General features: G+C 43.7%; 7 protein-coding genes across 12 annotated transcripts; 5 read left to right on the top strand and 2 right to left on the bottom strand.

Moving 5' to 3' along the window:
* The first annotated feature begins 6917 nt into the window (after window positions 1-6917).
* Window positions 6918-29738, top strand: trim9 (tripartite motif containing 9). Of its 3 annotated transcripts, XM_061844593.1 has the most exons (11): window positions 6918-7788; window positions 12286-12381; window positions 12685-12807; window positions 18774-18884; window positions 18973-19126; window positions 20324-20469; window positions 22582-22720; window positions 23708-23737; window positions 25331-25634; window positions 26645-26807; window positions 28210-29738. In XM_061844593.1, the coding sequence occupies exons 1-11, from the start codon at window positions 6940-6942 to the stop codon at window positions 28285-28287; spliced, it is 2193 nt and encodes a 730-aa protein (XP_061700577.1). In that variant the 5' UTR covers window positions 6918-6939; the 3' UTR covers window positions 28288-29738. The 3 variants fall into 3 exon arrangements, with proteins under 3 accessions (XP_061700577.1, XP_061700578.1, XP_061700579.1); XM_061844594.1 differs by lacking the exon at window positions 23708-23737; XM_061844595.1 differs by lacking the exon at window positions 23708-23737 and having other exon boundaries at window positions 22582-22741; window positions 25277-25634.
* A 607-nt stretch (window positions 29739-30345) lies between these two features.
* On the top strand, window positions 30346-44560 carry pygl (phosphorylase, glycogen, liver). The gene is made up of 20 exons (XM_061843469.1): window positions 30346-30704; window positions 31463-31564; window positions 31638-31716; window positions 32523-32626; window positions 33746-33877; window positions 34932-35043; window positions 35142-35224; window positions 35304-35441; window positions 35775-35867; window positions 35969-36115; window positions 36619-36782; window positions 37339-37453; window positions 37543-37644; window positions 38984-39131; window positions 40174-40232; window positions 40313-40454; window positions 41603-41810; window positions 41896-42030; window positions 42128-42194; window positions 42387-44560. Exons 1-20 carry the CDS (start codon window positions 30462-30464, stop codon window positions 42573-42575), a joined length of 2562 nt encoding a protein of 853 aa, XP_061699453.1. The 5' UTR covers window positions 30346-30461; the 3' UTR covers window positions 42576-44560.
* On the bottom strand, window positions 44546-49936 carry LOC133513101 (lysophosphatidylserine lipase ABHD12-like). 3 transcript variants are annotated; one of them, XM_061843480.1, is made up of 13 exons: window positions 49825-49936; window positions 49264-49412; window positions 47580-47682; window positions 47371-47493; window positions 47246-47276; window positions 47133-47178; window positions 46936-47065; window positions 46804-46841; window positions 45403-45482; window positions 45248-45330; window positions 44975-45053; window positions 44762-44895; window positions 44546-44684 (listed from the first exon to the last, which is right to left on the bottom strand). In XM_061843480.1, the coding sequence occupies exons 2-13, from the start codon at window positions 49364-49366 to the stop codon at window positions 44657-44659; spliced, it is 978 nt and encodes a 325-aa protein (XP_061699464.1). In that variant the 5' UTR covers window positions 49367-49412; window positions 49825-49936; the 3' UTR covers window positions 44546-44656. The 3 variants fall into 3 exon arrangements, with proteins under 3 accessions (XP_061699464.1, XP_061699465.1, XP_061699466.1); XM_061843481.1 differs by lacking the exon at window positions 47133-47178 and having other exon boundaries at window positions 46936-47105; XM_061843482.1 differs by lacking the exon at window positions 47133-47178 and having other exon boundaries at window positions 46936-47087.
* Window positions 49937-50973: 1037 nt separating this feature from the next.
* Window positions 50974-78183, top strand: nin (ninein (GSK3B interacting protein)). The gene is made up of 26 exons (XM_061843465.1): window positions 50974-51314; window positions 54833-55045; window positions 56786-56879; window positions 56981-57162; window positions 60174-60219; window positions 60290-60456; window positions 61357-61503; window positions 61688-61855; window positions 62181-62317; window positions 62403-62543; window positions 63451-63625; window positions 63698-63808; window positions 63880-63969; window positions 64707-64967; window positions 65587-66572; window positions 70135-70204; window positions 70850-71017; window positions 71088-71213; window positions 71316-71429; window positions 71920-72066; window positions 72126-72227; window positions 72304-72429; window positions 73161-73262; window positions 73782-73868; window positions 77182-77295; window positions 77881-78183. Exons 2-26 carry the CDS (start codon window positions 54854-54856, stop codon window positions 77989-77991), a joined length of 4164 nt encoding a protein of 1387 aa, XP_061699449.1. The 5' UTR covers window positions 50974-51314; window positions 54833-54853; the 3' UTR covers window positions 77992-78183.
* Window positions 66861-70093, top strand: LOC133513097 (uncharacterized). The gene has a single exon (XM_061843470.1). It carries the CDS (start codon window positions 67431-67433, stop codon window positions 69366-69368), a length of 1938 nt encoding a protein of 645 aa, XP_061699454.1. The 5' UTR covers window positions 66861-67430; the 3' UTR covers window positions 69369-70093.
* Window positions 78184-79088: 905 nt separating the features above from the next.
* sav1 (salvador family WW domain containing protein 1) lies at window positions 79089-89337 on the top strand. The gene is made up of 5 exons (XM_061843473.1): window positions 79089-79383; window positions 79835-80311; window positions 84633-84903; window positions 85113-85271; window positions 87510-89337. Exons 1-5 carry the CDS (start codon window positions 79290-79292, stop codon window positions 87715-87717), a joined length of 1209 nt encoding a protein of 402 aa, XP_061699457.1. The 5' UTR covers window positions 79089-79289; the 3' UTR covers window positions 87718-89337.
* Window positions 89338-91579: 2242 nt separating this feature from the next.
* On the bottom strand, window positions 91580-101442 carry atl1 (atlastin GTPase 1). 2 transcript variants are annotated; one of them, XM_061843472.1, is made up of 14 exons: window positions 101269-101442; window positions 99243-99493; window positions 98912-99046; window positions 97554-97658; window positions 97068-97118; window positions 95843-95899; window positions 95674-95766; window positions 95454-95592; window positions 94838-94965; window positions 94710-94766; window positions 94576-94647; window positions 94074-94505; window positions 93770-93784; window positions 91580-93688 (listed from the first exon to the last, which is right to left on the bottom strand). In XM_061843472.1, exons 1-14 carry the CDS (start codon window positions 101300-101302, stop codon window positions 93557-93559), a joined length of 1701 nt encoding a protein of 566 aa, XP_061699456.1. In that variant the 5' UTR covers window positions 101303-101442; the 3' UTR covers window positions 91580-93556. The 2 variants fall into 2 exon arrangements, with proteins under 2 accessions (XP_061699456.1, XP_061699455.1); XM_061843471.1 differs by having other exon boundaries at window positions 93588-93688; window positions 93770-94505.
* Window positions 101443-101677: the final 235 nt, after the last annotated feature.

Raw genomic sequence — 101677 nt, 5'->3', positions numbered from 1 at the left:
CACATTTGATGCACATTGAAGATATTTATTGTTTTAATCAGTCAACATAATACATATCTTACACTTTTTTTGTAGTCACCTTGACGGTCTAAAATTTTCTTCACTTTTTGAACTTATGCGACGACCTCATGCGAACTCATAATTATGTATTCATCTCCATCTGCGCCCTTCCTCCGAGGTGACCCTAAAAAATGTATTTTAATGGCTCTTTGTTTGCAAATGACACCCTTGAGGTAACGAGCTGAGGATGTTGCACCGTGGACCCTCTGCCCTCAAATTTCATGACGTTCGTGTGTTGCCGCTTATTATTATTTTTTTTCTTTTTTTTTTTGACAGCGGAAACAGCTGCAACAACAAATAATTTTCCGTCCGAGGAAGCCATTAACGTGAAGCGCTCACATCGTGTGGGTAGCGAGCGAGCAAAGAAAGGACTCGCATGTGCCGCGTCGCTCTCCGTGTCTCGTGCGATGCGGCCTCCAAAGGGGACCCGCCATCCAATTAATGGACTCATCTTTTTTTTTTAAATATAAAATCGCTTGATAATATTGCACTGATGATGAACACAGACTGCCATGACAATTAAGGCACCCATGGAGTCGAGAGAGGAGAAAAGCATCTATCTATCTATCTATCTATCTATCTATCTATCTATCTATCTATCTATCTATCTATCTATCTATCTATCTATCTATCTATCTATCTATCTATCTATCTATCTATCTATCTATCTATCTATCTATCTATCTATCTATCTATCTATCTATCTATCTATCTATCTGAATTCAGCAATGGAATGATAAGTACATGAATAAATAGATCTGACTGGCTAAAATGCCCACGTTTTATCAAACCAATTTTTTTCTAGTATATTGGCTCTGTGGTGCCTCAGTAAATGGGAAATATGTATCGAAATCGTCCATGCGTCTCTACATTTCAATCAGTGTCAATCAATAAAATCGGGTTATTAGAAATTTCTCGAGCTCATCTGCGTCACTAGCGAAGATCTGCTCCTGCGTCTCCAGCGCTGTAAACAAGAAACGTGCGCTCACAAAAGGGGGCCTTCCGCGCTGTGGCGACCAATCAGTGGAAGGGGGCGGTCTTAGCCAAATATGGACAAAGCGGATACAAAACTGGGTCAAACAGAAGTAGCTGGAAGAGGAGCCTTTCCCGGACACATCAAATTAACACTTTTACTGTATATTAACTCATTTAAGTCCCAAAATATGGAAAACGTTAATACAGACGGAGGCAAAAAATTATCAGCACTGTTGTATGTAATGTAGCAAAAAGGATATTAAAGATATTGATTTATCACAGTGGAGTGTCGCCTCTGCACAAACAAATAGATCACGATCGAAACAGAGAGCAGCCCGAATACTCAGCCGTGTTTTATCTCTCGGTGTTCCCTCCAGCCCCCCAAAAAATAAGCTACACGAATTAATAAACAATATTGCTGAGTGAACTACTGTAACTCCTTTTCTGGTGTTACTATTCTTTCTTTACCCCCGGGGGGGGGGGGGGAACACGCCGCCGCAAGCCCCCGCTGTAAGAGGATCTTTCATTGTGCTCCAGTTCTGCAACACCTGTTTGGTTTTCACGGGGCCGAACAAAAGGAGAGCTTCCTTGCAGCCTGCAGTAATGAGAGCCGACTCCCAGAGCGACTGGGGGGGGGGGTCCACCTTGAGCGACGGGGGGGGGGGGGGGGGGGGGGGGGCAAAGACATGAACACGCTTTGGCTTCTGTCGGAGCCGTTTTGCAACTGTTTGTTTGTGTTGGGCGGCGATCCAAAAGTGGTAGTTCCATAAAACGTTGCTTGCGAAAGCCGTCATTTTTCATTTTTGCCGTAATAATGGCACCAGCAGGTAAAATACACACAATGCCGCCGACTATTGTTGCACACGTTCTCACCTCCGGATCTGTACTTGTCGTGTATTCAATAATTTGCTTGCTAGCGTGTACTGTAATGCTGCTGACAATTCACATCTGTAAATCTCCCCCTCTTCTGCCCCCCCCCCGACCCCCTGCGGGCCTACCCGAGAGGACAAAGGTTGACTTGGTAACCAGCGATTGGTTTTCTTATTGACCCTGGGGAGTCGCCAGAGAGGCTAGGCAAAGGTGAACCCCCCCAGCTATCGACATCACAAAGCATATAAGTGAAGCCTTACAAGAGGCCTCGCTGGTTTTACCAAGACATAGTCTACGTTTTAAAGGGCCCTTTCCATATTTTTGGGGGGAATAGATAATTTAAGATAATCTTGGTTGAAAATGCCCAGGATGCCCTTTTTCAAGCTACTCTAGTTGGTAAGAAAGCTTTGGTTTGGTTGGTACTTGGCGGTTTCTCGGTGTCTTGTGGTGGCTTCCACGTAGAGCAATTCGATCTTGGATGCCCTGGACTATAATTTACGGTTCAATATACAGCATGTTGTACTTTATTACTTTTATCAAACCATTAAAAAAAAATGTATATTTTTTTTCAATTGAATTGAATTGATTCAATACCGGACCTGCTTGTGTGGTGGAGTTTGCATGTTCTCCCCATGCCTGCGTGGGTTTTCTCCGGGCACTCCAGTTTCCTCCCACATCCCAAAAACACGCAACATTAATTGGACCCTCTAAATTGCTCCAAGGTGTGATTGGGAATGCGGGTGTTTATCTCAATGTGCCCTGTGATTGGCTGGCGACTAGTTCAGGGTGTACCCCGCCTCCTGCCCGTTGACAGCTGGGATAGGCTCCAGCACTCCTGTGACCCTGGTGAGGATAAGCGGCTCAGAAAATGGACAGATGGAGTCAAATTTTCCATAAGATGTCCCCTTTAAAGCGTTCCCTCCATGTCTGTTTATCGCACACTTTAGCCGGAGGCTTCACTCCGCCGACATAAATACATCACGTTATGACGGTGGACGCGACGCGGCCCCCCGCCTCCGTTCACCTCACTCGGTGCCTCCTACGCCTTCCGACGGTCCTTCCCGCCTCTCAGACGCGAGCGTTTACGTGAGTCATGACCGATTTGGACCTCCTTAGACGCCGGGCCATTGTGACAAGCACTTTACGTAAGACAATTGGTGCCGTTTTGGGGTTGGATGCAAAAAAAATGAAATATGAGCGTGGCTGATGTGGCTAAAAAAAAAAAAAAAAAAAAAAAAAAAACAGACCTGAAAGCTGAATGCTGGAGCTCTTTCATATCATTATGTTAAGATATTTTAAAATGATGGTTGTGTTTTTCTCCATTAATGTTTGCTCTTATGGCTTTTATTAACATATTTCTATGTAGTTTTCCGCAGCGCCGTTGCGGGAACGTGAGACCAGATGATGAACTCTCCCACGTAATTAGAAGGCGCTCAGATGGCTCCAGATGTCGACCGGGATCCTCCGACATCTGCTCTTCGGTTCCCCGAAGCAGGCTCGCTTGTACTTCTTTATTTTTGATTCTATTTCCCCTTTTCTGTGCCTTTAAAAGACTGACTTGGAGACTACGTTGGGTATAAAACCGGATGCTAAAGCTAAAGCTTAACCGGACTCATCTGCTGGATCAGTTGGGGCACTGCCCCTCCAGCCCTGGAGCAGGTTAAATACGGCATTTCCGCAAAAGTCCCAGCTCTCAATGGGCAGGAGGCGGGGCACACCCTGAACTGGTCGCCAGCCAATCGCAGGGCACATAGAGACAAACAGCCACACTCGGCAATCAGACCTACGGGCAATTTAGAGTCTTGCATGTTTTTGGGATGTGGGAGGAAACCGGAGTACCCGGAGAAAACCCACGGAGGCACGGGGAGAACATGCAAACTCCACACAGGATTGAATCCAGGACCTCAGGACTGCGAGGCCAATGCTTTACCGGCTGCTCCACCGTGCCGCCCATACCATTACAATATCAAATTTTAAAAAAATGCCAATATGTTTGTAAAAATTTTGTTTTTTTTTTCTTGGTTAGCAAAAACGGCCAAACATAAATTAGCAAACGATGCAATTCGGCGAACCATAACGAAGTGTTTTGGCGTTAATATAAATAATATTAAAAAAAACATTTAAAATGCATTTAATTGAGAAAATAATGAAGCTAAAGCCAATAAGACTGGGCGACACGGTGGATCAGCCGGTAAAGCGTTGGCCTCGCTGTTCTGAGGTCCCTGGTTCAATCCCTCACCCGCCTGTGTGGAGTTTGCATGTTCTCTCCGGTTTCCTCCCACATCCCGAAAACATACAACATTAATTGCCCCTAGGTGTGATTGTGAGTGCATCTGTTTGTGTCTACGTGCCCCGCGATTGGCTGGCGACCAGTTCAGGGTGTACCCCGCCTCCTGCCCGTTGACAGCTGGGATAGGCTCCGGCACTCCCCGCAAACCTCGTGAGGATAAGCGGCAAAGAAAATGGTTGGATGGACAATAAGACTGGTTTGGAATTATTAATTATGCGCACTGTTTGTGGTGACCGAGCAAGATAATATGACTTATGACTTGCTTGGAATTTAGCGGAATCGCTCGGAATTTGAGACCAAGCCGTTGCTGGCCGAGTCACAAGTCAGGCTCGAGTCTTCGCCCTCAAGTCCTGAGTACAGTCCCAAGTCGAGACGAACAAGTCCAGAGTCATGTCCTAAGTCGTGTTTCAAAGTCTAGGACTTGGGACTCGAGGGCAAAATAGCCTTGAGACTTGCAAAGCAATGACTTGATCCTGCCTCTTGGTAACTTGTGACTTGCTCAAAAGTCTCAGGTCAGGACTTGAGGTTGACTTATGACTCGCACATCCGTGGCTTTCTCCCACGTCTATAAACGCTCGCCGTCTATTCTAAGGTCATCTCAATCGGATGATTTCGGGTCACCTATTTGATGAAATGCGGTAAATTGGGTACGCTTACCCCGCGCCGAAAACGAGCGCGAAATCCCGAGAAATGCGGGATGCTTTGGCTTCCAGACGCCCACGCCGGCCCCCGGCGAAGCTTCTCGACGACCGGCACCCGTCAGCTGTCGCCGGATAAATGCGCCGCGCGGCGATGGAAGCGAGTGGAGAGAGAGAGAGAGAGAGAGAGCGAGAGAGAGAGCGCAGCGTTTTTGCGCTCGCGAGCTCGACTGCGCCGCCTGCGCTTTGGCAGAGCGGTAACCATGGCAACAGTCACCCCGGTCAGTCGGATCAACAGCAAAGAAGACGCCAAATTCGAAGAACCGCGGAAAAAACCCGTTTGCGTATTAACTCCGATTTCTCGTTCCCTCGATCGCTCGCTTCCCAGGTCCGCCTCGCTTTCCTCGTTCCGCTAGCGGTTTTGCGTCCTCGCTCACTGGGCCTACCGCGGGTCCTCGCGTCCCGATTGTCCCGGTCTACCAGAATTTTCACCACTTTCCCAGGTGATCCCTCACTTCCTCGTAATGCTCCAAGGTTTCACGTTCCCTCACTTTCCTGCCCTACCACGTTTCCTTGTAGCTTCGCTGCCGGTCGATCCCTCGTTTCCTCCCTTCCCCACGTCGACCGCTCACTTCCTCGTTTCGTCACCTCTCAGGCGAACCACGTCTCCTCGTTGCCTCACTACTTCGACAAATCGGTCTTGTCCTCGTTTCCTCACTGTTCTTGGGTTGCGATCACGTGATAATCGCCGCGCGATTTCTCCAGACAAGCTAGGCGTTGCAGACGACATCACCATGACAACGTCCACAGACCCTCCACAACGATGTACTTTCAAAGGATCTGAACGACTTCCGTGAAGTTTTTTTTCACGATCACTCCATCGTATCGTCTCCTTCATGCAATCTAATCTTTGGAACACGGAAAAATCTCTTCACAACGTCTCCGTTTCCGCGATTTCCACATCCGGAGACTGGCATGATGACGATGGAGGGCTGACTGCTTGTCTGCAACAATGGCGGTCAAGGACCCGGATTAACAAGCGTGATGTCACGTGCAACCCAGTCGTTAGGCGGAAGGACAACACGGGATCACGGAGTGGGCGTCGTAAGTGGATCAGTGCTGACAAAAAAATGTCATGGGGAGTTGGAGGGGGGTTATTTCTAGGTCGTACGCTAGTTTACACCTCCTCACCCGACCAATCGCATGTGCTCATTTTCTGAATATCCGTTGTCAAAATATGATGAGGCCCATCACTCGGATTGCACGGAGAACAATGGCGTCGCGCCGCGGGCGTCGGCGAGCGCGACGCTCCCAAAAATAGACGGCGGGCCTCCTCGGCCGCCATTTGGTGCGGATCAACACGGAGAGCCGGGGAAATATTGTATCGCGGATCAAATTGCCATTTGTCGTCTGTTTGCTAAAAGACGGTCGGAACTTTTGGCGGAGGAAAGTTTTCAGAGCAATCTTGCAGGCGTTTAGACTATGACATCTATCAGATATACAATAATAATAATAATAATATAAATAATCTAATATATTAACATAATGAACTTTTAAATGTTTAGAACAGTACATCAATCCAAAAATGGTAAAATATAAAACATTTTTAAGATGAAATAAATACTACTTTAGTTCAATACACATAAAATACATCTATTGTTTTAATGTATACATAATTAATTACAAAATCAGATGCAATTGGTATCCTGGTAATCCCTTCCAAAAGGATGTAAATGTGCCACAGTGAAGTATATTTTGTGTTGTATTTTTTTGTACATGTATTATTTTTAAAGACAAACTTGTTTTCATCAGAAATAAAGTTGCTGATTGAAGTCGACAGAGACAACTTTTGAAGTCCTCCAATTGCTTGAGTGGATTCCAGCAGCGGACCAATAGGAAGACGAGTGGAGCAGGTGCCGCTCGCTTATTGGTTCAAAATGTCGGGTGCTCCCCCCCCCCCCCCTCCCCCGGCGCGGCTGCAGCCTCCAGCCGGCGGCTGGTGGACTCGCTTGACACTCGACGTGACGACAGCGGAGCGGTGGTCGCGGTTCTTTCGGCTCGTGCCCCCCCCCCCCTCCCCGCCTCCCAGCCCGCACCCGCGCAGCCATGGACGAGATGGAGGAAGAGCTCAAGTGCCCGGTGTGCGGCTCCTTCTTCCGCGAGCCCATCATCCTTCCGTGCTCTCACAACATTTGCCTGGCGTGCGCTCGCAACATTCTGGTCCAGACCCCCGACGCCGAGTCCCCGCAGAGCAGCCGAGCCTCCGGGTCCGACTACGACTACTTGGACCTGGACAAGATGAGCTTGTACAGCGAGGCGGACAGCGGCTACGGCTCGTACGGAGGCTTCGTCAGCCTGCCCACCACCCCGTGCCAGAAGTCCCCCAACGGGGTTCGAGTGTTCCCCCCGGGCCCGGCGGCTGCCGCCCCGCACGCTCACCCGCAACCGCCCTCCGCGCAAGCCGGCTGCCTGCAGGCGCCCATCCCCCGCAACTCGTGCCTCACGTGCCCGCAGTGCCACCGCAGCTTGTTGCTGGACGAGCGGGGTCTGCGCGGCTTCCCCCGGAACCGGGTGCTGGAGGGCGTCGTGGAGCGCTACCGCCAGGGCCGGGCGGCAGCCCTCAAGTGCCAGCTGTGCGAGAGGAGCCCCCGCGAGGCCGCCGTCATGTGCGAGCAGTGCGACGTGTTGTATTGCGAGCCGTGCCGGATGCGCTGCCACCCGCCCCGGGGGCCCCTCGCCAAGCACCGGCTGGTGCCGCCCGCCCAGGGCCGGGTCGGGGGGCCCGGTCGCCGCGCCGCGCCCCGCAAGACCTCCACCTGCACGGAGCACGAGCTGGAGAACCTGAGCATGTACTGCGTGCAGTGCAAGACCCCCGTGTGCTACCAGTGCCTGGAGGAGGGCAAGCACGGCACGCACGAAGTCAAGGCGCTGGGGGCCATGTGGAAGCTGCACAAGGTGGGAGGGAGACCCGCACTCGTGCGCGCCTCACTTTTATGAGTTTAGGACTAAGAAACCTTAAACCTTGGTTAGGAACGTTAACCTTAACACCCCCCCCCCCCACCCCCGCTCCCAAAAAAGTGGGACGAATGACTCAAAATGTTAAACGCCCCCACCCAAAAAAAAAATAGACAAAAATATTGGTCAAAAGTACAAAAAAAAAAGACACAAATATTGAGACAAAATAAATAACATTTTAAAAAATGGATAGTACATAAAAATGAAGAAATGGATGAAAAATATACACTCATGTAAAAATTACTTTAAAAATACAATATGTGCGACAAAATACAAATATTAGACAAAATATACATAGATGTGTTTTTTAGGATGACGGGGTGAGCAGTGGATTGCACGAGGTAGCACAACCCCCTCGAAACAGGGTGATGGTGACGTCCGTTACCATGACAACCACAATCTGGCTGTCATTTTTGATCAGCACATTTCAAAATTTCAAATAACGCGACCCTCCCATTACCGGCAAAAATATTTGCAACACCTTCGAATGCCGCCGCCAATCAAAAGTGGTCCTCGGTCCTCATTCGGGTGGAATTTTTCCTCCAGGTCTTACACCGGCTCGCCCGAGTAGACTGTGAAGGTGTCCCTAATGCTGCGGCCTGCGATGCTGAACACACACTGACGGGTATTTGGACCGGAGCGAGATGCTATTTTAGGGTTGTGGTGGGAGGCAAGGGAGGCAGCTTGTGAGATTTGTACGCCAGACCACCACATGCAGCACCTGCACACAGATGGACAGTACGCCAAAAAAAAAAAAAAAAAATGCAAATTATACACTTTAACACACAAAAGACTGTGTCCTGATCCCACTTACATGAATTTGAATGTGATCAAAATCATCGTAAACACAGCCACGAACCCACTTCTAATAGGGTGTGCACACATGTGCAACCACAATATCTCACTTGTTTATTTTTACTTTTGAGTTGTACGGATCATTCACCTTGCTCTCATTTTTTATCTCTTTTGATTTTAGATCACAAAAACGTAGCCCTTGAACAGGGGTGTGTAGACTTATTCCACGCAGTGTTCGTCCGATTATCTTTAACGGCCGGGTGCCATGGCAACCAAAAAGCAGCAGAGTCCTCTTCGGCTTTTTAGTAGTCCCCTCGCTCGTCTTCCCCTTCTTCATCCTCCTCTATTGACGTACCGGCGAGTCGGCAGGCTAGCTTGCCGCCATCTCGCGCAAGGTACGTGATAGCATCCGCTAATGTCGCACGACGTAAAAGCCGCTCGTCCCCCATTAAACATTCGATACACATTTGTATAAAGGAATGATAAACATGTATTTAAGTGTGTCCGAAGATATCAGCTTTAAAAAAAAGAAAATTTGAGCAAGTTTGGCTTCCAACCGTCGTGTCGCCGACCTGAAGTTATGCTCGCTAGCGTAGCATACACGGTCCGGTTTTACGCCCTTCGTCACGTGACGTTATGCATATTAAAACCTTCAATTATATTTAATGTTATCAGGCCGTACGCAAATAAGCATATCAGTACATATTTATTTTTACGGAATACCTTTTAATTTTAGTTGTAGACTCGCTGTATAATTTTTATTTCAATATATTTTTATATTTTAAATTTTAAATGGAATACCTTTGCTAATTTGATTTAACCAATTTTTGGGGGGAATTTATTAAATTTTCCTTTGTTTTATATTCTACATTGAGTATTACCTTGATCATTTAATATAAATAGTTTTTAATTGTTTTAAAGCTTTTAGTTTTTATACTATTTTATTTCATAATCAGCACTAAATGTTTTGTTTTTTTTATTTAAGAAAGCTATTTTAAATTCAAAATAATTAAATTTTTATATACAACCTATTCATTGTCATAAAACTAAATGCATGTATTTTTAAAGCTCTTTTGTTTTAGTTTTTAAAAAATATTGATTATTTTTTTTACATTTATTCTCTATATTTAACTGTAGTTTATCCCAACATGATTATCCTGTCAATTTTTTTTTACAATGTCAATTGAATTTATTTTTATATTTTGTAATATTTGTATTTTTTTTTTCACTGAACTCAGTCATTTCAAAAAGTAGTTTGCCTTACCTAATCAATTATTTTTCTTCTTTTGTTATTTCATGATTGCAGCCAATATGTTTTGTTGACATTTTCCTAATCAAAATAGGCAAATAAAATATTACAATTAATTGTGAATACTTCCCAAAACTTAATTGAGATGATAATCGATGTACTGCTCTCCCACGTGTGTCAAATATCGCTTCCATTTTCCCACCATTTTTTGGTGTTATTCTAATGATTATTAATATGACTTTAATGGGCATTTCACAGCTTCGCCGTCGTGCATTATGGATGATACGAGTGATGAATTATAAATGTGTCATCGTGTTCGACAGTCTGCTTGAATGTTTTCCTAAAAAGGAGTCAAGCGCTACCGAGTCTAATGGTGAAAAGTGGACCGTGTCAACTAAAAATATGAAATATGAGTCGCGTGCGTGCGCATGTAATGACTTCTCATTGAAAGTAGGCTACGACTCTCTTTGCTAAGCTAATTACTCACGGCAGGCATTTATCCCCCCCCCCACCCCCACCCCCAATCAACTGGGCCGGGATGCATAAATTATCAAATCATAAATTTAAAAAAGAAAAAAAACACCTTTAAAAAATGAAGAGGGTTACTCAATTAAACTTTTTCCCATTTCCATTTGGTGAAAATCTTTTCCTCATTTTATCTTTTTAATATTTGTGTCATTTATCAGCTTGATTTGACGATCATCATCATTTTTTAATTTCATGCCATTGTTTTTATCGCAGATATTTTTATTGACTTTTTTTTTTTTTTGCATTTGATTTTCTATGATCTCATTTGAATTTGTTTCAACCCAATTTATTTACCGTAATTCCCGGCCTACAGAGCGCACCTGGTGATAAGCCACAGTACACAGAAAGAGTTTAACGCTAGGGCAGCCCCGCTAACGCTAACGCGGCGGTGCTAACGCTGTCGCGGTGGTGCTAACGCTAACGTGGCGGCGCTAACGCTAACTAGCGGGGCAGGTTTGAAAAAAAATGTGCGGCTTCTAAGCCCGGAATTGCGGTAATTATTATTTATTTTTACACTGCGATGGCTAATTATCATAACGCTGTAATCGGAATCCATCGTTAGAGCTGGTCAAGCCGCCATTGCTAGCACGCCCCGCTAATAGGATGCCAAACAACTCAACGCTAGCACCGACTCAAATCAAGTGAAATCATTTTTAAGCTTATTATGCGATCCCTGAAATCGCACCCCCCACCCCTTGCTCTACTTTTAACGCACCAAATGGCCGTCTAGCATTGTTCCAAGCTTGCATGTTTTTCTCCACGTTTGGTCTTTTCTCAGCTGTGCATTCAGCCGTGTCACGTTCCCAAACGTCGGGGTCAAAGGCTAACCCCTCGCGGGCGCGTCAAAACGTCAGTGATTTTTTTTTTTTTTTGCTTTCTCTGAAGTGTATCCGTTTGTGTTTGTCTCCGTTCGCATCAATACAAACGCGGTCCCCACAAGGTCGCCCCCCCCCCCCGCAACGCCGTACATTCCCACCATTTCGTTTTGAACCTCGAAAAGGAACTTTTGTGCGGGACTTCCTGTCACATAACCTCTTGATGCCCTTTGGCAATAAAGCAGCAGTGATGAACTTGTTGCTTCCTTGTCAAAAAAACAAAAATATTTGACTGGGTTCCAAATATGACACCAGCACCACCAGCAAAAATATGTTTGTAAGAATTCATTTATTTTATTGTTAAAATTTCTCATTAGAATATTAACTGAAAATACGTACAATATTACCAAATAAAATGACTTTATATTTCAAATTATTAATTATTAGCTACTTTTAGCTGAAAAACAACTTACTATATTGAATCGTAATTTTTTTAAAATTCCAATTATTATAATTTTAGGCAGCACAGTGGGTGACAGGGGTGTCAAACTCATTTTTCTCGCGGGCCACATTGTAGTTCTGGTTTCCCTCAGAGGAAGCAAAAACAAAAAAACAAAAACATTGAATCGTCTCATCACATTTACATCATCAATTTATGAAGCAGTTTTGGAATCAGAAATCAAGGGTAGTGTTTTTTTTTCAACTATTCATATTTGGTAACAGAAAAATGCAACTTTACCATTTATGATACATGACAATTTTAAATTTTGGTCCCGATTTTTACAAGAATCATGGAAATCGGCACTGTGGATTTGGCTTCGCGGGCCACATGATATCATGTGGCGGGCCGGGATCTGGCCCCCGGGCCTTGAGTTTGACACCTGTGGGCTAGAGCGTTGGCCAAACAGTTCTGAAGACCGGGGTTCGAATTTTGGGGTCCGATTTGTAATGATTGTATTGTTTTTTTTAATGCTTTTGATTGGAAGAGGCAAGATAATGCTAATTAGCAGCTAATTCCCGCTAACGCTGCGGTTTTATGTCGCCCTGCAGGGTCAACTGTCTCAGGCTCTCAACGGGCTCTCGGACCGAGCCACCGAGGCCAAAGAGTTCTTGGTGCAGCTCAGGAACACCGTGCAGCTCATCCAGGTACGCATGCTTTGTTTTCCCGCAGACACTGAACGCCACTCGGCGATCGTGGAAAATCGGGATTCGTGATGAACGGCGGTGTTATGATGGTGTCGCGTTGATGATCGATCCATCTGTCATTCTGTCTTCTGGATACTATCGCGGGATTCTACAGAACTATTAGGAACCGCTCACACTTGGAAAGCAGAAAAAGTTCCAAGAACTTGTAGGGAAGACTTGCTTTGCGTGCTCTGCGATTGTTTGGTTGTTTACAGTACGGAAATGCCAGTTTTCCACTTTTTCTGCTTGGGCCGGTACCCGCAGGAGAACGGCGTGGAGTTCGAAGCGTGTCTGGTGGCGCAGTGCGACGCCCTCATCGACGCGCTCAACCGCCGCAAGGTTCAGCTGCTCACTTGCGTCAACAAAGAGCACGAACACAAGCTCAAGGTAAAGCGCGCTCACCCCAAAAAAAAAAAAAACAAACTGGGGGCCGCCCCGCCCGGCGGGAATATGCTTGTTGCCCGTCTGTCTTGGATACCAAATTCCGCTTCACTCCGGTTTTGGCCCCTTCAAAACAAATGTCCAACTTCCTGTTCAATTTCGGGCACGGGTCCTTGAGAATTTTTTAAAGGTTATTTTTTACTCTAATGTTTGTATGATTTCATTTTATAATATAGATTTGTCTCGTACCTTTTGATATTTTTGCCAAATATTTTTGTATTCGCTAAATAGTTTTATTGATATTCTAGTATTTTATATTGGGTTTTTTTCTTCAATATTTTTATTTGTCTTTGTGCTGGTTAATAATTAGTATGATATTTTTGTGTATTTAAAAATAGATTTAACATTTTTTAGAGCTTGCGTTTTTCGTCAAATATTTTAGAATTTTTTTAATACAGTTGTAATATTTTCAAATGTTTTTGTAGACTCTTTTCCATACACGGCTTTAATAACAAATATTTTTGTGGAAAGTATTTGTATTTTAGGTCTAATATATATATTTATTTTTGGGGAATATTTTTGTTTCTTTTAATATTTACTATTTTTGACTCATCCTTCTGTATTTGTGTGGTAAAATCAAATATTTGGGAATTTTGGGGGGGTCATCTTTTCAATTATTTTGTCTGGTCTTTTTATATTATTCTCTATTCTGTCATGTCGGATTAAAAAATAATTTTATATTATTTTGTCACTTTTTTGTAATATCTTTTTAATGAATATTTTTTGATTATTTTCCAAAATTTATATTAAATACTGTTGTGTTTTTCATCTAATATTTTCCAGATTTCTTTTCCATCTTATTGTTTTTTTTTTATTATATAGGATTTTTGTTTAAGCTTCATGTAGTGTATTTTTCCCATATTTTACTTTCTTCTATAAATTTTGACAAGTTTTTAAATATTTTTGTATTATTTTCCAATATTTAAAATTTTCAAAATATTTTTGCATTTTACAGCTACCATTTTGTATTTTTCAATCAATATTTTTGAATCGTAGGGTGAATTTTTTGTTTACTTTTTTTTTCAAGTATTTTTGCATGTGACTGCTCCCGTTTTTGTATTTTTCAGTCAATATTTTTGAATCCTTGGTTGAATTTCTTTGGTTTAGTTTCCTTTTTTTTTTTTTTAATATTTTTGCATTTTACAGCTACTGTTTTTGTATTTTTCAGTCAATATTTTTGAATCCTTGCGTGAATTTTTTTGGTTTAGTTTACTTTTTTTTCATATATTTTTGCATTTTACACCTACTGTTTTTGTATTTTTCCGGTAATATTTTTTAATCCTTGGGTAAATTTTTTTGGTTTAGTTGAGTTTTTTTTTCTCCCTCACACTTTTACAGGGCCCACCACTGAATGAGCAAGAAAAACTGTGCAGTTATTCCATGTAGATCGAGGCGATGATGACCAAGTTGCTGATGATGTTTTCGCAATCATTTTTTTTATTTTTTTTACACCCTTGCGCTGCTCTTAATGTGACGAGTGAGAGGCGTAACGCGTTTGGAGGCAAGCGCGAAGGGAGGCGTGCATTAGTGTTTCCAATTTCACGCTTGGACGCCGGCGAGAAGCAATGTTTGGCACGTGGAGGTGTTGTGAGCCAGCGCAACAAAATCAATATACAGGACGCTAAAGCCTGTTCAGCAATCGCTAACTCGGATATTATCTACATTTCTGTGTGTGTGTGTGTGTGTGTGTGTGGTTGGAGGGGGGAGGGGGGAGGGGGGGGGCCTCCCGCCCATCTGCCAATGTCCAGATTAGCCAGATTGGCCAAATCCTTTCCTAAATCTTCGACGTGGCACGGAACCAACACGTTTACTGCAATGTGTGAGTGGAAAAAGATCCAGAAGATGCCCAACGGAATACGTACGGTGGCGTGGAAGTGCAAACACTCAAACACTTTTACATTTCAGATCACGTTTTGTATAAAATGACTTCTCAAGTCGAAGCAAAATGAAAGAAAATGGCCACTTGCGTCTCGTTGAACTTGTACGTGGTCTCATTTGGAATTCAAGGGCTCACTATATTTTTCCATCAATTTTCGAATACTTTTTTACCAATACCAATTCCGATACCCGACCTCTGTTCTCGACCGCAATCCGTTCCAGAAGGCGGTTCGAGAACCGATTTGTTCGAAAATCGAATCGATATTTCCCACGTCTGCTTACAGAGTCTGCGTTATACACAATAACAACGCGCGTCTTGGGTCACCTGATCGTGCCGCGCGCGTTACGTTATTTCCGTGTTTTGTCGCAGGCGTTTTAATACCGATTTTCGTTCGAAAACAGAAGCAAAAAAAAAAAAAATCTCAAAATTTGTATTGTATGTCTTTATTTTGGAAACATGTTTTTATGTTTTTTTTCAACGTGTTTTTTGTCAGTTATCTATCTATCTATCTATCTATCTATCTATCTATCTATCTATCTATCTATCTATCTATCTATCTATCTATCTATCTATCTATCTATCTATCTATCTATCTATCTATCTATCTATCTATCTATCTACCTATCTATCTATCTATCTATCTATCTATCTATCTATCTATCTATCTATCTATCTATCTATCTATCTTCTTTGCCGCTTATCCTCACAAAGGTCGCAGGAGTGCTGGAGTCAATCCCAGCTGTCAACGGGGAGGAGGCAGGGGACATTTGCCAGCCAATCACATTTCTATCTATCTATCTATCTATCTATCTATCTATCTATCTATCTATCTATCTATCTAATCTATCTATCTATCTATCTATCTATCTATCTATCTATCTAATCTATCTATCTATCTATCTATCTATCTATCTATCTATCTATCTATCTATCTATCTATCTATCTATCTATCTATCTATCTATCTATCTGCCCGTTTGCTTATTTATTTGTTTTGTTTTTTTCATTTTGTTTGTTTATTATATTGTTATTTATCTATTGGTGCTGTATAAACCCCCCCCCCCCCCATGACTTTTAGTGGTATGTCTTTGTCCAGATTAGTCAGATAGTCCTAAATCCTTGGTCAACAGCACGAAAAACCTCGCGGAGACCCAGTTTTTCCCTGCGCTTCAAAAGCCCAGCAACGGTTACATTTATTTATTTAGGAGGATTTGGGCACAAAAGAGCCTGCACAAGTCTCACTTTGCCGCTGAATATTTACTAGCGCACTCAGTGGCCCGGAATGAACCGACTGCATCTACACCCCCCCGAGGCTCCCGGAGGATTAAAGACGCCCCGAGAACGGGATCATTTCTCCGTAAAGAGACAAACTAAATAATTGAGCGTGGTATTGATGTTATCAGCCAGCCAGAAGAGAGCGTTTAGCCTTTATGAGGCGCTAGCGACTCCGATTTTTACCGCACCGGCGACAGAAAACTCCGTCCTCTGCGGCCGTGTTGCGGTTGTCTCGGTGATTAAACGCGTCGTCCCTCCTTTCACCCGGCCGAGTTTCACACGCCGACGTGAAAAATAGGAATGTAGTGAAACAAACAAATAACAACAAATAATCCATGCGATTGGTCAGGTCGTCGTTTGTTTGGTCACTTGTTGCTAGGCAGGATTTGTGGGGCGGTAACGTCGGGAGCGCTTCAAGCGCACTTAGCGAGCGACGAAGGATTCTGGCAGCTCTTTTGCTTTTTCTTTGACTTTTATTTGAATTCCGAACAAAAGCTCGTCGCCTCCTGATGCTACGTTAGCATTGCCCCGGTTTTTGCTAGCGCTGAAAGCTAATCAGCCGCGCTCGAGCAGGAACTCACTTTCACTTGAGCATGACAGGCAAGTGGTGTGTGTTTGACTTCCTGTTGCTGCCATCCCAGCCGTTGTAAAAAGTTAGCACGCAAAACTAGCCATCGTGGAAATTGTGCCTCGCCCGAACCAGCAGATGGCGCTAATCCTTTTAAGTTGTGTTTTCGTGTTTAACTCTTTGTTGCTACTGTCGCTCTGTGTCCGCTCGTAAAAGGGGATTAGCGTGTGATGCTAATTTGCCACGATCTCGCCGGAACGTACTCGAAATCCGGGGCAAGTGAGATCTTGCCCTACAGGGACCAGCAGATGGTGCTAAAAATTTCAAGTTACGTTTTCGTGTTTAACTCTTTGTTGCTACTGTCGCTCTGTGTCCGCTCGTGAAAGGGGATTTACGAGCACGATACTGCCCCACGCGTGTTTTCGCCACGTCTCCTCGTCCTGTATCAGTTTTCCGACGACGCAGAAATGAACAAGGAAACATCATCGTGTCGGGTCCATGTCCCCCCCCCTTTTTTCTTTTTCTTCCTGCCCCTTCATTTCTGCCTAGCAACAAGTGACGAGCGATGCACGACCGGGGGGAAAGGAATGTCAAATGTTATGTGTCGCACTACACTGCTCGCGGTTGTCATCCTCCGTGTTTTCTCCGCAGGATTTTCGCTTTTATCTGCCCCCTCGCAGCCGCGACCAGGTTACTGTTACCTAGCAACCCTTCGTCCGTCTCCACTGTGTGTGTGTGTGTGTTTTCCTTCACTCTATTTTCCATAAGGAGGCTCTCCGGACGGCAACAGTGACAGATAGACGGCCTGGGAATGTTGGGATCGATGTCCACGTGCTCGGAGATGTTAGCGTGAGCAAAAAAGAAAGAAAAAAAAAAAAAAGAAGAAAAAAAACGTGAAAAGATGGAGGGATGCTGCCGGTCGCTATGGTAGTTAGCCCCCGGTGATGTAACTGGACAAGTGTCGACACATCCCGACGTGTGAAAGTGTCGCTCGGCCTCCGTCGGCGACGGGACCTTTCGTCGTTCGTCGCGGTGACTCTTCCGCAGTTCTTGTCCAAACGATTTGCGCGCTTTATACGGTGCCGCGGGTTCGATTTCTTCTGCGCTCGCGACGCCAAACCCTAAAAATCGTCTTTCCTGTCGATATGACTGGAAATGCTGAAATGACCTTATTCCGTTGGATGGGGTTTGTTTTTTGCTTTTAAAAATAGATTAAATAGAGTAACAAACTCAATCAAATTGAATTGAACACTATGCATCATAATTTAATTCCAATTCATTGCACTGCTCCCTGTGGTGTGCCCGCCTTGGCCACTGGGGGCACTGTCATGCAGACAGAAATGAAGATGATCCTTCTTCTACTATGACTTTAAGTGACTCAGTAAGATTTTGCAGTCATTCTCTGCAGAGGATAAAGAATATATACCTGTGAGGATTGTTGTAGAATGGCCCACTTCTATTTGGGGATGGGGGGGGGGGGCCACCCCTGACCGCGAGTAGTGAAAATCTGTGAATACAAATCATTGACGCTTATTTTAATTGCCATGAAATAAAAATTTAGTTGGGGAAAAATATGAGTGCGAGATCGGGTCCCAAAAAAATTTAACTAAGTGAAAAAAAACGCGCAAAAGGCTCGCCCCCTCCCCCCCAAAAAAATCCATAGCCCAAATATGCATGCATATTTGCATATGCATCTGTCTATTTGTGTTGTTTTATTTATTTATACTTCATAAATACTTCAGTGGCACGGTGGATCATCTGGTAAAGCGACTGCCTCATAATTCTGAGGTCCTGGGTTCAATCCTGGACCTGCCTGTGTGGAGTTTGCATGTTCCTCCCTGGGCACTCCGGTTTTCTCCCACATTCCAAAAATATGCAACATTAATTGGAGACTCCAAATTGCCCATAGGTGTGATTGTGACTGCGGCTGTCTGTCTCGATGTGCCCTGCGATTGGCTGGCGACCAGTTCAGGGTGTACCCCGCCTCCTGCCCGTTTACAGCTGGGATAGGCTCCAGCACCCCCCCCCCCGCGACCCTCGTGAGGATAAGTGGCCAACAAAATGGATGGCTGGATGAATATTTCTACTGAAAATACTTTTTTTATCACATTGGAGGCGTGGAGGTTTTCATCTTTGCGTTCTTGTGGGTTCAGTTCTTCAGCGAGTCCTTCCCGCCGGTTGTGCTTTCCAGGTGGTGCGCGACCAGATCTCGCACTGCACGGTGAAGTTGCGTCAGACGACGGGCCTGATGGAGTACTGCCTGGAGGTGATCAAAGAAAACGACCCGAGCGGCTTCCTCCAGGTGAGCCGGGCCTCTATTTTTTTTTGTTTCTCTCTCCTTCTTCTCCTTCGCCTCCTTACCGACGGTCTCGGGGGCGACGGTCCGCCAGATCTCGGACGCGTTGATCCGGAGGGTGCTGATGACGGAGAGCCAGTGGGGCAAAGGGACGCTGACGCCGAGGATGAGCAGCGACTTCGACCTGACGCTGGACAGCGCCCCGCTTCTGCAGACCGTCCACCAGCTGGACTTTGTGCAGATGAAAGGTTCGACCGCCGCTGCTCTTTTCCCATCTCTTAGACAATAAACGTCAGATAATATTAATACTGCTTCAAATTTTAATTATTCTTTTTGGAATATTTTTATATCTATTTTTGTGTAGTTTATAGCCGTTATATATTAATTGAATGCTTTTGTAATTATTGTGATGTTTCAATATATTTTTTAGCATTTTTTCAGTTTGTATTTTTTATTTATATTTTATTATATATATATATTTTTTTTATTTTCTTTTTCTCTTTATTTTTCCCTAATATTTGTGCATTTTGATCTAATATTATGCAACATTTTGTAAATATTTTTGGATTTATTGTCATGCCAAACTATTTTTCTATAATTGCTTGTATTTCATTTTTCATCTAATATTCTGGTATTTTTTTTTCCAATATTGCTGCCATAATATATTTATTACAGCATATTTTTTTAGCATTATCGCTTTAGCTCACTTTGACTGTGCAAGTGTCCTGAATATCCATCCATCAATTTCAATTTCCTTATCCTCACAAGTGTCACGGGAGAGTTCTTTTTTTATTATTTTTTTCTGTTTTCTGTTTATATTTTTCATGTATATTTTACTATATTTTTTGAAATGATCTTTTTCCTCTTAATTTTTCCCTACTAATATTTGTGCATTTCAATCAAATATTTTTGTATTCATTGTCATGCTAGACTATTTTTCTATATTTGCTCGTATTTCATTTTTCATCTAAAATGTGGGTATTTTTTGCTAATATTACTGCCATAATACATTTTTTATGACATATTTTTTCGCTTTGACTGTACAAGTGTACTAAATATCCATCCATCCATTTTCTGAGCTGCTTATCCGCACAAGTGCCGAGGGAGTGCAGGAGCCCGCCTGAATATTTAGAATCTATTTCGCAGTATTTTCTCAAGCAAATATTTCTATGTGCTCGTATCACATTTTGTATTCATTTCTCAAATTTGTGTCACAGCACTGGTTTTTGTCTCCATCTTTTTTTTTTTGGGGGGGGGGGGATGAGATGAGCATTATTGCTTTGTCTCTTCTTAAAGTGTGCAAGCGCGGCTAACTTCCTTAGCATGCTAACAGTGATTAACGCGACGATGGTGATCTGAGACAAACGCGTGTTTGTTTTTTTTCTCGTGAGCTTCCCGCGTACTGACATTTTTGGGGCCTCCTCTTCCCCCGTCCCGTTGGTCAGTGCCGTCGGCGCCGATGCTCCAGCTGGAAGAATGCTGCACGGAGAGCAACAGCGCCACGTTGTCATGGAAACAACCGCCGCTCTCCACCATCGCCGTGGACGGCTACATCCTGGAGCTGGACGACGGCGACGGCGGCCACTTCCGGGTAGGCTCGCTCGCTTCATTACGAGGCTAGCTAGCTGCGCTCTTGCTAACCTTAAAAGCAGCACCTACCCTCTCCTTTGCCGCTGTTGTAATATTCCAGTGTCATCAGGCAATAATTTTCAGCGATTTTTATTATTATTATTAATTTTGGGGGGGGCGGCAATATTTCTACCTCTCTTCCCATATTTTGAGATTTTTTGAATATCTTTGTAGTCTTTCTAGAATTCCCAAAAATATATACACTTACACTAAATTTCTTTGTATATATTTTTTCACTATTTTTATTTAGAAAAATATTTTTGTTTTCCTCTTATAATTTGTTTTTCCCATTTCAAATATTAAATTATTATTAATAATATTATTATTATGTTTAAATATTAAACATCCAAACACCTTTGTAAACGTAATTTCAGTTTTGCAATATATTTTATTTCTCCAAACTTCCAAACGTCATTTTTTTTCAACCCCTCACAATAAGATATTTTTTCATAGTTTTTCTTTGAGAGTTTTATTTTCCAATGTTAATATATTCATCATTTAAGCATGTATTTTTCATTTACATTTTTGTGCTACACTTTTATGTAATTTTTCAATTTGTCATATATGTATGTGTGTGTGTATGTATATATATATATATATATATATATATATATATATATATATATATATACGTGTGTGTACATATATATGTGTGCATATATGTTTATGTGCATACACATACAGTATGTGTGTGTATATATATATATATATATAATATATATATATATATATATATATATATATATAACAAAATTTAAAAATTACAAAAAAGTGCAAAACAAAAATATTAAATGAAAAATACATGCTTAGATGATTACACATGCATTTTTAATGTCATCTTTTTTCAGCCCCTCATAATAAGACATTTTTTTATTTTTTTCATAGTTTTTCTTTGAGAGTTTTATTTTCCAATGTTAATATATTCATCATTTAAGCATGTATTTTTCATTTACATTTTTGTGCTACACTTTTATGTAATTTTTGGCGGTGACTCTTCCGCAGTTCTTGTCCCTAGGTGTGTGTGTGTATATATATATATATATATATATATATATATATATATATATATATATACGTGTGTGTGTACATATATATGTGTGCATATATGTTTATGTGCATACACATACAGTATGTGTGTGTATATATATATATATATATATAACAAAATTTAAAAATTACAAAAAAGTGCAAAACAAAAATATTAAATGAAAAATACATGCTTAGATGATTACACATGCATTTTTAATGTCATCTTTTTTCAGCCCCTCATAATAAGACATTTTTTTATTTTTTTCATAGTTTTTCTTTGAGAGTTGTATTTTCTAACGTAAATATATTCATCATCTAAGCATGTATTTTTCATTTAATATTTTTGTCTTACACTTTTTTGTAATTTTTCTATTTGTTTTATATACATATATATCTATACTGCATATATGTACTGTATATATACATATGTGTGTACATATGTGTATATATGTATGTGTGTGTGTATATATATATATATATATATATACATAATAATATACATAGACATAAAAAAATATATATATATATATATATATATATATATAAAACATTTAAAAATTACAAAAACGTTTAAGACAAAAATATTAAATGAAAAATACATGCTCAGATGATGACACATACATTTTTACTGCCATTTTTTTTCGACCCCTCATAATAAGTCTTTTTTATTTTTTTTATTTTTTATTTTCTAACGTTAATATATTCATCATCTAGGCATGTATTTTTCTTTTAATATTTAATATTTAATATTTATATATGTACATATATATATATATATGTATGTTTGTGTATTCATGTGTGTATATTCCTTCTGTGGGTGTTTGTGACGACAAGTGTGATATTTTCCTAAACTTGCGCGGGCGGGTGACATCATTTGCAAATTGATTTTAATGTCACACTCGTCTGCCGGCGTACTTTGAGTGGCGCACGCTGACTCACCGCCGCCCCCCTCCCGTTTTTATGAACAACCCGTCGTACAGACCCAGTGAAGCACTGTTGTGTGGGTGTGTGTGTGTGTTGTGCGGCCCCCCCCCCCCCCTCGCAGGAAGTGTACGTGGGGACGGAGACCATCTGCACGGTGGACGGCCTGCACTACAACAGCACGTACAAATCCAGGGTGAAGGCCTTCAACGGCAGCGGCGTGGGACAGTACAGCAAGACGCTGGTCATGCAGACGTCCCAGGGTACACAAACTTCCATTTTTTATTTTTATTTTTTTTTTTTTACTTCATTTGTTCCAAACGCTTGGAAAATGATCAAATGTGAGCAAATCTGGTTGGAATCGTTTTTTTGACACTGCGAGAAAATATGTTTGCACGAAAGTCGTACAATTTCGTAGAGCAACGCGTGATCGCGATCATTCCATGCTGTTGGTTAACAATGCGATCAAATCGATGATTTATTCACAAAAAAAGTTTGTGATCAAATTGTTTCATCACATTTAAAGTGTAAAAAAAACCCAAAAACATTTTCCTGTTTGTTAACGATGAGAAAATCCAAATTTTGTCCACTAACAGGCGATGGTGACAAAGCCAAAGCGTGTCTTAATAATCTGATCAATTTTTTTTATTTAATGACAGTAAAGTTATTGAAATTAATTTTGGTTTTGCGATAAAATCTGTTTGGAATCCCATGAAAATCACATTTTACTGTTTGTTGATGATGTGAATTCATCGTGATTGCAACACATTCACATCGATGTTCTTAAAAATAATTTTTGTTTCATCCAAACGAGCGTCATCAAATCTTGTATGAACGTTATTGAGTTTTATTGAAATATATTTCTTCGATACTCATGTCGGTAAAAAAAAAAAAAATGCGTTCACAGCGACGGCTAACCGCGAGAAATTCTTCCCGTTTGTTAATAGTACGACGACATATTTGATTTGTCCTCGTGGAATTCATAAAATATGTTGTTTTGCCATCAACCCCTTCGCATGAAAGCGTTCAACTGTGCGTCTTTGTCTCCGTTTTCCCGTTTTTGGAACCGCCGCGAGCGAGCCACGCGGCGCTAACCGTGCAAATGACGCGCTTCAGGAAAACAAAGAGAAGCGGGAGGCGTTTGCGCTTTCCTGCCGGGTTTCTTTTTGGGTTTTGGTTGGCTAAAGCTGCTTCCCTGCTCTTTCCTTCCTCCGCCACTTTTGACTGCCCCCCCCCCTGCCCCCCCCCAGCTGGGCTTCCTCCGTGCGACATGCAATCAGGTAAGATCGCTCGCTCGCTCGCTCGCTCGCTGCTGACTTTCCTCCACATCTCCATAACGCACACGCACACATTCCTGCTGCTTATTTCCTCGGAGAGAAATTCTTATGAAAATTAAAAAGAATGAAAAGCCAGCAGGTTTAATAAATAAATACATCCAAATTGTTGTTGTACTCAAAAATTAAATATAACCGAATTGTGCTGGGAGGACACGGTGGATCAGCTGGTAAAGCGTTGGCCTCACAGTTCCGAGGGCCCGGGTTCGATCCCGGACCCGACTGTGCGGAGTTTGTATGTTCTCCCCGTGCCTTGCGTGGGTTTTCTTCGGGCACTCCTGTTTCCTCCCGCAACCCCAAAAACACGCAACATGAATTGTCATGTTGTGATCCAGGCCGCTTATCCCCGCAAGAGTTGCGGGAAAGCTGGAGCCAGCTAGCTTAGGGAGAAAGGCGGACTCCACCCTGAACTGGTCGCCAGTCGGTCACAGGGCAGATATCGACACCATCACTGAGCGGGAATCGAGCCCACGCTGCCTGCACCAATGGGAGACATGTGTACCACTACACCATCGGTGACCAACATTAATTGGGCACTCTAAATTGCCCCTAGGTGTGATTGTGAGTGCGACTGTTTGTCTCGGTGCGCTCTGCGATTGGATGGCAGACAGTTAAAGTGTACCCTGCCACCTTCCCCTTGACGGCTGGCATAGGCTCCAGCACGCCTCGTGAGGATAAGCAGCTAAGAAAATGGATGGATCGATGGGTGGATGCATAAATTGCCCCTAGGTGTGATTGTGAGTGCGACTGTTTGTCTCGGTGCGCTCTGCGATTGGATGGCAGACAGTTAAAGTGTACCCTGCCACCTTCCCCTTGACGGCTGGCATAGGCTCCAGCACGCCTCGTGAGGATAAGCAGCTCAGAAAATGGATGGATCGATGGGTGGATGCATAAATTGCCCCTAGGTGTGATTGTGAGTGCAGCTGTTTGTCCCCATGTGCCCCGTGATTGGCTGGTGACCAGTTCAGGGTCTACTCCACCTCCTGCCCCTTGACAGCTGGGATAGGCTCAAGCACACCTTGCGAGGATAAGCGGCTAAGAAAATGGATGGATAAATTGACCCTAGGTGTGATTGTGAGTCCAGTTTTTTGTCCCCATGTGCCCTGCGATTGGCTGGCGACCAGTTCAGGGTGTACACCACCTCCGGCCCCTTGACAGCTGGGGTTGGGTCCGGCATGCCTTGTGAGGATAAACGGCTAAGAAAATTGATGGATGGATGGATGGATGGATGGATGGATGGATGCATGGATGGATAAATTGCCACTAGGTGTGATTGTGAGTGCAGCTGTTTGTCTCCATGTGCCCAGCAATTGGCTGGAAACCAGTTCAGGGTGTGCCCCGCCTCCTGCCCGTTGACAGCTGGGATAGGCTCCAGCACTCACCGCGAACCCTTGTGAGGATAAGCGGTTAAGAAAATGGAGGGATGGATGAACTGTGCTTGGAAAGTGACTCTTTCCTGTACCACGAGTGGTACCCGTATACCACCCGCGCTACTAATCATTAGTCCGCTGCTAACTGGTCGCCCGGCGTCTACGGCAGTGGCCTGGTTCGCCTTCGACGCGGCGTCGGCGCACCCGGACATCATCCTGTCCAACGACAACCTGACGGTGACGTGCAACAGCTACGACGACCGCGTGGCCCTCGCCGGCGCCGCCTTCTCGCGCGGCATCCACTACTGGGAGATGACGCTGGACCGCTACGACAACCACCCCGACCCCGCCTTCGGGGTGGCGCACGCCGACGTCCTGAAGGACGTCATGCTGGGCAAGGACGACAAGGCCTGGGCCATGTACGTGGACAACAACCGGTCCTGGTTCATGCACAACAACTCGCACACCAACAGGTAATCGGCACAAATGGCTGTCTTCTTTTATATTCATTAAATAAATAAAAGTCTGAAAGACAAAATGTATTTCAAAAGCAGAGCAAGTGCAATTGATTAATGGTCAAAAATTGGCTGATAATTTGCAGATTTTTCTTTTGTTATTTTACATTTGCACCTTACATCATAAGGCTTTCCTAATGACAAAAAATAATAACATTTTTTACATTTTTTTATTACAACATCCAATTCTGAAAATGCTTAATGGTTCAGCCCTTATTCAAAAATATTTGAGGTTTGTCAAAAAAATATATATATTTTTTTTCATGCAATTCTAATGACCATTAATTATTTGCAGACTAGCTATTTGCGGATGATTGGTAGAAAGGAAATTAAAATGTCAGGAAAAGACTGCTAGAACAACTGAACATTATCTGGGGTCTAATCAGGGGCCCTTTAAATGGTGCCAGGTATGTACTGACTCCTATTTAACATCAACTCGAATGTGGTGAATTCTGAACGCAGCCACATCCCAAGTGGGTGTGCACACTTGTGCAAACTCATTATTTCAGGCGTTCACATCTCGGAAAGGAAATCTTGAGTTGCATAGGTTTTAAATCACATTAAGGGTGGAAAAGGTTTTGAAAAATGTTGGTGCCTTTTGTATATATCCAACATGCTAGCAGTTAAAACACATTCAGCGCCATTGACGGCTTTAGACGCCAAAGCTCCATCTTAATTAGTGTTTTAAAAAGGGGTGTGTAGACTTTTTAAAGCCACAGTAAAACGTCATCAAATTAGGTACGGTCACAAAATATTACTAAAATCCTTGACACACGGACCACAGATGGCTCATATGCTTAAAAGATGAAAGGCAAATAAAATATTCCGTGTAGTCCAATTATGATTTTGCGGATGTATTCCGCCTAGCAACAAGTGAACGGACCAATCAGGAAAGAAAAAAAAAAGGCTGCGAGGACGTTTTAAAAAGGAACTGAGGACGGATTTCGCGTTTGTTTGCGTGGCCGCAGGACGGACGGCGGCATCGGCAAAGGCGCCACCATCGGCGTGCTGCTGGACTTCACGCGCAGGATCCTCCTCTTCCTCATCAACGACGAGCAGCAGGGGCCCGTGGCTTTTGAGGGCCTGGAGGGGGCGCTCTACCCAGCCATCAGCCTCAACCGGAATGTACAGGTAACAACAACAACAACAACGCCCACAATATAAACCACACTTAATCCAACTACAATTTGTTCTTTACATATGTTTGGATATTTTTCAAATGTATACATACAAAAGTAGTATTGTGTACCTGAGGGTTTCTTTAATAGTATTTCCTCGTGGTTGTGTGCTCAGAGTGCTAATATAGCGCATACATATCTAGCGGCGTGTCGATTGGTTGAAGCCAGTCGGCCGCCATCTTGGTACTCCCAAAACAGGTTGGATTATGGTCACTTTTTCCTCAAAATTTGGCATGTAGAATTAAAACTGGTTGCGTGAGCTTGACATTTTTTCAGTTCTGGCAACAGCAACGATTTTTCATTGGACTTGGGAAGCCAAAAAAAAAAGGCTATTTGTAAAGGAAAGACATAGAACACCGTGATTTCCTTGAGATGTTAACTTTTCCCAAAATACGCTGTGAAGCACTATCATCATGACATAGCAAAAAAACGAGCATTTTTTGTCATAAAACTATTCAATTTCAAGTCAATTAGTTCGATATATTTTTTGGAAATATGGGAGATGATAACAAAGTGTGGGAGGACAGTAAATAGTAGACTTCTACAAAATGTAAAATTTAGCAGCTTTTGGCCCATTAACATAGCCCAAGGAGGGAACAAAATGGAGGACACACATCAAAGACACAACGGAAGACAGAAAAAAAAATGGAGGACACTGAAACGATGCACTGTCAAACTTTGACTCATTGAATTGGAAGTTACTTTTGCTCACGAACATTGAGCTAAGAAGCTAAATGCTAATGTCAGCAATGCTGTCTCTGCGACGTCCCATTTCACACAGACAATTTCAACTTGTTTCCTCGCGTTTGAAAATCAAATTCAATTTGCAGGGTTCTGTATTATGAAATTCATCAAAAAATTTCACAAAAAATGCGTTTTGTTGCTCATCCGCTGATGAAGTTTGGGAAAATATTGACATCGCTTTTTTTCGCGAAAAACCGTCGGCCTGTAAAATTGAAGCAGCGAGTGAACAGTGAACAACAACAAGAACCGTAAACAAAACTCAAGTGAATTAAGTTCATCATAAATTTAAAAAAAAAAAACCTTTACAAACCAACTTTAACAGCGTTAAAGTAAATCTTTCTAACTTAGCTGTGGAATGTTTTCTCACAGCTACCAAACTGGCGATTAATGCACAGGTCGACACGGTTGTTGTGGGAGTATCAAGATGGCGGATATCTGCTTTCTGCGACTTCAGCTTTGGTGGCCAATGAGCTAACCAGTTTATTTTTTTTCTTATATCAGTGGCTCAGACAATTAAAAAAAAATCTATATATATATATATTTGAAGTGGAGCAGGAGCGCCCTCTAGAGGTCTTATCGATCACCCCTCCCTCTTTGTCTTTATTCAACAGGTGACGCTGCACACCGGCTTGCCCATCCCGGATTTCTACACCCCGGGTGAGGTTGATCCTACCGCTCACATGTGCTAAACGCCCCCCTCGCCCCCTCCTCAACCTTTTTAAAAAGCACAGTGAGTACGAGGGACTCCCGACCCTCAACGAATACGCTTTTGGCTACCGCGTTTCATCTCGTCGGCGCTTCTCGTGGCTGTTTGTGTGGAAAAAACGACGACGAGTCTTTTTTTTTTTTTGTACTTTATTTCGCAAAAGAGTGTATATCTTGTTGGTGTTTTGTAAGCTATATTAAGCAGACGACATATTTTAGTTGCTTGATAATGTAGTGTGTGTGGGGCTAAAAGTCAGGGCGTATCATTTTTTTTCTGCCCCCGGGGAAGCACTTACTTAACATCTCAAGGAGTCCACACGAGCTTGTCGAGCCATAATGTTAGGTACGCCGGCGCAATTAACGTAAAATAACTTTCACGCAGCAACACGGCATAGCAGTCGGAAAGGAACGACAGCTTTCGACACAGAGCGGGATAAGTGAGCGTCGGCGGGTGTCAAAGGTCACACGCTTATCCGGAATTGCGCCATTGACAAGTGGCGGAAAACTGACGTGTAAAAAGGTGCTGACGGCGACCTTCGAGAGCCTGTTAACTTTCACCCGGAGATCCTGCAAAACAGTCATCCAGCATTTATCACTCATTTAACGGAAACGGCGTTTGCTCGCCCGTGCCTTTCCCGGCGAAGGCGTTGTACCGGCATATTCGCCTTAGTACTCACACTCCGGTGCCATAAACTCACGAGAACAACATGAGTGAAAGTGTCAGTTTTTACGTGGGGCTTTTAGCGCAACACTCGTGTCGGCTCTCGTTCGCGGGTGTACCTAATGTTGCGTCCGGTAAGTGTTAGTACACGCTTATTACTACTACAACTCGGCAAGGTGCTATTATCCCGCTTTAAAGTGCTGTTCGATGCCCCGTCGAGACACCGCGGGGCAGAGCAGAGTTTTGCTGGGGCACCCTGTCTCGTCGCCTGCTGCTACAACGAATCCCAGCTACAATAAGCATCGTAGATATTTATATATGATATATATGTACAGTGTATAGAAGAGGACGTTATCATCGGGTGTTTGTTCCGCTAGTTGCCATGACAACAGCATCCCTCTCAGATCGCCGCAATGACTTTAAATGTGTGTTGTTTTTTTTTAATTGAAAAACTGAAGACTTGTAGAAAGTGTGGGCGAGCAGATGAAATAGATTCGCGGATGATTCGTTTGCCTATAGCAGCTTTTTATGAATTATTATCGCGCGGTCGCTGGGCGACACTGACTCATATACATACGATCTATTTAAATGTACATAAGCTTATATGTGCGCGTGAGGTTATTCCTGTTCTAATTTGACGCCACGAAATGTTTCTTTGTCTCTTCCATAACCAGATGTTTGCTCCGTTATTATTATGATTACAAATATGATGATTATTTGAAGCTAATAAGAGCCTGTGTTTTCCTGTATATGTGAATATTCAATAAATGGCTGTCAAACCGAATAGCTGGGTCGCTAATATTTGCATATTAATGAACGTAAAAGTATTTCTATTTAGATTTATTGTCGTGCTGTCCCGTCCTGCATTCTGATTGGTCAAATGTTGACATGCTGAAAGCTTACTGGCCCAAAGAGTTTGACTTGTTTTGATTGGCAGAGAGGCAAGCGAGACAAAAGATGAAAGGCACTGTATATCATCTTCAAATATAAACACGCAACTGATAATTCAATACGTACTACATTATTAAAATTCATTCAATTCAATATATAGTCATTCATATTTCGATGATGTAATGTCATATGTCCTTAAATGTATTGAAAGTGAGCATCAAAGTCAAGAAGTGAAGGGAAGGCAGAGAGCTGATTGACCTAGTTGACTTCCCGTAAGATGATTGGCTCAAAATATTCCTTCATAATGCAATGAAAATGTTTATGATCTTTATAATTATTAATTTTGGGGGAGAAAAAGAGACCGAAAGATCAAATCCACAATTTGATTGGCCGAAAGTGAACCTGCTGAAAGCTGATTGGCGAGCACGTCTCTCCCTACTTCCTGAAAGAGACACGCCTTCCCTCCCCTCGCCGACCAATCACAGTCTACTTCCTCAAGTCGGGACCCCCACTCGCTTCGAACCGGATCACACCCACAACACCGAGCGGCAGCGCGGAAGCAACCCGGACTCAGGCGCACTCGAGGCGGACGCAAAAGTTCAAGCCATGGCCACCCCGGTGAGCGACCAGGAGAAGCGCAAGCAAATCAGCATCCGCGGCATCGTGGGTGTGGAGAATGTGGCCGAGCTGAAGAAGGGCTTCAACCGGCACCTGCACTTCACGCTGGTCAAGGACCGGAACATCGCCACCCCGCGGGACTACTACTTCGCCCTGGCGCACACCGTCCGCGACCACCTGGTGGGACGCTGGATCCGAACGCAGCAGTTCTACTACGAGGCGGACCCCAAGGTACAAGCAGTAAAGTTGGAGCACATAAAAAAAAAAAAAAAAAAAGTAAACGAAAAATATGGATTCGTAAAATTGTGTGGGTTTTTAAAAAAAATATATTTATTGATAAGTCAGTCAATGGTTATTTAATTAATTAAAGTGAACGAAAATAACTTTATTTTGAGGAAACGAATTCATTTTCATTTTTAAATATTATTTTTTTTAATTTCAGTTGATTACCAAATAGTTTAGAGATATTAAACACGTCAATGAATATTTAAAACTGTTTATTTTCATTTTGTTGTTTTGGATTAATTAATTCTACAATAATTGAATGCGACAAAAGGCTCTAAAAAATGCATGTAAAATTGATCACTGTCTAAAAATTTATTTTGATGATAAAATCCATCCATCCATTTTCTTTGCCCCTTATCCTCACGAGGGTCACCCCGAACTGGTTGCCAGCCAATTGCAGGGCACATAGAGACAAATGACCAATCGCATCTATGGTCAATTTAGAGTGTCCAATTAATTTTGCATCTTTTGGGAATCTGGGAGGAAACCAGAGTGCCCACCCGGAGAAAACCCACGCAGGCACGGGGAGAACATGCAAACGGCACCCTAGGCGGGTCCGGGATCGAATCCGGGACCTCAGAAGTGTGAGGCCAACGCTTTACCAGCTGCCGCCTTGATGATAAAATAATTCAGTCGAATGCTTTAAATGTTTAAACGTTGTTTGGTGCTTTAATTCTTACTGTTTTCCCCGCGACCGACCGCAGAGGGTGTACTACCTGTCCCTGGAGTTCTACATGGGCCGCACGCTGCAGAACACCATGATCAACTTGGGTCTGCAAAACGCCTGCGACGAAGCCATCTACCAGGTCTGCCCGCCTCACCCGCGTACCAACCGTCGGGCGTGTTTGTTAGCATGTTGTTGTTGTTGTTGTTGTGTAGTTGGGCCTAGACATGGAGGAGCTGGAGGAGGTGGAGGAGGACGCGGGCCTGGGCAACGGAGGCCTGGGCAGACTTGCAGGTAGAAGGAGGTTGAATCTGTTACCAAAGACAAACAATACGAAATATTTGGCTCTCGGGAAACCTCGGGAGGGCGGAGAGTCCGGGAACGCCAGCCAGACGTGTTGCGAAATCCGCTCGGCGGCCACGGCGACGTTAGCGCGGCGCGGCCGCGGGATGCAAGCGAGCCCATTTTGCACATTTTTCAAGATGTGAGCTGTCGGTTGGGCCGATTTGACTTGCGATACAAGTCGACTCGACTCACTTCGTGATTAAGCATAAGTTGAGCAAATAGTGAACAATTCTTGCAAAAAAGAAAATAAAAATGACGTTTGACAGACAATCCCAGTTGAACTTTGCGCTCAAACTAAACATAAAGAAAATTATACCTCCCGTTTTTAAAAATGACCACATAGCTGAGGCTTTCGGCCCTGCTAGCTTCATGCTAATGCTAAATAGCATTTGTGTTTTTCTGCTGTAATCATTCCAGCAACACATTGAAGACAAACAATTCGATGCGATTGGCTGGCAACCAGTTCAGGGTGTACCCCGCCTCCTGCCCGTTGACAGCTGGGATAGGCTCCAGCGCTCCCGCGACCCTCCTGAGGATAAGCGGCTGAGAAAATGGATGGATGATATACGTTGACGTGAGAAATTGTACATAATGAAGCGCTTACTTCAGCTAGCATCAAAGCATGACAACAAACAGGGCACATGTTTACGTTTTTGTTGTTTGTTGTTGTTTGACAGCACTTATTCCTAAAGAAGCAACCGGAGTCCATATTGTATGGTCTAAAATATGTATTTATTTTTTTTGCCCGCGCACAGCCTGCTTCCTGGACTCCATGGCCACGCTGGGGCTGGCGGCGTACGGTTACGGCATCCGCTACGAGTACGGAATCTTTAACCAGAAAATTCGGGACGGCTGGCAGGTCAGTGTTCAGAGTGTGCCTGGAATCGATTTTTGTTTGTTTGTTATTATTATCATAAAATCAGGCACGGGGCCAAAGTAGAGGAGGTCACAATGCGGCGAGCGCTAATCATTAACGCTAGCGGGCCTGCTTTTGTTTGCCCTTTTGGATTTCTGCTTATTTGCAGTGCAAACATGTCCTTCCGCACGGACCGCTTCATATTCGCAAAATTGATCACGGTGATCGGTATCGTCACCGAAATTGATCCGATAAATGCGAACGCGTCAAAATATTTCATGTACCCGCATGATTTAAAAGAGAGCTAAAGCAGTAATACTTCAAAGATTGGACGTAATGCATTTTTTTTTTTAAAAAAGACTACACAAATAGTTGACCAAAAAAATGCAAACCTATTCAGAAATGTTAAAATTCTAGACAAAAAATGAAATTTATAAAAAAAATATATATATATATATATTTGTTTGTTTATAATATTATTTATATTTATATTATTTGTTTGTTTATAATATTATTTATATTTATATTATTTGCCGAAATGCACAAATATTATGACAGAAATCAAAATAATTGATGAAAAGATTATTCTTGATGGAAAATACATTAGGCAATAAATATTAATATTAGCAGAAAAAAATATATATACATATACTTGCCCAAAAAAGAACTACAGGAGAGAACAAATTGTAGCAAAAAATGAAAATATTTCCCACATTATAAAAAAATATATATATCTATATTTGTATGGTTTTTTTATTTATAATATTATTTATATTATTTGCCGAAATACACAAATATTATGACATAAACCAAAGTACTTGATGAAAACTTTTTATTCTTGATGGAAAATACATTAGGCAATAAATAGTAATATTAGCAAGAAAATTATATATATATATACTTGCCCAAAAAAAACTACAGCAGAGAACAAATTGTAGCAAAAAATGAAAATATTTCCCAAATTATCTAATAAAAATGTAAGTAGTAGAAAAATAAATAAATATTGGGGGTGGAATATGTTCCAAACCAATATTAGCAAACAATTATATTTAGAAAAGCAAAAAAAAAAAAAAAAAAGTCTTTTTGAAAATAATCTTTCCTTCGCCGTCATTGCGCCCGCAGGTGGAGGAGGCGGACGATTGGCTGCGCCACGGCAACCCCTGGGAGAAGGCCCGCCCCGAGTACATGCTGCCCGTCCACTTCTACGGACGCGTGGAGGAGACCGAGGACGGCCCCAAGTGGGTCGACACGCAGGTACCTGGTAAAGTCCGACCGTCGTGCGTCCGCGGGAGACAGAAAACGCTTCGACGTGTGCCCGACATCGTTGCCCCGCCCACATTTATTGCTAATAAAAGCATTGTTTTTACTGTAATTTCCAGCCTATTAGACGCAACTTTTTTCACACGCTTTCAACCCTGCGGCGATGGGGCTAATTTGTGCATTTTTTTCTAACGGCCGCAAGGGAGCAGTCGAGCTGAAAAGGTAAGAATGGAATATATGTGCCGAGGGAGTGACTTTTACCGGTCTGTTTTTTTTTTTTTTTTTACGGGCCCTGTTAGCGCTGCGTTAGCCTGTTGCTGCTGTGTTACTGTCATGTGTCAATGATTTTTACCAGTATGTTTGTTTTTTTTTAAACTGACCCTGTTAGGCCGCGTTTAGCTTTAGCTCTACGGCAGCGGTTTGCTGCTGTGTACCTGCCGTGTCTCAATGATTTTAACTGGTGTGTTTTTTTTTTTTTTCAACTGACCCTGTTAGCGTCGCGTTGGATCTATGCCAGCGCTTTGCTGCTGTGTAACTGCTGTGTCTCAGTGATTTTTGCCAGTATGTTTTTTGTTGACCGGCCCCATTACAGCCACGCTAGCGTTAGCGCCGCGCTAGCGTGTTGCTGCTGTGTTACTGCCGTGTCTCAGTGATTTTTACCAGTATTTTTTTTTTCTTAACAACCTGCTAGCGTTAGCGCTGCACTAGCGCTTTGCTGTTGTATTAATACCGCGTCTCAGTGATTTAGGTATGTTTTTTTTTTTTTCACCAGCCCCGTTCGTGCTACCATGTTCTTGCTAAGCTAAGTTAAGGTATTAAAACTTTTTCGGTGTACAATCTTTCTTTGTAAATATTTAATTGTGGGCACATGCGGCTTATACACAGGTGCGGCTTATGTACATACAAAATGGTATTTCCTGGGTGCGGTTTATAATCAGGTGCGCTCTGTAGGCGGGGAATTACGGTAAATCTGTGAAGGTACTTTTTGTTTTTGTGCCAATTTTGGTGCCCCGCGACTTCACCCTGTACTCGCGTCCGAGCCGTTTAGGTGGTGCTGGCCATGCCGTACGACACGCCCATCCCGGGCTACATGAACAACACGGTCAACACCATGCGTCTGTGGTCCGCTCGTGCGCCCAACGACTTCAACCTGAGAGACTGTGAGCCTCCCGTGACTCTTTGCAAAACAGTTTCCTGTTCCTCGGTGAGGAAAGAACTGCACCTTACGACAAAAAAAAAATGTGTTGCTTGTCCGCAGTTAACGTGGGGGATTACATCCAGGCCGTCCTGGACCGCAATCTGGCCGAGAACATCTCCCGAGTGCTCTACCCCAACGACAACGTGAGCGCAAGAATGCGTCTGTCTGCCCCCCCCTTTTGAGACGGTGGAAATGAAACTTCCTTCCTTTGGGTGTGTTCAGTTTTTCGAGGGCAAAGAGCTGCGCCTGAAGCAGGAGTACTTTGTGGTTGCCGCCACCCTGCAGGACGTCATCCGCCGCTTCAAGACCACCAAGAAGGGGACGCCCGCGCGCACCTCCTTCGACGCCTTCCCCGACAAAGTGAGAGCCCGAACGGGAAGCTGGTAAAGCGTTGGCCTCACAGTTCTGAGGACCCGGGTTCGATCCCGGCCTCGCCTGTCCGGAGTTTGTATGTTCTCCCCGTGCCTGCGTGGCTTTTCCTCCCACATCCCAAAAACACGCAACATTAATTGGACACTCTAAATTGCCCGTAGGTGTGATTGTGAGTGCGGTTGTTTGTCTCCATTTGCCCTGCGATTGGCTGGCGACCAGTTCAGGGTCCGTTGGCAGCTGGGATAGGCTCCAGCACTCCCCGCCACCCTCGTGAGGATAAGCAATTCATGTTTTTTTTTTTTTTTTTTTTTTAAATCACAGGTTGCCATCCAGCTGAACGACACCCACCCGGCCATGGCCATCCCCGAGCTGATGAGGATCTTCGTGGACATCGAGAAGATGGACTGGGACGTGGTGAGTCTCTCGGGGGACGTCCCGGGCAGACTCGGGGGGGGGGGGGCTCGGGAGTGGTCGCCCGACCTCATCTGAGAAAAGTCAACGGTTTTCCCTGACAGGCCTGGGACCTGACCAAGCGCACCTTCGCCTACACCAACCACACGGTTCTCCCCGAGGCGCTGGAGCGCTGGCCCGTGGAGCTGATGGAGACTCTCCTGCCGCGACACCTGCAAATCATCTACCAGATCAACCAGATCCACCTGGATGTGAGCGACGCGCAAGCTATGCAAAAATAGTACAACAATATTTGGGAAAAAGTGTGCAAATATTCGTAGAAAAAAAAAACACAATTTGACCCCCCCCACCCCAAAATATATATATATAAATATGTTGGGTGGAAAAAATATTAATGTTAGTAAAAGACCCAAAATATTAATCCATAAAAACAACAAAATTACCCAAAAAATAAATTTATCTGTGTATTTTTTAAAACATATTTGTTCACGTTTGGCAAAAATATTCAAAGACAAATATGCCAATATTTGTAAAAAAAAAAAAATATATATATATATATATTATATATATATATATTTATTTATTTTTAAAAAATTCATTTTTAAATAAAAATAACATGGCACACACACTCTACCCAAGCAGCCATTGTGCTTGCCTGTGCCAAGAACTTTCATAGGTGTGCTATTCACGCTTCCACAACAACCGCTTGAACAGGTTCCAAATTTTTTTTTTTTGGGGGGGGGGGTTAACGCAGAGGATCGCGTCGCTCTTCCCCAACGACGTGGACAAGCTGAGGAAGATGTCGCTGATCGAGGAGGAGGGCGGCAAGCGGGTGAACATGGCGCACCTCTGCATCGTGGGCTCGCACGCCGTCAACGGAGTCGCTCAGATACACTCCAACATCATCAAGACGGAAGTGTAAGTGTTTTCATTTGTACTTTTTTAATTTTCGTTCAATTTCATTCTTGTTTATCAACTCAATATTTGGGGGGAAAAAAACTATTTTCTTCAGTTTATTGCTTTGTTGTTCATTTTTAATACAACAAAAGTGTTTGCTTTATTTATGTTACAATAGTATTTTTATTGATTTATTGAATTTTATGTAAGTTTTGATTTGTATTTTACCTTATTTTGATTTGTATTTTTTATTTTTTTTGTATTTGATAATCATTTTCTTTGTAATTGTATTTAAAAAAAAATTTCTTTCTATTTTTATTTTTTGAATTCGGATAGTGCACTTACTTGTTTGATTTCCTGAATTCGTGTTTCTTTTATGACTTCCTCAAAACGTGGCGACTGCAACAAAAACGGCCAAACGCCACCGGCGCGTGTCTTCATTCCGCACGACGACGTTTGCACATCTCCTGTTACAAACTCTCAACTGTAACGCCCGCGGCCCGCTCGCTGCTAGCCAGATTCCGTAGAACTATTTCCGTTCTCGTAACTCCTGACCGTGTCGCGATCCTGCTCGCAGATTCCGTAACTTCAGCGAACTGGAGCCGGCCAAGTTCCAGAACAAGACCAACGGCATCACTCCCAGGCGCTGGCTGCTGCTCTGCAACCCCGGACTGGCCGAGCTCATCGCTGAGGTCTCACTTGACCCGATTCGCCATCCTCTTGTGTTAACCCCCCGCCCCCCTGCCCTCCTCCCTTAATCAATATCCGTCTTCTCGCTCAGGTGATCGGCGAGGACTACGTAAAGGACCTCGGCCAACTCCGGAAGCTTAACGACTTTGTGGACAACGCCGCTTTCATCCGGGATGTCTCCAAAGTGAAACAGGTGCCCCTCCAAATCTGAAAAATATTCCGAATAAAGCTTTTTACACACAAATGCAAGTGACACAACTTATACATTTTATGAGTTTCGAACCGGCGGTCGCATCCGAATCCTGACACAATTCTGCAACAAGTGAAGTTTGGCATATATCATTTGTAAATATTCTATTAAAAAAAAAAAATAGTCCCGGGTTCGATCCCGGACTCGCCTCTGTGGAGTTTGAATATTCTCCCAGTGCCTGCGTGTGGGTTTTCTCCGGGTGCTCCAGTTTCCTCCCACATCCCAAAAACATGCAACACACTAAATTGCCCCTAGGTGTGATTGTGAGTGCGGATGTTTGTCTCGATGTGCCCTGCGATTGGCGGGCAACCGGTTCAGGGTGTACCCCGCCTCCTGCTGCCCGTTGACAGCTGGGATGGGCCCCAGCATTCCATGTAACCCTTGTGAGGATAAGCAGAAAAAAATAAAGGCATCAAGCAGTTTAATTGCACTCCCTGGTGAAGTTTACTGAACTGAAATGCAAACACAAAACTAAAAAAAAATCCCAAACTTAAAACTAAACGTAAAACAGAGATTAGCACACCGTGTTTTAAACAATGTATCCGCCGCTAGCTTAATGCTAACACATAATGGGAAATGCCATTTTGTGTATTATGTCAGGCTAAGCAATAGCAACTACGTGGAGGTGCAAAAACCTCAAAAGTCATGAATATTTGAACACAACTGGTGAAGCAACACACATAGACAGACAATATAACAATGCTCACAGGGATATAATAGTCTTCTGCGAAGAACAACTAGTATTAGTGCGACTGAGAAATGAAGGAGAATGCAGTAATAATTGCATTATTGTATTTCTCTATTATACTTCCCCCAGTTGGCTAGAAGGAGCAGTCTTAAATTGATTCAAAACAATTAAAAAAAAAAACGTTTATTTACATTCCATTTAATTATGCCAATGTGTTGTTTTTTATTCAAAGCACATTACATTTTTTTTCTTATTTTGGGGGGGGTTGTAAAAGATGAATAGGATTTAATTTTTATATTGTCAGGATGGTGACGGGGATGCGTGTCTCAAAAAGATCTTTTCCAAATGTTTCAACCTACCCCCCCCCCACACTTACCGAAAAAAAGTTGGCGAATGCCAGCGCTCACGCACACGCCCAAAAGCTTGTTGTTGTGTGCCTAATCTTACGGCCAGCTATTTGTAAACGCCGCAAGCGCCGATCCAAATTGCACAATTTCCTGGCGCGCAAAGCTGCGTGCGTTGTCGTCAACGAGTTGCTGTCGCGACGTGCCCCAAAGTTGCAATTAAAAGTGCGTGCGTGCGTTTTTCTCTCAGGACAACAAGGTGAAGTTCGCCCACTACCTGGAGCAGGAATACCGCGTGCGGATCAACGCGGCGTCCATGTTCGACGTGCACGTGAAGAGGATCCACGAGTACAAGCGGCAGCTGCTCAACTGCCTGCACATCGTCACCATGTACAACCGTGCGTACGCTCGGCGCCGTCGCGCGTGGACGACAGCGGTGCAAGTCCAAACAAACAATTTTTCCACTAGCTTGTGGGCGGGGACTTAAACTACCACACACGCACTTTCACTTTGTCTATGTTATTACACAATTTGTACCTGATGAACTTTAGCGTGGTGTACATACTCACGTTTTTTTTTTTTTTTTCATCAATCATCACATATTACACTGATTTCAAACTCAAGGCCCGGGGGGCCAAATCTGGCCCGCCGCGTGATTTTATGTGGCCCGCGAAGGAAAATTACGAGAATCGACTTCTGTGATTTTTTTTTTTTTTTTTTTTTAAAATCCGTACTAAAGTTTCAAATCGTCATATCGCAAATGCCAACATTGAGATATTGCAAGCGACATTCTGTGCCCAAACAAAAACTAGCTTGTAAATTTCATCTGTAAATATGATGAGGTGGAAGATTTTCATGGTTTCACATTCATAACGACCCTCTGAGGTAAACTAACTCCAATGTGGCCCGCGACAAAAAATGTTTTCGACACCCCTGACATATAGTATAAACGTGATACTCAAAAAGCTATGCAGTCATCTGCGTAGTCACTCAAAACACTGAATAAAAAAAGATAAAAATAAGACATGAGATAAGGTTATGCGGTCGTTAGCATAACCATTTCAAACCCTCAAAAATAAAATAAATATTGAAACTCATCCACATTAATTCAGGATTTGGAAAAATGCTATCTGCATAGCCATCTGTTTGAATTTTGTACAAAAAATGAAAAATCCACAAAAATCTAAATAAACCACAGAAGATAAAAGTAACGTCCGTCTACATTTTCAGTTATGAAAAAGTACAAAATATGCTATTTGATTTGGTTTCATGCTAGCCGTGTCTGCGTAGTCATTAAGAGAAAAATTAAAAAATTAAAAGTGACACAAATAAATCTCCGTCTAAAAATCTTGACTTTTGCTCAGAGTGTCATAAATGCCGCTTAGGTTTGTCATCCATGTGAATATAACAAATATGAATGAGTTTTGTGTTGTCCCGCAGGCATCAAAAAGAACCCGTCCGCACCTTTTGTACCTCGAACCGTGATCATCGGGGGAAAGGTTCATGCCGCGAACATCACACACACGTCCACACACGCACGCGCGCACAAAAATATGTCATCCCCTGTCGCCCCCTGCAGGCCGCCCCCGGCTACCACATGGCCAAGATGATCATCAAGCTGATCACGTCCGTGGCGACGGTGGTCAACAACGACCCCGTGGTGGGAAGCAAGCTGAAGGTCATCTTCCTGGAGAACTACAGGGTCTCCCTGGCTGAGAAAGGTCTGCACATGATTTTGATTTGATTATATTTTATATTGTATTTGATTATAATAGAAGTATGCATTTTAGAACTGGAGAAAAAAAAAATCATCAGAACAAACTAAAATAGACCAAATAAAATTAAAAAAAAAAAGCTCATTATATATCTCTCTAAATATATATTTTTTTTAAATAATTGCATTTTCACTTAAAGTATGTTATGGAATACTCTATTTCTATTATGTTTATTTTTCATAATTTATTTTAGATAGTTGGAGCTGACCCACGAGATATAAGAAATACATAATAATAATAATTTACAATACCAGAATTAAAGACAAATCATGACATTAACATGTATATTTTTCAATTGTACATTGTGTAGTTGTATAATTTTACTATACATAAAAAGTAACATTTATTAAAAATATTTGTTTTTTTATTTTTCTGGCTGTAGCTCATTATAGCAGCGGAAAACTAATCCAATTAATGTAATGCAGTCCTAATGCTTATATTATATGAATTATATCAATATTTTATATTTCAACAAATATTAGCAATGCGGTATGTATTGTTGTGTATTTTGTTTATAGAGGTGAAATTATTAATTAATTGACAATTTATTAAATATTATCAATTGATTGTCTAGGGGCTTTGTTTAAATTATAATTGTCCAAATCCTTATAATTTCAGGCTCTTAACATTAAAGATGACAAATTTTAATATTAAAAGTCAATTCTGTGTAAAAAAATCATATTTATTATAAAAATAAAGGACACTGCTAAACTTTGTATTCCATCCAAAAAAAAACCAACGTGCAAACCATTTACATTTTCTGATATTTATGGATGAAACCAGTAACTGAATAATAATGAATAATTTACATTTTCTGCACTGTCAATTTGAAATGGGGTCCTGTTTTTTAAAAAAAAAAAAGGATGGAAATTTTAGTTGTTTTTTTAAATCCTATACACTGATAAAAAGTAATCAACATATTAATCAGTTATCAAAGTAACTGTTATTTGCCGCTCTAATTATAATTATATATATTCAATGTATTTTTAAATCAGTGTTATCTGGCTGTTTTTTTTTTAATTATTATTATTAAGATTTTTAAAGTACAGTACAGTATTCTAATTCCCACGCGCACGTCTTTCGTCGCCGGTCAGTGATCCCGGCCACAGACCTGTCGGAGCAGATCTCGACGGCGGGCACCGAGGCGTCGGGCACGGGCAACATGAAGTTCATGCTGAACGGCGCCCTCACCATCGGCACCATGGACGGCGCCAACGTGGAGATGGCCGAGGAGGCCGGCGTAAAGAACCTCTTCATCTTCGGCATGAGGGTGGAAGACGTGGCCGAGATGGACAAAAAGGGGTAGCCAGAAAAAAATTATATTTAAAAAAAAAAAAAAAGTGGCTTTTTGTGATGTTAAATTTCATTTTTTTTTTTTTTTTTTAAGATATGACGCCATGTCTTACTACAAGAAGATCCCGGAGCTGAAACAAGTGATGGACCAGATCACAAGCGGGTTCTTCAGTCCCAAAAATCCCGATTTGTTCAAGGATTTGACCGAAATGCTCTTCAAACATGACCGGTGGGCCGCAAACAAAATTGGACGCGTTTCTATGAGGTATCGCTTCATCTTTTTTTAATTATTTTTATTAATCAAATGTGCTCGTGTTGGTCTTCAGGTTCAAAGTATTTGCTGACTTTGAAGCGTATCTGAAATGTCAGGAGAAAGTCAGCAAACTCTATCAGGTATCGTGGACCGCATGAATGATCCATTTTGCTACGGAGCATAATTATACAAAACATTGGAAAATTAAAAATTATATTAATTTCCATTCTCATTATAGACACTCAAAATTCATTTGAATTTTTTTTAAAAAAGACGTGAAATTTAAGGCTAAAGCTAGCGTATGCGTCGGCTGCATTTATTTCCTGGTCCAGAATCCCAAAGAGTGGACCAAGATGGTGGTGAGGAACATCGCGGCGACGGGAAAGTTCTCCAGCGACCGAACCATCGCCGAGTACGCCACGGAGGTGTGGGGCGTGGAGCCCACCGACCTCAAGATCCCCCCGCCCAGCGAGCCCCGGGAAGCCATCGAGAAGACGGCCCGGGAGCTCAAGAAAATGTGAACGCTGCCTCGGGGTCTTCTCTGTTTACGTAACGGCTAACACACAACCCCCCCCCCCCAAAAAAAAAAAAATAACAGGAAGTTAAGCGCTTTACTTTGCTTTATCTTGGCCAGGGAATTTTTGTTTCGTAATATTCAAAGCATTAACACGTAAGTCTGTTACAGCTTTTTCACGTTGCATTTGCGAAATGGATTCACTCAAACGGAGGAGGTGGTAGACACAAAAAAAAAAAAAAAAAATTCAGTTTTCCTACCAGTGTTCGCATATCTCAGCTGTATTAAAATGACACATGAATGGCACCCCCCAAACCCCCTTCAAATCTTTGTCACGCTACAGTAAAAGTTTGTATGCTACAATAAAACAGCAGTTCCTTGACTTACAAGTTCTTCCATATTTCCCCATTGGAACGCCACTCATCCGCACAAATTGTACTCCTTCTGCACTCTTTGTTAAAAAGTTGCAACATTGCTACTCATTAGCCTGTCTATGGCATTTTGGATTGCGCGTTAGCATTAAGGTAAACGACGTTAAAGTTGTGTACCGTAATTCCCAGCCTACAGAGCTCACCTGGTTATAAATCTCGCCCAATGGTCTAAAAAAAAAAACAGACTGGATGGCTCATTGGCCAGCAAAACTGAAGTCGCCGTCCGCCATCTTGATACTCCCAAAACAAGCATTCTGACCTGTGCGGCGACAAGTTATGTGGCTGTGAGAAAACATTCCACAGGTAAGTTAGAAAGATTTACTTTGACACTCTTAAAGTTTGTTTGTAAAGTTTCTTTTTTTTTTATTATTTTCTGATGAGCTTAATTCACTTTTCACAAAGTTTTCTATATGGTTGTTGTTCATTGTTCACTCTGTGCATGACCTTTATAAGCTGATGGTTTTTCGTGAAAAAGGGATGTAAATATTTTCCCAAACTTCATCAGTGGATAAGCAAGAAAACACATTTTCTGTGAAAATGTTGATTATTTCATAATACAGAACTCTGCAAATTGAATTCGATTTTTCAAATGTGAGGAAACAAGTTTAAATTGTCTGTCTGAAATAGGACGTCGCACAGACAACAAATGAACAATGCGGTGAGCATGTATTTTCCCATATTTCCAAAAATAGATTGAACTGATTGACATAAAATTTCATGTTTTTATGACAAAAAAAGGCGTAGTTTTTTTCCTTTGTTATAATGATAGTGCTACAAAGGGTATTTTGGGAAAAGTTAACATTACGGAAATCGGGCCTAAGATAATATTTGAGGTTTCTTTGTAGTCATGGTGTTCTATGTCTTTCCTTTGCACTTCGCCTTTTTTGCCTTACCAAGTCCAATTAAAAATCCTTCATGTTACCAAAACTGAAAAAATGTCGAGCTCACACAACCAGTTTTAATTCTACATGCAAAACTTTGAGGAAAAACCCCGCCATAATCCAACCTGTAAATCGTGTCCTCCACTCGTTTTGGGAGTACCAAGATGGCGGCCAACTGGCTTTATCCAATCGGCATACCGCTCAATGTTTGTCCTATCCAGTCTTTTTTTTTTAGATCAGTGGCCTCGGTACACAGAAAGAGTTTAAGGCTAGCGCCGTGCTAATGCTAGCCTTAAACTGTGTGTACCGAGGCTTATAATCAGGTGCCCTAACGCTAGCGCCGCATCACCGCGTAGACCGCAGGGTTGAAAGTCGCGGCTTGCAGGCCGGAAAGTACGCTAGTTGTTTTAACTACACAAGGTGTAATTATCTTTATTTTATGTTTAATTTGACAGTAAACTTCCACAGGGAGTGGCAATAAACATCTTGAGGCCTTGTTCAGCATCTCCCAAACTGCTACGACTGTCCATAAATTATGCTAACAATGCCATGCTAGGCTAAACTTCAACATGTTTCCTCGCCACCGAGTATTGCTTTACGTATAGCCAGTGTTTCGGCGCCAACTTGTGGCATGTTTGTGTGTTGTACGAAGTGCAAAAAAAAATGTGAATACTAGTTCACTGGAGTTGTCAGTTCACTTCCATAAAAAAGAACTTCGAGGAGGTGAAGTCTGATTTCCATGAGCCTTGTTGAGCTGATGAGTTTCAGTCGCGTTACTATCGTCGGACTTTGTGCAGAAATTCCCTGCGATAAAAAACAGAAGAAATATTGCCTCTCTGCCATTTTAGACAGGGACACCGCAACCAAAGTCCGGTCCTCACCCCACCGACTTGGCCAGGCCGGGATCCAAGTAGATGTCGTTGTGGGAGAACCCGCGACTCGCCGGGTAGGAAATCATTTCCAGCGGGACGTCCTCGCTCCGATCCCTGTGCGTGCGAGCTGATATCTGGTACAGCTGGAAGGGAAATGCGACGTTTCACAAGAGAAAAAGGACGTCCATTTTCACTTTCATGAAAAAAGCGGCTGCGTTCTACCTTCTGACCCATTTGGTACGGCACCATATCGTCGTCTTCTGCGTGCAGTATGAGCAGGGAACAGGTCAGCACCTTTAAACTGGACAAAACCACGTCTATACATCAGGTAGCACTTTTTTTTTTTTTTTTTTTATGGCATTACAATGAACAATTTACAGTGCGCACGCGAAAATGATCTCAAAACACGAAAACCCATAAAAATAATTTCACTTGCGACTCCATACGCCATTTCTTGCTCGCTACGCTTTGAATCGAGTCGGTGAATCAACTCACTTGTCTTCATTTGAAAACCGCAGCTTGTTCGTCTCCAAAGTGTTCCAGAGGAAAAGTTCGAATCCCGGGAGGAACGTGTAGAGCTGCGGGGACACCGCGATGTCATTTGGTACGCGCAAACGGACGGACCGGGAGCTGTAAAACGCTGTTCTCACCTTAGCCAGAGGAAAGTTGACAACTACCTCTCCGATACTTGTGAATGGAGCCTCGAGGATTAAGGCGTCCAAGATGGAGCCTGGAAGGGAAAGAAAATAAATAACGCGGAAATTATTTACTTAAGGTGACACGGAAAGCTGGAAAGCGTTGGCCTCACAGTTCTGAGGTCCAGCGTTCGATGCCGGCCCTCCCTGTGTGGAGTTTGCATGTTCTCCCCGTGCCTGCGTGGGTTTTCTCCGGGCACTCCGGTTTCCTCCCACACCCCAAAAATATGCAACATTAATTGGAGACTCTAAATTGCCCCTAGGTGGGATTGTGAGTGCGACTGTCGTCTGTCTCCTTGTGCCCTGTGATTGGCTGGCAACCAGTTCAAAGTGTACCCCGCCCCCTTCCCGATGACAGCTGGGAATAGGCTCCAGCACTCTTCGCGACCCTCGTGAGGGTAAGCGGCTAAGAAAATGGATAGATGTATAAAAATATGTGGTTGTGAGTCTTTGGATATTGTCTGTTTATGTGTGTTCCTCCAACTTTTGTGTTCAAATATCCCTTTTGTGATTGGCTGGCAACCAATTCAGGGTGTACCCTGCCTCCTGCCCGTTGACAGCTGCGATAGGTTCCTGCACTCCCTGCATCCCTTGTGAGGATAAGCAGCGAAGAAAATAAATGGATGAATGATTTGCTTAATTGATTGTGACGTTATGAGGTCTTGTGATGTCATATATGCCACTGGAACTTGATTTCCATCCATCCATTTTCTTTTCCCGCTTATCCTCACGAGAGTCGGGGGGAGTGCTGGAGCCTATCCCGGCTGTCAACGGGCAGGAGGCAGGGCACACCCTGAATTGGTCGCCAGCCAATCGCAGGACACATGGAGACAAACAGCCGCACTCACAATCACACCTAGGGGCAATTTCGTGTCTCCAATTAATGTTGAATCCTTTTGGGATGTGGGAGGAAATCGGAGTGCCCGGAGAAAACCCACACAGCCACAGGGAGAACATGCAAACGTACTGCTTTTGTGCAGTTCAGTTGTATTTCACTTTTAAATTCAATACACTTGCATGGAATTGTTCGTGTTAAACAGTTATTGAGGTTAAATCTTTGTTCAGGATTTGTAATACAGTAATTACTCATTTATTGCCAGGTTTACGTTCCCACCACTCCCGCAATAAGCCGAAATCCGCTCAGTACCGACCAAATGTTTCTTCTCCTTCCTAGCTTCTTTTATTAACCGTGAAATCATCGCAAACTCTCAACTTTTATGCCCACTTCCATCTTGGTTTGTGCCGATTGCTAAGTAGTAAAAATGTATGGGAAAGCATCACAGCAAAATATCACAATATAGCACACAATATATTTAAAAAAAATAAACATCAGCGATGCGGTGAAGCACAACCCACCTTGCTCTTGCAACTTCACGGCAGTGTTGCTTGCGACGCTTTATGAAAAAAAAAAAAAAACAATTAAAAAAAAGAGGAGCTGACACTCGTTTTTGGATCCGCCGGCTCCGTTCGCGAGGACAAAAAACCTACCCGGAGCCGAGCGAGTGCCCCCACAGGGACACCACGGACCCTCCGCTTCGCCGCTTGACCCACGTGTACAGGTGGAGGGCGTCCGCGGTCATCCCGCGTTCGCTAGGCTGCCCCGTCGAGTCGCCGAAGCCTGCGGCACGTCGGGAGAGAAACTGTACAGCGGAATGCGTCTATGAATAAAAATAAGCGTACAGTACCTCTGTAGTCCAGAGATAGAATGTGAAAGCCTGCGGTGCTTAAAATCTGCAACGTTTCATAAAAAAATATTAGCAGAAACCTTAAAATGCCAAATAGCATTTCCCAAACAAACCTTGACTAGTTGCACCCTGTGATCTTTGGCCCTGAAAACAAAAAAGATTTCAGAGCCTTCGTGAGCCTGCGCATAAACCCGATGTAATTCCCTCCGAGCGCCATTAAAACGGGTTCTGCGGTCACCTGGTGCCCACGTTGCCATGGAGATAGATGATAACAGGACTCCCGTCTCCTAGAGCCGCGCGGTACCACTCGGGGCCCCTCCCCGCCGCTGCCTCGTCCCATTGGCTGGCAGGAAGCGTGTGCCTCGGGGGAGACGCAAAGCCAACAGTTTCTTAAGGCGCCGCATAGTTTTTGACTTATAAATACTGCCGAAAGAAGGTGGGAGCTACCATACGCCCACGCGGACCCCCGGCTCCGGTTCCAGGTAGAAGTTACACGTGTGGTTGAGCACGTATTCGGGACGGTTGAGCGCTACGAAGTATGGAACCCTCACTGCAGATAACACTTCACAAGGTCAGCGCTCTGTTTATGATCAATGTACTAGCAGTTAATTAACAAATGGCTACTAGCGACATTCGGCTGGTGGCTAAACGATAACTTCAGTTCACGGTTAATTGTCAGCTTCAGATGATTGCCTGGCAGACGCCGCCCGCCTCTCACCCGAAGTCAGCGGGCGGCCGTCTACAATAAATGAGTCACGGCTAACGTCAAGAAACGACTTCTCATAGCGACTTGACAAGTGGCTGCCATCTAAAAGACATATAATTAGCATGCTAAACACCTCTAAAATCCTCCGTAACGAGTACATCGTAGACAAAATTCTACTGCTCACAAGGGTCTACACACAAATAATGTTCCATGTGCTATTTAAGTGACTGTTTTTTGTGATCCAATTTGAAACATGACGATAATTTGGGCACGTCGACATGGGGAACTCCTCAAATTCGAGCTTATTGGGGGACATTTTGAACGAAAACTTGTCAGCCTGAAGGGGTTGCCCCGATTAGCAGATGAAACGAAATACCGTAATTCCCGGCCCACAGAGCGCACCTGGTTATAAGCCTCACCCAGTACATTTGTAAAGGAAATACCATTTGGTACATACATAGCCCGCAGCCGTGTAAAAGCCGCAAGTGCTCACATTGAAACCCGCATTGAAACACGAGATATTTACAAAGAAAGACGGTACACAGAATTTAACGCTAGCGCTGTCACGCATGCTAATGCTCGCGCCGCGCTAACAGGGCCGGTTAAAAAAAAAAAAAAACATACCGGTAAAAACCACTGACACACGGCAGTAACACGCTAGCGCAGCAATAATAGGGCCGGACCGGTAAAAGTCACTTACTCGGCACAAATATTCCACCGGTCTCACTCTTACCTTTTCAGCTCGAGTGCCCCCTTGCGGCCGTTAGAAAAAAAAATATGCACAAATTAGCCGCTCTTTCTGTGTACTGAGGGTTATAACCAGGTGCGCTAACACTAGCGCCGCATCACCGCATAAACCGCAGGTTCGAAAGCGTGTGGAAAAAAAGTCGCGGCTCATAGGCCGGAAATTACGGTATTTAAAGAGATAGATGTTCAAAAATAATCATGTGATACTGTTTTACTCTAATATGAAGGTGATTTTGGAAGAGATTTTCTGTGGGCGATCTCACATGAAAATATTCCCGCAAAAGGCCGTTTTTTTCCTCCGACACGCAATTTCTCAGGGACCCATCTTTCAATTTTTGGTATGTTGTACTTGGATTAAAGCCGCCATTCCAACCAGACCCAATATTTTTACAAGATTTTTGAGAAATCTTGTAATGTTGCTATTCCAAGATAGAATCAAATGGTGTATAACAGTGAGCTTAGCTTTAGCTTATGGGCATCTTTAACAAATAACTAAAAGCTAGCTTGAGCGACCGGCTAATGGCTAAACTGCGTTCATGACTAAAAGCTAATTTCAGCTAATAATTATAACCTTGCACGAAACAGTGGCAGCACGCAATCTCAAGACTAAAAGATGACTTCAAAAAAATGATGAATAGACACTCGGCGGGGAAGTTGCCACATTATTATCGCGCTTACACAAGTGAGCAAAGATGGCGTAAGACAGCGTCCACGGGCACAGGTAGATGATGAGCGGCACGAACGCGTAAGAAGCCACCAGGAAGGATGCCGCCTTCATCATTTCTTCAAACCTGATCAACTTCTTTTGGGAATTTTCTTGATATGGACTGCGAATAATGTACATACACACACATACATGTATTGCACAAATTAAAATATAGGTTTTAATATATATATTTTTTTACACGTTTTATTTTATATTTTTCGTTTATTTTATTTCATCAAGCCATACGTGCTGAACACACATTTATAATATATATCAATAAATCTATATGAACGGATATAAGACTCACGATAGAAGGGGATAATTGAGCTATTTCAATTTTTATTACTTGGCTAAAAGTTACAGATTTAGTGAGCAAAAGGAGAAAATTTTGCATCCATTGCCCGGCATGTAAACGATGCAAAGTAGGTGAAAGTATATCAAAATACATTTTTAAAACACATGAAGTTCAACGTGAAAGGCATTGTACAATTCTAGAGCTTTGCTAAAAGGTTCAAAAGAATAAGACAACGTACCTCAAAACTGTCCTTAAAACCTTCCACTGAAAGTAGAATGTAGACGTTTGAGGGGAAAAAATAAAACAAACAAATCAAAACATTTCCTGTCGATAACGAAACTACGGAAGTGATTTGACGAAAAATATGTGATTGACGTTTGTGGTAGCCAATAGTAGACAGGAATGCACGTAAGGGGCGGGCTTAGTGTCTCGGTTGAAGCACAAATTTTAAAAATTCGTTTTTAATCTTTAATGTACCACAACAATGAGCATTTGAAACGATGTGAATATTTAGTTGTGTTTTTATCATTTTTTTTAAAATAGATATGATATGTAAAATATGGAAATTCTCCCCAAAACAAAGCATTCATCGTCGAAGTTGTGGTTTGTGTGTTACTCTCAATTCTGACCTCAATTTATGACATAAAAATCCGTGTCAGTTGTCAGCATTTTGACAAGATTTATTTTTTTTTTTCATTTTTTTAACTTTTTATTTCTCAAGTGGAGAGCTGGAGTTGCTAAACTATGTCAAATGGTTTTCCACGGAGACGCAAAAATAAATGCAGGGTAAGAGGCCATTTTGAGTGGTTATACTGTACTTAGAAGTTACTCTGTTAAGTCCTCAAAAAAAAAAAAAACATAAAAAGAAAGAACACAAGAACCGTTTCAGAACCTCCCATACTTTGTCATATTTTACCACAAGGTGGCGTTTAGGGGTCATATTTGGCAATAATTTGAGATTACCGCATTACTGCCAGCGAAAGATAATCACAATCGTCTGTTTTAGAATGCAGAAGTAATTTTTTAAAAATAGTTCTTTTGCGACTATTCTTCAAATTTAACCGAATTTATATTCATGGAAATGTCCAAAATGCAACTGTACATAAATCAATTGCACGTGTTCTCTCGGTAGTGTCGTGGATTACAATTACATCCATTTTGTAATTATATTACATGATCTCGTTACACGTCTGGTAGATGCTCGAGTTGTTTAAAATACACACGGGAATTTGGGACAATGCTTTATCGTGTACAATTATGTGTCGTCATTATTATTATTATTATATTATTATTATTATTCACGATAGCTTCGATTCCCGCCCAGGCGGTCGAGCGTGAGCAGTAATTGGCTGGTTTCTTTTCCTTAGTGCCCGCCCCTTCCTCTTTCGACTCCTTTTCAAAATCGGCCAGCAGCACATCCGCCACCGACGGAGGAGTGTCGTGCTCGCGCTCTCACAAAAAAAGAAGTAAAAAATCGAAGCAGCGACACCCTGCCGACGCACACATCCTGTCTTATTGTAGAAGCCACGTTTTTAAAATTTCTAATGTACCAGGGGCAGTGGAATTACAAGCTTTTAATATCGATAAAACCACGACACGCCCTGCGCGGAGGACGTGTAAAAAGAAGTTTTGTATTTGCGTTTGAGTGTTTTTTTTTCTTCTCCTTCCCGCCCGGCACCACTCCAAGGTTGCACACAGAAGGGGGTCTTTTTAAATTTGGAAAATTAGGTGAGTGTCTTTGCCTTTTGATTGATTCCTTTTAATGTTCGAATTTGTTTAAAAGTAGCGACAAAAGTCAGGAGGAAAAGAGTTTCCCTCCTTGAACGAACCCAGTTCAGTTTTGCCCGTACGGTTTTTCCCTTTTTTTTTTTTTTTTTACGGAGGTGGCGGGCGTAAATAATATCTCATTGTATCGATGATTTCGAGACATTTCCTATAATCTGCCATTACAACTTCTTTTATTAAAAATATACTCCAATACCACTGAAAGACTGAATTTTACTCGCTTGAAGGCTTTGAATGGAAGGGGCAGATTCGGTAGAGGCCATCAGTCTCGGCTCCTACCCATCTCACTTCTGTCAAAAGTCTATCAAAAAAGTTTATTTTGCTAATGGTCATTAACTCTGTGTACTGTATCCGTCAATTAATACATTAATTTGATATGTGCTTCAACCATCAACTATGGTGGCCGTTAAGGGACTACGTTTTTAAGGTGAGGATCGGGTTATCTGTTTAGCCCCCCAGGTATGGATATTCTGCGCCCCAACAGAGAAATATGATGACCTTGGAAGGAACCACAAATCTGTCACCCTTGCTGTCAATATTTTGAGGTAAAACGTCTTTTTGGGAGATGTTATTAGCTTAACCCCGAGAATCTGTACCAAATGTGCCTCACCCATGAAGTACGGTGGCCTTGAAGGGCCTAAATTGAATTCTTCTTTGGATACTAGTTTTGCTTGCGAAAGTTTCCCATCCGAGCATGACCAAAATTGTGACTGAACAGAACAGGTTTGAAGTTGCGTATTCCAGGTAATATTGCGGTATGTTTTTTTGCCAAATGCGTCAGACTTGTCCAAGAGAGTTCCACAGAGAACGTCTCAACGATTTCACGCAAGGATATGTACACGGAATTAAGATTTTGGACGGAGCGGGACGCAATGTCAGAGTTACAGCGTAATTTTGGCGATTGATGAAAAAAAAAAAAAAAAAAGTTTGACACCTCAGAAACATCATATTGAAATCCAGCAGGATAAAATAGTGGAATCGTACTGCGCATGTGAAGCAGGGTGAGTACTTTTTACTTGGAAAGATTACGAGTAATATTGTAGTCTTTATAAGCGAGTTGGGTTTGATTCTCTAGACACTTCGTCAAATGTGTTTTAGGCTTTGGAAAATGAATCAAGCATGCCCCTTGTAACCGAGCCGGATATCTTTCAGCAGAATTGCACGCCCCCCAAGCGCATCTGAGGGTCATTTTCTTCGTAACATTAACTTTTCCAAGCGCATGCTACTGACAACCAGTAATGCTTGTGGGACGACATGGCAGCAGGGGCGCGTCAAGCCAGGGGTTAAGACAATGCGGCTATCTGATTGGCGATTATTCTACCAGTGATTGACGGGTCGGAAAGGTCCATTGGGCAATTGGTAGTTTGAATTCTAAAAGTTACAAGGAAAGGTGGCTCAATGCCATATTTAGTTTAGTTTACAGGACCTGTACCATTGGTTACTCCCGACCACCCTTTACAAAAAGAGGCCCTTGGTCAAAAAGATAGTTTCGCATGTGCATCAAGCATGATATACTGTGTCCTTGAAAGCACCACATTTCTATCCCGTTTTAATGCAAAATGCTTGTTGGGTAGCAGTTGCTTGCACATATTTTAGGACTTTAAGCTAAGCTAAAATTTCTTGCAATAATTGCATTTTTCAGGCACAAATACTCAGTGTGATCGATTTGAGTACAGTTTTTTTATACAACATGTTTTGGGGAATGAACCCTCAATTTTAATTACATTTTTAACAGTCTATGCATACTATTTTGGCCGTGTAACAAGCTGAATGGTTTACTTTGTGTTACTTTTGACCTGCACCTGCTGTCGGTCTTCGGAATAAAAAGATACTTTCTCTTCTCATGTCCAATTGGCCATCATCTGTGATTATCTCGCATCCCGAGAGATACGCAATGGGGCACGTGTAGAATACTGATGTGGGCTTTGTGGACGACCTCCATTGTGCAATGAATGGGTGGCCCCCCCTCTCGATGTTGGGGGTGGTGGGGCACCTGTTGGAGTGCTTGATGGTGAGCAGCTGTACAAGTGGAATTGCCTTCTTCCACTGCGTGTATACTAGCTGTTGATTGTAATTACATGGTTTTCTTTAAGTCAAGTGTTTTTTTTTTTTTTTTTTTTTTTTAAATATATTTGGCTGGGGATGGATTATTATTGCTATTTTTCAGATTGGAGCCCGGTGGAAGGCAATCATTGATTCAGTAACACTTACTATTGTCAAATACATCATGCCCATTTATAGCTTTTGAAAGCTCTGATATACATGGAGTCGTCGGGTTAAGACGGTCTCGACCTAAGACGTTTCGACTTTACAACGCCCGTCCCCAGTCCGCCATTTTGTCTGGCTAATACTTGTCCGTGTTTGTATCGCCCCAAACAAGAAAGCTGTGTCTTTGATTGGAAAAAGGAGAGACGGCAACTCCAGCAAGGCTTCAGCCGGTCGACCGTGGTGACAATTATTAAAGACAAAGCCCGTGTTTTAGCGCATCTGAAGGGTTCCGTTCCAATATCGGATAGAATGATCACAAAATAAGGTTCTTTGGTACTTGTCGAGATGGAGAGGATTGAGGACCAGGTTTCTTCGCAGTAGCTAAGCACAGCCTCCCCCTACTTCTTCTCCATCCACCTCTCAGCAGTAATTCTAAGTACATCGTCTTGTTTATTTCAATGTATTTGTTTCATATAAAAAGTATTTTGATGTAAATTCTGATTTTAATGGCGGAATCCGAGTGAAGTCGCTATTGTAGGAACGGATCTCAGTCGTAGACCGAGGACTCACTGTGTAGATGTATGACCTTTTGACCTCATGTATATGCTTCTAGGCAACAATATTATATCTGCTGAGATCGTTTCGCCTGACCTGTACAACTGTACATGAGAAAAGACCGTAAGAATGCTGACAAACACATGGACCAGTCGACCCAGGCAGTTAGACGTGTTAAAGATCTAAAAAAAAAAAAAAAAAATCCAGAAAAGCCGCTAAAAACAGCAACGATGTTCTGAAATTGGCAACACTGGCTCCTCTCTCTTTGCATGTTTTTCGTTTAACCAGAGCAGATCAGAGGGGATGCGCTTTGAATGATGGAACCCACACAAAAAAAAAAACATCCTCCCGACAAACAAACTTGTGAAAAGTGATTAATCGCACCAGCCCTAGTTCAGAGTCATTGTCGGTATCAGACTTTTGACCAAGTGTCTCGATTAGCCCGAGTGCCTTATGAGTTCTAATTGGATTAGCTAAAGCCCGAACAGCTAACGAAGCTGAAGCAGTGTGTGTGTATGCATGCATGCGTGAGACTCTGGAACAAAGATCAATGTTTCCGCACTGTTTAGTGAGTATCTTTCTATTTGGATTAGGCATTAACGCTCGAATTTTGATATTTGCACTTGTCGCTTCTCGTCAAATAAATCACAAAAGTGAGTGTTGTTTTTTTTTTTCCCCCCTCCACGTCGCGTCGGCAGGGCAGGCTACTGTCCTGTGGGATGGATGACGTCCTGGAGCAGGACCAGTACGAGGAGCGCCTGAAGGAAGTTTTCGATGGCTTCGACGCCAGCGGCTGCGGCTCGCTCTGCCCGGAGGAGCTGGCCGAACTCTGCCTGTCGCTGCACCTGGAGGACGCCGCGCCGGCCCTCCTGGACGCGCTGATGCAGGGCCGGGACGGCCTCACCGAACGGGTATGTGGCCGGCGACTTGTCCTATCTCGTATTTGGAATCTGAGCTTTTGTGATATGACGCCTTAATTTTTTTTTTCTCACAAAAATATTCTATCCGAGTTAATGTCCCCATCTTACTGAAAATATTGTCAAAATATGAAATAATTAAAATATCGTCCAAAAAAAAAAATCTTACCATGCCAAACTCTTAATTTGTCTGTAAAATTGATGAATCGTCCAGTATTACACGTCCGATCGTTCGGACAGACAGGCTTTTCTACCCTTTTGTTTTTCGTGTGAATACATCAAACGGCTGTGTTAACCCTCTTCAGATAAAATGGCCGTCCATCAACTTTCGTGGCGGTGTCTGTCGTCACGGCAACCGAGCAATCTATCATGGACACACGGGGGATGCGCGAGGCTGAAATTGGTTGGACGAATGCAAATTGACACCGTCCAATTCAAAGCCTGTGGACCCAAAAAACAAAATGGAAATGAAGAGAGGATAAAAAAAAGTGGTTTTTATATGAGAAGAAATTTTGCGTGTGGTGGGGAGGGGAGGGGGGGGACATGCAAGATGTGGTTAGTACGTCTGCCTCACAACAAAGAGATTGAGTTGGAATCACGGGTCGAACCTTTGCATTTCTCCCCATGCCTTTATGAATCGACCAGGCCATAAAAAAAGTCTGTACCTTCAAATTTGGGGATTTGGGTAAAAAAAAAAAAGTGAGTGAGTGCATGTAACCAAAAAAAGCTAAAAGAATTTGTTGCCAGTCTCCACATTTTTTTGAGTCGAACCTTCATACTAGGCATCCATCCAACCATTTTCTTAGCCGCATATCCTAACAAGGGTCGTACCAGCGCTTGACTCTATCCCAGCTGTCATCGGGCAGCTGGGGTTCAGCCAATCGCAGGGCACGTAGAGACAAACAGCCGCACTCACAATCACATCTAGGGGCAATTTAGAGTCTTCAATTAATGTTGCATGTTTTTGGGATGTGGGAGGAAACCGGAGTGCCCGGAGAAAACCCACGCAGGCACAGGGAGAACACGCAAACTCCACACAGGCGGGCCGGCATCGAACCTGGGACCTCAGAACTGTGAGGCCAACGCTTTATCAGCTGAATCCACCGTGCCGCCGGAATAATTATTAATGACTCAAAATACCAATACTGCCACCAGAAATATTTGACGCCAAACTTTGCAGTTTCAGGATCATATCATTTGGGTTTTTCATTTCATTTGGAATTTTATGGAGTAGCATGCTACTGCCACACATGTTCAACCAGTTGGTAAGTCAACAATCTGAACTGGTTATTGTGTTCACACCTGATCAAACAAAGCACACAAATGCTAAAATAACAACGAAGGTTTTAGATCAATATGAACTAAAAGGTGCTCCAGTGAAAGCAGCCTGAAGTTTGCTTTGTGTAGAAGCGTGCACACTCGAGTCTTGAGTATTGTCTAGCAACATGTGCAGCCTGGATAACGGGGGAGGGGGGGGGGTGTCGCACTCTCGGGTTTGCGGTGAGGTAGGGGGCAGTGACCCGATTGCCCCACTCATGGCATCCAACAATGCAGTCAAAAGCGGCAGACGCCAGCCGGGACGGCACAAAGAAAATCACCATATTCACGTTTGGCAGCTGTTGATTGTTCAAGCGCAGCCTTGCTCCCCCATCGCAGACGGCCAGACTCCTGAGGAATTTACAGAATTTTTTGAATTGTTTAAATAGAATTATTATCGCTAATGTCTTGTTGTAGGTTGACTTCAACCAGTTTAAGGAAGCCCTGATTCTGGTCTTGTCATCCGGCCTCAGGGCACCCCAAGTGCAACGGGAAGTACCATCTAGACCAGGTAACAAACACATTCTACTCTTATTTTTACTTAAAAATCCAAACACTAAATGCTCCCTGGAGATCTTGAAAGTACCAATCAATCACTTCATTTGTCGTCAGAGTCGCCCGACATACAGCCAAAGTTTGTGAAGGGCAGCAAACGGTACGGCCGTCGCTCCAAGCCGGAATCGGTCAGCACCTTTTCGGACTTTTGCGAAGACGCGCACAGCCAGGACGAAGACGCGCCAGGCCGCGAGGACACCAAGGACAACTATGACTCTGCTATTCCGAGGAAGCGTGAGGTAAAAGGCAGCACACGCGCGACCGCGGATGCCACCCTTATCGCCGGCCGTCCTCGTAAGGACGCTATCTCTGCGGCGAGGTGTTATTCTCGGCTAATCAGCTTGGCCTAAAATGCGGGAGGAAGGTTTCGCACAGCCTTGTCATTGCATTCATTCTCTGCAAATAAAGCAGCAAGTCTTCTTCCTTTTGTGTGGTTAGCTGCGGCTAATCGGCACACGGCCACAATGTTTGCGCAGCGTCGCAGCGGGTGTTTACTTAAGCTTGTTTGAAAACATCAGGTGAATGTGATGTTCTTTTAATAACTATTTGAAAAAGTCAACACTACATTCCTCCCTTGGAATCTTAAGTAACGTAGCTTTAGCATCCAATAAAGTTCAATCCGGATCTGACGAAGAATCTACACTCGGCAGAAATTTCAAAGCTCATCTGGTCACTTTTTAATTTTGTTGTGCATGTATAGCAGGGGTGTCAAACTCTTTTTTTATCACGGGCCACATTGTAGTTATGGCCATTATGACTGAAACCATGAAAATCTTTAATTGACCCACCATATTTACACATTAAATTTATCAACTCGGTTCGGACTCAGAAATCAAGGGTAATGGGTTTTTCAACTATTGTTGTTTGGTTACACAAAAATGCTTGCAACATCTCAATATTATCATTTATGATATGACCATTTGAAATTTTGGTACACATTTGAAAAATCATGGAAGTTGATACACATGATTTGCCTTCGCGACCCACATAAAATCATGTGGTGGGCCGGATCTGGCCCCCAGGTCTTGGGTTTGACACCACTGATGTATAGGATTATATGACTGTTTACTCCCATAGATCCATAAGAAATTTTGCAATCATTATGCCAAACAAAAAGTTTTACCCAGATCTGATCCAGAATTATAGATCAAGCAGTAATTTTAACCGCCAAAATTTTCAAATTTAAAATCGTAAAACCAAAGATTTCTCATCTGCGTCTGATCAAGATTTTCATTTGGCAGCCATTCAAATCTCGTCCATTCACGTTGTAACTTTGTTTCTCTCATGGAAGATTACGCATGGTATTCACATTTTGATGTTGCATCCAGAAGAAATTTAAGGAGTTCTGTTTAAAATCCATTTTTTTCTGGGTCTTTGCCAGATTTTACATTTGACAGCATCTTTCAGGTTGTAATTTTATATATTTTTGTGCGCTGCTCCGTTCTTCCCTCTGATCCAGAATACATTTTCGAGTTGGATCCATAATAGACTGTACTTTGGAGCTGTAATCTTTGTAGCTTCAGATGTAATTTTAATTTCACATTCAAAATCCCATTTTAATGTTGCGATACATACAAGTGTCAAATATCATCGGCTCAGGTTGCCAATGTTGTGCTTAGATCTTATTCCATGGTATTGTTTTAGTAACCTCTTTTCAATGATTTAAAATTGAACTCCAAGTTCAAAGTATTTTGGATGTTCTGCGTCTTTCCCATAATGCTGATCTTGTTGATCTTCTTTGTGGATAATCCTCCCCTCTCTGCTGACATCCAAGTCGCTTGACAGATGCTTAAAGGAGGCCTAAGGTCCAAACATTTACCAAGACATGGGGGCGGGGTGGGGGAGGATAAAATTCGGCATCATCTTGGTGTTGATGAAGCCGTGAGTTTTGAGTTTTCCAAATTTGAACCACGTGTACTAGACAGATGGAAGTCGCCAAGTTGCCAAGTATCTCAAATGTTGGCAGATGTGCCATCTGGTCATCATTAAGACTGCTTCAGCTTTGAATTGACTGTGTTGTTGATATTCAATGTATAGTTTGCATACCCTGCAGTCCAGATGCCTATAGGTGAACGTCAGCGTAGGAACAAAGAGCAGAAGTGTGTCCTTTTTTGGTTTTGACAAACTCGGTTGGTGACAATGCATCGACGAGGAGTAATGGGTCGGGCTCGGACATTCAGCCGGGTTTGGGTGGAGGACAGTGCCAGGAAACAAAAAACTAGTCCCACCCCTCTTCTTCCTCCTCCTCCTCTTCTGGATTTCTCCACACTGTGTGTCAAAAGGTTACTTGGAGATTCCCCATCTGTTCTTCATTCCCTCAGTCTTTGCTCGCCGGACAATAGGGTTACTCCCCGTACAAGGCAGCTCAATCAAATCCTCCGCCTCGAGCGTTCCATTCAACCTAAACTCATTTAAAACTCGCCCTTGGACGTAATGCAGCAGCTGTTGCACAGACAAATTAGCCAGCAGCTTCGTGTATTACTCCGCATAATCAGTTTCTCAGCTGGATCCTTGTTTCACTCAAGGGGAATGTTTTAAACTGTCATTTATTCATACTTTAAACCCCTTTTAACACAAATCTAGGCCCCCAAAAATTCTAGATTCTGATTCCTAGGTGTAATTCGTTCCATGACAGCTCGTAACTCAAAACGCTCCTAGCACATTTCCTACTTTACTGTATACAATTATATACTTTATTAAAAGAATGAGTAATCAGAGAATTTAAAGAAAGAAACTGTTTGTACGTTGTGTTGGATTTCAATTAATTGTGCTGGTCCTGTTTTTCTTTCTGTGGCCACCGGGAGGCAGTAAAATACTGTCATGCAGTCACAACCGAAGAAGAATAGTACTGTACTTCTCGAAATGAATGACACGCTGTAAGATTAGTCAATTTCTTTTTTGGGATATCGTATGCATGTTTGTGAGTACTGAGTGTTGTTCCATGGTTTGTATTCAAACATACATTCCTTCAATGATGCTAAACATAAGCATGTCAATATGTTTTGCAGCGTTTGTTGTCCTTGAGCAAAGTAAACTTTCATGTGGAAAAACTATATGATACATTATTTATGTCTAGTTTGACATTAACCCTCAACAGCTTGGATGTCAAATTTTCACTCGTAAGTCCTTCTAGTCTCTGAACCGCTTAAACGCACTTAGGTCTGAAGTATGTTGAATCCTATCACGTCTGATTTTGGGCAATATTTATTTTTCCCTCTGTTTTTCTCAATTTTCGATTTCTCCTCACCAGCGCTGGAACGCAGATGAAACGAGCACAGAGGAGTATGAAGCTGAAGGTTTGTTCCATTTCCCCGCACAATTCCTTTCTTTCGATATTGGTCACCAACCGATCCTTGCATCCTCCAGGACAGATGCATCTCTGGAACCCCGACGATCCGAGCACACCTAGGGAATGCGTCGCAGCTCCGTCGAAAGAGAGGCTCGAGGAAGCTTGCGAGGAGTTAGCCATATCGTGGCACGGATGCGCCGGCCACATGGAACTGATCGCTCTGTGCGACTATCTGGGCTTGGAGGTGAGAAAAAGAAAAGCACTTGCGCATAGCTTGAAGCTAATTGGAGACACGAGTCTCCAGTGGTCGCTGAGATGTTTCTATTACTCCTCCTAGAAGCTACCCAGGTCGCTAGGCTATCGCGGTGAACTCAAACAAGTACCGTAATTTTCGGCCAACAGAGCGCACCTGTTTATAAGCCTCACCCAGTACATTTGTAAAGGAAATACCATTTGGTACATAAATAAGCCGCACCCGTGTAAAAGCTGCAAGTGCCCACATTGAAACCAAATTGAAATTAGAGATATTTACAAAGAAGGACGGTACACAGAAAGAGTTTTCAAAGTTTTAATACCTTATCATAGCTTTACATAGCAACAACATGGTAGCACGAACAGGGCTGGAAAGAAAAAAAACATAACGGTAAAAAAACAGCTGTGGCAGCTACACAGTAGCAACACGGTAGGAGAGCACTAGCAGGGCCAGTTAAAAAATTATACATATCTAAGTCACTGAGATGCGGCAATAAACAGCAGATACAGGTAAAAGTCACTTCCTCAGCACAAATATTCCACCGGTGTCGATCTTCCGTTTTCCGCTCGAGTGCCCCCTTGCGGGCGTTAGGGAGGAAAAAAAATGCACCAATTAGCCGCATGACCGCATAAGCAGCAGGGTTGAAAGCGTATGAAAAAACTCGCGGCTTATAGGCTGGAAATTACGGTATCTTAATGTCACAAAACGGCAATCATTGATACCGACATCGCACAAACTAGTTTCCATGCTATAGCCCATGAAGTTGGCAACACTGGCTATGCTTTTACAAACTAGCTAACAAAAAATTTGGAATAAAATACTCCAGATACATTCAAATTGGTGGAGTTGAGCCAAGCACTAATTCCAGCTAATGTATTTTGTTTCTGTCAGATAAGTGCAGATGTACTCCATGGATTAAATGGCGACGGATGGATCAACGTTCAAGAGTTTGTCTCCATGGTTTTAAAGTACAACAAGCCTGCCACCCCGTCTGCCTCCACGCCTTACAGGCAGCTGAAACGGCACCATTCCACTCAGGTGGGCTGAACTTGTCTCAGAAATTCTGGAGGGAGAAAAATTCCCAGGAATTTTTCACTCTTTTAAAAGGTTGACAGGATCTGCAGTCATACTCGCTTGAAAAGATCCAATGTTTCAAATGCACAGTAGTAGAATAGAATAATTCGTCTTTCCCAAGTATTAATTGTACCCGTAATGCCGCCAGCCCTTTGATGAGGTGGGCCGTCGGATCGCCACCCACTCCACCCTGACGAGCAGCATCGGCACTCGTCTCTTCTCCACCCTGGACGACGGCACGGGTTTCACTCCGGTTGAGTCGATCATGGACGCCTGGATGGAAGAAGGCATAGAAAACGGCGTTGAAATTCTGCAGGTGACTCACACGAATGACCTGTTTCCTTACTGAGAATACCACATTTATTAAATAGTGTGGTAGTTACTGACAAATATAAACAATATAAAGTGACTCAATAATTCCGCCATAAAGCAATTTAAAGTGGAGAATAGTTCACTGATTTGTAGTTAAAAATGTTCAACTTGGTGCACCATTGGTAGAATACCAATTTTCCCAAGGATGTCAAAGGTTTTAGCGCCATAGGGAACCCGAAATTAGGTGCAGACGACCTTCCTCCTATATTTCAAATGCAAAAAAAGCCTGGTGATATTGGATGTCAAGATACTAATTTCATACATTGCAGGCGTTGAACTTCGGCCTGGACGGCAAACTGAGTCTGTCCGATCTGACCGTTGCGCTGGAAAATGAACTCCTTGCCACCAAGAACGGCATCCACCAGGCTGCACTGGCCAGTTTCAAAGCGGAAATCAGACATCTCCTGTGAGTCTAATAGGAACCTTCGTAAAGTCATGTACCTGTGTATTCAAGTATTACTCGATAATTTGTCTCCCCTCCCCCTCCCCAGAGAGCGCATTGACTGCGAACTGAGGGAGAAGGAGAAAATCCGTTCGGACCTGGATAAGGCAGAGAGGCTCAAAACCCAGCTGGCCACCGAAGTGGACGAGCATCACTCGTCAATCGAACACAAAAATAATCTTAACCTCAGGTAACATTGCAGCGCTCTTCCGGTGTTTTTTTTAGTTATGTGCTTCATATTTATAGTTATTCAAGACGGTTTTATTCAATTTTATCTATCACAGTTGTTGAGGTAAAAAAAAAAAACAGGGACCAATCCCTTCTGCGTAAAGCCAAAATCCGCAAGTAATTGACCTCACTATGAAAAGGTTTATACCGTATATACCACAAGCTACATTGTCATCGACAATGGTTCCCTTTTTAGTTCTTGTGATTAAGATGATATGTCATGGAAAATTGTCCATTTGTAGTGAAATACATTATATGCAGTGAAATAGTTTGGACTCTAATGCCTGGCGACCCATCCAATTTCAATGTATTGTACAGTAAAGCCTCGGTTCTCGAATGTCCCTGTTTTCGAACAAAAACTTTGAAATATTTTTTGCTTCTGTTTTCAAACGAAAGTCAGTACTCGAACGCCCCCAACAAAACCGGGAAATAACATAACGCGGGCGGGCAGACCAGCTGACCCACGACGTGCTTTGTTGTGAATTCCCACGCCGCCGGAAAAACACGTAAATATAACGTGCGAGGCCCGACCAGCTGACTCACCCATAACGCGCCTTGTTATTGTCAATCTGAACGAACCCCCACAAAAAAACGGAAATAACATAATGCGCGCAGCAGAACCAGCTGACCCACCCGTGACGCGCTTTGTTATTCTGTATAACGCAGCCTCTGTACGCAGACGTGTCCCGGGAGAGACACTCTAATGGGAAACATCGATTCAGTTTTCGAACAAATCACTTCTCGAACCTACCTTGTAGAACCGATTGTGGTCGAGAACCGAGGCTGTACTGTACTTGGTTTTAGCACCCAGTTTAAGAGGTCCGTTTTAATAGCTAGGGACAATGATTTTTCCTGTGAACGCTGCGCAGGAAGCTCGAGGAGGAACACAGAGACAAGTTGGCAGCAGTGCGGTCGGAGCTGATGAAGGAGATGGATCTGATCCGCCAGCAGGCGGCGCAGCAACGTGAGGAGCTGGAGGCCGAGATGGACAACATCAAGGAGGCCGAGTCCTTTCTCAGGGACCACCTCTCCATCTCGGTCAATGTAGGTCCAACTTCGCCGTCTTTCCGACTCATGCGGGTTCAGCACACAGAATGTTGTGCGCTTGTCTGAAAGGAAAACAGACGTCTGGAGAGGGACTTGCTGGACTGCAGTGAAAAACTGATGGAAGCCCAGAGCCAAGTGGCACAACTGCAGGCCAGTTTGGACAAAATCATGAAAGAGAAGGTAAGACTTGCAAGAAGACTTCATTTAAACCTTTCAATGGTAATTCAACTCGATTTGTGTCTGTCTTTTAGTTTGGTGACTTGGACCCTGGCAGTGCTGACTTCCTCCTGCAGGAGGAGCGCATTAAACAGCTGCGATTGGGCTACGAAGCGCAGTGCAGGGTAAGTAATAGTGTTTACATCATAATAACATTCCCAACATGTATTTATACCATTGTAACATACTGAGAGCAAAACAAACACGATCCATCCATTATCTGATATGCTTATCCTCACAAGTGTCGCGGGAGTGCTGAAGCCAGTCGTGGCTGTCATCGGGCAGGAGGCGGCAAACACTGAACTGGTTGCCAGCCAATCGCATGGCACATAAAAACAAACAACCGCTCGCCCTCACAATCACACCTAAGAGCAATTTACAGTCTCCAACGAATGCATGTTTTGGGGATGTGGGAGGAAACCGGAGTGCCTGGGGGAAACCTACACAGGCATGAGGAGAACATGAAAAGCCCGCACAGGCGCGGCCGGGATTTGAACTCCGGCCCTCAGAACTGTTAGGCAGACGCTCTATGCACCGTGCCGTCATAAAAACACTAGATGTTGTGGAATTGCTTGTTTTACTCTAACACAGCAGCTGCTGTCATAACGAAGATCAGAAACATACAATTATTTCCGGTGACTGGAGCAGAAGGTTTGAGAATAATCACCGCAACCACACGATGATGCTTCAATCAAGAGGAGAACCCTTAAATGGCAAATACTACTGTGGACGATCTTCAGACCAGCACGGATTTTTCTTTAGACTCACTGTTTTGAGCTCCCTTGTGATCGCAAATACAATTATTGTTTCTATCTCTCTGGTCTTAGAAATTTCCACAATGGTTCTTTTGATTATTTTACAGGAGTTGCAGGACCGCGTGGACGAGCTGGAGTCCGAGCTGCAGGACTTTCACAGCACTGGCCAACCTCAAAAGCCCTGCGCCCAGTCTCTGTCAGAGGAGCTGGAGAGCAAAAGCCCCGCCGTGGAATCAGACCCAGGCCTCGGCTCGGAGGAAGTCCATCCCGCCGTCACTTTGAGCCTGGAGGCGGAAATGATGTTGGAGAAGCAAAAAGAGCAGCATCTGTGCCAAATGGAGGACTTGAGGAAGCAGCTGGAGATCAAAGTAAGTCTGCTTAAATGTTAAAGGGTGCGTTTGAAAGCAAGTTAGTTGCTTGTGCGTTTAGAAAACATACAGGTATTAAAAGATAATTATCATAATTGCTCATTAATGAAAACAGAGTAGAGCGGCGCCTTGAGACATGAGTTAACCTGATGAGTTTTTCAAGATATGAGCTGTTGTTTGGATTATTTTTTTTTTTTTGTTTTGCATCGTGAGCGCAAACTTAGTACGTTGGTTGTGAATCAACACACAACTAACAGAAGTTTGTCAGATCGTATTAGTCAGTAATGTTACAAAAAATTAATTGGACATAAATAGAGCAACGAGATTTAGACAATAAAGTAGTCAGTCATACATTCTTTGTAAAGAACTACTACTACTGCTGAAGATAGTTTGGACTCACAGTCCAGGGCCCTTTTCACTATTTTACGTTGAGAGTAACAAATGAAAGGGAATCACAATCCGATCGTTACTTCTTGTTACTATTCTGAAATAAACATATCATTGTCCAACAAATGAAAAATCGTATTTGTTTGAAAATAAGATCTATCTCATACGAGACAGTGTTAAAGCTGAAAATCACATTTTAAGGTCGATGAAAACTTTGGTTCCCTCGCTGCAGATCAATGAATTCAACTCTGCGGTTCAACAACACAACGACCAGAAGAATGCACTGGCCATCCAACACCGTCAGGAGGTCCAGGCTTCTAGGCAGGAGCTGGCTAGTGTTTGCTCAAGGGAACAGGCGCTCCAGAGCCAGCTTAAGCAGGCGGAGCTGGAGGGTTCCCGCCTGGAGAAGGAGACGAGCACCCTAAAGCGACAGCTCCTCGAGGCGGGTAACGTTTCTGTGGAACTGGAGGAGCAGCTGAGGAACCTGCAAGAGTCAAAGCTGGACCTTCTTGCTGAAATGGAGGAGCTACGAAACAAACACGCCAGTGCGATAGAGACACTAGAAAAAAAGAACACGGAGCTGTTAGAAGCCAGACTAAAGGAGTTGGAGATGAAACACCAGGAAGAGAAGGACCAGTTGAAGAAGAGCTGTTTGGATTGTTCCGAAAGGGAGAAGGGCTTACTGGTGCAAAGCCACGAGAAGGAGCTGATAGCCAGGCTCGAGGAGGCGAGGTCCCGCTTGGAGGACGAGCACGAGCGAGCTGTGAAAAAGCTGACAGAGGAGTGGCAGGAGCAGCGAGCTCGGCTGGACGAGCAGAACAACGAGTCCCTGCAGGCGCTTCTGGAGGAGGCCATGCTGACGCTGGTCAAGGAGCAGGAGGAGAAAGAGGGCCAGCTCCGGGAGCAGCAGGAGAGCGAGCGAATGCGTCTTCAAGCGCAGCACGAACAGCGGGAGGCCAAGCTCAAGCAAGAGTGGGAGAAGGAGAGGTTGCAACTAGAGGAAGACTACGAGGGAATGCTCCAAGAGAGACTTGATGAGGAACGGGAGAAGCACGAGGCCGAGAAGGAGGACCTGGAGAAGAGGTTGGAAGGCCTGATGAACCTGCGGGACGAGAGCCACCGGGAGACCCTGCGCGAGATGACGGTTAAACACGCTGAGGAGAGGAACACGCTCAGTGCCATGCTGGATAAACTCCGAGATGACATTGCACTGGAGAGGTGAGGAAATTACAAGATTCCTTTGATAATGCAAGCTATCCTTGGTTTCTTACTTTCCTGACGTAGATTTTGAGTCCAAGAACGGGATGCAAGAATCTGTTTTGCAATGTTGTCAGAATATATTGTCATGCAGCACAAGAACGCACACTGTCAGTTGGCTGTGAAGACTACACTTTACTACTTTGAGGTGTATTAAATGAAAAAATACCCATGTTATAAAGCAAATCTGAAGATGGAAAAATGATTCAGAGCCATTGCACAAACCAATGTATTGAGACTGTATTGTGGGTGATGCGATATATTGAAACATCGGTATTTAGTCCCACATTTTTACCATTTAAATTTCTTTCAGGAAGCACGAAATAGGTTGAAGTTATGTAAGAACATTGAAACTTTCATCTTAACATAAGACTGCAAGTATAAAAGTGTTGCGTTTGTCATTTTATAGAAGTAAAAACCAGGGGTGTAACGGCACAACAAAAATCACAGTACAAAAAAATTAAACCTACAAAGGTTTTCTTTGGCGTAAACTGTAAGATTTAAAATTAAATGGCAACAAAACGCTAAGATTAAAAAAAGTCACAAGTTAAAATCTTTGTGTGAAAGTGCCACATCAAGAGTTTGTATTGTTTTTGAGAACAAACAAATGGCCAAAATAACCCCAAAAACATCTTTTATCCAGAGGCTGCCCTGCACTATTTATGAAGTAACCATGGCTAGATTTGGAAGCAGTTGCACTTTTACGTATTCTATGATTCGTGTGGGGACTCGCCTTTGTACTATACTGAAAAATCTGACTACATAATCACTTTGCACCGCTAGTAAAATGTCCTCTGATGTAATATTGACTGCATAACCATGTACAGGCAGCAGACAGAGGTGAGCTTCTCCAAGAAAATCAAGCAAGTCGAGGATCGTTTCTCGGCTGACCAAGAATCCTCAGCCGCGCACTTTCAGGCGGACATTTTGAAACTCGAGTGGAACTATCAGAGTGAACTGAGGGAGCTCTCGGAGAGCCACGCGGAGCAAAAGCTCTGCTGGGAGGCACGGTTGCAGAGAGCGCTCGAGAGTGCCGAAGAATGGCGGATAAAGACTGAAGAAGGAGGAGAAGGACTTCATCGGGAGTGGGCAGAAGAACGGCTTGAACTGGAGAAAGTTCATAGAGAAGCCATGCTAGCACTGGTTAAAAAGAACCAACAATTGCAACACCAGGTTGAAATTAGTGCAACAGCTGCCCAGACCAAAGAAATTGAGCTCAGTCACCAGCTGAACAATCTTCACAGCCGACTCCAGGAGAGTCTCCAGGCCAAGGAGGATCTTCTAGCTCACTCTGACAAGCAAGCCAAGGACGCTGAGCATCTCCTCATCCAAACGGTAGAAGACTTCCGACTGGAGAGGGAGGAATTTCACAGCAGCCACTCGCAGCTCCAAGCGCAATACGAAGATCTGCTTTCAGTGTCCCACAGACAGACCGAAGGGAGGATCTTGCTGCTGACAGAACGTGATGATTTGAAGCTGAAGATTGAAGAGACGGATAAGATCCTCAAACAGGCGGTAGATGACTTTGAGCTGGACCGGAAGGAACTTCAGGAACAGGTGGCTTTCCTCATAGACGAATTGAAGAAAAGTCAAACACAGGATCTGGCTTTGGGTGTGTCTAAGAACGGGGAAATGGTTACACCGTCAATTTCCGATAATCCTGTCAGTGAGCAAGATCTGAAAGTGGAGGGTGACCCAATGGTTGAGTCTGCAGAAGACCTGTTGCAGCTGAAGACTTCTGCAAGTGAGAACCAAGACCTCCACGTCTCATGGACTTGTAACACAAATGTTTCAAGCAAACGGTGCAACAATTTAGAAACTTCAAACTTTGACGACCCCTATGACCACCCTGAAGTTGTCCTTTGTCAAGAAGACCCTCGGATGACCACTGACCGAGAGGTCCCAGAGACTGATGGAAACGCAAAGGACTGTGCTTCCTCACACAGTCAGTGCCAAAAGAAAAACGCATCAGGAACTTTGGAATTCTATAAAGAAGAAAGTGGACCTCACGATGTGCTTGCCGCTACCTCGAAAAGCCCCTCACCCAAGGATCAGAATGCTGACTATGATCCTGGTTCAGAATTCGGTGTGGAGGATTTAAACGGACAACAAAAAAACGTTAGTCGAGAAACTTTTGATCTAGATGTTGATGATGAACTCCAGAATTTGTCCATCTTTGAACTGCAGTTTGCATACTGTCAAACCAGAGAGGAGAGGCTTCTCATGCAGGAGAAGATCCTGTTGCTCCAGCAAAAGATTGAGCTCCTCCAGAGTCTTTTGGAGCACAACAGCAGGAAGATCCAAACTGGCCGTGCGTATCTAGAGGAAAACTACAACCTCAAAGTCAAGATGTTCCTGCTGATGGAGCACATCAAAGTGCTAGAAATGAAGGCATCCAAACTGAAAGAGCTTCAGACTCGCTACGACGATTGCTTGGGCGAAAACGCTGAGTTGAAAGCGCAAAATGCTGAACTCATAAAGAAGGTTTGGAGATTGAAAAGTAGCGAGAGTGATGAGGTTCTTTCTCTCACAAACGACATTAGCAGGATGCAACGGGAGAACCATAAACTCTCAGAGATGTTCATGGAGTTTGAGGCACAAATGGACAGTCTGGATCTCGGATTCCCCTCGAGCAGAATCTCTGAGACTTCTGATCTCATTGACAGCTCTGGTGAGTTTGAGGTGGAAACCGCTGATTTTCACGAAGCCACCTCAGAGCTGCCGGAGACGAACAGAACCACACGGCCCAATAGGTAACGTGGAGACAACCTTGGACCCTCTCCCCAGATTTATCCCCATCATTCTCTCATGTCCCTGGCAGTATTGTGACTAGAAACCTAATGCCTCTAAACCCAAGCCTGTTATCGTAGTCCTGCCCTTCTACATGGAGACAGGAGGTTGTAGGAGTTAATAATAGTGCCAGCAACAGAAACCAAAACAACATTGAACGGGTTTCTGCAGCAGTCTCTGTGTAAAAGTGGTTTTGGAGACTTGTGACGTAGTTGCTCTGATTCCTGACCCCGTGGTTCTCAAACTGGGGTCTGGGGTCCATGTTTCGCAACCTGTGGGTAGTCCGCCGTGCTAATAAACCACACATACTAAACTAATTAATCAACTTAGCTTTGGGCCATTTGAAACCTTTGATATAATTATACGGTATCCGCACAAAAATCACATTATTTCGAGAATATTTTTCCATATTTTTAAAGGAGTCTTTTCCAAAAGGCAGAATATTTACAAAATAAATTTGTATTTTTGAAATTCACTTCATTACAATTTCATCTTTATTCTCAAGATTTTCTCTTTGTTGTCAAAATTATTCCCCCCTGTAATTAATATACTGCACATCTGTAACGCTGACTTTCTCTAAAATAAGTCACTTTTTAATTCATTTGGCATTTAGGACTCAACATGGTGACAGTTTTTCTGAGTGTTTCCCTTGAACCCAAAGTTTGAGAACCTCCGCTGTAGCGCAATATATAACGCGCCTCTCATGATGATTGATTTTTGGATTCTATTTCAGAAATAAAGTGGAGCAGCTCAACCAGGAAAAGGTTTCTGCCGAAGAGGCAGCGGAGAATTTTCACAAACAGGTGAGGCAAAAAGTAGGAATACAGTGATACCAAGACTTATGAATTTAATTCGTTCCCTGAATAAGCTTGAAACTGGTCTGTGTCCTTTACCATTTGGGGGGGTTTAGGAAACAGACCACTAACATAAGTGTGAGTGAAATGGAAATATACGTGTAGGGTGGGGGGGGACAGAAGTTTTTGTTTAAACCTCATTAATTAGAGCAGGGGTGTCAAACTCATTTTTCTCGTTGCCCACGTTGTTGTTCCGGTTTCCCTCAGGGGGCTATTATGACGGTGGAACAAAAATATTTAATCATCTCATCATATTTACATCATCAATTCAAATGTCATGAACTAGTTTTGGAATCACAAATCAAGGGTAATGTGTTTTTCAACTATTCACGTTTGGTGACACAAAAATGCTTGTAATATCTCAACTTTATCGTTTTTATATATGGCAATTTGAAATTTTGGTAACGATTTTTACAAGACTCATGGAAATTGACACTCTGGATTTGGCTTCGCGGGGCATATAAAATCATGTGGTGGGGCCAGATCTGACCTCCGGGCCTTGAGTTTGACACCTGTGATTTAGAGCAACTGTAAGTCAAGATACCACTGTACACATTTTCCCTGGGGCACGTCGTAACCGACGATACATTTCAGATGTCCGATCTTCACTCGCGAAGCCGGCAACTCCAGAACGAGAACGGGATGCTAGCGGACAAGAACGCCCGGAGCCTGGCCGACGTAGAGGAGCTCAAGCGGCAGCTGGCCGAGCTGATAAAAGACAACGAAAAGAAGGTGTTGTTCACCGGTGAGGAGAAGAGAGAGGTGAGTGGGGGGGTCGTCATGGCGAGGTGGTTGCTGATTTGTAACTTAGCGGTTAACTGTGTCGTGTTAGCTGCTAGCTTGCGTGTGCTCTCTGGAGGCTGAGTTGACCAAAGCTCTGAAGGACGCTGCCAAGCTGGAGGAAAGGAACGTCCAGCTGGTCCAGCAGGTCCAGCAGGTGTCTGGACTCGAGGAGAAGGTGAGGCCCTGCGGCGGAAGACACTGGTTAGTTTCCTTTAACAACAAACGCATACTGAGGTAATGTGCGCGTAAAAAAACATTTCCTGTCGTTTGTGCGGAGCTGATGCAAGCGGACCCGATGGAGAATCATCTCTGCCATTTGACAGAGGAGCAAAAGGATGCGGCCAAAGAGATGCAAGGTCTTCGCAAGCAGCTGGCTCAATCCCAGCAGAAGGTATAAACCCCCCCCCCCCCCCTTTTACATGCAATACTCACACACCCTACTGACAGTCAGCACATGCACTTACAGTATTTACATACCCTTGTAAAACCACTTATTTACTTACCCAACCTACTAACATACTTACCTATCCTCCACTCATATTGAGATATTTACTCCCCCCACCCAACTTTTACATTCATCCATCCAACTCATAATACTTACCCACCAAACTTGGGTAGTTGCATACCCACTCGAATGGATTACCGTAATTCCCGGCCTACAGAGCGCGCCTGGTGATAAGCCTCGGTACACAGAAAGCGTTTAACGCTAGCGCAGAGGCGCTAAGGCTAACACAGCAGTGCTAACGCCAACTAGCGCGGCGCCTGTGAAAAAAGTCGCGGCTTGTAGGCCGGGAATTACGGTACATACATACGATCGGTACCATCTTCTTCCCTCAGTAGATCCTGTTACCGTTAATTACCTCGCTATTTCCGCCCCCCAGGTGAAGAATATGGATGAGACCCTCCATGCCTTCAGTCATCAGCGAGCTTGCCTCAGGTCGGAGCTCCGCAGCACGCAGCAAGACCGAGATTCTCTCCGCCAGGACGTCGCGATGCTGCGCAGACAGCTGCAGAACGTCACCGATAAGGTAGGACCTGTTTGATGGTAAAATGATGGCGCATTTGTATTCATGACGGTTTCCCGCAGAACCACGCTTTGGAACTGGCCCTGCACAAGTCCCCCGGTCAAAGTCCCAGCCGGAAGCTCCACAGAGACGACACGCTGCAGCTGAAGGAACAAGATGACAAGGTTTCACGCGCGGAGCTTCGGGATTTGTAAAACCTTTGATCGGTTCACCTTCTCACAAGTTGTTTTCTGTGTGCAGGTCAGCATCCCGTCCCTGAAGCAGCTGCAGCAGCACAGACAGAGCCAAGCGGTGCTGCTGAAAACCTTGGAACAGGAGAACGCCTCCCTCAAGCAAGAACTGTACGACCAGAAGCTGATCATCAAGGTACCCGTGCAGTCGTTACACATACATGGTTTTAGTGTTTGCTTATTCATGGATTGTTTTGTTTCCTGGCATTTTTTTCCCCTTTGTTTCCTTGTTTTCTTTTCTACATCCCTCAGTCTATAAATGTTGAATCAAAGCAACTGGACTTTTTTTTTTTTCTTCTTCTTCCTTCATAAATTCGAAAGGCGTGTTCAGTTTAAAATTTTAGGCAGGCTTAAATGGAAAAAGATGACTTGCTGTGGCGACCCCTAACGGGACAAGCCGAACGAAAAAGAAGAAAGAAGATTCATTGGTATTATTTTTTTTTTTAATTACTTTAAAAATTGTTCCCGTTAAACGAACCGCCTCTTTGTGGGGAGACATGTCAGGAATTGTTATAGGTGATGCCTCAAACTGTTTGGAAATAATTTTCCCGTTTAACATATAGTAGATTGCCCCCACCCCAAAAGCAGCGACCCTCCCAATCAAGAATTTAGACGCACACAAGACGAGTTCTTACATCCTTCCTTCGTTGAACCTTACTTTTCCGCCTCTTTCCTTATCTGCTTCCTTCTACCTCTGACCTGCTTTTATTCCTGCCTTTCTTTCCTTGCGTCACACCCTCCTATTTTTATTTGACATATTTACTTTCATGCTATTATTCATTGCTATTGTTATTTTTTTGATCAAAGTGCATTTCTCTCTTTTTGTTCTACCCTGTAATCTCATCGCTTGGTGCGTTTCGATTTCAGAACCTCGCTGCTCAGGAAGGACACGCGCAGGTGGAAAAACTGCAGGAGGAAAATGAGGCGCTCAAGGCCCAAGTAGCTCGACTCTCCGCGCAACTCTTTGAGGTTGGCGGTCCAATTACAATTCAAAACTTTGTTCGAAATTATTGGGCATATGCTCGTATAGTATGTTAATTTTCTTTATCAGTAAATGGGATTTACACTCAATACAATTTTTGTCATTGAGTTATTTGCATCTGTATTCATATACAGTGGTTAGAATGTTTTATATATCCATCCATCCATTTTTTAAGCTGATTATCCTCACAAGGGTCGCAGCAGTGCTGGAACCCTATCCCAACTGTCAACGGGCAAACTCCACACAGGCGGGGGTGGGATTAGAAGCCCGGTTCCCAGAACATTGAGGCCAACACTCTAACCAGTTGCTCCACCGTGCCGCAATGTTTTTTGTAATGCATATTAATTCCATTAATTTGGTAGTTTATTATAAGCACATTTTTTAAAAGTAAAAACAATTTTACAGATACATTTTAAGGTTTTCCCTTTTCTCTTCTTTAAGCATCGAATTTAGTAATGGAACCCAATCGTTTGCCCAGTTCTTATTTATTTATTTTCTCCTTGTAGTCATTCCAGGCTCACTTCATCGGACTCGTGCCGGTTTCGCCCCACAGGACAGCAAGGGGACATCGGGCCGACGCCGACAATGCACAAGTACGATAATAGCTATGATCATGGTGCTTCTGGGTGTTTTGTTTCATTTTGGGTGCATTTTTTCCCCACTCACTTCACTCGAGTTTCATGCCATCATAGCGACGATGGGGTCACAGATTGTTGCACTTGTTTTGAAGTGGAATGTGATTCGGAAACATTCAGTCGTGTCTCTCAACTCCCATTAGGTGGCATTCAGGCTTGGAAGAACGCAACTATTTCTGCAAAAAAAAAAAAAAAGTGTGAATAATCATTTCATATTCCCTCAATGGTATGCTGAGTTTGCGCGGTGCTTTTTCTTTTTCTTTCAGGTCCATCTTCACATTCATTGTCTCTGTTTGTTTCTGGGCCTATTGGTTTTTCCCCATTTTGGTTCTTGGTGTGATCAAACCTCTGTCTCACCCATTGTTCATTGTTGTAAAAACTGTATGTGACAAGAGCATCACCACTTTATCGCTGGTTGAGTGCACGCGGAAAGGATTTGTAGTCATTTTTCCATGTTGCAGCCTTATTCCAAAATAGATTATCTTTTCTCCCACCACCCCATAATGAACTACAATTTTTTCATGAAAAATAAAACATTTAGATAACTTTCGCATGCTGCTCAAAAATGAGCTTTGGTGCATTGTTTCCATCGATCATTCTTGACAGGTTTCTACTGTACATCCTAATTAGAGTCCACCTGCGGTAAATTCAAGAATGTATATATTTTTTCCAACAAAACGCGATAGATATTGGAGCGCAAAACAAGCAACAAGTCACAAGATTTGTCTTTAGACCTCTGACAGTGTTGCTCGAGTGAGGCTTCAAAGATGGATCAGCCAAAACACTAAAGCCTCGCTTCTCGAACGTCCCCGTTTTTGAACAAATCAGCTTTCGAACGAAAATTTCAAGATTTTTTTTTTTTTTGCTTCTGTTTTTGAACGAAAATCTGTACTTGAACGCCCACGTCAAAACCCGGAAATAACATAATGCGCGCGGCGCAAGCAAGTGACCCACCCACGACGCGTTTTGTATTGGCTATTCGAACGCAACACCCTCCCCCGGGAAAACAAACAAATGACATAACGCATGTAGCGCAACCAGCGCACTTTTGTTATTCTATATAACGACGCAGCCTCTGTACACAGACTTGTCCCAATAGTGACTGTTGTTTTTCTTCTCATCTCATTCTCATCATCTCGTATTAACCGCAATCATGGCTCTAAAGAAGGCAAGTTGCTTGTTTAAAGTTATTCTGCACTTTTGTTAACAAAAAAAAGTTTAGAAGGCTGCAGATACGGCAGTGTACTCCCAGCCTAGTGTACGGTAATACTAAAGCATACATTTTAAGCAAAAAATGATTTTATTAGATAAAGTATTTAAAGTATACATGTATTTATACTGTGCAGTTTATTATCAGGAAAAGCTAAAAAAAAAAGAAAAACTTTAAAAAGCCTAATTTTTAAGGCTTGGAACGCATTATTTCTTTTTCCATTCATTGTAATGGGAAACATTGATTCGGTTCTCGAACAAATCACTTCTCGAACCGTTTTTTTGGAACAGATTGTGGTCGAGAACCGAGGCATCACAGCATAAGTGTGCCTGGGTAGTGGCTTTTTAGACTCAAAAACACTTCAGGGTGTATTCAATTTTTCAAATAAAGTGATGAAATAACAAAATGCGGAAAAAGTGAAGTGCTGCCAATACTTTCCAAGCGGAGTGCAAAGACCAAATGCTAAGCTAGCCACACAAAAAAAATAAAACAAGTTCTGTAGAGATTAGCGAGGCTGAAGCTGTGGTGAAGTGTACCTTGCCTTTCTCTCTCCAGGGAGCCACGGCGGAACTACGAGCTAACGCCAACGCTGAAGGCTACCGGCGGATTGGCGGACTTTAACACCAATGTCGAATTCGCTCTTCCAAGGCAGCCCCCTCCATGCTTTTTTTTTTTTTTTTTCTGTTTTTGTTGCATCCTCGTAGGAGACTTCACAACGGCGCGGACTCGAACATGTCATTGCGTTGCACTGCTGCTAGGTGGCACACTCACAAGCCAATGAGATTTAATTGGAGACGATCTCAAGTTTGTTCTTTCTACCCAAAACAAACATTCTTGAATGACAAATTGTTTTCTATATCATGTCTAATTGAACATTGACCAAATGCTCTTGTTGTTAATAGACAGGGTAATTCTTTTAAACGCAGCGTGCGTTCTGCGTGTCAAGCTAAGCTACATGCTAATGTTTTGCTAATTGCCTTACTTGACAAAGCTTCTGACAAGAAATCATAATTTTGAATTTATGCTGCTCCTGCAACCATTCAGGTTTTGCCACCTTTTGAGTTTTGTCTTCCTTTTTATGACCATTTGACTTGCACATGCTGTAGTTGATTTATTTTATTTAATTTTTTCCCCCCCTTGCACCACGAAAAATGGATCAGTTTTTCTGGGTTTTGAGAAGGGAGGAAAGAAATGTTAGCTTGTCGCGCACACCTGTTTATTTTTAATTTAACGAGTTATTTATTTTTATTTATGTTTGCTGAAATGACAAACATGCATTCACACTGTTATGTTTATTTATTATTTATCAGGGGGTTTTTTTGTGGCCGGGTATATTTTTATATATTGATTTTATTTTTTTATGGAATATTTCCATTTTTAACAAGGTGACCAAAGCAGCTTTCAAATGATTGGGGAAGGGACTAATTTCGATGTACCCTTTGAACCATAATCTTTTCTTTTAACGACTGTATAAGTAGATAGAGTTCCTGGGTTTGTGCTTTGGTACTTATTTTCACGAACTTACTTTGTCAATGTTGCCGAGATGATTATCATGTTAGCGAAATTTCAATGATCGGAGGAAGGACGGATTTGGGCTGACCTGTTCATCTACACCTATACCCTAACTTCCCACTTGGGGTGAAGCTCACGTCAATTATTTGATACTTATTTTCGCATTTTGACAAGGTTGTAAAAGAAAAAATAATAACCTTGAGGGTACTTGATGTCAAAGTTGGGAAAAGGAAGGATTTGTATTTACTCAATTTGTGCCTGTTGCCCAATTTCCACTTTGAAGTATTGTTCATGGATTTGGTTTCATGGAATATCTTGTATGACATATTTTTTTAAATTCTCTTTAATAGGACATTTCTCTTCATTTTATTTTGTTTAGAAATGGAGCAGGCATCGTGTAATGTAATAAAATAAAGTGTCGAGCTAATACAGGTCTGTTTTGGGTTGCTGTTTTTATTTTTATTTGTTTTTCCTCCTTGAAATGCGCCGAGTTCATTCTTGATTAAAAATGATTTTGATATTTATAGTTTGTGACTGTTCCCTCTCCAGGACGACCAGGACCCCCGAATGGAGCGCATGGAAGCACGGATGACGGAAATCGAGACTTCGCTGCGTAACGTCAAGCTCCACCTCAGGGAGAAGGTGGCTCAGCTCAAAGACCAGGTCAGAATCTTACATACAACCATAATGTAAACAAAATGTGTAATATCACTGTTCGCCTCCATGAGGCGCTGTACTTATGACTAATATTAGTGCTGTGCTGATGAGCTATGAGGAGTTAGACGGCTCATTGTACAGTGTATCTGTCTGTATGTCTTGTACTGCTCCATGGTGGCCGAAGTGGGCACACCAGAAACCCGTGCGATGGCTATTCAATTGTATAACAAAACCGGTTCAGGTTTTTTTTTTTATATATTTTTTAACTTTACGATGTTTTCAGAAAAGTACAATATTATGTTGTTCTATTTACTTTTATATACACAACAAATTAAAATTGCATCTCAGGTAGGATTGTCAAAATGAAAGCGTTGACTCTAATCTTGGCTTATTCTACTTGCAATGGTTTGATACGTATTTTCTCATCGCTCTTGACAAAATTACCGAAATATTACCAAGGTCCAATGAGTAATTGGATTTGCTCATTCATTTCTACCTAGAGCTGAGCTTTTTCCTCGCGGTACACTTTTTAGATTAGTTCGGTTCACGTATTCTCCCCCCAAACGCTTAAAAATATTCGATATTTCCCAGGGCCACAAGAACAGTCGAGTGTGCACGCTGATCCGAGACCTGTACGTAGAAAGCGGTCAGCTGCTGAAGGCCCTGGAGGCAGCCGGGCGGCGACGCAAAACTGCAGAATAGACCGATCGGTCTGCCGAGGGCGACGCAACGCAGCAACACTGTCACGCTGGCTATCACAACAACAACAACAACACGTGTCTCTCCTCTCGTCGACTTACGATTTTAAATGTTACATAATGATGTCATGTGAATGAAGGATTTGAATGAGTTGTTTATGCCAACAGATAAGTCCACATTGGGTTTTTTTTTCACTCAAAATGTACGTTTTTTTTTTTTTTTTTTAATTTTGTTTGTCCAAACTGGTTTCCCACTTTTTACTTCATTATTTTTAAATTACAATGTTAATTTTTAACTTACACGTGGATATATATATATATATATTTTTTTTTTTTTTACAAATTTCCCAATTTTGGGACTACTGTACCATTTTGCTAATATTTTTGTTTCATTGGAGAGCAATTGTTTGATCCCGCAAATGAAAAAGAAGCTTTTAATTTGCTAATTTTAATGTGCACATTTTTTAATGCTCCTGTTCAAGATTGTGTTCCCATATAAATATAACTATAACTGCTTCATTATGCATAAATGCTTATGTTTGTTACCTTAGTTCCATGAGCATCAAAATAAGTATAATAAATGTTTAATAAACACTAACAGGTGCAGATAAAAAAAATAGTTATTGTTCCAAAATGATCCGAATACTACGTGATGAGTGAATTTATATTTTGGTACATTCTAAAAATCTTTTATTTTGTCAAACTAACTTTTTTTTTCTAGTTACGGAGTCACTCTATGGAGGTCAAAATAGCCAAAATATGAAATCTTAAAATCCTTGGTGTGCAGAAACACACTTAACATGTCCATTTCCGCAACAACCCGGGGAACTTTAAAACATACAATGTCTTCCCTGACACGATATGTCTTTAAGAACCACCAGATGACAATTTCTTACGTTTACGATTTGTTTACATGTATTATATTTAAATGTAAATGCGTGTTAACATGTATTTATTAAAAGCATTTATTTTTTGGTTCTAAGACCTTCCGAAGCCGATATTGTAACTCGTTTGTTTTCAAACAGTCATTCCGTTTAAAAAAAAAAAAAAAAAAGTTATTAATACCGTATTTTGGTATTTGGGGCTGTCATGCATCACGCGTGTGCGCATGCGCACAACCCCATCCGCCAGCCAGCGGAGCGGCGTCTGCTTTTACTTAGCATCGGGGTAGGCTAGCTCGCCTCCCCCCCGTACAAAATGCTCTCTCTCCGCGCTCGGGGACGAGGAGAGCGGGGCGGCCGCCGAGCGGAGGGCTTGACAGCGCCGCGTTGTTGACGTACTCGCCCTCAAACTGGAGTTATTATGCTCTCGCGAAAGAAGAGTAAAAGCGAGTCGTCGAAGCCGGCCGAGGTCCACGGAAAGTATGTGAAGAAGGAGACGTCGCCGCTCCTGCGAAGTAAGCGACAAGCTGCTGGATGGTTAGCTTAGCATGCTAGCGATGATGTAGTTGTGGTCCGATTCCTGCCGTTTGCTCCTCAATAACACTCCGCAAGTCACAGTGAGGACGTGGACACATTTACTCGCAGCTTTTTTTTTTTTTGTTTGTTTGTTTCTTTTCAAATTGGGTTGAACTTCGGACACGGTTACGCGCACTATAAACTTTTAAAACAGTCAGCTAATCATGTCCTGGCAGCGTAGCGTTAACACAAAAGTTCTCAGATACTTTTAACATTGGTATTAATAGCTACAGTTCAAGTTATGAGACAATAAGCATCATAATTAATGTCCGCTGTTGTTTTTCATCTCACATAATGTCCTAGTTTGATGCCTAATGGTCCGTTTTCTTTCAAACCCTCTAATGTCCAATTTTGTTCTTTATGTCCCTTTTTTTTTTTTCCTACCTCCAGATCTTATGCCCTCGTTCATCCGTCATGGCCCCACCATCCCCCGCCGCGCCGACGTGCCAATCCCCGACATGGCGCCTACCGCCTACCCGGCGGCCCCCGGCCGGGAGCCGACGGTGGCCCGCAGCAAGAGCTTCCTGCGCGCCGGCTTGCCGCTTCCGCCGCACGAGGCGGCCCGTCGCGAGAGCCATCGCCTGTCTGCGCCGCCGTACCTGCCGCGCAGCCTGGGCGAGCTGCCGCACGAGTACGCCGGCTCGCTGCAGTCCTTCATGACGGACGGGGGCCCCGTGTCGGAGAACGGGGACGCCGGGAGGTACTACTACCACCCCCAGGAGGCTTCCTACTACGACGGGCGGCAGCCCCGGAGGATGACGACCGAACGCTTCCCGGACGACTACCGCTACTACGAGCACGGAGAACACAATTTCCAAAGACTGCAGAGGCAACACACGCCCCCCACGCCCAACAGACCCCCCTCAGGTAACCCCCAATATGTCCGCCTCTGATGCTCAAGGGCCACTGTATGCTAAATGACACGGACAGTCTAAAATCCATAATGTAGGCAAAATGTCGCTGAATATCAGGAGACTCACCAAAATTTTATGGATATTTTGGTGATGGCAGCACGGTGGAGCAACTGGTTAGAGCGTCGGCTTCACCGTTTTGAAAACTGGGGTACAAATCCCGGCCACGCTTGTGTGGAGTTTGCATGTTTTCCCCGTCAGTAAAAATCCAAAATATATTTATGATTGGGCAGCACGGTGGTTCAGCTGGTAAAGCGTTGGCCTCACCATTCTGAGGACCCGGGCTCAAACCTGGACCCGCCTGTGTGGAGTTTGCATGTTCTCCACGTGCCTGCGTGGGTTTCCTCCCACATCCAAAAAACATGCAACATTAATTGGACACTCAAAATTGCCCCTAGGTGTGATTGAGAGTGCGGCTGTTTGTCTCAACGTCCCCTGCGATTGGCTGGCGACCAGTTCAGGGTGTACCCTGCCTCCTGCCCGTTGACAGCTGGGATAGGCTCCCCGCAACCCTTGTGAGGATAAGCGGCAAAAGAAAATGGATGGATGAAACCATGCTTCAACTTTCCCACTATCCCCTTTCACACTGAATTCTGGGTAGCCCCCTTTAAAAGTCTCTTTTAAACCCTCGAGTTGTCTCCTGTCCAAACCAAAAAAAAATGGGTCGGTGGGCAGTTTTCTACGGCGCTTCCAGGTGGCGCGTGAAATAGCGTGCCCGTGTTTAAAGATAGACCCCCGGCCGCATGACCAAGTCCCTTCACATCCGCGCCGCATGTTCCCGGCGCACGTCACGCTTCACCCGAAGTCCGAGGAATGCAGGCAGAGGCTCCCCGGGAAGCCACGCGGCGCGTTTTGCCTCGTCTTGCGTCTTTGAGCTCTTTATCTCCCCGAACATGACAAACATGTGATGGTGTGCCCTTCTTCAGGCGTTCGGGCCTCGTCCACCTCAGCACATTTCTTGTTTTTTTTTTTTCATATTTCCCCTCTTCGCCGCAGGAACCTGAGGGGCAAAGGCAAGAACGATGTTCAAATTCGCAAGTTGCAAAAAATAGCTTGCATATCCCAAAAACAAATCCCAGAAGGAGGAGGGGGGTGAACGATTTCCCGATAAGATTGAAAAGAAAATGTCTCCATTTGACTTTCAACGATGAATAACTAAATGCATATTATTATGCGGTTCCAAGTTTTAGTCACACCTGTTGCTCCCTCGTGCACTTTTTCAGTGTCTCCACATGGACAGATTTAAATGTCATGGGTGTGAACGCAGAAGTTGTTTTTGTTTTGGGTGGAGGGGGTCACGGAAGCAGAAGTGGGAACATTTAGAGGACAATGGCAAACCTCAAGAACTATTGTCTATATTTTGTAGATCTATAAATTGTCAGGGGACCGTAAGAAAACCCTGCTTGGGAAGTCCAGGAACGTTTACACTGTACAAATCTGACAAATACAGTGAACCCCTTGTCGCTTTGCCGATCATCGTTTGTGAACACAACAAATTTTTCTGTAAAACTGGTCCCACCCGCTCCTTGTAATGAGTCATGTTAGGAGAGGAGTATCGAAGTAAATTAGTGCCACCGGAAAACAGAATTTGAAATGTAAAGCGATCACATTTTCAATAGTGGCGACAATTCGCTGTCTGAAATTCACCGTCTGTGCCACCAGGCGGGGTTACTTCAGGTCAGAACCGATCCAGTTACACTTTCTTAGTATGTGACGTCACGTGACTTAAGAAAGCGTAACTGGCTAGGTGTTCGGTTCTGACCTGAAGTATTCCTGCCTGGTGGGACAGACGGTGAATTTCAGACAGCGAATTGTAGCCACTATTGAAAATGTGATCATTTTACATTTCAAATTCAAATCCTGGTGGCGCTAATTTGCTCCCATAGGGGATTAGCTAGCATTAGCCGCCAGCTGATGGCAAACAGCAACACAGTAAAAGCTCCACGGAGGTCTGAGTGCCATGTGGAACTCTGTGGGAGAAAGATGAGAAACGTCTCAAGATAATGCAAAGAAAAGTCGGGATCACTATTGGACCTTTCCGATGCCGATCTTAAGCTCCGCCCCCTTAGCCACGTCCCACTAGCTTCCAAAATGGCAACTGAACAGAACAGGTTTGAAGTCGATTCTCTATTGCGTAGTCCAGATAATATTGGGGTGTGTTTTTTCGCCAAATGCGTCAGACTTGTCCAATCTTTCATTTGAATTGCACGTTCCCCAAGCGCATCTGAGGACCATTTCCTTCGTAACGTTAACTTTTCCAAGCACACACTATTGACCAACCAGCATTGATTGTGGGACAACACGGCGAGAGGGGGCGTGTCAAGCCTGGGGTTCAGACAATCCAGCTATCTGATTGGCCATTATTGTACGCGTGATTGACGGGTCGGAAAGGTCCATTGGCAGTCGTGGAAGTTCACGAGTGATCGGCTGCTCATGACGAGTTGCTCAATTTAAGGTACACTTTGGGACCATCTCACGATTGTCACTTGTTCATACGTATTTAACGTAATAAAGTGACTAACAGCCCAAAAGTTGCCAATTGGTGTTTTTAAAGATTATGAAGAAATGACGGACGGCAGCCTCCTCGCACTTTTGGCACATTTGTAAGGGTTTAAACCATTAATGCAGTCAATCATAAGGGGGGAAAAAATGAGGCTCGTCTACTATTGGAAAGCAAGCATCCACTGTACGAAAAACCTAAACATTTACTTTTGAATTGGACTTCTAAAGTGCAGGAAATGGCTCCCGCTATGATGATGATGGTGGCGAGTCGGTTGCGGAGGAGGCGGAGTACATTTCTGTGGCCTGCGCTCGCATTCCTCTTCCTCGGTTGCCAACTTCCAGTGACCCCTCTTTCGTTCTCTCGCTCTCTCACTCTCGCTCTGTCTCTCTACTTACTGTCACCGCCTTGTAAAATGTATCAGATCCACTTTAAACGCCATTTTTACTCGTTTCGGGGGGTGCGATTGTTTTGTCGCACAGCTGTCGGCTTGAGATAATTTGCACACAATGAGTTCGTCTGCTTCGGGGGGAGGTTTTATTGTTCAAGCGCCGGGTCGCACGCGTGTAAAAATTCTCCCCTTTTTCCTGCAACATTTATCTAGTCGTGCCATCAGGCAAGTAAAATCTTAATTTTAATATCTCCAAGCAAAGAGGATGGAAAGGCTTCACAATATTTGAACTAATACGTAGTGGTTATAAAATACAGTAAAGCCTTGGTTCTTGAACGTCCCCGTTTTCGAACAAATCTTTTTTTCAAACGAAAATTTAGATTTTTTTGCTTCTGTTTTTGAACAAAAATCGGTACGCGAACGCCCCCGTATTGCATGCAGAAAAATCCCAGAAATAACATATTGTCTCGGTAGTGACTGTGGTTTTTCTTCTTATCGAGGACCACCGTATTAACCCCCAATCATGGCTCCAAAGAAGGCAAGTAGCTTGGTTAAAGTTATTCTGCACTTTTGTGAAAAAAAAAGTTTACAAGGCTGGAGGCAGAGTCGCTACAGATACGGCAATGCACTCCCAGCCTCGTGTACTCTACTGCTAAAGCATACATTTTAAGCAAAAAATAAATGTATTTCTTCAATTATTTTATTATATAAAGTATTTAAACTATACATGTATTCCTACTGAACAGTTTATTATCAGGAAAAGCTAACCAAAAATGGTTTAAAAAGGCTTAACTTTTAGGGTTAGAACGCATTATTTCTTTTTCCATTCATTGTAATGGGAAACATCGATTCGGTTTTCGAACAAATCACTTTTTCTGGAACGGATTGTGGTCGAGAACCAAGGCTTCACTGTACCTGCATCTGATTAACCCCAAATAAAGTTCAGCTGTTCTACTGTCATTTGCTAAACTTTTTTTTTTTTTTTTTTTTTTTTGCTTTGTAACAAAATCCTGAAGATTTTCTGCTAACACTGGCTGGTATTTGGAAATATTTTTCAGAATTCCTCAATCAGAAAAACTTGTTGATGGCCACATTGTAGATAAGGGTGCCCCCAGTTGGGCTGGTTATAACATTACCACCGCATACATCATAAATGTAGAATTATATTATACCAGGAATCAAAGAATCATTTGGTGGCCACTTTGGTTTTTAATCTCAAAGTTCAATTCACTTTCATTACAGTATGAACAAAATGGGGCTCAACATTCCTTATCATTGCCAATTTTTATTTTGAAAATCTTTCTTACTCTCGTGCTCTCACTCTCTTCTCATTCGCTCAATATTTGCTCATCTCGCTGAGAAAAGTATTTGTCATCCTCTCCGCAGGCATAGGTCGAATCCAGGCCAAGTCGCTGGGGAACCTCTCCAGCCTGACCGCGGAGGACATGCCCCTCCCCACCGGCTGGACCGTGGACTGGACCATCCGTGGCAGGAAGTACTACATCGACCACAACACCAACACCACGCACTGGAGCCACCCGCTGGAGCGCGAGGGGCTCCCGCCGGGCTGGGAGAAAGTGGAGTCGGCCGAGTTTGGCGTCTATTACGTGGACCACATCAACAAGAGGGCGCAGTATCGGCACCCTTGCGCTCCCAGGTACAGCGCTGCCTTGATTTATGACTTTTCATTGATTCCATGTCCGTATTCATAACGCAAAACGTTCCCCATTCCAATGAATGGAAATGTCAGTTGTCTTTTCCGCCCCCCAAAATCTGGACCTGATGTTGGATTTTGTAAAATTCCACAGAATAAAAAGTCATCAAATAAGTTGATATATATTTTCAATTGAACCCGTTTTCTTGTAGCGTGCCCCGCTACGACCAGCCGCCGCCTCTGCCGCCGCCGCCTATTGCCTATCAGCCGCAGCCCGCCGAGAGGAACCAGGCGGTCCTGGTGCCGGCCAACCCGTACCACACCGCCGAGATCCCCGATTGGCTGCAGGTTTACGCCCGTGCCCCCCTCAAGTGAGTACTTACCGTTCCACAGGAACCTGGTCCTTCGTCTTAAAATGACCGTAGTACACCTTACACGCGTTTGGTAACAATGCTAGAATTTTTTTTTTTTTTCTAAAGGTCAACACTTGTAGTACTTTATAAAAAAAAAAAAAAAAAAAACATTTTCCGGTGGTCCGTAACTGTTATTTGCGCAGGATTGGCTACGAATTGTGAAAATCTGTGAATCGCTGATGCGCCCCTTTAAAATGGGTTAGGAATTGCGTAACGCTTTGACGAGATGGCGGCCCAAACTTGAAACTGATGAAGCATCAACACCCTACATTTAGAATGCAGTAATCCCTCGTTTTTCACGGTTAATTGGTACCAGACCCACCCGCAAAAAGTGAAAAACCGCAGAGTAGGATTAAATGGCGTATCTTTTTAAATTTTCATCCATTCATTCATTTTATTTTTATTCATTTATTTGTTTGGGATTTTTTGTTTGTTTTTTTATTTGTTTACGTATTATTTTGTTATTTATTTATTTATGTTTATTTATTTAGCTTCACGGACCCTATCAATGTGGCGTCCCGCTACAGTACTGTACTAATGTATGCTGTTTTTTATTTATTATATATATTTTTTGTTTATTTATTTATTTTTTCCTTCATTAGTCCATGTCGTCACGACGTGGATGGCGCATTAGTGCGTAGCGATCCGGATTTTTGGTTTTTTTTTGTTTTTTTTTTTTTTTGGGGGGGGGGTGGTCTGGAAATTCCCGATGCACTGAATCCGCGATAGGCGATCCACTAAGTAGAGAGGGATTACTGTGCACACAATTACTGACCCATGTTTCATGCATGGATATTGTAGATGAATTATTCAATACAAACAAACAACCGTCAAATGAGGCTTAGCAATACTATTAGACAGCGTAACATCCTACCTAGCACAAGCTCCTGTGACACGGGCAAAGTAATATGTGCATTTGCTCTTTACACAAACGTTATTAAACTCATCTTGTACTATTTAAACACATGAATAAATTTTGGGTGAAACGGGCAAATTGTCATGTCCAAGTAAACTACGCCACCTAATAATAGTGTGACGGTCTGAGCGCTCCCCCCTGTGCTGAAATGTCTCCTTGTGATGCATGCGCAAGCGTTACGAACAGGGGAACTCTGGGTACGTATTAGACGCTTACTGGGAAATCCCCCGGTCTAATAGTTCCCTTTCTTCTACATCGGGGTTGTCGAACTCATTTTTGTCGCGGGCCACATTGCCGTCACAGTTTCCCGCAGAGGGCCGTTAGGAATGTGAAACCATGAAAATCTTTCACCTCATCATATTTAAAGATGAAATTTATGAGCTAGTTTTGTGATCCCAAATCGAGGGTAATGGGTTTTTGAACTATTGCTGTTGTTTGGGCACAGAATATTTCTTGTGTATCTCAATATTAGCATTTATGATATGACAATTTGAAACTTTGGTACAGATTTAGTACAGTAGTAGATTAGTTTTCGTAAATTTAGTAGATTTAGATTTTTAGATTTAGTAGATAAATTTAGTACAGATTTTTTTACTCATGATTTTCCTTCGTAGGCCACATAAAACCATGCGGCGGGCCAGATTTGGCCCCCGGGCCTTAGGTTTGATACCTGTGTTCTACATAGAGGGAGCTAACCTATGTTATAGCCTAACCCTAACCTAACGTTAAAACAAAAGTTGATAAAAAGATATATATATATATATATATATATATATATATATATACGTTGGCTGTGTTCGTCTTTCTGAGACGTTCATAGCGAACGCGAACACTCTGTGACAAGTTGTGGAATGGCACACGTCGAAGCACGGATGGGGATGTTTCAGACTGGCCGGAAGTTTGCAAAATATACGCGCATGCGCGTTAATCACAAGGAGACTTTTCAGCAACGGGAACGCTCAGACCGTCACACCGGGAGAGAACCAAAGAGAAACTCGTTTTCAGTTTGCGCAAAAATGGCAAACAAAACTGTCAAAGCATCAATGAATTAAAGCTAACAAAAACAACATGGAGATCCGAATAGATGGCGCCAAAGGCTTGAGCACAAAAACATTGAAGGGTGACGTTGTTCAGCGGATAACAGAGGATGCGTTGCAAAGAAAAACAATTCCGGGGCTTCACCGCAGTCGCAGTAGTTGAACCCTCAGTAGACGTCGACACCAAGGACGCCCCCCCGGCGCGCCGCACCCCGCCAGACGTGAACCGAGCTCTCCCGCCAGGTACGACCACATCCTGAAGTGGGAGCTCTTCCAGCTGGCCGACCTGGACACGTACCAGGGCATGCTGAAGCTGCTCTTCAAGAAGGAGCTGGAGCACATCGTCAAGTCGTACGAGGCGTACCGCCAGGCGCTGCTCTCCGAGGTGGAGGCGCGCAAACAGCGCCAGCAGTGGTACGCCCAGCAGCCCCCCGCCAACAGCTTCATGTGACCAAAATGCGCCGTCTTGTGCCTTTTTTTTTTGCTATTTTTCATCAAAATATAGAAATATATATATATTTAAAAAAAAAAACAACAACAACAACAAGAAGTTTTGGACTAACTGATGAAGAAGCTACGATGCGGCAAGACTGGAGAAACAAAGTTGTGCCTTTTTTTAACGACGAACCAAAACGTAGCATTTCTTTGCAACGGCGACGCGGAGGAAGACGGACGGACGGACGGGCGGGCGGGATGTTTCTTCGGATTCTTGGCCCGTTTCAAACATTTTGTAAAGACAATCCACCAGAACGCGGGCGATTATATTTAAGTGTCGATAAGGAACGCATCTTTATTTAATTAAAGATAAGTACAGTATCACCTCGGAAAGATAATAAGCTACTGGAACTTTTGGAAACACTTTCATGTAAGACTTTAAAAAAGAAGTTATTTTTTTGTCTTTTATCAAGACTATATTACCTTTTTTTTTTTTTTTTTTTTTTTTCATTTTTAGTATTTTTACAATATTCCGAAATGACTCAAAGCCATATGTTGCTGGTTGAACAGGACGCTTTGGTACCAGCAGGAAATTTTGAAATATCATATTTTAATATATTATTATATCTAAAAAAAAATGTGTATGCTGGTTCCGCCCATTTTTGTGGGGATTTAGTAGGATTTTGTACGAAAAGTAAACAAGCCGGAAGTAGTAGTCAGTGGAAAAGTAGTTTAAAAAAATTTGAATATAATGAAACTTTATTTCAGCAGTTCAGTTCAAAAAAGGGAAACTCAATGCTTCACTACACACAGGGTGAAATAATTATATTTATTTTCATAATTTTGGTGATTATTGCTCACAAAAAAAAAAATCACTATCTAATTAGAATATGACACGAAACCGTACAAATTATTTTTAAAATAGAAATTAAATAAGAAGTGTACCAGTCATCCTCATCTGTATATCGTAATTCCCGGCCTACAAGCTGCAACTTTTTTTCACAGCCGCTGCGCTAGTTAGCGTTAGCGCCGCTGTGTTGGCGTTAGCACTACCGCGTTAGCACCGCCGCGCTAGTGTTGAACTCTTTCTATGTACCGAGGCTTATCACCAGGTGCGCTCTATAGGCCGGAAATTACGGTAATTGAGTTTCTACTTTTTGACTCAAACTACCGAAATTATTTAACATTTCTATCCTATTCTGATTTATTGAGAGCTGCAGCAGGTGCATCGGATTCATCATGAATCCAACATGTTTTCGCTCGTAACGTGAAATCAGGCCAAAAATCAAATCTTTTACTTTGGTTTTGGTAAAGTCTCGTCGATTTCGGTGCGAAAAGACGATTAACGGCTTGAACGGACCTTGGGATTGGATCGTGATCGTTTTGCATTGTGGTGACCAAGCTGGGTCACCGCTCGCGATAGCAAGGCTCAAGTTTTCGTACAGTTTCCTACTACATCCTCTAGTGAACGCATTTGCAGTTTGTGCAGTTTGAGAGGATGTTTACGGCTCGGAACGCTTTTCCATTTTGGGCGTTTTTTTGCCACAACCTACGCTACAAAAACAACAAGGCGGAGCCTAAAAGGAGTCGAAATGCAGGTTTTGTACAACCTGGTGTAATAAAAACCTCAAGTCTGCTTTCCGCCGTGCTGCCGCTGTTTTCGCGCTCGCGTCGCACGGCACACAACACTGGACTCTCCCACGGGTTTGGAATATTTTAATATTTAAACAGACGAACACAAGTCATGAAAAGGTGCTTCGGGGGCAACACGGTGAAGGCGAAATGCTACTTTGCGACACGCGGCGATCGGTGAGAGCCTTCCATGGTGATGACGTGGAAGACCGTGGAAGACTGCAGAGCCTTTAAATCAGCGGTGGGGGGACCTGAGCGGTGCGAAAACGAGTGACCCACCCCCAAAAATGTCAGTCTGCTAAATTTTAAAAGACAAAGGAAGATTTTGGTTTGAAGCAGGTATTATAGATTCAATGTAGCCATTTCCATAAATCCTCCTAGACTTTGGTCACCTGTACTCTACAGGGATGAGAATTTTCCGCAGACGCGCGGAATACTGAGTTTTTTTCAGCTGAAATTGTCATTTTTGTAAAACGTGTAAATCCGTTGAGAAAGTTTAGGGGGGATCTCTCTCTCTCTCTCTCTCTCTCTCTCTCTCGCTCTCTCTCGCTCTCTCTCTCTCTCTCTCTCTCTCTCGCTCTCTCTCTCTCTCTCTCTCTCTCTCTCGCTCTCTCTCTCTCTCTCTAAGGTCTGAAGTTTGGCAAAGTTATTTTAGTTGTTTGGACTCATATTTTAAGTTTTCAAAATATTAAGATTGCCCTGTATTTACACTGTTAGAAGTAACCAGAGGTCACCATTTAATAGTGTGTTTTATAAAAAAAAAAAATTGTGCCCAAAGGGGCCCGCACCACCCCTTTGAAACCCCCCCCAAGGCGGACATTTTCAGTGTTTTTCCCAAATTGGTCATTGTCATCCCTGACTCTAGACCAGGGGTGTCAAACTCATTTTTCTCGTGGGCCGCATTGTTGTTCTGGTTTCCCTCAGAGGACCGTTACGACTGTGGAACAAAAATATTTAATCATCTCATCATGTTTACATCCATCAATTTGTGAACTAGTTTTGGAATCAGAAATCAAGGGTAATGTTTTTTTGAACTGTTCATGTTTGGTAACACAAAAATGCTTGTAATATCTTTATCCATTTATGATATATGACAATTTGAAATTTTGGTACAGATTTTTACAAGAAGCATGGAAATTGCTAGATTTGGCTTCGCGGGCCACATAAAATCACACGGCGGGCCAGATCTGGCCCCCGGGCCTTGAGTTGGACACCGGTGCTCTAGCCTGACAGACGACACGGATTACGGCCCGTGGGCCGCGGGTTCCCCCACCCCTGCTTTAACCAGTCAACCGCCGGAGGCGCGAAGTCCTTAGTAAAATGTGCACGACGGTGCTGCAGGTGCAAAACGGCGACGTTAACACGCTTTAAGCCAAATAAACGTGCGTCAATGATAGAAAGACAGAAAGTTTGCGGAATGTTTGAGGATCCGTTCCCAAAAAACAGCCGCCGCCAAACCCCCCGGCAAAGTCACATCCAGCTCGGCGGCTCCCGAGCGGTCACGCGACACGCCCATCAGACACAACAATGGTCAGCGTCCGCCACGACTGCATACCGGCGCGCCCACACCACGTTATTTTGAAGAAGAAAAAAAAACAAAACAAAAACATTTTTTTCTGTTTCAAACTTGATCTCTTGACGACACGCGTAACAAAACAGCCGAGCCGTGCCGACGTTTCAGTTCTGTAGGTTGGAAATCCCCTCGCCAGACAAAACATTAGGTACACCTTGCCATCACAATGAGAGCAAATGCAATAATTTTAAATTTGAAATGAACTGCAGACATTTATTGTTGTGCTTTGTAGCGTTTTTATCATATTTTGGCTCGCTAAATACTGTACACGGTGTCCACAAAGTCGCTTTGCGGCTACAGCAAAAATTCGGTCTTTTGCTTTCTGTATATTTAGTTTTGTATTAAAACAATTACAGTATAAAGAACCTTTATGGAGATCCTGTGGAATTTTTTTTTTTTTCAAGAAAACGTTGATTTTAAAGAAATTAAGTATGACTTGAAAAATTAAGCAATATGGGCTGTACAATTAAAAAATGTAAATCATTTTGGGGAAATAAAAAAAAATTGTACACTACTCTGTGTGTGTGCAAACAAATACTTTTTTTTATATTGTGACCTATATAATGTGTTCAAAGTTAGTAAAATATGAATAAAAAACAATCTTGTTGCATTCACGCACGCAACCACTAATAAAAACAATGTAAATAGTTTTTAAAAAAATTGTGTATATTCTATATAATTGTAGAAAAAAAATTGAAAATTAGGGTATTGCAAATGTGTGCAAACCATTATATATTTTTTTATATTTTGACCTGTAAAACTATAAAACATTTTGAAGTAGTATAAGCACGTTATGTACATGCAATCACCCTATACTAATAAAAACAAAATGAATGAATTTGAATAAATATCTCAACGGGGATTAAAATAGTATCTGTACAGTTATCAACAATTACAAATGATCAGTATGATAAAATTATCACAATTGGGTTTAAATATACTTCCGCTTGAAATGTTTTCTTAGGATAATTTGTCATTCTCTGACGATGCCGACGAAAAACGAACAAAAAAAAGCATTATTAGCATTTTTATCGGCTCTCGTGAGTGTGCAGGTGTCCCTAATGAGGTGACCCGCGAGCATTGAAAATATGAATTGATATTCTTCCCCAAGAAGAAGAAGAAACAAACGAGTCCCGCTTCCCCCACCTTTGGTGTGAGCAGTTTCAGTGTTTATTCCATATCCTACTAGTGCGCCAAATTGCTCATGTCCTAGTACTCGCTTTGTCCTCACTAGTAAGAGAATTCAGTGCACTAAGAGTACAACGACTGTCTGAACTCGCGAAATTTTTTCACCCCACCCCGACATCGTATGACATTTCGAGGCACTAGTAGAGGAAGTACCGTAATTCCCGATCAATAAACCGTGACCTTTTTCACACGCTTTCAACCCTGCGGTTTATGCGGTGATGCGGCTAATTTGTGCATTTTTTTTTTTTTCTAACGGCCCGCAAGGGGGCAATCGAGGGGAAAAGGGAGGAGTGAGACCGGAGGAAGTGACTTTTACCAGTCAGGCTCTGTTAGCGCTGCGCTAGCGTCTCTGTGATTTTTACCAGTATGTTTTTATTTTTTAAACCGGCCCTGTTAGCATTAGCGTGGGGTTAGCGCGGCGCTAGGGTTAAACTCTCTGTGTACCGTCTTTCTTCGTAACTATCTCGTGTTTCAATGTGGGCACTTGTGGCTTTTACACGGTGGCGGCTGTATGTACCAAATGGTATTTCCTTGACAAATGTACTGGGCGAGGCTGTAGGCCGGGAATTACGGTACATGTTAGCATTAGCGTGGGGCTAGTGTTAGCGTGGGGTTAGCGCTGCGCTAGGGTTAAACTCTGTGCACCGTCTTTCTTCGTAATTTCTCGTGTTTCAATGGGGGCACTTGTGGCTTTTACACGGCTGCGACCTATGTATGTACCAAATGGTATTTCCTTGACAAATGTACTGGGCGAGGCTTATAAGGCCAGGAATTACGGTACATGTTACGAGTGAGGCGAAACTGCCCGCTCGTTGACATCTGCAGGATTGTCGTAAAACTAGTGAAGCTCTGTTATGTTGACGAGTATTTTATAGTTTCACAAGTTGTACTTGTAGCTGTCAACCAATGCACGCTTTTGCCTCAGTAGTAACAGGAAACAGGAAAACGAGAATGATTCTACTAGTGCGCCCTCGTCATTCGAGAGATACACTGATCATCGTCCAAATTCAAGTCGCGAGTTGTTGACGTTTTGGTGTGTCTTTATAAGACGTGCTGCCGGAGGTTGGGAGCTCCCCGCAGTTTTTGTTCAAATTTTAAAACAAAGATGTCTAGCGTCCAACTAAAGCCTTTTCATCAATATTGTTTTTTGTATTCCAAATTCGGGACCAACATTTTCCATGTTACTGCAAATGAATATTTGTTGCAAATATTGATCTCCTTGACTACTAATAATCCGTATCAGTCCATCTCTAATTGACTTACGAGTGAGGACAAAGAACGTAAACAAGCGAAGACCTTTGACCCCCCCCCCCCCCCCAACACATGTTTACTACCTCCCCATCCGGGTGGTGAATGGCCGCTGAGCTGGAAGATGCTGACTTGGTGAAGATGCTCGGGAGTTTTGAGTGGCGTGTACGTGAGCGCTGTACAGTCCGCGGTGAGCGAGATTAAAAGCGGCCCGTCAGTCCCGCTTCCTGTCGCGCTCGTCGGCCGCCGTCGCCGCCGCCCCGTCGTCGGCGGCCTGATGCCCGGGGAAGGCGTGCTGGTACAGGTGCCTGTGATTGGCCGCTACGTTGTACAGCTTGTGCAGCGCCTGCGGAGGAGTCACAAGGCGGTCACGCTGCAAGACTGGGAAAACGTATCACGCGGGAAAGATGAATAGCACGTTTCTTACCTCGTTCGTGCTCCCCTGCGGAGGCGGCAAAGGGAAAACACATGGTGAGTCAAGGAATGCGATGCAATGGCCCTGTCACTGAATCAAAGATTGCCTCCATCTGGTGGCTGTTTGGCTGCACTGCAACCGCCCGGCTACTTGGGTGAGTACAAATTCCGGTTGTTTTGTGATGAGTTTTGACTGAGTGAGGAACGAGGGATGAGCAGGTCGAAGGAACGAATGGATTAACAGTCAGGGAGGGAGAAAGCAAAACGGCGGGTAGATGGATGGAATGATAGAAGAACAGATGAACGCTGCGACCGACCTGGTCCCAGAGCGCCCCGGCCACCTGGTCGATGACGGCCCCCAGCTCTCGGTATTCCCCCGAGTATCGTATGTAGGCCCAGGTGCAGAGCGTGATGAGGGCCAGGCCCAGGATCATGTTGCACAGGCTGGCCACCACGTCCACGCCCACAAAGCCCGTCACGCCCGCCGCCACGTACATGACGAAGATGACCACGAAGAGGGTGGCGGGCGTGCGGGCGGCGTGGAAAATGTTTTTCGAGTCATTGTGCTTGATGTACTGGACGAACACCTGGTCCACCTCGCTCGCCAGCTGCTGCAGGTAGCGGCGGCTGAACTCCTCGCCGCCCATCTTCTTGACGCCGCGGAACAGCGCCAGGGCCTCCTCGCGGATGACGGCATGGCGCGCCTGCAGCTCGCTGGGTGCCAGGAAGGGACGGTCGCCGCCGCACACCTGAGGGAGGACACCGGGAGAGGTTAGCGGCGATAAAACCGGGTTGGCGCGGGTCTCCCGGCGGACGCACCTCCTCCATCTTCTTGTTGTACAGATCCTTGGCCGCCGCCACCGCTGCCAGGTTGTTGGCCTCCGCCGTGGCCTGACACAAACGGCATTGTGAGGTTTTTTTTGTGGTTCTACTCGTGAGGTCTACCCAGTTACCTGCAGCATGGATTTGGGATGAGGCAGCTCCTCTCCCTGGTAAATTTTGATGTAAGCCTGGAGCACAAAGACAAGAACAGCGTTCATGGAAAACCGGACATGTTTTGAAATACCGAGGTATTCCCGACCTTGAAGTACTCCAGCAGCCCTCTGCAGGTGATCTTACTGCCGTTGATCTCCTTCACGTCGATGTTGCGAGGACTCAGGAGCCAGGGGACCAGAATCTTCAAGTTGTTGATGAACTCTCCGTCAATCTCTGTATTCATCGACAGACCCTTTCGTGTTTGTCAACAATGGTCGCCAGGGGTCTTCTGCGCTGCTCGACAGTGTCGGACTATGGCTGACCGTAAGTGAAACCGTGACAAAGACTTGCTTGGGGATTGCTCTGCCGCATTTTCCCTATCAAACATTTTCCGAAATGTTCGGTGTGCTCATCTGATTTAGCAACGCTAGCTAACTTAGCTGTATGTCTTCAGCTGTTGACTTCCACCAAGGCCAAAAGCCATGCGGACCTTTCTTTGGGGACCTTTCTTTGGATCTCTCCACTGGAACCTTTACTGGAATATTCCGTCAAGGCTGCTGTTCTCTGTTAAGCTAGCCCACTATCAGCTGTTAGCCAACGCTAGCTACTCCTTTTGCTAACATGGCGCCTTCGAAGGAGCGTGGCAATAGTGGGAAGGGGGGCTGCCATTAGTTAGCGAATAGCAAATGTTGTAGGACAACTACTACTCGCTACTTTAGTACCTTTGATCCGTCCATCGAAGTGCGGGTTGGTGGCCACCTTCAGGCCGGGGTGCGGCATCAAGAAGCTGGAGATGTTGGTGAAGCACGAGTGGATGTGTTTGCGCACGTTCTGCAGCTCCTCGTGCTGGTTCTCTGAGATCTACGTGCACGGTTTCAAATATTAACTATACAAGTCGCTTTTGAAAGGTTTCCGGGGAAAGTCGGGTCCTTAAGCGCTGACCTTGAGCCTCTTTTCCAGGAATTTCATGCCTCCCTCCTGTCCGTATGGAAACTCATACGGGAAGCTCCAGTCTCGGATGAGGAATATCATGGACTGGGGAAAGAGAAGAAAACCAAGGGTGAGATACACGATGAAAATGAGTACTTATAGGAATACTACTCAAAGGTACCTGAAAAGGTTTGAGGAAAGTCTCCTCCATCGCGAGTCGGCCGTACTCCGTGAATAGCTGTTTGGCGAAATCCCACAACGGAAACGTTATGATCTGTGTTTTGGTGACGTCGACTGCAACATACAAGCTAAAGTAGGAACCGTCCAGAACGAGGGCGGGTCCAGTTATCTGCCCGTCTTGTAAATACTGTACGTACAAGTTGTGGCAGTGCATGAACAAAATACGAAAAACCGAATCTAACGCCTAACCGGCCTCTTTTGAGCTGACGGTGTTGACTGACATTTTCAATACTCGGTCTCTTAAAATATTCCGACACAGTCGACCCCCGCATACCGTAATTCCCGGCCTAGAGAGCGCGCCAGTTTATAAGCCTCGGTACACCGAAAGAGCGTTAGCGCCGCGCTAGCTTTAAACTCTTTCTGTGTACCCGAGGCTTATAACCAGGCGTGCTAACGCTAGCGCCGCATAAACCGCAGGGTTGAAAGCGTGTGAAAAAATTCACAACTTGTAGGCCGGAAATTACGGTACTTGCGGTTTGGTACACATGGCTTCACTTATTCGGCGATTTTTCTTCAAAAGTTTGTTTTCAATTACTTTTTTTCCCGGAAGAGGGGGGGGGGGTTCAAAGAACCCCAATTACATTTATTAAACTGTTAATTCCTCGTTATTCAAGAATTTTCTGGGTTTAAAACAGGGGTCTCAAACTGGTGGCACACGGGCCATTTGTGGCCCACTGGACGATATTTTGTGGCCCCCATCTTAATGTTAGTGCAGTCCTCGAGTTTTTTCTTTTGTTTTTTTGGGTGGATCTGATGAACCGACCCATCAAGGTGGGGTACTGTATATGGCTGTCGGGGGGCGTGACATCGACTGGGTTTGATTCAAGCGGAGGAGCATTTTTCAGTGAGTGAAATTTACAGCTGTGTTGCCATGGAGAGAACAGCCAGCCAATCGCAGTTAGGCTTTCTTAGTCACGTGACGTCACATAAAAAGAAAGCATAACTGCGATTGGCTGGCTGTTCGGTTCTGACCCGAAGTAACCCTGCCTGGTGGCACAGACTGTGAATTTCGCACAGCGAATTGCAGTCGGTTGAATTGTTAACATTGAAAAGTTACACTGAAATGCAAGTATTGAAAATATGATCGCTTTACATTTCAAATTCAAATCCTGCTGGCACATATTTGCTTCCATAAAAGTTCAAATCTGGTCAATTTGAAAACGTACCTGCAGGTGCTGCAGGTCATCTTCTTGGACGTTCTGGGAGATGTTGTAAACCTACACACGGTACATCACTTTGTAATATGTTATAAAGCAGTTATAAATGAGAGATATTGTACAGTTTTTTTCGACACGAGCCCGACTTTATTTTGACTGACAACCGGCGGGCCGCGTCCTGTCTGCGGCCGTCTGAGAGCACGCGTCGCGGAAAACAAGCCGGCGCATTTTTGTGGCACGTGGACGGAGAAATCCGTTAAGGCTCATTCATCATCAGCTAAATGCCGCACCCGTAAAGAGGTACGATTCTGTTTCATCACCAATCCACCAAATTATAAATTCCCTGAAGCGGAATAGTAGCAGAAATGTCAAAATAATTGCCGTTGCTTCGCCCCCCCCCCCCCACCCCCTTCCACATGTCCACAAATGCTTGAATCTGGGAATCCGAACGCGCTAAATACCCCAAACGGCGCTACTTGTGTGCGTGTCCGGTACCTGCATGGAGCTGATCATGGTGCTCAGAGCGAAGACGGTGGCCGAGTCGCGCAGCGTGGACTGGCTGTCGAAGGTGCCTTGCGTGTCCATCAGCAACACGGCCACCTGCGTCACACCCGCACGCGTATTTAATACTCGTGGGTAGTAAAGAAGTCATTTAAAGGTCCACTGTCACTAAAAATCATGAATTTGATTTTTGGTATGTTATTAATGAAAAAATGGTACGGACCCATCCGTTTTTTCACCACAAAATATGATTTTGACGTGTATGGCTTTTTGTAACTTCCGCCATGAAAATCCTCTCGAGGGATTTGTTTTCGAGAAGAAACAGGAAGTGACGTACAGGGCAGTAGCGCACTCAAGCGGTCTCGTCTGTTTCTACTAGTTTTACCTGCGGGACGGTAGCTTGTTCCTTCGTGTTAGCCAAAATGCCGGCTTGTTGTATTGCTGGATATAGCTCGAACACTCGTGAGGATGGATTCGCTCTTCATGCTTTTCCAAAAGACTTGGTTCGTCGTGAAAAATGGAATGCGCGGGTGCAAAGGTCGAGCGCTTTGTGGGTTCCAAATGACCTTTAAGCGTGTATACAGCTACTAAAAAAAAAAATAATAATAGTTTGGGGTGGTAATCTTCTCAGAATGTAAGAAAAGATCTGCGGGAACCTAAGTCAGGGGTGCTAAATGTGTCGATGTACCCGTCGGGGCCGAGCACGGCTGTGGACGAGCCGCTGCCGAAGCTGTGCCTCGTCCGCCGCGATCACGGCTTCGGCCGGGGTGGCTGATTCCTGCGCCGAGCTGGGGTGGGTCGTCGCGGTGCCGGGCCGCGGCGGATCGGACGGAGGGCGGTTTGGCCGCGGCGTCGTCATCTCTTGCGGGCGGCGTTGTTTTTTATCACCACCGCGCGCAGGAGGATCGGTTGGTGGTTTGGCCACATGCAGTTTGGCCGTGATCCGCATATCATCTAAGTCTGACTCGAAACGATGGGGTAATATTGCCCCGGTCACTTCACTCGGTTGTGAGATGTTCTGTTCTCCGAAAAGAGCTTCTGTGTCCGAAGGGGCGTGTCCCATAGCAGGGGCCACGGCGTGTTTTCAACGGCGGATGTCCCAGTGTGACATCACGGACAGAAAATGCAGCCAATATTGCGACCACTTGGATGTCAGATGAGACTTCCGCAACCTTGCGGATGGATGACGCGCTCTCCGCTCATATTTATTTTTTTGTATCGACATTGAAATGAATAATGTTATACATAATTTTCATTACAATATCTATTCTATAGGGATGACACCTGACCTTTAAGTACAATTTGTGGCTTCTCGGGCCCCGCGAGAACGCAACAATAAGAGCAGACTCCACCTTGGTCCCGTCGGGCCGGTCCACCTGGAAGACCTCGCTCCAGATCTGGATGCCGGTGGTCTCCCGCTCCGAGCCGCCCCGCCAGGAGAAGCCGGTCAGGGGCTCCTCGGCTTGGCCCAGCCAGCTGTCGGACCCCTGATTCGGACAACGGGAGTCAGAATCTAACGGCGCGGCGGATTTATTACAATGTCGTACCGGAATCAACCCTTATTAAAAACGTTCACTGTCAAATATCCACGTGTTTAATAACAGGGCGTGGTTATTGATGGAAAGATATGTTTGAAATAATTCTTGACATGACAGACTATGCGTTGTCGGTCAGGGTACCCACTTGGTTGTACATGTAGCGCAGCATGAAGTCCATGAGGAAGGACTTCCCCTTGCGGAAGGCCCCCGCCACCGATATGGCCGCCACCTCCCGGTCGCGCACCTCCTCGGCCAGCAGGATGCGGCTCAGCGCCGCCTCGTCCAGCTCGAAGGTGTGGTCGTCCTTCACCAGCAGCACCTGAATGGGCCGCGCCCGCCCGTCCGACTCCTCCTCCTCCGAACTCCAGTCGTACATGTTCTTGTCGCCCAGGGACCCTGAAGGAGACGCAAAAATGTTACTTGTTTTTTGTTGAGTTTTCCATCCATCCATCCATTTTCTTAGCCGCTTATCCTCACAAGGGTGACAGGGAGTGCTGGTGCCTACGCCAGGTCTCAACAAGAACTGGTCGCCAGCCAATCGCAGGGACACAACGAGACAGTCACACTCAAAATCACACTTAGGGGAAATCTATCCACCTATCCATTTTCTTTGCTGCTAATCCTCACAAGGGTCGCGGGGACTGCTGGAGCCTACGCCAGCTCTCAACGGGCAGGAGGTGGGGTACACTCTGAACTGGTCGCCAGCCAATCGCATGGACACAACCAGACAAACAGTCGCACTCACAATCACACCTAGGGGAAATCTATCCACCCATCCATTTTCTTTGCCGCTTATCCTCACAAGGGTCGCGGGGACTGCTGGAGCCTACGCCAGCTCTCAACGGGCAGGAGGTGGGGTACACTCTGAACTGGTCGCCAGCCAATCGCATGGACACAACCAGACAAACAGTCGCACTCACAATCACACCTAGGGGAAATCTATCCACCCATCCATTTTCTTTGCCGCTTATCCTCACAAGGGTCGCGGGGACTGCTGGAGCCTACGCCAGCTCTCAACGGGCAGGAGGCGGGGTACACCCTGAACTAATCGCAGAACATGGAGACAAAACAATCGCACTCACAGTCAGACCTAGGGGCAATTTAGAGTGTCTCATGTTTTTGGGATGTGGGAGGAAACCCACGTGGGCACAAGGAGAACATGGAAACTCCACACAGGCGGGGCCGGGATCGAACCAGGGTATCTCAGAACTGTGTGCCCAAGACTTAACCAGCTGCTCCACCGTACTGCCGTCTAATCTACGTGTTTGCGTAAATCTATCCATAAATAAAGCCGTTAAAGCTGCATAACATGGATGCTATTTCTGTTAGCCCATCTATGGCGTATTGCATTGCACATTGGGAGTACGCCAGCAGACTTTTGTCCCTTATGAGCTTCGGTTAGATGTTTGTTGCATGTTGAAACTTCAACTGGGAGTGCCAGTAAAGAGCTCGAGGCAGGTTTTGCTCAATATCTGCTCCCAACTCGGACGATGGCTCATATCTCGAAAAAAATTCTCACTTCGATCACTCGCAAGTTGAGGTACTACTGTATTTGTACACAAAAATAATGTCATCTTTTCCATATGATGTCCTCTTTAAAACAAACAACTCATTGTTGATCTTGAGACGCATTTCTATGATTTTTTTTTTCATAGTGTCACATTTTGGGTTGCATATATTTCAAACAACAACAAAAAAATGTCTGCAAAAAAGACCTCGCCCAGGCGTCGCCCACTCTGCTGCATCTCACGCCAGTCGGCCATGCACAACTGGGTCGCCCCCTGTACCAACTGCTAAACATTTTTCATACATTCTGCATGATTACATAGTAGTAATAAAACAAGACGCCTGCTGAAGGTGACTTCTTGCGATTTAGCGATTCGCCCATTACATAATTACACGTCACTGAAAACTCCCATTTCATCGCACGGGCCTTAAAGGAGACATTTACGTATCATATCTCACTATGTTCGTTTTTTTTTTTTTTTTCCTTCTTCTAAGGCTCGCCGTTCATCATCGTTTGTTGTGATGCACACAACCCACCCCCCCCCCCCGCGTATAAAATGACGTCGCCCAGGAGGCCGCGCTGCGAACACGCATAAAAAAGGGTGAAAAATATAGAAATGGGGAAGGGGGGGGGTGAAAAAATTAGATATGGCACGTACACTCACCCCAGCTGTCTCTGTCTTTGCGGTGTTTCGCCATAGCGCGAGGCCCCCGTCCCGCACCCTAAATATGTAACCAAAGTTTAAAATAATAATAATAATAAAGAAATCTCTCTGATGTCTCTCCCGGTGTTGTTGTCGCGTCCGCTAGTGCAGCAGCTCGGAGTTTGCGCTCATGGGCGTCAGCGAGGAGGATGCGCCTGGAGAACGACGACGACGAGGAAGAGCAGGAGGAGGAGGAGGAGGAGGAGGAGGAAGAGGTGGTGGATGATGATGAGGATGATGGCGCTTGGAAGGCTCTGGGTGTGACGCGCCGAGATGCCACCAGGGGGCGCGCGCGCTCGTCTGTTGTCCGCGGCCAGCCAAAGAAAATAAGTCAAATAACCTCAACTCAAAGTATCCCGCACATTTATTT

Source organism: Syngnathoides biaculeatus, chromosome 15 (assembly GCF_019802595.1).
Source record: "Syngnathoides biaculeatus isolate LvHL_M chromosome 15, ASM1980259v1, whole genome shotgun sequence".
Classification (NCBI taxonomy): Eukaryota; Metazoa; Chordata; class Actinopteri; order Syngnathiformes; family Syngnathidae; genus Syngnathoides; species Syngnathoides biaculeatus.
Note: the sequence above shows the minus strand (reverse complement) of the source record. Positions and strands in the feature narration are given on the sequence as shown.

Coding starts and splice junctions, on each gene's coding strand:
- trim9 (XM_061844595.1), top strand. CDS start 6,940: ATGGACGAGATGGAGGAAGAGCTCAAGTGCCCGGTGTGCGGCTCCTTC. Junction 12,808..18,773: donor AGCACGAACACAAGCTCAAG/GTAAAGCGCGCT, acceptor TGTGCTTTCCAG/GTGGTGCGCGACCAGATCTC. Junction 19,127..20,323: donor GGACTTTGTGCAGATGAAAG/GTTCGACCGCCG, acceptor CCCGTTGGTCAG/TGCCGTCGGCGCCGATGCTC.
- pygl (XM_061843469.1), top strand. CDS start 30,462: ATGGCCACCCCGGTGAGCGACCAGGAGAAGCGCAAGCAAATCAGCATC. Junction 33,878..34,931: donor CCAAGTGGGTCGACACGCAG/GTACCTGGTAAA, acceptor CGAGCCGTTTAG/GTGGTGCTGGCCATGCCGTA. Junction 35,868..35,968: donor AGAAGATGGACTGGGACGTG/GTGAGTCTCTCG, acceptor TTTCCCTGACAG/GCCTGGGACCTGACCAAGCG.
- LOC133513101 (XM_061843480.1), bottom strand. CDS start 49,366: ATGATGAAGGCGGCATCCTTCCTGGTGGCTTCTTACGCGTTCGTGCCG. Junction 47,494..47,579: donor GGGGTCCGCGTGGGCGTATG/GTAGCTCCCACC, acceptor GTCTCCCCCGAG/GCACACGCTTCCTGCCAGCC. Junction 47,277..47,370: donor CATGGCAACGTGGGCACCAG/GTGACCGCAGAA, acceptor TTTTGTTTTCAG/GGCCAAAGATCACAGGGTGC.
- nin (XM_061843465.1), top strand. CDS start 54,854: ATGGATGACGTCCTGGAGCAGGACCAGTACGAGGAGCGCCTGAAGGAA. Junction 62,318..62,402: donor GCGGAAATCAGACATCTCCT/GTGAGTCTAATA, acceptor CCCCCTCCCCAG/AGAGCGCATTGACTGCGAAC. Junction 71,214..71,315: donor TGTCTGGACTCGAGGAGAAG/GTGAGGCCCTGC, acceptor GTTTGTGCGGAG/CTGATGCAAGCGGACCCGAT.
- LOC133513097 (XM_061843470.1), top strand. CDS start 67,431: ATGTACAGGCAGCAGACAGAGGTGAGCTTCTCCAAGAAAATCAAGCAA.
- sav1 (XM_061843473.1), top strand. CDS start 79,290: ATGCTCTCGCGAAAGAAGAGTAAAAGCGAGTCGTCGAAGCCGGCCGAG. Junction 79,384..79,834: donor GACGTCGCCGCTCCTGCGAA/GTAAGCGACAAG, acceptor TCCTACCTCCAG/ATCTTATGCCCTCGTTCATC. Junction 84,904..85,112: donor CGGCACCCTTGCGCTCCCAG/GTACAGCGCTGC, acceptor GTTTTCTTGTAG/CGTGCCCCGCTACGACCAGC.
- atl1 (XM_061843471.1), bottom strand. CDS start 101,302: ATGGCGAAACACCGCAAAGACAGAGACAGCTGGG. Junction 99,494..101,268: donor CAAAGACAGAGACAGCTGGG/GTGAGTGTACGT, acceptor CGTCTCCTTCAG/GGTCCCTGGGCGACAAGAAC. Junction 95,767..95,842: donor CTTTCCTCAAACCTTTTCAG/GTACCTTTGAGT, acceptor CTCTTTCCCCAG/TCCATGATATTCCTCATCCG.